General features: G+C 42.9%; 1 protein-coding gene across 2 annotated transcripts; it reads left to right on the forward strand.

The window, feature by feature from the left end:
• The first annotated feature begins 14,561 nt into the window (after positions 1-14,561).
• chst15 (carbohydrate (N-acetylgalactosamine 4-sulfate 6-O) sulfotransferase 15) lies at positions 14,562-116,984 on the forward strand. 2 transcript variants are annotated; one of them, XM_068052809.1, is made up of 9 exons: positions 14,562-14,636; positions 68,303-69,027; positions 74,159-74,498; positions 84,402-84,488; positions 93,781-93,924; positions 96,176-96,332; positions 100,941-101,097; positions 107,332-107,479; positions 115,911-116,984. In XM_068052809.1, exons 2-9 carry the CDS (start codon positions 68,533-68,535, stop codon positions 116,096-116,098), a joined length of 1,716 nt encoding a protein of 571 aa, XP_067908910.1. In that variant the 5' UTR covers positions 14,562-14,636; positions 68,303-68,532; the 3' UTR covers positions 116,099-116,984. The 2 variants fall into 2 exon arrangements, with proteins under 2 accessions (XP_067908910.1, XP_067908909.1); XM_068052808.1 differs by lacking the exon at positions 14,562-14,636 and adding an exon at positions 17,231-17,760.
• The last annotated feature ends 4,912 nt before the right edge of the window (positions 116,985-121,896 follow it).

Below are 121,896 nucleotides of genomic sequence, written 5' to 3' on the forward strand. Positions count from 1 at the left end.
GGCAAGATCCACTGGATTTTAGTGGGATCCAGGCCATGGCAGGCAAGTGCACAGTCTCAGAGTCAGAAGTTCAGATGTTACTGTACCATGGTAGCCACAAACCATCTAAATATCTTCATTCCCAGTCAAAGTGCTATGCCTGTGGGAAAGTTGGTCATATCCAAACGGCATGCAGGAGTAGAGAAAACAGTAACGCTCAAGGTCACGGTCAAGCTCCAGGTCGCAGTCAAGCATCAGCTTGTAGTCAAGCACCAGATCAGAGCCAAGCGTCGGTGCATGGGGTAGATCAAAAGCTAGTTCAGGAGCCTGAAAGTCCTTGAATGTGCATTTGATAGATATGGAAACAGAAGTTGATGTTATCAAGAGGGAGATCAAGAGTTGTACTCTGACAGAGAGCAACAAAAACAGCATATGGAAGATGAGAGTAATAGGGGTGAAGATATAATTCTAGTGCCCACAGTAGAAATGAAAGTAGAAGAATCACAACTTACTTTCATTGTTGATACAGCTGCAGCAATGTCTGTTATCTTGGAAGGGAAGTACAAAAAATCCTTAAGTCACATTCCTTTACCTAAAACTGGTATGAAACCAACTAATTATTCCAATAACAATATCTCAATGGAGGCCAAGTTGGTGTTGGGGTGTAATATGATGATGCATCCTATTATTTGCCATTGGTAGTTGCTGGAGGGAACAATGTCTCCCTGATGGGAAGGAATTGGTTAAAGAAGATATGGTTAAACTGGGCTCAGTTATTTACAGAAGGATCAGTAAGAGTATGTCTGACATTGAGAAAGTGTTAAGAGAGTACAAACTGGTTTTTGAGCAAGGAGGACCAAATGTTAAAATTAAGCATCACAAGACTGAAGTCAAGATAAAGGACAATGTACAGCTGACATTTTGCAAGGCTATGCCAGTGCTTTATGCCCAGTTCGAAGCAGTAAGTGAAGAATTAGATAGATTAGAAATATCAAGGACAATTAAGAAGGTAAAGAGCAGTGAATGGGTGCACCCATTGTGCTAGCTCACAAAGCAGATGGGTCTGTTCAGATTTGTGGAAATTACAAGCAAATGGTAAATAAGGTGATTGAAAATGATACTTATCCACTGCATACTAGTGAAGATTTGTTTTCTAATTTAGCCAATGGGAAGGTATTCCGTAAGCGGCTGGCACAGTGGCGCAGTGGTTAGCACCACAGCCTCACAGCTCCAGCGACCAGGGTTCAGTCCTGGGTACTGCCTGTGCGGAGTTTGCAAGTTCTCCCTGTGACCGTGTGGGTTTCTGCCGGGTGCTCTGGTTTCCTCCCACAGCCAAAGACTTGCAGGCTGATAGGTAAATTGGCCATTGTAAATTGCCCCTAGTGTAGGTAGGTGGTAGGAGAATGGTGGGGATGTGGTAGGGGATATGGGATTAATGTAGGATTAGTATAAATGGGTGGTTTTTGGTCAGCACAGACTCAGTGGGCTGAAGGGCCTGATTCAGTGCTGTATCTATAAAATAAAAATAAGATAGATCTGTCAAATGTATAGTTGCAATTTGTGTTAACTGACAAGAGCAAGGAATTGCTTACCATTCATACACACAAAGGGTTGTACCAGTACAAAAGTTTACCATTTGGGGTGTCTACTACTCCCATAGTTTTCCAGAACGTCATGGATCAGGTACTAAGTGGGATGAAGGGAGTGTGCAGCTTCTTATATGACATTCTAATTATCAGTAAGACAGAGGAAGAGCACATTGTAAGGTTGAACGACTTCAAGAGTATAGCATAAAAGCACAAGTTTTGCTTCATGGTGTCAACAGTAACATAACTGGGTGACCAATAGATGGTGAAGGTATCCACCCACCACAAGAGAAGGTTGAGCGTATTTTGGAAGCAAAGAACAAAGAGAACAAAGAACTTCGAACATTCATAGGAATTGTTGTGTATTATTCTAAGTTCATCCCTGACTTGGCTGACACATTCACCCCACTGTATAAACAGCTCAAAAACAGAGTCACTTGGGAGTGGTCTGTAAAGTTACAGAAAGCATTTGAAGATGTGAAGAAAGTACTGAGTAGTGATGTTGTTATGGCTCATTGTACTGATTCCAAGAAACAACTGGCTTTAGCGTGTGTTGCCTCACCGCAAGGATTACATGTGGTGTTATCTCACATAATAAAAGATGGTGCAGATGGGGCTGCAGCACATGCTCATGAAGTCAGAGCAAAATTACTCACAAGTTGAGAAAGAGGCATCAGTAATCATATATGGTGTTACAAAGTTCTAAAATTACTTGTACAGTAGGAAATCCACTTTGTTAACTGACTACCAAGGCCTAATGATCATATTTGGTTCAAAGAAGAAGGTACCATCTCTAGAGGCAGCACAGCTTCAGAGCTGGGCGTTGAGTTTGCTGACCCATCAATACAACGTTAAATACTTAATCAGCAGATCATTGCTAATGCGAAAATTCTTTCAAGATTTCCTGTGAAGACTGATTCATCCTTAGCCACTGAGTTACTTGTGAATTACTTTACATACATAAATGACATGCCAATGTCTGCCAGAGAAATTGGTGAAGAAACTTGCAGGGATGTGGTGCTCAGTAATGTGCTAAATCATGTCATGAATGACTGGCCTAAACAGTGTGATTATGAGAAACTTCAGGAGTATTGCACACATAGAAATGAACTAATTGTAGATCAAGGCTGTTTCCTTTGGGGTTTAAGAGTCATTATTCTGCCACGATTTTGAGAGAGATTGTTAGAGGAACTACATCAAGAGCACAGAGCAATAGTCCATTACAAGAAGCAAGAAGTCATTTTTGGTATCTAAAGGTAGATAGAAATATTGAAGAATTGGTGAAAAGTTGTGCAGTGTGTCTCAGAATGAGAATGAACCACCCAAAGTTCCTTTCATTCCATGATCCAAGGAAGTTATCGGAATGAGTACATGTCAATTTCTTTGCAATGGAAGGAAAAGAGTAAAAGCAAAATACTGCAGATGCTGGAAATCTAAAATAGAAACAGAAAGTGCTGGAAATACTCTGCAGTACGGCAGCATCTATAGAGAGAGAAGCAGAGTTAATGTTTCAGGCCTGTGACCTTTCATCAGAAGGAAAAGAGTACTCCGTTTTGGTAGATAACTATAACAAATGGATAAATGTTAAGTTTATGCCCAATGTCACTAGTGCCAAAACTGTTGAGTTTTTGAGAAGTTGGTTTACAATTTATGGGTTGCTGGAGGTGTTGGTGTCAGACAACGGCCCACAGTTTACATCAGAAGAGTTCGGAATATTTCTGAGTAAGAATGGAGTCAAACCCACTCTGGTACCACCATATCGCCCAGCATCGAACGGTGCTGCAGAAAGAAGTGCACAAATTGTGAAGAGGTCTTTGCAAAAGTATTTACTAGGTGACAAGCCAGGCAGTGATTCCCATGTTTCCCTTCAACAAAGGCTAGGTAATTTTATGTTTTCTTACAGAATAACTCGACAGTCTACATCAGGCTGCTCACCTTATGAGTTAGTGTTTATACATGCTCCTAAGACAAGGATTAGTTTGCTCAAGGCTTACCTCAATAGCAAAGTAAGAGCAAAGCGATATAAAGTGAAGATGAGTTATGATATACCAGGCATGAAACTTAGAGAATTCAGTGCTGTCAGAAGGTCATGGTGAAAAACGACCAAAGTGGTAAGGAGAAGTATGTGTTTGGAGTTGCTGCAAAGAGACTAGGTACATTCGTGTATTTCATGAAGATTGGAGAAAGACTCCATCAGTGTCATGTAGATCATTTGCTTGAATGAAAGGATGGCATGATAACCCTCCTGGAGTAGAAATTCCATCTACAGTCCCAAGTGGAAGTCACAAAGAAAGGGAAAATCACAAAAAAAATTATGTTTGCAGGTATCACAGAATCCACTATTGGAGCAAAGTGAGACAGGGGCTTTGATTAAGATTAATCAGTCCCAACCAGTGTGTGGAGTTACAAAAACAAGAAATGCTGGAATCACTCAGCAGGTCTGGCAGCATCTGTGGAAAGAGAAGCAGAGTTAACGTTTCGGGTCAGTGACCCTTCTTCGGAACTGACAAATATTAGAAAAGTCACAGATTATAAGCAAGTGAGGTGGGGATGGGGCAAGAGATAACAAAGGAGAAGGTGCAGATTGGACCAGGCCACATAGCTGACCAAAAGGTCACGGAGCAAAGGCAAACAATATGTTAATGGTGTGTTGAAAGACAAAGCATTAGTACAGATTAGGTGTGAATACACTGAATATTGAACAGCAGCAAGTGCAAACCTGAAAAAAACAGTGGGTAAGCAAACTGAACAAACTAAGATGAAATGAAATAAATGCAAAAAAAGATTGTAAAAAATGTAAAAAAGAATGTAAAAAAAAGGAAGAAAAAATAACTAAAAATGAAAGTAAAATGGGGGGCTGTCATGCTCTGAAATTATTGAACTCAATGTTCAGTCCAGCAGGCTGTAGTGTGCCTAATCGGAAGATGAGATGTTGTTCCTCGAGCTTGCGTTGATGTTCACTGGAACACTGCAGCAATCCCAGGACAGAGATGTGAGCATGAGAGCAGGGGGGAGTGTTGAAATGTCAAGCAACCGGAAGCTCAGGGTCCTGCTTGCGGACTGAGCGGAGATGTTCCGCAAAGCGGTCACCCAGTCTGCGCTTGGTCTCCCCAATGTAGAGGAGACCACACTGTGAGCAGCGAATACAGTATACTACATTGAAAGAAGTACAAGTAAATCGCTGCTTCACCTGAAAGGAGTGTTTGGGGCCTGGGATAGTGAGGAGAGAGGAAGTAAATGGGCAGGTATTACACCTCCTGCGATTGCAAGGGAAGGTGCCCTGGGACGGGGACGAGGTGTTGGGGGTAATGGAGGAGTGGACCAGGGTGTCGCGGAGGGAACGATCCCTTCGGAATGCTGACAGGGGAAGGGAGGGGAAGATGCGACTGGTAGTGGCATCACGCTGGAGGTGGCGAAAATGGCGGAGGATGATCCTTTGGATATGGAGGCTGGTGGGATGAAAAGTGAGGACAAGGGGAACCCTGTCACGGTTCTGGGAAGGAGGGGAAGGGGTGAGGGTAGAGGTGCGGGGAATGTGTCGGACACAGTTGAGGGCCCTGTCAACCACAGTGGGGGGAAATCCTCGGTTGAGGAAAAAGGATGTCATATCAGAAGCACCGTCATGGAAGGTAGCATCATCAGAGCAGATGCATCGGAGACGGAGAAACTGGGAGAATGGAATGGAGTCCTTACAGGAGGTAGGGTGTGAAGAAGTGTAGTCGAGGTAGCTGTGGGAGTCGGTGGGCTTATAATGGATATTGGTAGACAACCTATCCCCAGAGATGGAGACAGAGAAGTCGAGGAAGGGAAGGGAAGTGTCAGAGATGGACCATGTAAAGGTGAGAGAAGGGTGGAAATTGGAAGCAAAGTTGATAAAGTTTTCTAGTTCGAGGCGGGAGCAGGAAACGGCACCGATACAGTCATCAATGTACCGGAAAAAGAGTTGGGGGAGGGGGCCTGAGTAGGACTGGAACAAAGAATGCTCGACATATCCCACAAAAAGACAGGCATAACTAGGACCCATGCGGGTACCCATAGCGACACCTTTTACTTGAAGGAAGTGCGTGGGGTTGAAGGAAAAGTTGTTCAATGTGAGAACAAGTTCAGCCAGGCGGAGGAGGGTGGTGGTGGATGGGGACTGGTTGGGCCTCTGTTCCAGGAAGAAGCGGGGTTGCATCAGTGGAGTTGGTAGTCAAAGTCCAAGTTCAGGTTTAACACAGTCTGAAATGTTGAGAGAGCAGAGTCAAGCTCATGGAAATGGAAATGGGAGAAGATACCCAGGTAGAAAGAAAAAGAAGCTAGATAGGTTAATTGAGAGTATGTAGGAAAGAAGAAGTGTAAAGTTAAAGAGGAATTGGGAAATTGGAAGTATAAGCCTACTTCCTATTCCAAAAGACGTTAATTTTTTTAAAATTATTTTGTTGTTGAATAAAAGGCTATTCAACTAAATGGTATTTTGAAATGCTTGAAGTAGTGCAGTTAGATACTGTGTGTATGCAAATGGCACACAAAACACAAGATATCTATACATATTGCGGTGTTATTTCAGGAAAGCAGTTTTTTCATTATTTCTTGTCAAATTATGTTTTTTGTTATACACATTCTGATGTTGGAGCAAAAGAAATGTTTTTTTTTACAGGTAATTTACTCTGGTTGACTGGTTATACATGTATTGGTTGTGATTAAAGGGAAAACAAAAATGCAACCCAATTTGTTAAATTGCCAGTATTGTTGCGATGGCTGGGTCATAATGTATTGTGAGGTAATTATTTTTTTTAAGTGGGGAGGGAGCGTGGTATTTGGTAAGTAGTATTTTGTAATACCACCCTCTGTTGGGAGGTTATTTTGAATAAAGGAGTGAGATAACATGGTCGATTAAGTGTGTTATTTCCAATCCAAACACAATACTTAATGTAATATCAGCAATTGATAATCTTAGACTCTGGTTATTGCTATACCTAATGCTCAGCATCTGTTAATGTTGATTTACAATGAGGCACTGAATTGCCCCTGTAACCTTTGCTACTCATTTTGTTAAGGAACTCTGTCCATTAATGATTTTCCACTCAACTGTTAGGCAACTGATTACTTGTTTGGAAGTCTATTAGGAGTTCATATACTCAACTTTCCTATCCTGAGTGGTGTGAAACAGGGCTGTGTTCTCGCACCCACACTTTTTGGGATTTTCTTCTCCCTGCTGCTTTCACATGCGTTCAAATCCTCTGAAGAAGGAATTTTCCTCCACACAAGATCAGGGGGCAGGTTGTTCAACCTTGCCCGTCTAAGAGCGAAGTCCAAAGTACGGAAAGTCCTCATCAGAGAACTCCTCTTTGCTGACGATGCTGCTTTAACATCTCACACTGAAGAATGCCTGCAGAGTCTCATCGACAGGTTTGCGTCTGCCTGCAATGAATTTGGCCTAACCATCAGCCTCAAGAAAACGAACATCATGGGGCAGGATGTCAGAAATGCTCCATCCATCAATATTGGCGACCACGCTCTGGAAGTGGTTCAAGAGTTCACCTACCTAGGCTCAACTATCACCAGTAACCTGTCTCTAGATGCAGAAATCAACAAGCGCATGGGTAAGGCTTCCACTGCTATGTTCAGACTGGCCAAGAGAGTGTGGGAAAATGGCGCACTGACACGGAACACAAAAGTCCGAGTGTATCAGGCCTGTGTCCTCAGTACCTTGCTCTACGGCAGCAAGGCCTGGACAACGTATGCCAGCCAAGAGCGACGTCTCAATTCATTCCATCTTCGCTGCCTTCGGAGAATACTTGGCATCAGGTGGCAGGACTATATCTCCAACACAGAAGTCCTTGAAGCGGCCAACATCCCCAGCTTATACACACTACTGAGTCAGCGGCGCTTGAGATGGCTTGGCCATGTGAGCCGCATGGAAGATGGCAGGATCCCCAAAGACACATTGTACAGCGAGCTCGCCACTGGTATCAGACCCACCGGCCGTCCATGTCTCCGTTATAAAGACGTCTGCAAACGCGACATGAAATCGTGTGACATTGATCACAAGTCGTGGGAGTCAGTTGCCAGCATTCGCCAGAGCTGGCGGGCAGCCATAAAGACAGGGCTAAATTGTGGCGAGTCGAAGAGACTTAGTAGTTGGCAGGAAAAAAGACAGAGGCGCAAGGGGAGAGCCAACTGTGCAACAGCCCCAACAAACAAATTTCTCTGCAGCACCTGTGGAAGAGCCTGTCACTCCAGAATTGGCCTTTATAGCCACTCCAGGCGCTGCTTCACAAACCACTGACCACCTCCAGGCGCGTATCCATTGTCTCTCGAGATAAGGAGGCCCAAAAGAATACTCAACTTTAACTTTAAGTTGTGATTTGTAACCAAGAAATGTTGTTTACTGCATGACTTGAGGTCTGTTTTCTTTTTTGATAATTTGGAAAGAGTTATTTCACTCACTCAGCAGCCTGGGGATAGGCTAACCAATCTGATCCGAACTGGGTTGAATGTGAAACAGTTTGGGAGCCAAGTCAGGCATCGTGCATTACCAGACCTATACTTCTTCTTCTTCTTTCTTCTTTGGGCCTCCTTATCTCGAGAGACAATGGATACGCGCCTGGAGGTGGTCAGTGGTTTGTGAAGCAGCGCCTGGAGTGGCTATAAAGGCCAATTCTGGAGTAACAGGCTCTTCCACAGGTGCTGCAGAGAAATTTGTTTGTTGGGGCTGTTGCACAGTTGGCTCTCCCCTTGCGCCTCTGTCTTTTTTCCTGCCAACTACTAAGTCTCTTCGACTCGCCACAATTTAGCCCTGTCTTTATGGCTGCCCGCCAGCTCTGGCGAATGCTGGCAACTGACTCCCACGACTTGTGATCAATGTCACACGATTTCATGTCGCGTTTGCAGACGTCTTTATAACGGAGACATGGACGGCCGGTGGGTCTGATACCAGTGGCGAGCTCGCTGTACAATGTGTCTTTGGGGATCCTGCCATCTTCCATGCGGCTCACATGGCCAAGCCATCTCAAGCGCCGCTGACTCAGTAGGGTGTATAAGCTGGGGATGTTGGCCGCTTCAAGGACTTCTGTGTTGGAGATATAGTCCTGCCACCTGATGCCAAGTATTCTCCGAAGGCAGCGAAGATGGAATGAATTGAGACGTCGCTCTTGGCTGGCATACGTTGTCCAGGCCTTGCTGCCGTAGAGCAAGGTACTGAGGACACAGGCCTGATACACTCGGACTTTTGTGTTCCGTGTCAGTGCGCCATTTTCCCACACTCTCTTGGCCAGTCTGAACATAGCAGTGGAAGCCTTACCCATGCGCTTGTTGATTTCTGCATCTAGAGACAGGTTACTGGTGATAGTTGAGCCTAGGTAGGTGAACTCTTGAACCACTTCCAGAGCGTGGTCGCCAATATTGATGGATGGAGCATTTCTGACATCCTGCCCCATGATGTTCGTTTTCTTGAGGCTGATGGTTAGGCCAAATTCATTGCAGGCAGACGCAAACCTGTCGATGAGACTCTGCAGGCATTCTTCAGTGTGAGATGTTAAAGCAGCATCGTCAGCAAAGAGGAGTTCTCTGATGAGGACTTTCCGTACTTTGGACTTCGCTCTTAGACGGGCAAGGTTGAACAACCTGCCCCCTGATCTTGTGTGGAGGAAAATTCCTTCTTCAGAGGATTTGAACGCATGTGAAAGCAGCAGGGAGAAGAAAATCCCAAAAAGTGTGGGTGCGAGAACACAGCCCTGTTTCACACCACTCAGGATAGGAAAGGGCTCTGATGAGGAGCCACCATGTTGAATTGTGCCTTTCATATTGTCATGGAATGAGGTGATGATACTTAGTAGCTTTGGTGGACATCCGATCTTTTCTAGTAGTCTGAAGAGACCACGTCTGCTGACGAGGTCAAAGGCTTTGGTGAGATCAATGAAAGCAATGTAGAGGGGCATCTGCTGTTCACGGCATTTCTCCTGTATCTGACGAAGGGAGAACAGCATGTCAATAGTCGATCTCTCTGCACGAAAGCCACACTGTGCCTCAGGGTAGACGCGCTCGGCCAGCTTCTGGAGCCTGTTCAGAGCGACTCGAGCAAAGACTTTCCCCACTATGCTGAGCAGGGAGATTCCACGGTAGTTGTTGCAGTCACCGCGGTCACCTTTGTTTTTATAGAGGGTGATGATGTTGGCATCGCGCATGTCCTGGGGTACTGCTCCCTCGTCCCAGCACAGGCATAGCAGTTCATGTAGTGCTGAGAGTATAGCAGGCTTGGCACTCTTGATTATTTCAGGGGTAATGCTGTCCTTCCCAGGGGCTTTTCCGCTGGCTAGGGAATCAATGGCATCACTGAGTTCCGATTTGGTTGGCTGTATGTCCAGCTCATCCATGACTGGTAGAGGCTGGGCTGCATTGAGGGCAGTCTCAGTGACAGCATTCTCCCTGGAGTACAGTTCTAGGTAGTGCTCAACCCAGCGGTCCATCTGTTTGCGTTGATCAGTGATTATGTCCCCCGATTTAGATTTGAGGGGGGTGATCTTCTTGATGGTTGGCCCAAGAGCTCTCTTCATGCCATCATACATTCCTCTGATGTTTCCGGTGTCTGAGGCCAGCTGAATATGACTGCATAGGTGTTGCCAGTAGTCGTTTGCGCAACGCCTAGCTGTTCTTTGTGCAGTACTTCTGGCTGCTTTAAGTGCTGCGGATGTTAAATCGCTGGGGGCTTTCTTGTAGTTCAAAAGTGCAATGCGCTTAGCGGCTATGACAGGTTCCAGCTCTTCATTATGAGATTGAAACCAGTCTGCATTTCTCTTCGCACTTTTGCCGTAGGTGGTCAAAGCTGACTCATAGATGGCGTCTCTGATGTGGGCCCACTTGGTCTCAGCATCCCCTGTGGGAGTGTTTTGAAGGGCTGTTACAAGTGAATTTAGAAATTTTTGTAACAGCTGTGGGTGAGAAATTCTGCTCGTGTTGATGCGCGGGTGGCCCTTCTGCTTGGAATGATGCAACTTCTTTGGTCTGAGTCTAACCTTGCTGCACACCAGGGAGTGGTCGGTGTCGCAGTCCGCACTGTGGAAGCTGCGTGTGATTTGAACACTGTTTAAGGCGGCTCGCCTTGTGACAATGAGGTCTAGCTGGTGCCAACGACGTGATCTTGGGTGCCTCCATGAAACCTGGTGACAGGGTTTAGTGTGAAAGAACGAGTTGGTGATGCAGAGGTTATGATAGGTACACAACTCAAGCAGTCTCTGCCCGTTCTCATTCATCCTTCCAACGCCATAGCGCCCAAGGCAGGAGGGCCATGAGTCATGGTCGGCCCCAACCCTGGCATTAAAGTCCCCCAGCAGGAATAGGTGTTCGGTGTTGGGGATGCTGCTAATGATGTTATGGAGTTGTTCATAGAACTGGTCTTTAGCTTCAGGTGCGGAACAGAGTGTTGGAGCATAGATGCTGAGTAGGTGTACTGGACCAGAGGTGGTGAGCAGTCGGATGGACAGTATGCGTTCCGAGCCATTTGAGGGAGGCTCTATCATGCTGAGCAAGGAGTTTCTGATGGCGAAGCCCACTCCATGCTGTCTTGGTTCTTCAGGATCCCTGCCCTGCCAGAAGAAGGTGTAGTCTTGCTCTGCTAGAGAGCCACTCGCGGGGAGGCGAGTCTCCTGAAGTGCTGCAATGTCCACATTGAGTCTACTGAGCTCGTTGTTAATGATGGCGGTCTTCCGAGAATCGTTGATTTGTGTAAGGTCTTCCGACAGGCCAGGACACATAGTTCTGACGTTCCAGCTTGCAAAGCGAAGGGCTGGTACCTTCTTTCCTTTTTTCATGTTGTTTGGTGCGGTGTATCAGTCCACCTTGGGAGGTAAAGCCCCAGTTAGTTCCTTGGTGAGGAGTTAAAGGCGGTATTAGGGATTGGTCTGGTTCCTCGGCATGTATTTGTCAGGATACCAAAACCCAGCTTTCCTACAAATTTTGGTGTACCCTGTGGCACATGACAACCTTTCCGCCATCTGCAGGGAAGCTTCTATGGTCAGGTGGACCAGGCCCACACATACATTTTCTCACAAACACTTAAGAGTGTTTCAAAGATCTTGGGCTGCAACTTACAGGAGGCCGTTCTTTTGGGGATGCATTGGACAGACTGAGGATCATCAGCAGCAGGGCCAGCACATGACCCTTGCACTGGAAGCACACTACCATTGCCAGCCTTTGAGCCTGCATGAGCATACTCTTTTCCCACACCCAAAAGCACTTAGACACTGCACTAGGACTGACAGCTGATTGGTCATTAGCAGCCCCTAAATTAGCTTATAATTACCAATATAGTAAATAGTGGTGGTAATGAGGGACACAAACTACATGTTTTTTGCTTTTTGAAGATTACCTAGTTTTGTGGGTACTTTATGGTGTTCCTTTTTATTGTGATGCCTATATGTGGTCATATTTTGAGCAAATGCAGTAGTATTAATGTAAACACAAACTGCTTCTAGGACTTGTCCTTCTTTATGAATTTCATTTTTTTCTTTATTTAGTTAGAAGTTGAAAAGTAATATGTGCTGCAAACGAGCTGCCAAACAAGTTAAATTATAATGGTAGTATTTGTTCTAAGTTTCATGCCAAGTGGTGTCTATATTATGTGCACAGCATGGCAAAGCTCAGAATCATATTTTTTTAAGAAAATGCATTAAGGATAATTACTAGAAATATGTATTATGTGCAAATTATATTTTCAATCCTTTCAGTACTCAGTAACTCTCATTCACTTTTTCATATATGTATGAAATTTTTAGGTAGAGTATTTGACAGCAAACCTTTTAAATATGGGTAATAATTCACATATGCACAAGTGTTCAGGTAATCAGCAAAGCATGTTAATAATATGAACCCTATCTATCCCTGTAACTACATAAATTTGGTAGTGGAATTCTTTTGAAGGTTTACATGGTGTATCAGGTGTACTATAAGATGTTGTATTTGTGCTGTAAATTTGGGGAAGTTGAGTAATGTTAAATCTAAATTTGGAGATGGTTTGCTTTCTGAGGTAAACATCATCTTAGAGGTTCCCCAATAAATGAGAGCTGATATAGACCAACATCTTTGCTGGATTTAATGGAACATTGTTAATGTGACTGAACAGTCATGGGCTGTGCAAGGAAATAACATAACGCAAAGGATGCTTTACTTGACATTGCTTGATAAGAGTAGCTTCAATGCACTATACAACTGCCATTTGTGGAGATCAATTGGGACAGTGGTAACCAATCCTCAGGTTTAAGCACTGGCTCACTTCCCAACATTCTAATTCACTCTCACTTTAGATCTAACTATGGGTAGGCTTACAATCATACAGCACATAAGCTGGCTATGTCTGTGCCAGTTGTTTGAAAGAGCTGTCCAGTTAGTCCCACCCATCCCCGCTCTTCCTCCCATAACCCTGAAAATGTTTCCTTTTCAAGTACATATCCAATTCTCTTTTGAAAGTTATTAATGAATCTTTGAAAAACAAAGCTTTCACTCTTTCTCACTGTACAGTATATATATTGTCAGCTTGTATCTGATTTAGTACTGAATCCTGTAAGTGTACTGCTTAGGATGTGATACTAGGCTATCCATGGTGAAACTTAGTGTTGTATACATTAAATATACTGTAGTCCATGCTTTGATGTGTCAGCTTGATGGCTATGCACTACATGACACAATGCTGTTATTTTGGTGAAAGGTTGAAAACAGGGGCTAAATGGTTTCTTTGCTAATCAAACACAAGTGTTTGAAAGTCTGGTTTTAGCATCCAATTTTATCCTAACTGCCGATAGCCATAATTTTAACTTGCCTGGAGGCTCTAAATCAGACACCTGCAGGTTTAGCACTGAAACGCTGATTAGATACAATTGTTGTGGAGCAGTATATGTGGGTACCACTCACACACTTCCACTGAAGGTGTGGAGTGTGCTGGCTGACACAGTGGCAGGTTTCAGGATGCCTCAAGGACTGAAGGAGGGGGTGCAGAGGTTCTCAGACATTGCACTGGTTGCTGTTAGCAGAGGGTGTTACGCCAAGTACTATCTTAGCATGTAGGCATCATGGCAACTTCCTGGAACCCTTGCACACACCTGACTGGATAGCTCCATGGAGAGCCGGCATGGACTCGATGGGCTGAATGGTCCCCTTCTGTGTCGTAAATGACTCTATGACTCTATCTAGCAAAATGCCATGCAGCCTCATTAATGAGCACCAGCGGGTAGTTTAAGTGGCAATAAGCCCCTCAACGATCCTCTGGTGGCTGTTCCTAGCGTGTTTCAACTCCTTTACCAAGATGGCAATTTGTGCTAAACGCAGGCTAAAGTGACGTTTCAGCTCAAGATTTCAACTTGACCACCTCAGAGACTTTTTAGCGCCTAAAGCAGTCTTTTTTGTAGTTGTGACTTTATTCTGGAGTATTGAAGACGAAGACTAAGGAAGGCTTTTAAAGTTAGGAGTTTTGATACAATGCAGTTATGAGCAGCTATTGATTTAACTTGCTACAGGCTGGTAGAGTCTGCTCTGATAGAGTTGATAACAGGACATATACATTGATGGACTGACAGATCATATCAAACAGCACATCCCTTCAGCTGTTCGCAGTAGGGACAGCACTGACCATATAAAACCAGCCCGCACTTGCAAAGCTCAGAACACAACGTATAACATTATATGTGACTCCGTGATTGGACAGCACTTTTTGAACAATCCCGGCTGTGCCAAGAATTACACTAACAACCAATTTAAGATTATCAGTCAGGCTCACAATGTGGCTCACTTATGCATTCTAGAAGCTACATATATTCAGACCCAGGTACATGTCCTCTGCAGGCAAAAAGAACATGTACAGGCGTGGCACCTTTTTTAATTAGACAAAGCAGGGGAGGACAATGGCTCCCGGGTTTATTCTCCTTGGCAACGCCTTGACCAATCAGAGTCAACTTGCCAACCAATCCCTTTTTTTCATGCGGTATAAATTGTTGCTCCCTTTGAAATTTGGCATTTTTTGCATCTGTCCTGATGAGTGCAAGACGAATATCAGAACAGCATGTCTCATTTTTCAGCAATATTTATGTCCTGTACTACCTAGTGAGTATACAATAATATCTAATGCAAACCAACCTAAAGTGTCTTTATGGGGTCAGTCTGAAAATTAGGCAGCGGTACTTTAGCATTTTTGTTATATGATTCTTAACAGATTCGGCAGGCAGCTGGATGGTGAGCCAACTTGGTTTACCTATAGGGTGAGGAAACAGAGTAAGTTGCTGGAATGGTGTCTGGAAGACTGAGTTGGCTGTCTGCTGTGCATTAGTATCTGAAGCACTGAGAGAGTGGTGTCTGGAACACTATGAGCCTGTTGTCTGCTGTGAAGTTGTGCCTGGAGGACTATGAGAGTGGTGATTGGAGGACTGAGTGCTGTCTGCTGTGCAGTAGTGCCTGGAGCACTGATCCTGCTGTGTACTGTGTAATAGTATCTGGAGCACTGTGTAATAGTGTGTGGAGCACTGTGAGCCCGTTGTCTGCTGTGCAATAGTGTCTGGTGCATTGTGTAATAGTGTGTGGAGCATTGTGTAATAGTGTGTGGAGCATTGTGTAATAGTGGCTGGAGCACTGTGTAATAGTGTCTGGAGCACTGTGTAATAGTGTCTGGAGCACTGTGTAATAGTGTGTGGAGCACTGTGTAATAGTGTGTTGAGCACTGTGTAATAGTGTCTGGAGCACTGTATAATAGTGTCTGGAGCACTGTGTAATAGTGTGTGGAGCACTGTGTAATAGTGTGTGGAGCACTGTGTAATAGTGTGTGGAGCATTGTGTAATAGTGTGTGGAGCATTGTGTAATAGTGTGTGGAGCACTGTGTAATAGTGTGTGGAGCACTGTGTAATGGTGTCTGGAGCCCTGTGTAATGGTGTCTTGAGCCCTGTGTAATGGTGTCTTGAGCCCTGTGTAATTGTGTCTGGAGCACTGTGAGAGTGGTGTCTGGAGCACTGTGAGCCTGCTGTCTGCTGTGTAATAGTGTCTGGAGCACTGTGCAATAGTGTGTGGAGCACTGTGAGAGTGGTGTCTGAAGCACTGTGAGCCTGCTGTCTGCTGTGTAATAGTGTCTGGAGCACTGTGTAATTGTGTCTGGAGCACTGTGCAAGTGGTGTCTGGAGCACTGTGAGCCTGCTGTCTGCTGTGCAATAGTATCTGGAGCACTGTGCAATAGTGTCTGGAGCACTGTGTAATAGTGTCTGGTGCACTTTGAGAGTGGTATCTGGAGCACTGTGTAATTGTGTCTGGAGCACTGTCAGCCTGCTGTCTGCTGTGCGATAATGTCTGGAACACCGTGAGAGTGGTGTGTGGAGCAAGGTGAGCCTGCTGTCTGCTGTGTAATAGTGTGTGGAGCACTGTGTAATAGTGTGTGGAGCACTGTGTAATAGTGTGTGGAGCACTGTGTAATAGTGTGTGGAGCACTGTGTAATTGTGTGTGGAGCACTGTGTAATTGTGTGTGGAGCACTGTGTAATTGTGTGTGGAGCACCGTGAGAGTGTTGTCTGGAGCACTTTGAGCCTGTTGTCTGCTGTGCAATAGTGTGTGGAGCACAGTGTAATTGTATGTGGAGCACTGTGTAATTGTATGTGGAGCACTGTGTAATTGTATGTGGAGCACTGTGTAATTGTATGTGGAGCACTGTGTAATAGTGTGTGGAGCACCGTGAGAGTGGTGTCTGGAGCACTGTGAGCCTGCTGTCTGCTGTGTAATAGTGTGTGGAGCACTGTGTAATAGTGTGTGGAGCACTGTGTAATAGTGTGTGGAGCACAGTGTAATTGTGTCTGGAGCCCTGTGCAAGTGATGTCTGGAGCACTGTGAGCCTGCTGTCTGCTGTGCAATAATGTGTGGAGCACTGTGTAATAGTGTCTGGAGCACTGTGTAATAGTGTCTGGAGCACTGTGTAATTGTGTCTGGAGCACTGTGAGCCTGCTGTCTGCTGTGTAATGGTGTCTGGAGCACTGTGAGAGTGCTGTCTGCTGTGTATTAGTGTCTGGAGCACTGTGAGCCTGCTGTCTGCTGTGTAATAGTGTCTGGAGCACTGTGAGAGTGCTGTTTGCTGTGTAATAGTGTCTGGAGCACTGAGAGTGCTGTCTGCTGTGTAATAGTGTCTGGAGCACTGTGAGCCTGCTGTCTGCTGTGTAATAGTGTCTGGAGCACTGTGAGAGTGCTGTCTGCTGTGTAATAGTGTCTGGAGCACTGTGTGCCTGCTGTCTGCTGTGTAATAGTGTCTGGAGCACTGTGAGCCTGCTGTCTGCTGTGTATTAGTGTCTGCAGCACTGTGAGAGTGCTGTCTGCTGTGTATTAGTGTCTGCAGCACTGTGAGAGTGCTGTCTGCTGTGTATTAGTGTCTGGAGCACTGTGAGCCTGCTGTCTGCTGTGTATTAGTGTCTGGAGCACTGTGAGCCTGATGTCTGCTGTGTATTAGTGTCTGGAGCACTGTGAGCCTGCTTTCTGCTGTGTATTAGTGTCTGGAGCACTGTGAGCCTGCTGTCTGCTGTGTAATAGTGTCTGGAGGACTGTGAGCCTGCTGTCTGCTGTGTAATAGTGTCTGGAGCACTGTGAGAGTGCTGTCTGCTGTGTATTAGTGTCTGGAGCACTGTGAGAGTGCTGTCTGCTGTGTATTAGTGTCTGGAGCACTGTGAGCCTGCTTTCTGCTGTGTATTAGTGGCTGGAGCACTGTGAGCCTGCTTTCTGCTGTGTATTAGTGTCTGGAGCACTGTGAGCCTGCTTTCTGCTGTGTATTAGTGTCTGGAGCACTGTGAGCCTGCTGTCTGCTGTGTAATAGTGTCTGGAGGGCTGTGAGCCTGCTGATTGCTCCTGCACTGTTGTTAGGTGGGAGGGGGGATTACTTCTGCTGCGGCTCTATTGCCTGTGGCTTGTCTGGCGGTCGATGAGCCGGCTGCCGACTGCACAGTGGCCGGATACTCGTGCTCACTGCCTCTCACTCAGGAGCCGAGGAAGAGCCGCTTACGGGAAGTTTATAGTGAAAAAGGCAGAGGGCGATAAGAGAGAGGACACAGAAATCCAAAGAGAACCGGCGACTGGACTCTCCCTCTGCCCGTGTACAGCAAGGTTTGGTGCGGCGATCAGTTATAAAGCCCTGAGAATGAGGGCTTGAAGAATTTTAACCGGCAGCGGAAATTTATTGAGAATGAAGAGACGGGTTTGAATGGGAAAGGGGTAAGTGGCTTGGTGGATGTACCCACTTGGATTGAGTTTTGAAGTTGTTATCGGGCAGCTCTGGAAAGTGTTTTGAAAGCAGTCGGGGGGTTTGTTGGAAGCCGGGCTCGGGGATCTCCCGCATCGTTTTATGTCGCCGCCTGACAGCCCTCAGTCCCGCTCCCCACTCACACAGACCCTCCAACACCTCTCCATTACTGCAAGCCGCCCCTACTATAGACCGCGACCCTGAGAGGAATACAAAAACGAGCTTCCTCTCTATCATATAGAATATATATGGTGTGAAGGAACATTGTTGAAATGGACTGACTGCTCTGCTGAGTGTCAGCGTATAACCAAACCAGGTTGGGGAGAAGGAGCAGAAACCATGTGGGCATAATGAGGAGGGCGTCGTTTCCCTGCCACCACCACCCCTTATCATCTCAGATAGATGTGTCTACTTTTCATGTTCAAAAAGGTGTTGGTTAAAAGTTGTCCTTTAGTCTCTTCAGGTAGCGTTTTAAATTTGCTAGCTCACCGAGCTATTACATTAAAGTGTGAATGTGCAGAAAGTGAATACCTGCCGGGGTATGGATCACAAAGCTCTGATCGAATCATTTGAAAAAAAGTGACCATGATAAACATCAAGATCAAAATTCAAAAGTGGTTTACAACTGTTACATGAATCTAGAGATTAGATTCCCTCCACGACCTCATTTCCTTTTGTGACCTTTTAATTCCTGATCTGTTGGGAAGGTTAAAGTTAAGGAAAAATGACTGAATTTTATTTTCAAAAGAGACCGTTTCGTATCATCTCAGATAGTTGCGTCTATTTTTGGTGTTCAAGATGTTGGTCAAAAGAGGACATAGTGTTAACCAATACTTTAACACTGTAGTTTGATATTCCCCAGCCCCCGCCCCCCACACACTTATTCTTGCTTCGATTCTGGGCTGTTGCTATCTTTTTTCAGTGTATTCTTTTTAAAGTGGAAGTTGTTTGCTATTTTAATTATCTTAATCTTGGATGCTGTTAGCATAATTTTGTTTTAAAAGTCTACATCTTTTAAAGACTTATGATTGATATGCCCTTTCTGCTCCTCAGAACTTTTCTTGTGTCTGAACCTATCTAGCTGATCACTTTCCCATTCAATTCTTCATATATGTGTTCCTCTGCCCCCCCCCCCCCCCCCCACAAAGCTTGTCCTGCCAATTTGTACCCTCACTTATATTACTGTGTTTGCACAATTTCACGAAGTGGACTATTAACATGTAAATGCAAAGTAGATGTCATTTGTTAATTAAAATGTGTGATAGATATTAGATGTATTAATATTTTGTGAAAAACTAGGTATGTTACTTTTAAAATACATTGTTGATTGCTTTTGTTTTTTGAAAACAGGTCAATGTTGTATCAGGAGTGAAGCACTCTTCTATTATTGGAATTTAAAATGTGGAAGGCAGTAAACAATTACTAGTGCCAGGTCAGCCCTGATCATTTGGTTCATACATGAAAGCTGCCATGGCACTATTCTCACTTCTGCAAAAAAAAAAATTAAATCTAAAACTGTGAACTAGATATGGAATAAAGTTAAGGAATTTCTATGCACTATGCCAAATAACACTCTTTGAGCTGTATCCCAGGATAATAGCAGATCACTGCTAAGACAACTGAGAAATGCAATGCCATTTCAGGCTCCTGATTAGCCTTTAGCTGTAAGCAGTCTGTTATTCTGTCTATAAATATTATGACCTAAAATAAGTAAAATAAGGTGTTTTTTGTTACAGGGAAATATTATTTCTCATCATGTCAGAGGCTGTTTTATTTTCGAGTGAGACACCTGGTCCAACAATATATTCTTAAAAACAATTTTTCCTGCCCATTTTGCACAGCCTAGTATTACCAATAGGAGGTGTGAGGTTAGCAGAATATATCATCCTTAAGTGACATTTGTGTTCCTCTAGATAAGTGATGTTAGTTTTAATTTTGGACACCCAGTATCTGCATCAATCGAGCAACAAGTAGAAAGTCTCCCCGGCCTGCAGTTGGATATACTATGTAAATGAGGAAACTTGCTCCCAGTTTTATATGCCTTTTAAAAACACTTGAATGTCGATAGAGAATTGTATTAATTAGTTACCATACCCAGTACGGTTAGTTGCTTTTAACCAATGTTAATATTTTTAAAATTGTGTTCCTTTTTTAAATAATGCTTTTCTCCTAAATGTTAAATACATATGATCAGCAGCACATTGTGACTGTATTGTAGGTTCTCATCTTGAAAGCAGTTGAATCTTTAATCTATTTGCCACAGACAATATGTGATGAACTTTAATCAGTCTATATCATTATCCTACTCTGCCTCTCCACTGATGAAACTCTTACTCATACTTTGTCACCTTCAGACTTGACTACCTTATTGTCTTCTTGCTGGCCTCCCATTTTTCATAAATTTCAACTTGTTCAAACCCTTGCACTAAGACCTACTTGCCCACTAGCTCAGCATCTCACAATGCACTAAATTCAAAATCCTTGTCATTGTGTAAAAAAAAACATTTCTCCACAGCCATGACTAGGATTATCAACCCTCCCAGGTTGCTCTGGAGTCTCACGGAATTCGTTGCCTGGACACTCCTCCAAGCATCTGGGAGAAAAATCATGGGGACATTTTCTTCTCCTGTTTTGGTCTATCCTGACCTATAGCATGACGACGATGTGCCCAAGATTCATTGTTGGTCTGATGCATGTATGCTATAACTGGTATAAACCACATGATGGATGGAGCGGTTTCTGGGATGCAAAGGATTATGGGTACTGGAGGTGCCATTATTGACCAATGGCTGCAAGGCTTGATGTGTTAGGTGACCAATGTTAGGCATTTGTGGCAGGGCAGTTGGAAGCAGGTCATATGATGGTACCTCCTGGAGTACAGTCCAACAGAGTTGGTAACACTATCTTTGCCTTGCCCCACCCTCTCTGCAAAGACCTTCAATGCTACTTCCCTTCTGAATGTTCTTTTCCCCTGGACTTTTGTGCCTCTTCCACTGTCCCCCACCCTACACCTCCAATTGGTGCAGAGCCATCAGCCAATTTAGTAGCTTAGTCCTAGGCCAGAATTTTACGCCACCCCAGTGAGCCAGATGGTGGCGGGGGTGGCGTACAATTGAGTGGGAGGCCTTCCCCACAATACGTGGGCCAGAAAGGGGGGGGTGAGAAACAGGCTGCCTGCCCCAGCCCAACCAAGGCCCTTAAGTGGCCACTTAACAGCCACTTACGGGCCTTCACCCGCCTCAATGGGGATTTTACCTCTGGCAAGCATGCATACTGGCAACGTGAAAGGTCGCCCAGTGAAACCTAGTGGCCTCTCAGCGCAATGGGGGTGGCACAGGCTGCCCGATTGAGGGCTGCCCGCCTTCCCCAATCACCCCCAGAACCTGAGATGCTCCTTTCCCCACAAACGACCATCATTACCTCACCGGGGCGTGACCAATTAGCCTGGCGAGGCAACCCTAACTTACCTGGACTTCTAGCTCCATGTCTTCAGCTGGGCTGCAGTCCCAGCATTGGCCACTGCTCCTGGTGGCACTGCTGGGACTAAGAGCTGCTGGCCCAATGATTGGCTGGCAGCTCAATGAGGCAGGACTTCCTCCCTCAAGCGGGTGGAAGTCCCGCCTCGAAACAATTAAAGCCCGGAGACTCATAAAATGTGGGTCGGATTCCCAGGCCGGGAGGAAGCGGGTTCGCCACTGACTTTTGTGTTGGTGGCAGGCTACCGTCCGCCCGATGTAAAATCCAGCCCGTAATCTCTGAAACTCCCTCCCTAAAGCACACCATCTCTCTTGCTTCTCCTCTTTGTGCCTTCACCTGTCCTAATTCCATCATTTCTTGACTTGGCATCCATTTTTCCCATAACTATTTGGGGCATTTGTTATGTTAAAGGTGATGTATAAATCTATGTTCTTGTTGAGAATTAATGGGAGCCTAGCCCCCTTTTGTTCCCACAGATGTAACCTTTATTGTTTATCTGGTTCAGCATCGGCTTAAGTTCTGTGGAGCTCCATTCTTTAGGTAAACAGATGCAGGAGAGTAATAAAGAAATGCGAGAGTTTCTTACAGATGGAATATATATGAATGTTTGAAAGTTAAAGGACTCCACTTTTTCTTAAGGAGCTCACATCTTGCTAATGTAAATCAGACAAAGTGTATTAATTTTGTGAGTAATAACTGCCGATTTAGGGAATATTTTGATTCAACTAAAGAACTGATGTCTCTCTCAAACATTTTTGGGAAGTGAAAAAAGCTGTGGCGATTTTGTTGCAATAAAAGTACAAACAAGTGAGGCAGTCATGGGTTTTAGTATGATTTATATCACTATGTAATCAAACAAAAAAGGTTTGATACATTTTTCACAAAGACAGTGTCCTTTAACAATTTTGTACACAATATTTCCCCAGACAGATGTTGTATAGGTCAGATTTCTCTTTGAAATTTCCACCCCCCCCCCCCCCCCCCCCCCCCCAACTACTTTCATTGCTTCATGGAGCTCGTTCCAACACCTTGTCTTCCAGTTGGAAGCCTGGGAATGTTAGGGTCGTGCACTTCTTCATAGGGGCAGTTGATGATACACTAGGGCTTTCAAGGGTTGGAAATCCAGCCAGTAAGGTCCGTTATGACACTGCACTCCTTTTGAAATCCAATATTTTATGCCCGCAAGAATTCCATCAAGTAACCTTGTTTAAAAATGATAAAGCTCACCCAACGAGGGCCGGCAGATTGGAGTGTTGGGCAGTCTGAGAATTGAGTCTGTGGATTTTTTGACAGGAAATACCATTATGCTATGATGCTGCTCTGTTCATCTTTTTTAATATAGTCGATCCATGGTAGCGTAATTCAATATTGAGCTATGCTATTGTTTCATACATATTTAATATTGACTATATTTTTACCATATTTAAGCACTGTACTTTACACAGTTAAAGTCATAACACGCAAGTCCAAATAAAGATGAAAGGATCTGGGATGAAGCCAGTGGTCTTATTGGAGCTGAATCTGCGACTATGTGTTATAGCAGTTTTTTTTCCTATTTTGGATGAAATGCATAGTGTAAGGTGAATAATGTTCATATTGAAAGAACTGTTGAAAATTGAGTCTGGTAGACTCCAGTACTGATTATAGTTTGTTATAGATAATTTACTCTAACGATTAATTATCTACCAAAACTGTGTTTCTTCTTTTACCTTGTATACATTTAACCCTTTTCAAACTTAACATGTGCACTCAGTTACATGTCTTTGGGTGGACAAGAGTTAAATCTGCTTTGCTTTTGTGAAAGTACATCGCCAACAATTTTTTTTTTGTAGACCTTCTATTTTAATTTGCTTCCTTACTTGGCTGCAGTTCCGTGGGTGCCAGTTGCCTTCTGATGTAGGCAGTTATTCATGCAAGGTTATACCTATCAGGAAAGGATGAACAGTCCAGAGGTCTCTTCTCTTTAAAATTCTGAAAGGTTTTGATATAGTAGACACAGAGAGAGTTTTTCCAGTTATGGGGAGGGGCAAAATTAGAAGCCATCAAACTAAGATAGTCAGCAATAAATCAAATAGGGAATTCAGCAGAAACTTATTAACCCGGAGAATAGGGAGAATGGGAGTAGTTGAGGTCAATAGTATAGATGTATTTAAGGGGAAGCTAGATAAACATGTGTGGAAGAAGGGATTTGAGGGTTACGCTTATAGAATAAAATGAGGAAAAATGGGAGCAGGCTCGAGTGGAGTGTGCATACTGGCTAGTTCGAATGGCCCGTTCTTGTGCTGTATATTCTACGTAATGTGTGAGGCTTTGCATTGACTTCTGCTTCACCTTTTCTACATATGAAGGACATTACAGTTGAGTTCAAAACCGTCCTTCCTTGATATGTACTTTCAGCAGGGGTAGCTATACAATGATCAGGAGCAGGAATCCAGGTTTGTTTCTCTTCTTCCTAAGGAGATTGCTGCCAATTGTACCACTTGCACTGCTACCCTAACCTGACATCAGTTGTTCAGCATAGTTTATGTCACAGGGATGGAGAATTTACCTCTGAGCCATGAAGTCTTCAACCGGATTTAATTTATTTTTTGCACTGTTGTAAATTCAATTTATTCTTGTGTAACTATTGCACTGCAACATGGATTACAAACAAAGAACAAAGAACAGTACAGCACAGGAACAGGCCATTCGGCCCTCCAAGCCTGTGCCGATCTTGATCCCTGCCGAAACTAACACCTTCTGCACTTCCGGGGCCCATATCCCTCTATTCCCTTCCTATTCATATATTTGTCAAGATGTCTCTTAAATGTCGCTATCGTATCTGCTTCCACCACCTCCCCTGGCAGCAAGTTCCAGGCACTCACCACCCTCTGTGTAAAAAACTTGCCTTGCACATCCCCTCTAAACTTTGCCCCTCGCACCTTAAACCTATGTCCCCTAGTAACTGACTCTTCCACCCTGGGAAAAAGCTTCTGACTATCCACTCAGTCCATGCCACTCATAACTTTGTAAACCTCTATCATGTCGCCCCTCCACCTCCGTCGTTCCAGTGAAAACAATTCGAGTTTTTCCAACCTCTCCTCATAGCTAATGCCCTCCAGACCAGGCAACATCCTGATAAACCTCCTCTGTACCCTCTCCAAAGCCTCCACGTCCTTCTGGTAGTGTGGCGACCAGAATTGCACGCAATATTCTAAGTGTGGCCTAACTAAGGTTCTGTACAGCTGCAACATGACTTGCCAATTTTTATACTCTATGCCCCGACCGATGAAGGCAAGCATGCCGTCTGCCTTCTTGACTACCTTATCCACCTGCGTTGCCACTTTCAGTGACCTGTGGACCTGTACGCCCAGATAGGGAAGTTTGTTTGTTTGTGTGTGTTTGATGCTGCCAAAGAAAATTAAGCTGATCTGATTAATCAATGAATGATGCTCGATGGCAAACAAAATACAACAAAACTTAGCTTAAAATATCACTGTGCAGAGACTGCCTAATGTTGATTCAAGTGCAAGTTAATGAACTAATTTTGAATTAGTGTGAGAAAATCACCTGCCTATAAGGTCAATGTTGTGTTACGATAATTCATGCAGAATCTCCAGTCACGGAAGTGTAAATACATCACAAAATCGTAGAATGGAGCTGCAAAACCTCAGCCCCCATTTCAGATACACATCTGTCAAATGTGACTAACCCAAGATGATGGTCTGTTGATGGCATAAGGTGCTGTCACTGTGCCTAGAGTCTAATGTGTGCTACAGCCACTAAGACCAGTAGATGTTAATGGACCAGAAATTCCTGGGACTCACTCTGCTGCTGGAAGGGTGAGACTTGTAGCTGCCAGTCTGCTGCAGCCTTAAATATTGGGATTGGGATATTTTATATGGTAGAGGGAGGGGGCGACTGCACCAGTTCTGTCATAATTGGGCATCCACTCTAGTAGGGGCTCAAGAATTTTACAGCTGTACCTTAGTGTTGCAATAAAGGGGAAGCTGAAGAAAGCCTAAAAATGGGAAGCTGAAGAAAGCCTAAAGAAATTCAAAAAATAAATCCTTTGTCTCTTTTTCAGTGTTAAACAATTGTTCATCATTTTCATCATTATTTTAAATATTTGACCAATTAAATTTCCAAGATTTTCAGAATATAATTTTTGCCTTGGTTCTAATGATAAAAAATAAAATGCAGTCATTAATTAATCTACTCTGACACATTCTTACATTCATCTCTTCCCTTGTTGGTCTCACTACACCATTCAGTATACCAGAGGTCATAGTACAGGAGGGGAACCTGTGACTAGGTATTTACTAACACTTCTTTGTACCTGCTGGGAAATCCATGAGGTTAACCTAGAGTGACTGACCTTATTAATCCTCCCTGCCTGTGCAAAAGTAGCTGGCAACTACAGTGCCAGTCCCCAGTAGCGCAGCTAAGATTGGGAACTCACCACAGGGCAAATCATGGGCATGAACCCACATCTTTCCTATCTTACTCAGGGCATTTTAACATAAATAGTTTGTCAACACATATAAATTAAATAATTGTATAAATGCAGAAGAAAGAATCATATTAGTCATTTGAGCCACAAATGCTGCAGTACTGCTGTGAAAGTATAGCCACAGGGGTTAACTGTAAAGCTTTAATAACATACTGTGATTCTTTAAAGTGGTGCATTGGACTGAAAGAGGATGGTTCTGATGTGGATGACATAGGCATGGTGATTTACTTGGTATGTTAATTAAAGACTGCCACATGTGTCCCGAGAATAAATCTTGACTGAGCTACATTCAAAACCTGTGCAATTCTAGCGTTGTACAGAGTCCCCATTTAAGAATAAGTCTGGGTGTTGACTGCATATCAAGATATTCTATATTTAAGTTTGCAGTAAAAGAGGCTGACTGTCAACAGTAAGTAACTATATGCAACACCATGTTTTCCTGTTTTTACTCTGTATTTGCTTATGATAATAGGGTCACTATTGAGTAACTTTGAAATTGTAGCAATTGGAAGAAACTTTAATGTTGCATCCAACGTCTGACATGATGGGTTTGAAGAGTAAAGGTATTGCCTTATGACGTAAATACATTCTGACTATGGTCATTTTGGTAGTTTGAGTAATAACTCAAGTTATGGAAATTGATCTTTCTTTCATCTACCCATCTGAAAAAAGAAGTTAGCTTTTACTGCAAAGGGCTTCGATGTATTATTTCATTAATTTTGTTTCTAGTTCCTTGGATCTCCAGGATGTGGCTTTGTAGTCTGGATTGCAGACATTTCAACATTTCCGCTTTATAAAATCAGCTTGGTCTCGGTGGTTTTGCAAACAGAGGGCAAATGGGCAGTATCTAGGTCAGAGAATCTATGGGGGTGGGGGTGCAAGGACGTTATCAGGGGACGGGCTCATAGGATCATAGGAAATAGGAGCAGAAGTAGGCCATTTGGCCCGTTGAGCCTGTGCCACCATTCAAATAGATCATGGCTGATCTTCTACCTCTGCCATTTTTCCTCACTATCTCCATATTCCTTGATGTCATTAGTATTCAGAAATCTACTGATTTCTGTCTTGAACATGCTCACTGATTGAGCTTCCACAGTCCTCTCAGGTAGAGAATTCCACAGATTCACCAGCCTCTGAGTAAAGAAATTCCTGCTCATCTCAGTCTTAAATGGCCTGTCCCTTATTCTGACTGTGATGATGTTAGCTCTAACTCATTAACAGGTTAAAGGCTAAAAATTGCTGGGAGGTTGCATCATTAGAATGATGCATTAATGTTGCTCACTGTTATTAAAATAACCAGCAATTTATAGAGTAAAAGAGATAAACCATAAGGTCTGATTTCTGGCAAGTTACTGTACAATTTGAGAAGACTCACAGCTGAATGGCTCAAAGTTTGTTTTCGCCATGAGTTTCTCCATTGAACAATGTGATCGTGAAGCTGCTGGATTTACGATATTATGAATTATTTCCACTGCAGCCATTTTGAACTGGTAAGTAATGTTGCAGAACACTCTGCTAATGACATTATTTATGTTCCTGACATGACACTTAATTTGGCAGACCCAAAAGGAACCAGTGAAGCTCTGGAGCTACAGGCTTTTTATTCTTTTTTCTGCCAGTCTTGTCATCCACACTCCTGGTATTGCCAGAAGGCAATAATGTCAGGACGCAAAGCTGCTTCAAGACTCAGAAGAGGACCATGTATTCAAATATAAAATGGATTTATTTCAGAAAATATTTTTCAGATCCAGTATATGAGACATCACGTGATAAGTATAGTTGTCTGCAAGGAAGTTGATGAGTTTGGACCTATGGTACCTAAAGCACTCCACCACTGGGATCTCCTTGTGTTGTGGTCTGTTATAAACTAATTGATAGAGATTGAATACTATGATTAGTCAACAACTCCATTATCATATCATCATGTGACTACCAGGACAGTAGAAGGCAAACTAGTTTGGCCATGGCGTTTTCATCTAAAATGTCCTATGTTACTATGAAAGCGGAGCAATGGCATACTTCCATTGTTCCATTGTTCTATACTCGATCTGCAACTTCATGGATGTACAATATTTGTACATTTGTACTCTGTCATTCGCTCACCTACTAACTTCTCAATGACCCATACAGCAATGCCTAAACACAGCTGGGTTACAATGTCCTTTTCCTCTGCTGGTTCTTTTTGACACTTTTTTCATTTACCTTTCTGTTTCTCATTTTTCTTTCTCCCTCTTTATTCCTCTTTGGTTTAAACATGCAGAATGGCCACTTCGGTTTGGTACCAAATGACTGATGACAGCTGCTGAACTTTATCACGGCACGAGTCCCTGTGCTTACGGGAGAGGGGACAAAAGGAGGCAAAAAATAGGTGATGCACACCAAGCACATGTCCCTCCTGCAGCATCCCAGTTAGATAACCTCTCTGACCTAAATTTCCTTCCACCCCGCACACTGAGAAGATCTGTCAAATATTGCAGGAGTTTCACTTGGGCTCTGGCTAACTTCTATTTTCACAATTCCTTTCATCTTTCCATGCATATAATTTATTGAACATCTAATTTTTCATTGCTACTTGTCCATTCAGTTTAATGCGCATGGGTTTTTTATAAGTACGCAAGATGTACTTATTGTCCATTAGTAGTCCATGGAGGAAGCAGCCAGCTCCTAAAAATCTGAAGTCATCATTTCCATTCTGTTAGTCTAGCACACAGAGAGCTGTGGATAAGGGAAGAATGCATCCTTCATGACTTTTTAAATCTGTACTTTAGTGACTATAAGTTCACGAAGAATGACTGTGGACAGTCTTTGTAGATGTGGCACCACCTACTGGAGTTTATGTTTAACCCTAAGTTGAATACCCGTACAACACTGAATTTGCATTTCAACACAAAATGGTCTTTCAACCTATAACCTTTCCATTCTCTTTCTAAATTCTGAATGACATGTATTCATTGGTTCTCAACAGTTACCTTGTGATTTGTAAATATCTTTGTAATTGGCTATCTCAGAGCTTGCCTTTCCTTTTTAAAATAAAAATGTTTGACTGTAATGAAAGTGGTAATACTTGGGCCAAACTGTTGTTTTTATTATTGCGTTAACAACAAAAAGACAAACCGAAACCAGAATAACACAGCAGGGCTCTTTGCATCAACATCTTCTGTTTCCCACATGTTCTCAGCAGCAAAAGCTTCAAAATGAACAACGAACCACAGCAGAATAGCTTCCTGTGGTGTGATTTGAGGAGGTGAATTACAAAAACATTAATGAATCAGTTATGACTCTTTGTACTTGATCCACTTGACGTGTTCGGCTTTTTCCAAGAATGCTCTTGATTTACTGGCTTTAATACATGCCAGGATAAGTTGAGATGATTTGCCTGCATGTTGTTCCTCACTCTCTACTGTTCCTTCCTGTGGGGGTGTATGTGCTCACCATCTCCCCTAATAGTAACTTGGTGTGAAGAACTATTGTGAATTTATGCAGTTGAAGTTCCTCATTGATTTGCAAACTTTGCTATTGAGAATTCTTGTGAAGCAGAAGATTGCGGGGGTGGAGTGGAAGAAGTGTAATATTTTGTACTGTTTTTGGTTTTAGTGTACATTAGGTTTATATGTCCAGAAATTACTTCAGGTCCAACATTAATTTTTGATATTACATTATGTATAATGACATAATAGCTTTAGCTACAGGTAAAAAAATGTAATGCTTGTTTCCAGTTAATGGCACAGCGTGTGAAAAATCTAGTTTACTGTGCCCGTTAGTCCACAGGATGTTTTAAATTTTTGTTTAACCTTTATTCTTTGCCTCATTTTATTTTGATTTTATTTCATGCATTTGCATGTTCTTTTGAGATTATCTGCTCCATTGCTGATTAATCAGAAAGTAAAACCAGAAAAATTAAATTCCAGAACCATTTTTCTTCTGCAGTTTAATGACTGAACATTAGTCACTAATGAGCACTGTGGTATCTAAGCTACAACCCCTATTTTAAAGTCACTAGAGAAGCATTTGATTTATATTTCACAAACAGTTGCAAAAATTGAAAACCATGGAAAGATTGTTCTCATCAGTTGCTTCTCAGATTAAGCTGCTTTTTTTTTTCAAATGCATAGCATTTGCATTGTATCCTTGCATCTCGATGCTAAAGGTTAGACCACAAGCCACTTCGGAAATAGTTTGCATTTTCTTCTAGCAAAACATTTTTCAGTATCAATTGATACAATGCTGTAACCTTTCATTCAAGGGCCATAAATATGAAATAGTCATTAATGAATCTAATAGAAAATTTGGAAGAAACCTCTTCACCCAGAGAGTGGTTAAAATGTGGAACTCATGACCACAGGAAGTAGTTGAGGCAACTATCAATAGATGCATTCAAGGGGAAGCCAGGTAAACACATAAGATAAAGGAATACAAGGATATGTTGGGGTTAGATGAATAGGGTAGGGAGGAGGCTCATGTGGAGCATAAATACCAGCATGGACCTGGTGGGTTGAATGGCCTCTTTATGTACTGTAAATACTTTGTAATACTTTCTTCACGACATTCAACGTACTTCTAGAATTTTGTTTTGTGTGCACAGGCATTAAAACAGTGGAACCTTTAAGATTAATTTCTGAAACAATGGCCAGTAACTTTATCAATCAAAATGTTTTGCTCATTCTTCCCAAAACAAATCAGCTATTCAAATTCTCATTGAGCAGTCTTAGGAGTTTGTGTAATATCTCATCTAGATTGGGTCAAACACTATAGCAAAATACCTTATTTGTTCTTGGAACATCTTTGTTTTGTTATCTTTCTAATATCACTTCAAAGTTGATAACTTTTCCTGGGTGGACAGGCCTCTGCCTGGATAATAAGCAAAATTAAACAAAATGTTGGTGGCAAGCCACAGAAGGGAACAATTAGTACCTTTTCTGCCAAGTTGAAAACTGGGGCAGAACAAAGGCAGATGGAATTCTGGCTTGAGTTCTGATGGGTTTTTTTTTTGGTGATGAAAAATCAGACTTTATCAGACTATAAAGTCTCTGAGCAGCCCACGTAAAGTCTGACAATCTCCAACAAAGTTGGACAGGAGACAACCGTGTACAAGAAATATTCAAGATGATTAGATCAAGGGTCTGTACTGACCTAATGAGGTATACTAGGTGCTGACTCAAACATTCTATATATTTTGGGAGCCAAAAGCCTCGTTAGTATGAGCTCTGCCAATAGCAAAAGCCCTCAAGCTGCTAATGTGGTCACGGCTCCTAAAAATAAGTGAACAGGGTGCAGCGGACAGATTACAGATACTTCACAAAAAAGTGGAGCAGATAAAATCATTTTCTGCAACGTCACACAGAAAGATTCTAGACACAGATATAACAATTGCAACATCTCAATATGCTGTTTCATCCCCCAGGTTTAGAAATAAATTGAACAATGAGTCCTGATCATTCTATTACATGACGTTAACATACTGCATGTTATGAATAGTTCACCAACATCTGTATGGCTGCTGGGACTATAACCTATGTATTTTATTTTGTGTCCTAAATTATCATTTTAATATTCCTGTAGAATATACAAAATTTCACAATATGTTTTCAGAATATTTATCTCAGGGTGCTTTTAATTTCAAACTTAAGTTGTGCAGGAAATGCAGCTTTAAGGAATATGTCAAAGAACATTGTCACCTGTTTACTAAAGTGTGATGCAGCTGTGTTAGGCCGAAGTGGTCCGGTAGAGTTAACTGGAGTGAATTTGTATCTGCGTGTACCTGGAGTGTATGTATGTCACCTAATTTTGATAGGGATCATCAAAGTATTCTGGGACTTCTGCAATTAAAGTGACAATGTGCTCATTTTGAACTGAAATCTTATAATGTTGTGACAGCAATACAAATCAAGTCGGTACAGAGTGCAGGTTGTGCCTCTGTAAAGCCCTAGTTTACACCACACCTGGAGTACTGTCTATGGTTCTGGACACCACACCTCAGGAAGGATTTATTGGCCTTGGAGGGATTGCAGTGTAGATTCACCAGAATGATGCCTTAACTTTAAAGGTTAAATTACAAAGACAGATTACACAAACTAAGGTGGTATTCCCTGGAATTTAGTAGGTTAAGAGGTGATTTGATCAAAGATTTCAAGATACTAAGGAACAGATAGGGTAAAATGGGAGAAATCATTTCTACTGTGTCATGCTAAACCCCCACCTGCCAAGAATGAGGCTCATTAATTTTGTCATGAACATTGATTTTAAACTGTTGCTGGAATGAGGAAAGGACTTGTTAAACAAGTTAGCCATGGCTGGAAAAGATATTTGCATATTAACAGAGAGTGCTTGGAAGGAAAAAGGACCATTTCCTGACACATTCAACCCTCAATGGACCTTGATCACCAGGTATTGTGTGTAAGAGGAGCATTCCAGAGACTGCTAAGGTGATACAATCCAGGACTGGTTGGACCAGCTGGTCACAGGACTAACTGGCTGTTCCAGGTTTTTTTTGGAACTAACCAGAGTTTGAACTCAGAATCTTTGCTCCTGCACTGAGAAGATCTCTCCTGTCTGCTCCCATCTCTTTCTCACAAGCCCCTGAATCCACTGAAGACACATGAACCCCAAGAGTTTAAGGTTTAAGAAGAATACTGGGGTTCAACGAAAAGCAGGATCTACCAACAATCAAGGACTCTACAGTGAGCTCAAAGAACCGTAACAAAAACTCTTCAGATATTACCTCAAACATTTCTACTTTATTTCTCTTCTGCTGTTTTCTGCCTCTATTTGCATGTGTGCATCACGTATGCATGCTAGCATGGGTGTGTCGTGTATCCGTAGGCATCAACCGAATTAGAATTTAAGTTCAAATTTAATAAATTTCAACTTTTCTTCTTTAAACTGAAGAAAATCTGTTTGTGCTGGTTTCTTACCCTTATAATTGGAAAACGGTGAACAAGGGTTCACCAAGGGTGAGCTAAAAACATGGTGTGCTTAAAATTAAACCATGTTATGGTAAGACCAGATGAAGGCTGAGAGGGACCACTAGACACCTTACTCACCTGGTCGTAACAACTGTTTTGGGATTCTAAGATGAGGCAGCATAGTCTAGAAATTAGGGCTGAACCTTCCAGGAGTGAAATTGGGAAATACTTTGACATGCAAATTATGGTGTTGTTGTGTAGCTAGGGCATTGTAGATAAAGTCTAGGAGTCTAGATTAGGTCAACTAATAACTCTTCATCACATATACATTACTATTTACACTCTCCTCAAGCCTCCTTAGCTAGCATCCTTCGTGCTGCTACTGTCTTCTCTCCAAAACCCTTCACCATGTGACTATTACATCTCTACAGTGAGAGGGGTTGCTCTCAATGTCTCCAGCATTGACCCATACATTTCCTTATACTACAGATGCTAGGTTAATTGTTAATTTTATATCTGAGATTGATTGGTCTTAATTAACTAAAGGTATTAAGGGTTTGGCCACATCTCAGCCATGATCTCATTGAATGGCGGAACAGGTTTGAGGGGCTAAATGGTCTACTCCTGTTCCTATGCAAAATTTCCAAGTGAGATATAAAATAATTTTCCAAATATGAGTTGAACTTTATGTACCTTATGCAGTATATTTGAAATAGAGAGATGTAACATAAATTGTTAACATGAATCATAATATAAACATCCCAGCAGCTTGTCTCCATATCATGTAAAGGTGCAGAATGTGATGACTCTTCTTGTGTGAAATGCCCTTGTCTCCCCAGCAAGGTATGAGAATTCATCATTTTCTTTATGGTAATACTGACAATGTGAAAACTGATGTCAGTGATGCAATGATCACCTGAGATCTTTTTTCTTAAAATTACATTTTTATTTGTGGATTTTTCTTGTGTCCTTTATGGGCATTGCCTGAGCAAGGATATTTAACTAACTTAATCTTTTTTAGTGTATCTGCTTCTCGAGCATTCCTTACGAATGATTCAAAGATGCAATATTGTATGATCCTTGTGCAATTGAGATATTTACCCATCCTCCAGCTGCAATGTTGTTTCAGCTTCAAAGGTATCCACTTGTGTCAGCTTGTCAATACACATCAACTGTTACTGGCTGTCCTTTAGGTATTCATACAGTCCTGGCATTCTGATTGTCAGCTCGATCATTTAGCAGTGAAGTTATTTCAGAGTACCGACTGAATCCCATTGAAATCCAAGGTTAGAAATACCCTAATTCACTTAGAAAATGTAGTCGTGCAAAGAATTAGCAAATTAATTTGCACGCCTTTTCTCCTACTATGTAAATAATTGTGCAGAATGCCTGCGCTGCTTTTGGCAGATTGCCCGATAATTACTGTCAGTTTGAAATTCCTGAAATTTTATTCGGTTGATCTACAATCATTAATACTTTGAATGAAGGGAATACAACATAAAATTGAAGAACGGGGGATTTCACCTTTAAAGTTGCTACATTAAAGCCATTTTATAGCAAGATTTGTTTTATATTAACTCGCACTTTGTGGATGTCACTGGCAAAGCCAGCATTTATTGCCCATCCCTAATTTCTGTTGAGAAGTGGTGGTGAGCTGCCTTCTTGAGCAGATGGAGTTCAATCAGGGTAAATGCGAGGTGATGCATTTTGGAAGATCCAATTCAAGAGTGAACTATACAGTAAATGGAAAAGTCCTGGGGAAAATTGATGAACAGAGAGATTTGGGTGTTCAGGTCCATTGTTCCCTGAAGGTGGCAACACAGGTAAATAGAGTGGTCAAGAAGGCATACGGCATGCTTTCCTTCATCGGACGGGGTATTGAGTACAAGAGTTGGCAGGTCATGTTACAGTTGTATAGGACTTTGGTTCGGCCACATTTGGAATACTGCGTGCAGTTCTGGTCGCCACATTACCAAAAGGATGTGGATGCTTTGGAGAGGGTGCAGAGGAGGTTCACCAGGATGTTGCCTGGTATGGAGGGCGCTAGCTATGATGAGAGGTTGAGTAGATTAGGATTATTTTCATTAGAAAGGCGGAGGTTGAGGGGGGACCTGATTGAGGTGTACAAAATCATGAGAGGTATAGACAGGGTGGATAGCAAGAAGCTTTTTCCCAGAGTGGGGGATTCAAATACTAGGGGTCACGAGTTCAAAGTGAGAGGGGAAAAGTTTAGGGGGGATATGCGTGGAACGTTCTTTACGCAGAGGGTGGTGGGTGCCTGGAACGCGTTGCCAGCGGAGGTGGTAGATGCGAACACGATAGCGTCTTTTAAGATGTATCTAGACAGATACATGAATGGGCAGGAAGCAGGGAGATACAGACCCTTAGAAAATAGGCGACATGTTTAGGTAGAGGATCTGGATCGGCGCAGGCTTGGAGGGCCGAAGGGCCTGTTCCTATGCTGTAATTTTCTTTGTTTTTTTCTTTGTTCTTTGCTGCAGTCCATGTGGTGTAGTTATCCCCACAGTAGTTACAGAGGGAGTTCCAGGATTTTGACCCAGCAATGAGGAAGGAACAGTGTTATATTTAGTCGGTTGGTAGTACAGAACTTGAGAATTGCTGAAAATAGAGACATGTTGTCGAAGCTTTTCGTCTTGCACTCAGGACAATACACAAGAATAACCAATGTAAGGGAAAACAATAATTTATACTGCATGAGAAGAGAGTGCTGATTGGTTGGCAAGTGAACTGATTGGTAGAGGCGTTACCATGGAGAATGCACCAGTTTATGATGACTGACAGTTAACTGCCAAGCTTTGTTTGAAATTTAAACCAGGCAGCTTGACTCTGATTGGTTAAGGCATTGCCCTGAGGAATGAACCAGCGAACGGCTGTCACTTATTTTGCTTAGCTGAAACAGGCGCAATGTGTGTACATGTTCTTTTTGTCTGCATAGAATAGGACCCTGTAGCTTCCAGTACACACAAATGTGACAGACTGGAAGCCCTCCCTACAATCTTAAATTGATTGTCAGCGTAATTCGTAGCACACTGCGGATTATTTAGCAAATGTTGTCCAATCGCGGAATCACATCTAATGTTGGACACTGTGTTTTGAGTTTTGCAAGCATGGGCTGGTTGGGTATGGCCTGTACCTTGCCCGTTGTGAACAGCGGAAGTTATATGTTTAATACGATCCGCCAGTCTTTGGGACGTATGGCCTATATATCTAGCCTCACACGGGCATTGAAATTCATATATCACATTACTCATTTGTGTGATAGGCAGGACATATTTTTGGCTTGACAGCAGCACCCTGTTAGTGGTAAATACCACATGTATTGCTACTGCATAGTAGCAGCGTGAAATAGCTGCCTTTATCTGTTGCTCAAATTTTTAGGATACATTACCCTTCCAGGCTAATTTGAGGTAGGCTGGGCACTTTTCAGGGCCAAAAATGATGGCCTTAGGCCCGTTCATAAGTTCGCACAATATACAGTGAGAAATGATCTGATCACGGTAGACATTGTCACGCAGGATGTCTTTGATTCGCCCAATTTCAGCATCAAGCTTGCATGGTGAGCAATTAGCTCGGGCCCTATTTATGAGGTCGCCAATAAGGCCAATCTTGCAGCGTGTGGAACTGCATGTGGGCACGGACTGCTTCAATATCTGAGGAATGATACTGAACATTACCTAATAATCAGCAAACATCCCTAGTGCTGATGTTATGTTGGAGGGAAGCCATTGATGAAGCAGCTGAGGTTGGTTGCTCCTAGGACACTACCCTGAGGAACTGCAGTAACGTCTTGGGGCTGGGGTGATGGGCCTCCAACAACCACAACCATCTTCCTTTGTGCCAGGTATGATCCAACCAGTGGATTGTTCCACTTCCTCGCCCCCCCCCCCCCACCCCCACCATTCCCATTGACTTCATTTTTACAAATTATTTCACAGAGGCATAAGGCATGGGAACAGGAGTACGCCTTTCACTCCTTTTGAGCCTGCTCTGACATTCAATGAGTTCATGGTTGATTTGCACCTCAGCCCCTTTTTCCTTTTGCTCCATAATCCTTTGATACTCTTACTTGACAAAAATCTATCTTTCAGTTTGAATGCAGCAACTGGCTTTGCATCCACAGCCTTTTGAAAGAGAGAATTCTAGATTTCTACGATTCTTTGTGTGGAAAAAGTCCATCCTGATTTTTGCTACTGAATAGCACAGTTCTAATTTTAGGATAGAGTCCCCTTGTTTGGTAATCTCCACCTCCCCCATCAGAGGAAATAGTTTCTCCATATCTATCCAACCAAATCCTTTTTAATAGCAGGCAACTGGTAGTGTAATGCTTAATGTGCAAAATTCTTATACTATCCCCAAAACGATTGAATCAAAAATCTCCTTCATAGCTCTTTCATAATCTTTAATGAGTCTCTGAAGGAAGATGAGTGATGACCTCTACAGATGGCAAAAGAATAATAGAACTAATGAAACAAAAAAGGAAAATCCATTTGGAAGTAGGTTTCTATAATCCTTAAAAAAAAAAAGAGGCTGGACACAGCAAATTAATTTTTGTTTCTTTACTGCTGATAGATATTTTATACAAGTGTGATTTATGTTCAGCATTAATGAGGTGGTGATTACAGAAAACTGGCTGTATGATGTCACATTACCAGCTCACTTAAATACATGCCTGTTTCAGGATGGCAACAGAAGGAGGTGATGCCAGAAAAATCAGAATATTACACAGTAAATATCAGAAAATCCTGCCTAATGCATGTCAACTTCTCTCCCAGTCTGCAAACATTTGGAAATATAACGTATTTCTGATGCAATTAGCCTCTCAATAGCAGCATCAATGTTACCGAGGGGAACTGGCTATGCCAAATGCCCCGCTCTGGAAATGTGTATATTTTGAGACAGTTGTGTGTTTTTTTTTCTCCTTTGACACCAAGACATTAGAAATCTGTCTCTGCTACAACTCGCTGAAGTCAAATTTACAACAACTTGTATTTATATAGCACCTTTAACGTAATAAATTCTCCCAAGGCACATCACAGGAACGTTATAAAACAAAATTTGACACCAAGCCACACAAGGAGGTATTGGGGCAAATGATCAAAAGCTTGGTCAAAAAGGTGGTTTTAAGGAGAGGTTTAGGGATTGAATTCCAGAGTTTAAGTCCAGGCAGCTGAAGGCATGGCCACCAATGGTGGAGTGATTTTAAACTCAGGGATAGTCAAGAAGCCAGACCTGGAGGAGTGCAGATATCTGAGGGTCGTAGGGATGGAGGAGATTAGAGATAGAGAGGGGCGAGGTCAGGGAGATTTGAAAACAAGGATGAGAATTTTAAAATCAAGGTATTGCTTAATCAGGAGCCAATGTGGGTCATAAGCACAGGGGTTATGGGTGAATGGGACTTGGTGTGAGTTAGGACACTAGCAGCAAAGTTTTGGATCTTCTAAGTTTACCAAGTGCACAATGTTGGAGGCTGGCTTGGAGTGCATGGGAATAGTCATGTATAGAGGTAACCAAGATATGGATGAGGGTTTCAGCAGCAGACATGTTGAGGCAGGAGCAGAGTTTGGCAATATTATGGAGGTGAAAATACACCATCTTAGTGATAGCATGCATATGTGGTCGGAAGCACATCTCGGGGTCAAGTATGACACACAGTTTCAAAATAGTTGCCAGGGAGATGGATGGAGTCAGTAGCTAGGAAATGGAGTTTGTGACAGGGACCAAAATAATGGCTTTAGTCTTCCCAATATTTGGTTAGAGGAGATTTCTACTCATCCAGTACTGGATGTTGGACAAGTAGTCTGACAAGTTAGCAGCAATGGAGGGGTTGAGGAAGGTGGTGGTGAGGTAGAGCTGGTGTCATCAGTATACATGTGAAAACTGATGCCATGTTTTCTGATCTTGCTGAGGTGCAGCATGTAGATGAGAAACACGAGCTGACGAAGGAGAGATGCTTGGGGGACATGGAGGTAAAGGTGTGGTAGTGGGAAAAGAAACCGTTGCAGGTGATTCTCTGGCTAAGCCTAGATAGATAAGAATGGGACTGGGTGAGAACAGTCTCCCCTAGCTGGCCAACAGTGGAGAGGCTTTGGAGGAGGATTGCATGATCAACTGTGTCAAAGGCTGCAGACAGGTCAAGAAGGATGAGAGGTAATAGTTTACCTTGGTCACAGTCACATAGGATGTCATTTGATGAGAGCCATTTCAGTATTGTAGCAGGGGCAGAAACCTGATTGAAGGTTATATGAAGTTGAAATTCACATTCTGTCTGATATAAAAATTACACAACAGAAATGTTCCTGTTTTATAGAGCTTGGTTTCTGTTACAATTCAGTAACCACATTTTTTAAAGACACCACTGTCAAGGATGATATGTTAAATGCAGTTGTCACGCTCACGGAAAAGTGCAGTGATGAAAATACAGAACCAAACTGAAAAGTTATATTAAAAAAATTGGAACAATTTTAAAGAGACTAGTACATATGCTGTCAACAAAATGGAGGACAAAATACATGACCCTCTGCATCTCTTGCATTCAAATCCACATCTGTGTCTACTAATACTGAAAACCAATTAAGCTCTGTCCGCATGGAAATGTGACCGATAATAACACCTGGATGTGAGCTATACTCACACACAATGAGACAAGAACTTTTTCACACTTCTTGTCTCTGAATAACCTCCCTTACAATGGAGTGTGAACCACCCTCATCTCAGAATGGGGCCATCATCAAGGCCATTATACAGCCCAGCTAGAACTAAAACCTGAAGCCACATGGGTGAAACCACCCCTTATAAATTTCACCTTACAAGGTAGCTCTCTGGAGAAAGAGAGGGAGAGATCACAAGAACATCGCAGAAAAGCAGTCCAGCCATGGGCTATGAAAATAAGTACAGCCAAAACAAGGAAGGAGACCTGCTGCGAATTCTACTCTTCAACGTGGTGCAGCAGGGAACTTAAAGTGACCACCAGCTCCAGTCTGAAGCCTAAACCACCAGAAAACTACGAACACCCAGGCCTGCAACTTTAAAAGAAACTATCCTTCGAGAAGATTCAGCAGATTTACCGTGAACCCTGAACACCTACCTCACTTCCAACCATTTACCCTTTTCCTCTCTATCTACTGTGTCTGAGTGAATGGATGCAGTTGTGACCATTTTAGGAATCGGGTAAAAATAAATGATTATCTTTTGTTTAATCTGCGAGAAAAACCTGTCATTTTCCTGTTTATTTGACCTTAAACACTTGGGGGTTAACTCATCATTTTAAACAAAACGATTGTGGTCGTTTGGGAGGTGAACAGTGGGGACCACCCACACCCCTTACTACCTGGCTGTAGCACCATTTATATTAATTTCGAAGGACAAGGAATTTTTAATTTTCTGATGTTCAACAGAAAAATAACTTTTATTTCCATTGCTCTTTATAGCTCTCAAAGTCAGTTCTCCTTTCGCTGTTCATAGAGTCATAGAGAGATCACTGAAATGTTCAGATGGAAAACAATAGCTTGGTTCCTGTTCACCTTGCTTGGTACCACTGTTCGATTCTGGAAATTTCCGACACCAATTGTGCCATTATCTTCTGGCCATTGTCATGCAGGCCCCCACCTGCCAAGAATGAGGAACATTAATTTTGCCACATGGACATTAAATTTCAAATTGTTTCTGGGAAGAAGAGAAGGCCTGTTACAAGGGGTTGCCAGGGCCCTGGCTGAAAAGATATTTTTTGCATATTGACAGATAGTATTTGTAGACAAAGGACCATTCCCTGACCCACACAATACACAAAGCCAGAAGTGGTTATACCAGTTGGTCACCTGACTACCCTGCTGGCCAACTTGAGGAGTTTTAAATTGTAGAGACAGTGTTTGAACCGGAAGAAAGCTATTTGTTCCTGGACTGAAGCAGACCTCCTCTCCTGTCCTGTCTGCTCCCATCTCTTTCTCACAGAACTCCAAAAACCAACTGAAAACACATGAACCCCAAGAGAGAATAGTCTCCTGCAGTGCCCCTTTAATTTTTCTTCTGCTCTCTCCTGTCTCTATTTGCATGTGCGTGTCGCATATGCCTTCCAGTGTGGGGCGTGGTGTGTATCCGTAAGCATTAACCAAATCAGAGTTTTAAGTTTAATAAAATGTCATCTTTCTTCTTTAAACCCAAGAAATTCTATTTGTGCTCAGTTCTTTGCCTTATAATTGGAAAGCAGTGAACAAGGATTCACCAAGGGGGTGGGGGGGCTAAAACAGTATGGTTAAAAATAAAACCCTGTTACAGTAATACCAGGTGAAGGCTGAAAGGGAACCCTTGACCTCTTTCTCAACAGGTCGTAACAGAAATTTGGGTGCCAGCGTCTGGGATTTTACCCACAGACAAACGAGAGAAATTGGAAGTGGGAAGCCAAACTGTTCCAATCAAAAAAAGAGAAAGATTACTACAAGTTTTCTTGTGGTTATGTGTGCTTGAATACCAACACACCTGCTACTGAAGTTAGTAGCTCTCCAAGCCAGGGTGAAGTAACTTGGGATAAGTTAAAAGCACTGTCTAATGAGGAGTTGAGGAAAATGGCTGAGCAGTGTGGGATCACTGTACGTGGCAAGGCTGGAAAGTCTGAACTCCTAAGGCTAGTGGCCAACCATTTTTCCCTTGAATCTGAAGAAGCAGAAACAGGGTTAGAAGCAGACTCCGACAGGGTATTGTTATCAAAGATATAATTGGAACAGGGGAAACTTGAATTTGAGGAAAGAGAGAGGGAGAAAGAAAGAGAGACCCTTCCAGAAGTAACGTGAAGAAAAAGAGAGAGGAGAGAAAGAATATTCCAGAAAGAATGCGAAGAAAGAATTGAAGCAGCTTGAGTTAACTAGGGGGGTTGTGGGGGGGGGGGGGGCGTGGTGATGGAGTAACCCAGTGAAAGCATGGCCAATATGGAGGAGCGTAATTCAGGGCTGGGTACAAAATTGTTAAAACTAGCTCATCCAATCCCAAATTTTAATGAGGAAGATGTGGAGGCATTTGTTGTGTCTTTTGAGAAACTGGCAAGGCAGCTAAAATGGTCAGCTGAGACCTTGTCTCTTTTACTACAAAGCAAGTTAACTGGAAAAGCCCATGAGGTTTATTCCCTGTTGCCAGATGAGAGTTCATCAAATTATGAACTGACAAAAAATGCTATCCTCGGGGCATATGAATTAGATTAGAGATACAGCACTGAAACAGGCCCTTCGGCCCACCGAGTCTGTGCCGAACATCAACCACCCATTTATACTAATCCTACACTAATCCCATATTCCTACCAAACATCCCCACCTGTCCCTATATTTCCCTACCACCTACCTATACTGGTGACAATTTATAATGGCCAATTTACCTATCAACCTGCAAGTCTTTTGGCTTGTGGGAGGAAACTGGAGCACTCGGAGAAAACCCACGCAGACACAGGGAGAACTTGCAAACTCCACACAGGCAGTACCCGGAATCGAACCCGGGTCCCTGGAGCTGTGAGGCTGCAGTGCTAACCACTGCGCCACTGTGCCGCAGTGGTTAGACCCGAAGCCTATCGCCAAAAGTTTAGAACCCTCAAGAAGCAAGCTAATCAAACTTACCTGGAGTTTGAAAGAAGTAAGCAGCTGGCTTTTGACCAGTGGCTGAGGGCTCTTTAGGTACAGCTCAGCTATGAGAATCTCAGGGAAGTTGTTCTGTTAGAGGAATTTAAAACCTCTCTCCCACTCTCCATAAAGCCCCATGTAGAGGAGCAGCAGATTCACAGAGCCCAGCAAGGGGCCATTCTGGCCGATGAGTTTGCTTTCATTTATAAGTCGGTTTCCCAGGGGGGAACCTTTCCTAATCACCTCCACAAATCCGAAAAGGACAGAGTGGGAAGGTGATAGAAGCCCAGGCAGACCTGGGAGAGAAAGGAAAGTAGGAGACACAGGGGAGCCTCCTCCAGCCAAAATGGAAGGTCTTGTGAGCAAGAGTGAGACCCGGAGACTAGTGTGCTTCCATTGTAATAAAACAGGGCATTTAAAAGCTGACTGCTGGAAACTAAAGGAAAAACTGGTAGGGTTAATAAGAGAACCTGATTGAAAGCACATCAGAACAAGCTGTGGCTGTATGCCTGTACCTGTACACCAGGCGAACCTGGAGTGTGTCTGAGTTTTGGGACCGGTGACTGTAGGGATTGTCCCTCGTTTACCTGTGGATGGGGTTGACCTGCTCCAGGTAATGATCTGGCGGGGTTGAAGGTAGTAGACCCCCTAATATTGAAAGAAAGACTGCAGGAGGTCAGGGAGACAGGGCCGTGGTAAGATACAGACCCCTACAGTTTCCCTGAATGTGTAGTGGATCAGGCCATGATCAAACCAGCTCCCCCAGAAGAGACTGAATTAGCACTGCAGGCAGATGACCAGGTCTGCCTGTCTGAGCCATTCTGTGGAAAGTTAGAAGACCTAGGGAATGAATTAAATGGATTTTCCCTAGCTGAGGCTCAGCAAGCCGACCCAGTATTGCAAGAATTAGTACAGGCTGCCCAGTCTGAAATTGAAGCAGAGGGAGTCCCTGCCTGCTACAATTTAAAGAATGAGGTACTAATAAGGAAATGAAGTTCTCCTCACAGACCTGAGAGCAAGGAGTGGACAGTAGTTTACCAGTTAGTGGTGCTGCAGAGGTACTGGGGTGAAATATTAAGCAGGGCCCACGAGACTACAGCGGCTGTACATGCCGATATACGAAAGACCAAAGCCTGCATAAGACAGCAGGTTGACAGGCCAGAACTCCACAAAATTTTGGTGGAGTACTGTAGGAGTTGTCACATGTGCCAGGTTGAGGGGAAACCCCAACCTACAATGAAACCTGCATCCCTAAGTCCTGTACCGGTATTAGGAGACTCTCCAGCAGAGGGCTGGTGAACTGGAAGGGACCCCCGCTGAGACCAAAAAGGGGCAAGCAGGCACAAGGCTGGCAGAAGTTTAGAAAGAGAAGAGGAAAAAGTGACCAAGAGGGCAGGTTAAAGGAAGTCCGGGAGGAATCCCGGATGAAAAGCCCTACGTCTGGTCAGCCAGCCCCGAAAAATGTGAAAAATTAGATCCCACATCATCCTATGTAAATGCAGAAACTAGAAGTACCCCGCCAGAGTTGCTAACAGCATTTACAGCAACCTGCAGAAACCTCTAGGGGGCACACAAACCATGAGGGTGATGCCTCGCCTAGTCGAAGTGCCACAGCGGAGTGCAGTGGAGTCTGCACAAATACCTGCAGGCAGGTGTGTCCCAGAGAACAAAGGGGAGATTAACAAAGATTCATCCCCCACAGTCAGAGGAAAAGGGAACCACCCATCCCCCAAAGTCAAAGCCTTTGCATGACTTTCAAAGCACTGAAAGAGAGTTCAGGATAGACCTGCCCACTGCTGACTCTCTTGGGAAAAATTCCAGCTTAGGGCTAATTAAATCTAACCCCCCCCCCCACTCCTTTGGCAGACCTCAACAGGAACAAAGACCCTAGGCAGTCATGGCAATGGGTAAATTGAAGAAAAACTTCCCCAAAGAACCATATGTTTACTGGGATGCCAAAAAGGGGAAATTAAAGCAACACTGGCACCAAGAAAAGAGAGTTTTAGTAAATTTTAGGATTCATGAATGAATGAGAGAAATGGTTTTCTGTATCTTATATTTTCTCTCAACATTTTTAATGACATGCGCCTTTTCTCAAATCACATTTCATTCCCCTGGGTGTGGAGTGTCATGCAGACCCCCACCTGCCAAGAATGAGGCACATTAATTTCACCACATGGACATTAAATTTCAAATTGTTGCTGGGAAGAAGAGAAAGCCTGTTACAAGGGGTTGCCAGGCCCCTGGCCTAAAAGACATTTTTGCATATTAACAGACGGTATTTGTAGACAAAGGACCATTCCCTGACCCACACAATACACAGACAGTCACATGACTACCCTGCTGTCCAACTCAGCTCGTATTCTAACTTTCATTGTTCCATTCAGTAGCTAATATCTTTCTATGTTCCTGTTCAAACCTGTGCTTGCTGACCTACATTGGCTCCCAGTGCACCAATACCTTGTCTTAGCTTTTTTTCTCTTTTTTAAAAAAAATGTTTCTCATCCACAGGCTCACATTCTTCCATGGTTCACCCCTCTCTATCTCTGTAATCTCCTGCGAATAATGCAACCCTCCATGAACTCTGTGTTCCTGCAACTCTGGCTTTGTGCAGTCCCTACTTCCTTTGCCCCATCATTGACAGCTGTACCTTCAGCTATCTAGGCTCTAAGCTCTGTAATTCTCTTCCTAACCACTCTGCCTCTCCACTGTGCTCTTTCTCTCATTTTTTTTTAAGATCCTGAACTGATCTCTTTGCTGTTCTAATGTCTCCTTTTTTGGCTCAGTCTCAATTTTTGCCTGATTGATCAAACTCCCATGAACTGCCTTAGGATGCTTTACTACTTTAAAGGTGCTATATCCAAATTTTTGGTCAACTGCCTTAATGTCTCCTTCTGTGACTTGGTGTTAAATTTTGTTTGATAACGCTCCTGCGAAGTGCCTTGGGATGCTTTATGTTAAAGGCGCTATATAAATGGAAATTGACGCAATTTTTCCATTGAAATCTTTTAAGTTTATTCAGAACACCGAATAACATATTGCTTTAAGTCAGTTGCTAATAAAGTCTGGCCCTACTTACAAATCTAGCAACATAAGGATTTTGAAGAATTGGAATATGCAGAATTACTTGTTAATTGGAGCTGCCCTATTTTAATAATTGGCTCAGTTTATCTCTAGTTGCCTGGCATTAGTCATTAGTCACTGTGTTATACCTATATTAGAATCTGTGGAATTACCTGAGTACTGCTCAACCTCTTTAATCTCCAGATTGCAATGATTTGCCTGGTTTTAATTGGACAGTAAAACTACTTACTGTATTTACAGCCTTAGTTCTTCCAAAAGTTATTTGAACAGTTTAACTTGCAACATTTCCCATATCTGCATTTATGTTTGCGTCAAGTGTTTCATGTGTTCGCAACATGCTAAGATGTTCTTGCCTTTAAAGGGAATACACCATTTTGACTGAAGTGATTTTAATTGGTTAAGGCAGTATACATTAATCACCAGTTAGTCAATAAATGCATTTTAAAAATTATTTTCTTACGATAGCAAAGCACACCAGAGGACAGTTTTAGATGGTCATCAGATATTCTGGATATTAATGTCACAGTCATAGTTTGATGACCATGGTCAGGCAACATCTTGATAACAACTTTATAATGACTGAAATATTAAGCTATATGCTATCTTAACAGGCATGCGCCATGGAGAGGTCACTCCATAATCACTGACCACCTCCAGGCGCGTATCCATTGTCTCTCGAGATAAGGAGGCCCAAAAGGAAAAGGAAGGAATAAAGCTGGGAATTCTCAGTTTGTCTCGCATCTGGGTTTGCTTTGGCAAAAAGGTGGAATGCACCTTTTGAATCCTACTGGCTAGATGAGGGTCCATGGCATTTTGATCCAGTATGAGCAACTGTTTACCACTAGCAGCATTGCATGAAATTTTGCCATTTTCAATGTCTGGTTCAGGCACCTGATACTAACTGCTTTTGGCCCATCAATTTTGTTTCGGCTGATGAACGGACCCTTAGCAGGACAAGCATTTTTCTTCATCTCTGGATCTTCAACGATGATTTCTAGGGAGAAATATATTGTTATTATTTTTAAAAATGTATCCTGTGAATTGTCAAATAATGCCATCTTTCTATATAATCTAATCACAAATGTAGCCGTGAACTTACCCACTCTATTTACTAATATCTTCAAATCCTTCCCCTCAGACCTTCCTCCTTCTGAACTTCAGGCTTGCCTTTTGCTCTGTTCCTGGAGTTGAGAATTTTCATATGGGTATGTCCCTCTCATCTTGTTGCCACTCTGTCTTTTTTTAATGCTGGTTCTTCGAACTGTGCAAAGCATCAATGCCTCACAGCCATCCTTCCTTCCCCTCCCCCCCCCACCCCCCCACATCCCCACTCCCAACCACATGATCTTGGTGCCGTTAGTATCAGTCCCACCTACACAACTTCACTAATGGCACATCCACTTGTCCCCAACTCTGGCATATCAATGCTTGCTCCCAGATCTCTTCACATGCTGGTTTCTGGCTGCTCTCAGGCCCTTCTGTATGCAAGGTCAGGAGAAAATAACATTGAATAAGTGAAGATACCAAGGGCTGATGGGCCACTCATCACTGGGCTCAGGAGGTGTAGCTTCAGTTTTAAATGGATGTAAATGAAATGAGAACTTGGCTTTCTGTAGTGCCTTTCATGACCTTGGAACATCGCAGGGCATTTGGCAGCCAGTGAAGTACTTTTGAAATTTGGTTGTTGCAAATTTTTTTGATTGTTTCATGGGATGTGGGCATCATTGGTTAGGCCAGCATTTATTGCCATCCCTAATTGCCTTTGAGCAAGTGGTGGAGAGCCACCTTTTGAGACACTGCAGTCCATGTGGTGTAGGTACACCCACAGTGGTGTCAGGGAGGGAGTTCCAGGATTTTGATCCAGCGACAGTGAAGGAACAGAAATACATTTCCAAGTCAGGATGGTGAGTGACTTGGAGGGGAACTTGCAGGTGGTGGTGTTCCCATGCACCTGTTGCTTTTGTTCTTCTAGTTGGTAGAGTTTGTGGGTTTGGAAGGTGCTGTTAAATGAGCCTTGGCAAGTTGCTGCAGTGCATCTTGTACATCACCTTAAGCAATGTAGAACAAAAAGTGGCCTTTTCTATCTCCATGCCATTTTCTTAATACGTTTCCAAACTGTACTCACAGAAGGATATGCTGATAGGGTGAGATGAAAAGGGGTGGGAAGAGGTTCATATGGAGCATGGACCAATTGGGCCAGATGGCCTGCTTCTGTGCTGTAGACTCTGTAAGTAGCTACAAAATAGAGGAGGTAAATAACTTGCAATGGTAATGGGGTGGAGTGGCAAGCAAGAAATGGTAGGAGAGAGAATAGATAGGCAGACAGAGAACCAAGAGAAAAAAAAAACAAGCAAAGGAGGAATGTTGGGTAAGGATGGTAAGAAACGGGGAAATTAATGAATTAAAGAGAACGAACCAGACAAATTCAAGTAGATCTGACCACAGTAGGAAATGTGAGAGTTGGACAAAAATAAAGGGGGACACTGAAAGTGTGGAAGAAAAACAAATTGAGGGTACCATAGAGTTAAAGTGGAAGAGAATCGCACATTTATGAAGTTTTCTCCGTTAGCAATGTCATGGGAATCTATGACATCATGTTTGCTGGGTAGTAAACACAGAGTTCCATCATTTGGCTTAAACTTTAATTCCAGCTCTGCAACCAGCAACAATAAGGAGAGGTAAGTGCCCAGTCTGCAGATTTGTGTGAGCAATATTATGGGATATCCAGTTGTAACCCTTTCATACTTTTTGCTTTGAATAATACTCCTTTATGCTTGGAGACCCTGGGCACCTCTCAGTATTTCTGTGGAAATGCATCCACCACTTTATAGCTGCCCCACATTGTGATTGAAAACTCAGTGGCATGGATGATTAAGCTCATTTGCCACCACTCCATGACCCTCCAATTTATTCCAGCATCTCACCCTGTTTTGTGTAAAACACATAGTGGGATATTTAAAAGAAAAGTTCATAATTTATAAGCAGTGCGGTTCACTTCTGTGTTGTATACTTCTCCATTATTTGCTTTCAAATCATAGGGTGTATTCCATCCTATTCATCTCGACAGTGTTTCTTGAACCTCTTATTATCTTCTAATGTGTAATTTTTCTTGTGTCTAGAAACATATCCAGTAGATCTTGATTACTGAGTTTCATTATTGTTATCAAGTACGCTTTACTTTTCAGTTGCTCAGTCCAGATAAAGCAGCAAAAAGGAAGCTTGTATTCTTAAATGATAAGGCATATATCACAGCAATCAGTATCTATCCTCCTTCTATGTACACAGACCAGTCTGAATAGATACAATGGTTGAAATATTAGTTTGAAACCTTAAATGGGAGTGACCTGAAAACAGTAGCACCATCTAGTTAACTCTCAACCAGATGATCAGAGGCTGTGAAACTCCAATATAGTGTAATTGACTTAGAACAGAGAAGTCAGGAACTCAATTAAGCCAAAAATGCAGTAAATTCTTGCGTACAGTGTCTGATCCTTCAAAGTTTAGCCAATATCTTTAAGGTTGTGTTAACTGTTGGGACAAACTAACTAATTTTTACGTTAAAAAAACTCAAGCTTAGTTTTTTTAAATTCATGGGATGTGGGCATCGCTGGCCAAGCCAGCATTTATTGCTCATCCCTAAGTGCCCTTGAGAAGGTGGTGGTGAACTGCTTTCTTGAACCGCTGCAGTCCATTTGGGGTAGATACACCCACAGTGCTGTTAGGAAGGGAGTTCCAGGATTTTGACCCAACATCTGAGATCTAAAAGGTATATTACTCTGATTATTGTTTAAACATTGTTCTTTCAATAATCACAGACTTTAAACAGTCAGAATAAATCTGAACATTTTGGCCTTTAAAAAGATAATGGAATGTGGAGTGAAAACAATGACTTCTTAAATAAGCACAGACCAAAATTAAGAACTACTTTTCCAGGTGGTGGAAAAATAGTCTGATGGAAATGGGATAAGAAAAACAGCTGACATTCCACTCAGGAAACCACAAAAGCTGTCCTGAATTCTTGCTGTGTGCCCTCAGTGAGGCAGCTGATCTAAAAAAGAAAAGACCGTTCTGCATTGAATTAGCCCAGAGAAAAAAATACTCCTGAGGCTGATGTAACATTTCCTGTTATTGTTGGATTTTTAAAAGAACTAGGTAATCCTGATTGCTTTAACAGAACTATTTCTGCAGTAACTGCTGAATAAAAAGTGAACACTTTTTTTCAGGTGTCCGGCAGCTTTATGCAATGACGACAGTGCTTTAAATAATCAAGTATTTTAGCATTGTGTGTCTATAATAGGATCCCTGTAGCAGATAACAGAATCTGTAATGATCAAAACCACTTCTGAGTTATAACATCACATCGAGAGAATAAAAATATAATTTTAATCTTCATTTTTTGAAGCCATTAACTAATGCAGTTGTCCAGTTGTATAGGCGCTGGGTCCTCTTTGGTATTTGTTCTACATGGCCATTCTTTACATTTGTAAGGCACTGAGTGTTGGCAGTTTAAGAGACAATCATGATTTATAGGATCCCAACTGACATACAAATGCAGGCTATCCAACTGGTTTTACTAGTGATTCGGAATCCTCGCTGAATTTTTTTTTTACTTTTCTTCCTAACTCTGGGGCACAGCCACTAATTGAGAAATTGTAATCTGGCAAATCAAGAATTGACACTGAAACATTCTTGGTTGTATGGCTCAAATACCCACAACATCAATTCACTGAACTCTAACTAGCTGTTGAATGTGCTGACAGATAAGTGTCTGTGGATGTGCGCAGATATTCCAATTAACATTTCGGATTATATAACAATTCAGACAAATATGCTTCCCATATATATTTCGAATTGGGGAAAAATATGAAGTTTTCTCTATTTTGGAGTTTAGTCTCTGTAGACCATTATGTTGTGGATTAGTCCACATAATTATTGCCCAACAGGGGATTCCATATACTGGTCTATGATAATTATTGTGACACTGTATGCTAGTAGCAGTGAAAGATGGAAAGGAGAGACTAAAGTCAAAGTGTAAACATTTTATTTTTCAGAGGATGTTTTGACAAGTCATCAAAGATAGAAGTTCCTTTTATGGCACAAAATTAGTTCTCCAAGCCATAAAGTGTGAATTATGATTGCATATAAAAATGTAGCAATTATGCCAAGTGCTCAGAATGTATCAGTAGCATCAAATATAAATTGATAACAAAGAGTGGCATATATCAACAGTATGAGTACCTCTCCAAAATGAATCTTTGGTTTGGAAGGACTAATTTTCCATTCAGCAGGAACTGAAAACTGGCAATATTGGGCTAGCTACCTGTTGTATGCTCCACCATGTCCATAGAAAGGAATGTTGGACAGAGTGTATAACACGTAGCTGATTCAAGTTGAACATAACACCCATGATGACCAAAGCACCTTATAACATAAATACTTCTATTAGATCTCCTATCTGTTGAGAGGAAAGATCATCAAGGCATTAAAAGTTATGACAATGGGTTTGATGAAGCGAATTGAAAACTGTTTCCACTTGGCCAGTCAGTAACGAGAGGGTATAAATATAAGATCAACAAAAGAAAAAAAGGAATAGATTAGAAGGAAAAAATTGCACAAAGGACTGTTTGTTTGGATGTGGGATGTCCTACCAGGAATAATGGTATTAGCAGAATCCATAATCCCTTTTTAAAAGGGAAGTGAATATTTTAAAAGGGTATGGGGAATGATAGAATAAAATCATAGCAGGTCATGAAAGAGCAATCCAATTAATGCCAGTTGGCTTGCTTCTTCCCAATGAGATTGAGTGGATAGCTGTTTGAGTTGTTGGCACAAGTGCAGTCAGCAAAATGACTTCCTTCTGCTTTCCTAAATTATATGACCTTATGAAGAAAATTAGCTGGTAAGAGGTTTCGTTTTCCTTCTCCTATCTCCAGTTTTGTCATTCTTGCTCCATTTCAATTTTTCAGTAGCATTTCATACATAGAATAAAAGCTACCTGTTTATTTTTGAGTGTAACTTTTAGTTTCTAGAGTGCCTATATGTGATGCTCTCTTAACCTATCCTATTTTCTACTCTTAATACATTAACATAGGATGCATTATGACATGTGCTGACTGTAACAGAGAATTTTTTTCTTGTACACAAACTTTCCATTTGCTTTTCACTTTCGTACATAATTAGGTCATGTTGGTAATATTATGGAGTTGGTATAGAAGCATGCCACTGACTGGCAGGTGTTACAGGACACAAACAGTGAGCAGTACCAATGTCAGAGGAACACTTCTATGATTAACATTTAACAAGTAAAATCGTGGGAAGATAGGAAAACAGCTGGTAGGAGAGAGAATTCAGTAGGTGAGTTGCTGATGCAAGTTTGTAGATGACTTGCACACATGGGAATGATACATATATAGGACTGAATAACTGTAGATGTCGTTTAACAATAGTAATCTTGCATACATTTAAATAGCACCTGTTCTGATTTTGTTCTCAATAAAATAATAGTTGGTGATTTTGTGATGAGGCACCTGTTTGTATAATTTGAGCTACCAATTGAAAACTGGAAACTAGATAGCTAATGATTTATAATAATCTTAGCAGATGCTAAATGTGATGCTCAACATGGGGCACAAGTGCACAGGGTAGAATCCTTAAATAAGGATGAAATTGAATACAATTAGTTTGTAGTACTGTTTATACATTTGTAGCCACTTTAATATCTTAAGTGCTTTGATTGCAGGTTGTAACCATTTACTTGATTACTTGATAAGCTTGGGAAAGCTTATTAATACAGTTCACATCTTATATACATTTTTGCACTTCACAATAACTTATGTACTTTTCTTGATTAATGGAGAATAATTATTATCATGGTTACATATTTGAAAATCAGAGCCTAACATTGTAATTGTACAACAGTAATTGGAAAACAGAGCACTTCAAATAGTGATGTAGTGTACAATGGAACTTTGAAACTTTTGAGTGGAGAATACCAATACTGCATAACAGAAATTGCTGCATTCTGAGTCATAGTATCATAAGGTTTAGGATAGATATGGAAAAGGACAAAGAGCAATCCAGAGTAAAAATACTTGAAGTTGGCTCTCCCCAATAAATGGAGTGAGAATGGATCTGGCCCAGGTAAATTGAATTCAAAGATTGGCAATGGACTGCCTTTAAAGGGGAGGCAGTTGGAGTACAGTTGAGGTGCATTGCCACGAGGGGGAAAGGTAGCACAAACAAATCCAGAGTGCCTTGTATGACAAAAGAGAGAGTAAGATGAAACAGAAAAAAGGTGCATTGGACAGATATCAGATTGGTGATACAAGTGAGAACAAGGTTGAATATAGAAACTTCAGAGTGGAAGTGAAAAAAGATATAAGAGAAGCAAAAAGAGTATGAAAAGAGGCTGGCAGCCACCATAAAAGGCAATCCAAAAGCCTTCTGTAGGCATATAAATAGTAAGAGTGGTAAACAGAGGAGTAGGGGTGATTAGGGACGAAAAAGGGGATTTATGCATGGAAGCAGAGGGTATAGCTGAGGTACTAAATGACTACTTCGCCTATGTCTTCACCAAGGAAGAAGATGCTGCCAAAGTTGCAGTGAAAGAGGAGATAGTTGAGACATTGGATGGGCTAAAAAATTGATACAGGAGGCATCAGAAAGGTTAGATGTATTTAAAGTTGTTAAATCACCAGGATCGGATGAGATGCATTCGAGGATGCTGAAGGAAGTAAGGGTGGAAATTGCGAAGGCACTGGCCATAATCTTCCAATCCTCTTTAGATACAGGGGTGGTGCCAGAGGACTGGAGAATTTCAAATGTTACATCCTTTTTCAAAAAAGGATGTAAGGATAAGCCCAGCAACTACAGGCCAGACAATTTAACCTCTGTGGTGGGAAAGCTTTTAGAAATGATAACTCGGGACAAAATTAATCATCACTTGAACAAATGTGGATTAGTTAAAGAAAAACAGCATGGATTTATTAAGGGCAAATTGTGTTTAACCAACTTGCTTGAGTTTTTTGATGAAGTAACAGAGAGGGTTGATGAGGGAATTTCTGTTGATGTGATGTAAATGGACTTCCAAAAGGTGTTTGATAAAGTACCACCTAACAGGCTTGTCAGCAAAGTTGAAGCCTATGGAATAAAAGGGACAGTGGCAGCATGGATATGAAGTTGGCTGAATGACAGGGAACAGAGAGCACTGGTGAACAGTTGTTTTTCAGACTTGAGGAAGTGTATAGGGGATTCCCCAGGGAAAGGTATTAGGAGCATTGCTTTTCATGGCCTATATTAATGACCTAGACTGGGTGTACAGGGCACAATTTCAAAATTTGCAGATGATGCAAAATGTGGAAGTATTGTGAACTGTGAGGAGGATAATGATAGTCTTCGAGAAGATAGAGACTGGTAGAATGAGCAGACTTGTGGCAGATGAAATTTTAATGCAGAGAGGTGTGATGTGATACATTTTGGTAGGAAGAACGAAGAGAGGCAGTGTTTTTTTAAAAAAATAAACAATTCTAAAGGGGATGCAGGACCAGAGGGACCTGGGGTATACATGTACAAATCATTGAAGGTGGCAGGACAGGTTGAAAAAACAGTTAATAAGGCATACAGGATCCTGGGCTTTATAAATAGAGGCATAGGCTGGAATTTTATGGCCCCCAAAGAGCAGCTTACAATCACCTTCTCAAGGGCAATTAGCAATGGGTAATAAATGCTGGCCTTGCCAGCAATACCCACATCTCATGAAAGAATTAGAAACAAACTATTGTTCCTTACCTTCAGCTTCTAAGAGCCCTGGACTAGTGTGTCTTTTCTATTTTTCTCATTAGCAATACATGTGGCCTCAGAAAGATTATCCAATCAATGGAAAATTATCAGTAAATTTATGCAGTCATAGTATGGTATCCTTGAGATCATCCGAGAAGAGATTTTGAATCTCTTCAATCTATATTTTGTTTACTTGGGTCTTAGAGCTGCTTGTCCACCAAAGTTACTAAGTATCGTCACCTCATTCCATGACATTATGAAAGGCATAATTCAGCATGGTGCCTCATCAGATGACTTTGCTATCGTGAGTGGCGTGAAACAGGGCTGTGTTCTCGCACCTACACTGTTTGGGATCTTCTTCTCACTGCTGCTCTCACATGCATTCAAGTCTTCAGAAGAAGGAATTTTCCTCCACACAAGATCAGATGGCAGGTTGTTCAACCTTGCCAATCTTAGAGCGAAGACCAAAGTACGGAAAGTCATCATCAGGAAACTCCTCTTTGCTGACAATGCGGCATTAACATCCCACACAGAAGAGTATCTGCAGAGTCTCATTGACAGGATTGTGGCTGCCAGCAATGAATTTGGCCGAACCATCAGCCTCAAGAAAACGAACATCATCGGACAGGACATCAGAAATGCTCCATCCATCAATATTGGCGACCACACTCTGGAAGTGGTTCAAGAGTTCACCTACCTAGGCTCAACTATCACCAGTTACCTGTCTCTCGATGCAGAAATCAACAAGCGCATGGGAAAGGCGTCCGCTGCTATGTTCAGACTGGCCAAGAGGGTGTGGGAGAATGGCGCACTGACACAGAACACAAAATTCCGAGTGTTTCAAGCTTGTGTCCTCAGTACCTTGCTCTATGGCAGCGATGCCTGGACAACGTATGTCAGCCAAGGGCGACGTCTCAACTTATTCCATCTTTGCTGCCTTCGAAGAATCCTTAGCATCAGGTGGCAGGACCATATCTCCAATGCAGAAGTCCTCGAGGCGGCCAACATCCCCAGCATATACACCCTACTGAGCCAACGGCACTTGAGATGGCTTGGCCATGTGAGCCGCATGGAAGATGGCAGGCTCCCCAAGGATGCATTGTACAGCGAGCTCGTCACTGGTATCAGACCCCCAGGTGTCCATGTCTCCGCTTTAAAGACGTCTGCAAACGCGACATGAAGTCCTGTGACATATTCCACAAGTGGGAGTCAGTTGCCAGTGATTGCCAGAGCTGGCGGACAGCCATTAAGGCGGGGCTAAAGAGTGGCAAGTTGAAGAGACTTAGCAGTTGGCAGGAAAAAGACAGAAGTGCAAGGAGAGAGCCAACTGTGTAACAGTCCCGTTAACCAATTTATCTTCAGCGCCTGTGGAAGAGTCTTTCACTCTAGAATTGGCCTTTATAGCCACTCCAGGTGCTGCTCCACAAACCACTGATCGCCTCCAGGTGCTTACCCATTGTCTCTCGAGACAAGGAGGCCAAAGAAGAAGAGCTGCTTGCCCATTGTACCCTGTTAAGTTGATTTTCTTTTTAATTGCTTTGTTTTATTGATTTATGATTCTGCATTATGCACAGGCTTTTCTGCTAATGTTTAATTACTTGTGCAGTATTTACTTATTTTATATTTATTTGTCTTGTATCCTTATTTACTAAGCTAACTTGTGCTATCTGGTACAGTTAAAGTACACTGCAAAATTTTTAATTGATGGATCAAATGTGTTTTGTTTGAGTTAGTTTTTCTATGTTTAATTCAAAATTTTTAGATATTCTTAGATGCATTTTTTTTCTCATTCATAGTTACATAAAAATAGCAAACTCCCATCACTCTTGGGGACACTGCCACTTTCAAATATTACGCTGCAACTCAACTGCTTTTCTCCTCCCCCTGTCCTCTGCTAACTCGTGGTTCACTCATACTACTTTGACGTTACTAAATCCATTTATTATTCAAGCTGATTCCCATTCCTAACTTGCTTTTCTTATACCATGAGGGGAATTTGTCAATAAGGTGGGTGCTACGTTTACATCTCAACAGTGTCTACACTTGAAAAGTACTTCATTGGCTGTGGAGCACTTTAGGATGCCCTGGGATCATGAAAGATATTACATAAATGCACAAGCATACTTTTTATAATGGAAAACTGCATACATACAGTATTTGTATATGTCTCATACATGTAGGCTGAGAGATAAGCAACTGGTGTCAAGCTGGTGGTGATATTACCTTCCAATGGAAGGTGGCACTATCCATCAAAGGCATTCAGCAAGAACCCCTCAGATGGTCTGCAGGGATGATTTTTAAATGCAAATTCTTCCTTTATTTCTCACTTCCTAACACTACTGTTGCTGTTAGAGGCAACCATGTAATGTAAAGGATGTAATTGGGTAAGTCCCTCATAACTCCTGCTTATTCTGTAATTATAGTCCACTAACAGAAACTTGAAGGTAAGTCTTTGGGAATATACAATTGTCAAAGAATGTGATTTTATTGGTTTGTTAATTGCAGAGGAAAGCAGATACTCTTCCATTGTAATTTTGTTTCTTAAGCCTTTATATAGTTCTTATAGAAAATGGCACATAGGAGTCTGCAACTTGCTCAGGGCAAATCCCAGAATATCTATATCAATTTTTGCCCTAAAAACACCATGGAAGGAGTTCTGACCCTATTTGCACATAGAAGACTCAATTAACTATTCTGCAACACAGTAACATTACTACACATCCAATTGTACCTTGTGTTTTTTGTTTCTCCTATAGTTTAATCAAAAGTAAGGTAAAAATTTGAACACCAAGTTCCAAAACTTTGTGATATATCAGGTGTATTGTCTGTTGTAGTGCATATTGCGAACAGCAGAAAAAGCAGCAAAAACATTGTCAGGCCAGCTATTTCAAATAATCCAGGAGCTGAGTCTGTTGCAGTGACATGGTCTAATGCTGTGTAATAATATGCTTTTGCTGTAGAGCCATATAGGATTGTAGATCAATGATCAAATGTTTTAAAAGCAAACTGCAAGTTACAAAATAAATGTCATTTAAAAAAGAGACTACTGCAAGTTTCAAAATGAACATAAGAAATAGGAGCAGGAGTAGACCATTTGGTCCCTCAAGCCTGCTTTGCCATTCAATAAGATCATGTGCTCTGCTATTCAGTAAAATCATGGCTGATCTTCTACCTCAGCTACACCTTCCCGCACTATCCCCATATCCCTCGATTCCCTTTGTATCCAAAAATCTATCAATCACTGTCTTCAATATACTCAATGACTGAGCTTTCACAGCTCTCTGGGATGGAGGGTTCCAAAGATTCAGAACCCTTTGAGTGAAGACGTTTCTCCTCATCTGGTCCTAAATAGCCGACCTCTTATTCTGAGACTGACGCCTAGTTCTAGACGCCCCAACAAGGGAAACATCCTCCTAACATCTTCTCTATCAAATTCCTTATGAACATTATATGCTTCAATGCGATCACCTCTCATTCTTATTAACTCTAGGGAATATAGGCCTAGTCTACTCAAATGCTATGGATAAATAGAGGCTAGAACAAAACTACAATTGAGGAGGTCATATGGAATCAGTAAGATGTGATATAAAAATGAGAAAATAAGGAACAAGGTTAAGACTAAAGAATGCTGAAAGGGAGAAGGATACTAGCTTATACCAATTATACCAAGGCCTCGTCTTCTCTATCAAGGGAATGTAAAAGACCAAATCACACTCTTTCGAAGCAGAATAGGGAAGTTCTCCAAGTACCCTGGCCAATATTTATTCCTGAACTAATACCACTAAAACAAATTATCTAGTCATTTATTCCATTGCTTTTTGTCGGACCTTATATTACACATTTCGCTACTTCATTGGCTGTAAAATAGAGAGATCATAAATGGCATGATGTAAGTGCAAGTTTTTCTTTCTTATCTGAGATTTAGTGAAGGTGTGAAATGCTGTGAATTTTCAAAAGGGCTTCCTTCTATCCATATTTTTGCTGCCGGGTTGTTTGATTTCTGTTTGGTAAACCAACCGTTCTGTGACTTGGTCCAAATGACTAGTATCCACAGTATGAAAATGTGCATCCTATGTAGCCAAATGGTGACAAAGTCTGCCTGTTGAATTGATTCTGTATAAAACCTCTCTCCCTTGGGGATATCATTTCAACCCAATTGCAGGCATTTGATTGCTCCTTGCTTTCTCAGTCAGCAATGAATATTTGGGATTAGGGTTTTGAAGGTGGGTCTTGGAATGTATTTTGCTTTACCAGTAGCCAGGTAAGGAACTTTCTGGTGATCAACATGTTCTACCAGAGCTATGGGCATTTATGATGTGAAACATTTCATGGGCTAAAATCAAAGGGTAAACTCAAACTTCGTTTGTAAGGCTGCCACATGTATTCATCCTCTTTCCTTTAAGGAGTGTTATGTTATTTAGATATGTGCTGAGAATATGCTTTTCAGCATGCCAACCTTTTAATGCAGACTTGAGAGCTAATCATACTCCAGTTAGGGCACAACATGAAATTATCTGCACTGGAATGTGTTGGATCCATGTAGAAGAAAAATGGGTTACCAACCATTTAGTAGTTCAGCTTTCACAACAACAACTTGTATTTATATAGTGCCTTTAACATAATAAAACATCCCAAGGCGCTTCACAGGAGCAATATAAAATAAAACATAAGCCACATAAGGAGATATTAGGTCAGATGACCAAAAGCTTGGTCAAAGAGGTAGGTTTTAAGGAGCCTCTTAAAGGAGAAAAGAGGGGTGGAGAGGTGTAGGGAGGACATTCCAGAGCTTAGGACCTGGACAATTGAAGGCATAGCCACCGATGGTGGATCGATTCAAATTGGTTGTTCAAGAGGGCAGAAGTAGATGAGCACAGATATCTCTGAGGGTTGTGAGGCTGGCAGATATTACAGAGATAAGGAAGCATGAGACCGTGGAGGGATTTGAAAACAAAGATGAGAATTTTAAAATCACATACCTTCCCTGTTCTGCTTCTAACTGATTTGAAATGTGAAATATTATTTCTTCATTGCTTGTTTGTTCAATGAGCTGGTAAGTGGTCTGGGTATAACACAGAAGAGAAGGGGCAGGTCACATGATATTTACTTGTCTATCATATTTTAAAATCCTGAAAGATTATATATGTCCCTGTATTATTCCCTCCTGGATTATTTGTCGAGGGATAAATTACATGGAAGAATAGGGTGACTGCACTGAAAGTCCAATTCCTCCATTTTTTGCAATGTAACACAAGCATCTATATGAAAGGATTTGGGTCAGATGTAGTACTGAGAGATATTTGTGCAGCAAACAGCTGAAACACTTTCGCTCACACTAAGGCAATGGTTTTAAAATCTTCCTCACTGCAGGAATATGATTTAAAAACCGTTGCTGAGTCAGATTTTTCAATTCAGTGGCAATGTTCTGACCTTAAAATAAAATTTATTTGAGATTTATAAAACAGTAAGCTGATTTAAAGGTTGCAAACAACTATGAAGCAGGACAAACACTGCATTGTTGTTTCAATACACAGTTTTCAGCAAAGCTTTGGAAAGCATTCAATGGTGTGCTGGCCTTTTGGTTGAAATGCAACTTTTTTTTTTAGTTAGCATGAATGCCAGTGCTTTCTTTAAAGTGTGTATACATGAATTGGACATGTGGCAACTCTTGAGACATAGAAATAAAATTTTCCACGGCTGCTGATGTAACTAACTAGTCTAAACTCTAAAACAATATTTTTGACAAACAGTATCAAAGACCAAGGCAATCTTTCAATGTTTCAGTAACCCAGTCTTTTCCAAATGCTCCACAGGAACTATAAACATTGTCTTTCTTGTATTTAAGAAGCTGTTTAATTTTTTTTGCCACAGATCTATTTTTAAAAATTTTTTATTTATTGGCATTAACTTCACTTTACTCTGAGTTGCTTCTAGCACAGTTAGAAATTTTACTCAAATCAGTGTTACGACTGGGGCAGGAGCAATCCACAGTCAATTCTGTCCCATCACTCCTCAGGTTGCAACATATTATTGAAGTTTTCCCACCCAACTGGAAAACAGCCAAATTAAACACTCTAGTAACGCCCCAGAATAAAACCAGACCAAGACAGGTATCTTTAGACAACAACAAATTAACTATTTATGAAAATTAAATTTTAAACACTATATTAAGATAAAACTATGTCTAAAGACCTTTTAACTTCTTATTTTAACCTAACTCCTCCATTCACGCGCACAGACACTCAAAATTCAACAGTTAACCATTTTTAAAAAAGTTGTTAAAAAGTAGCGGTTTCTTAAGAATAAATAAATAATGGAGTTATCGGTCTTTGTGGGTTATGTTCCTGATGGGTGAGTATCCTAGTGTAAAAATAGTCAAATGCCATTTGAAGTCTCCATGCGGATTTTGATGAAACAGTCTCTTAGTAGATAGGTATTCAAAGCATTTCAGTTGCAGCAGGCATCACATAGTACTTTCAACGATGAGCACAGCAATATTGAAGTATTTTTAAATTGGCAGTCTTTTTGGTAAAAACTCCAGCAATACAAATGTTCTCTTCAAAGGGTTTTTTCCTCCCTAGGCAATTGACATGGCCTGGAGCTCATAGTAGAATTTCTGCTGAGAGAAATAGACAGCTCTTTCCTTCAGTAAGCACGCTTCACTGGTGGCTCTCTAAACTAGTTTCCACTGTTTTTTTACACACAGTTAAATTGAAACATTACACCATGTGACCTTTCTCTCCTGCTGTGGACTAGGGACAGGTGCAGCTGGCACCTTGTGGTCAATCTTAAAGGCACACTGTTTTCAAACAGAGTCTTAAAGGCACACACTGTTAATCAGAGGAGAATAAAAAGAAACAGTTCCGTGACACCAGTTATTGATATACTTGCTGTGTGTTGAACTTCTGTTGCTGTATATTTGTTGTGACTTTTGCTTTTGCCATTTTTTTTGGGATGGGGTGAGAGAATACATGATTATATTGCGTTTTATCTTTGTTCTTGAACATTAGTGTGAACTAAAACCATGGTTAGACAATCTGAAATCAGCTAACAATAAAACTACAGTTTGTACACATTTGTAGTCAATGATTTAATAGGTTCTTATTGTTAAATAAAACTAGCATATCTCCTGTGGGATTGTCCATTCGCTCTTTTGGTGGTCTGGAGCACAGTGTGATATTTCAGTAAAACCACTAAGTATTCCTTGTGGTCATCTCGGTAATTATAGGCCAATTAGAGATTTACCTCTCTTATTTCTTCTGTCCTACTGTCACTCACTCACTGCCTCTCGCACAAAGTTTACACATATATGCACCTTTGTGTCTCTCGCTTCGAATGGAAAACAGCTAGTAAGGAAATTTTATGGGCCCTGCAACAGCAGCTTTGGTGGCGCATGGGGTGATTTAATTAGGCAGGAGTTGTTTTTCCGGGTTTCCTTTTATCACAGTAAAATTTGCGGCGGTCCGGAATTCCCCCCGCATGGTGGTGGATTGCATTTCCATTTAATGAATACTCATTACTCTATACTTAGTTCAAATTAAGCCCTATCTGGAAGTTTAAGTTAGTGGTGAGTGGTATTCTTGTGCCACCTGGCTCACATTCGTTTTAAAAATGGTGTACACCGGTTGGCTTTGTGCGGTTTTTTTCAGTGGTTTCAAGTCTTGAACTCATTGGCACAAGGAAGGCCAACATTGGAATGGATGTTTGGCTCCAGGCTCAGCACCAGCAAGGGCAAATCATCTCAGGCGATGGTGGGGGGGTGGGGGTGCTGGTGGTAGTGGGTGGCGATGCGGAGGAAGAGCAGGGGAGAGTACTGGAGCAGGACACAGGGTGGGGTTCTCTGGTGTATAGAGGAGCAGGGGAGGGAGGAGGGCAGGACAGAGTGGGGTGATCAGGTGCAGGCAGGAGCAGGGGAGGATAGACAGTGAGCACAGGATGGCATCTTGGCTGGGTAGAAGAGCAGATGAGGGAGGAGGGCAGCATTCAGGGTGTGTAGTGGTTGTTGATGCTTAAGCTGGCTGTGGATGGTTGAGGGGGTGGTGGTTTGATGAGTGCATGACAGTAAACAGTTGGTTATGGGGGACCGAAAGGGAGTGATGAGTGCTGTCAATGTTGGGGTCCTGTGGGGCGAAATCAGGGTACTGACTGGCAGAGGGAATGATCACAGTCACGGGGCAATTGGATTTTGCAGGGCGGAAGGCCGAAACTTAGCCTTGGGTATTCTATAGCATCGTAGGGAGGGGAACGGGACTCGACATTAACATTAGGAGGATTAAGGGTGAGAGTCCGATTTTCAGGGGACACAGCTGGCACATGATTCCTCAGCTGCTGGGACATGTCTGTGTCGTGACCACCAGATTGTGAGCCTGCTTCTAATCATAAACCCCCCGTGGACTGAGTGGATGTATCTCCACTGGCAGAGGTGGAAGAAGAGGCAGGTGATGGTGCACCCGCTGGACCTTTGGTATTTCCGTCCCCAGAGGTGGATTGTGGGCCCTCATAGCGTTCTGTCATTCGAGTGCGGGCACCTGCAGTGGAGACACACAGAGGCACTTTAAGCATCAGTACAACATGAGGGTGACTGTTTCAATCAAATTCCTCTTGTCTTCACATTTGGCTGCTAGACTCCAGTAGATACTTCATCCTTACGCCTTGAGGACTTGCCTCGCCATCTGCAACAGATCTGCCTCCCTCCTCTCCTGCAATTTCAGCAGCCTCCTCCTCAGCTGTTGACAGGGGTCTGACATCTGGCACTCCTCCACCTGGCTTTGCCCACTCCCGCTGGTTATGGGAGCATTTATCCTGCACTAGACAGTGCAGATTCAATGACTTGTCAAAAGATGCATCACATGCATTGTACACATGCATCAACATCACTTATTTTGGAGTGGTTTTCACACCATACATCCAAACATATGTAAAAACCAGACATCAAGATTCTGTACGACCATTTGGTGTCTGGCACCAAGGCTGATCAAGCATTTGAATGCATGCCTTGTCTGCCCACTGTGTTACGCACACAGAACCAAGGAGAAAAATTAATATCAGCTTCAGGAATATCACTTACTCTAGCCAACCTGAGCAGGTCATTTACACGTTTCCAACACTGTGCCCAGGTTCGTCACCCCACGTTTCGACTCCACCTCCATCCAGGCTGCTTTGGTTAGGCAGGAGGGTCTTCTGATGCCATCAGCAGGGAAGAGGGCTTCCTGCCTTTCTCTGACCTCCTTGAGGAGAACCCGCAGGGAGGCATCACTGAACCATGGGGCGGGACACTGCCTGACGTAATGTTGGTTGGTCAAGCCGAAACAAATTGAGGATGAGGTGGTGCTTGGGTGCAAACAGAAATTGAAGGTAAACCAAGTCCAAATTATGGTAACCTTCTTCTGTGACTGCAATCAGCATATGCTTATGAAGGCTACTGATCCCAGCTTGCGACACAAAATTATTTATTGGCGTGTGGCTCGTAGTGCTTCAGCGTGGCGGATTCCACCAATGAAAGTCTGTCCCTGCCCCATGATTGCACGTCTCCGTTGCCACGCTGTTTTTTAAAAATTTGCATGTAAACTTGTGTGCGAAACGGGAAAATGGGTGGAAGTGGAAGTTCCGCCAAGTTCCAGTTCTGCTGTCAGAAATGTGGTACTCATAAAATCCCGGCCCTATTGTCTCCTGCAACTTTTACACATGGGAGAGGTAGTGGAGCACAATGAGGCAGAGCATTTGGAACCAACAATGAAACTCCGCAAGAATATAGCTTACTTGAATGCCAGGGTGGAATTTTTGCAGGCTGGTGGAGGTGGGTTGTGGTGAAGGGTGGTGGTGGAAGAGCAGGAGAATTGCAGAAAATGACGATCCTGACATGACGATCCTACCCCCTTCTGGCTTCCTCAGGGGAGGGTTGGAAGTACAGCGGGGAACCCATCTGGTTGACATGGGAAGGAGTGATTGCGCACATGGATTCCCTCTTCCTCAACAGTGCAGGAGTTCCATGCCATGTCTGCAACCCAGCAGGTTGGAAGAGGCGAGTGCACAAGGGAAGAACTTCAGTGAAACTGATCAGTGAAGCTGAAGAGCTCCAGCCATGATCAGGTGAGGCTGCTGTTCAAAGCACTCCTTCTCGAAGTGTGCTTGCACTGCTTGACAAGTGTGAGCCAACTGGAAGGCATTTCACCTGTCCAGGACTTCACCTACCTCAGCTGCACTTTGCTGCCAGCCTTCACCATGGCATGGGAGCAACTTAAAGCTCTGTCTTCCACCTCTGCTGAGGGGCTAGGCAGGGGGCTCATCGCTCCAGCAGCAGCAGTCGCACCAGCTTCTTTCTCCTCAATCGCATTCCCCCCACTGAGCAGAGGGAACGGTCACTGAAATAAATCTGGAAGGATGTGAGAAACACCCCCAGCTACAGGGTCTAGAGGCAGAGGACCAGCTATCCTGACACGTGTGAACCCTAGTGCCGAAGCAGGCTCAGGCTGTCCTGGCAGATCACTAATGACATCTGCATCGTCATGTAACAAGACCTCCTTCGCAGTTGTCCAGGTTGGTATGCATTGGCAATGACCGATAAGGTGTCTGTCACTGGAGGCCAACCCACCCTGCCTTTCCCATCCCCTACCCCACCCCCACCCCACTGTGCTCTCTTCTTCAAGGAAAGAAAACAGGAAGATGTGAGTGCTGGTAATGGCTTGTGAGCAGAGAAGGGAAGGACACCATGGGCTAGATTTTGTGCTGGAGGCGGGGCTGCCAGCGCCAGGCCGAAAAGGCGGGGGAAAGCCTGCCTCTGCCTTTTTATGCCGCCTGGAGCAATCTTCCAACCTTTTTAAATCAAAGTTTCAGGAGCCAGTCCCTGTCCCTTTTTAAAGACAGGGATCCCGCCTCCAAGAGCGTCTGGCCATTCACAGGGCTGGTAGCTCAGCATTATCTGCAGCGCCACTAGGAGTGGTGGCCACTGCTGGTACTGCAGAGGCCTCAGACCCAGGCCCAGTGCTGGAATTCGACCCAAGGTGACTGAGGCAAGGTTGCCGGGGCCAGTCCAGAAGGTCCCAGTGGGTGCGGGTGGTCGTGTGGACCAGTGGGAGGGGGGTCCCCGTGGATAAACTGGTTCCTAGTAGTGTCCTACATGGGCCATAGAATGCCCACGGAGTAGGGAACCCCACCCCCTGCCCCTCAAACCCATTGTGAGGGTGCCTTGTTTTACAAGACATCCTCTCTGCATAGCGAAGGCAGCCCCTGCCACTGCGGTGGCAGGAAGGAGGCCCTTAATTGGCTGTTAATAGGCCACTTAAGGGTCTCAGTTGGCTTCTGGGTGGGAAGAGCATCGTTGGCTTATCTTGGTGATGGGGCCTTTGACACTCCCCCACCCCCCTGCCACCGCTGCCCATCGTGATACTCCGTGCCTCCTCCACCTCCGATCCCGCCTCCGAGGACCACACAAAATCCCGGCCCATTTGTGGAGGGTGTCTGTGAGGCCTGGGTGTGAGAGGGCAATAGGCTGAGGGCAAGGGGGTGATGGGGATGTGAGGTGCCTGCAGGGAGAGGAATGAGTGGAGCTGCAGGGGATGTTGATCTGAGGTGTGCTGTGCAGGAGAATGCTGGGCAAGTCAGACTGTGGGGATTGGCACCTGAAAGTGTTACGCCACTCACTGTCATGCTCTCCTGAGGCCCTGGACCCTTTTGATGCAGGGGTCTCCATGTTTGAGGGAACACACTCTGGCCGCTGACTTCCTCGCCATCTGTCCATGTCTGCTTGTTTGGAGAGGTGTCCTCCTCCTCCCGTCCATGAGAGAGCTCACCTCACTGCAGTTCCTCAGCTGGACCTCCAGGTAAGAGTGAGAGCCCCGAGTGGGCAGCCTTCCCAGGTCTCCTCTCCATCCCTGTGGGTGCTGCAGCCTGAAAAATCCAAGTGCTGCTGAGCTTTTCTGAAACATGCCTTGGACCCTTTAAACGGAAATCATTCCTCTGACAAAATGGTCGCATCATCTTGCCTACCCTCCCTAATTAGCCAGTCAGCGTGGAGCAGGCCCCTAAATTGGTTTGCTCTGTAAAGAACAATTGGAAGGCCTGCTAATCTGGAGGTTGGGTTTGTGTCTGAATATGGTCCTGCAGTTGTGCCAGAGACTAAGGCAGCAAGATTCTGCCCACAATGTCTGCATTTAATTTACATTTTTACTGTAAGCAAAGACAGAGTTCTAATCTCCATCCTGAATAGCAATTAACTTCTGAATGAACTCAAGTCAGTGTCTGCCTAACTACAATTTTGACAATTAGGTACACACCTATACTTTAGCATCAAAACAGAACATTGCGTATTGTATGCTATAATGTTCCTAACCTCATAAAACAACACAACCACTGACTCACTGAGAACAGTTGGACAGGAGATTAGCTCCTGTAACATTATGAAAACTTTATATATGATTGATAATACTTCCTGCCTCATACTTTTGTAACAAAACCAAAATACTGCAGATGCTGGAAATCTGAAATGAAAACAGAAAATGCTGGAAATACTCAGCAGGACAGGCAGCATCTGTGGAGAGAGAAACAGAGGTAATATTTCAGGTCACCTTACACCTCTAACCTTTTGCCAGTTCTGATGAAAGACCGATGACCTGATGACCGGGAGGAATGTTATGCTCACTCCCATGTTGGGTTTGGAGGCGGGGAGAGCATATAATCAGGCGGGATGGTGGCGGGACCCAATTAAGGGCCTCATCCTGCTGCTGCCGGAATTAGCCCAGAGGTGGGCAGACCTGCTGCTACATGGGGACACGCCAAGCAAACCCGTGCAGGTTGCTTGCCAGGGGGTGGGTGTGGGTGGGGGTCCCTCATTAAAAGGCACACTGCCTGAACAAGGGGCCCAGCATTGGGAAGGGGAGGGGGGGGGGGCTGCTGAGAGCCTCCAAACCCCTGTGCCCTTGCTGCTGACACCCACCGCGAAACCCCTTCCACCCTGACTTACCTGTGGCCTGGTTCCAAGGCCTCAGGTGGGAGCGCTACTGGCAGCAGCTACTGCCTCTGCAGTGGTGCTGCTCAGTTAAAGTGCTGCTGCCTCTGATTGTCCAACAGCTCTCAGCAGGCGAGACTTCCACTGTCGAGGTCCTTGAACCCGGGCAAGGCCCACTGCTGTCCACTTAAGTGCTGAATTGGCACTTGATCCAGCGGGCCTTCCCCAGAGGAGGCAATGCAGGGTTCTCGCTAGTGCTTTTGCCGGTGGTTGAGACCCCGCTGCCAAAACAAAGTTCCGGCCATTAACTCTTTGTTTTTCTCTCCACAAATGCTGCCTGTCCTGCTGACTATTTCCAGCATTTTCTGTTTAAGTTTCATACCTTTAGACTCTACACTTCAAATCTTACAAAACATTGCAAGTTTCTATGTCACATTTGGAGTAAAATTGTTTAAAGCAATAAAGGCAGTTACTTAGAATCTACAAGCTCTCCAGCAGCAGGAAGCCCCAGAGTTGTAATGTCTGAATTGTTCATGTTTCTTAATTGACCTGTGTAGGATCTCAATCGTTCTTTACTTAGCAATTATACTTTGTATCCTCAATGGGACACATAATTACATTTTAGAAGCAAGATAAAGCATTGTTTTAAACAATATAAAATCTCTGTTCTTCGTCTGATTTGCCGTGAGCAGCAGCAAGGGATATTTTGTTAGTGACATAAGTTCAGTACAACTAGTATGCATATCAAACTTCAAAATAAAATATAAAGTAACAAAAGTAATCATTTGCAATTGACAGAGAGTTTCCTCAAATAGAAAATACCAGAAATACCAATTTATAATGTCCAGAATCACTCTGCTGTGTCACAATTATAGGCAAATTATTTTAGGCAAATTTCTTTGATTGGTTTGAATGTAAATTCCAACAATATTCTTCTATGCTTAAAAATGGAAACTGGTATTTGGAATATAGAGAAACTCCTCCCGCTGTCCCCCACTAACAAAAAATGCCTCAGCACAAAATCAGAATGTCTAGTTTATGCCTTAATAATCACACAACTCCACACGAGCAGAATAATACATTGTATGATATGGTATAACATTCCTGTCCTAACATAATTGCTGCAACACTAAGATGGATACATGTAACAGGGTTATTGCTATTTTCTTATAACTGAAGGAAATAATATAAAAATGCATTTATTCTCTCTCTTTCTTTTTGTAGGTATGTCTAAAGGCAGACTGATTACCTCCGCTAACTCACAACAAGAAAGTGCCTTCATGGCTTAAGAGCAAGATTGCGGCAAGCCACAAATCAGCTGAGGTTGGCTTTTCTTTCCAATGTTAGAGTGAACAAAAGAAATTAGTCAAGGACATTAATTGAAGATGTAGTTATTTAATGCACAATTGCCATGTACTTTTGCTTCACTATTACAAGATACATGACTGAGTACAATGCATTTAGGGACTGATTATACAGAAAATAAGTTTGCTTCATTTACTTTTAACAAAGACTTTCAAAAACCAACTCGACTATTTTATCAAGCTGAGCAACAGCCAATGAATTTACTTGCAACACTGGAGGTCAAAGCAGAGCGCAGGTTTGGATGGAGTGGACATATTTGTGCTTGGAAAGCAAAACTTGGCACCCTGTTTCTGGGAGTAATAATACTATGCCTAGTAATGACATCTTATATTTTAACTAGAGACCAACACAGGTTATTATTGACTCCATCCCCATTCCAGCACAGTACAAATAATGAAGAATTTCCAGAATTGGACTCTGCAGAAATTGAGGGAGGCACTGACGGACAGTCCTCACCATTTAATTGGTTAGAAAGAACCAATTATGCAACATCTGAACTTCTTATTGAAACTAGTGATTCCAAACTTCAGCTCATGCCAAGAAGACTGCCAGCGTTGGAGGATCTTGTAAAACAAGAGGCACATGTGAGTTGAAATACATTTTTCTTTTATGTATCTGCTACAATGTTTTCCATGAAATCTTCAACACATATTACTTAAGTATTTTTGCAACTTTCAGATGGGTTATTTTTAAATTAAAAGCTATATAGTGCACAACAATTTTCCACTTCGTATAATTACTAATAAATATACTATTTTAGTGGCATCATTCATGTAATTTAAGAATCTTGCTCTCAGGGCTGTAGTCTAGACTAATGCCATACCATACATGTCAGCTTTACAAGTTGTTGCAAGTAGCTAACAGGTTAGAATCACTTTAATGGAATACAGTTGTTGCTAAGGATCATCTTTTCCAGACAGTGAAAAACATCTTTCACTAGCGCTCCAAAAAACCACCATTACATACTGAAGTGCATTTTCTTGTGTCTCACCAAATATTGGCAGTGATTTTTGTTTTTAACATTACTTAGTAGTACTGAAGGTGGTGATTCATTAGGGATCGTAACTGGGAAGTTGGAGTATTGGATTTTGAGTAATAATGTAGTTCTTAGTTGGTTAACCCTGTGATGTATGGTATGGCATTAAGGCAAGTTCCAAGTTCAATCGTTGATAATCTTAGCCAGTGCAGCAGTAAGATTGAAAGGATAAGAAAGCTGTGTCAAGTCTTTCTCACTTTACATAACCACCCATAAATGAACAAAATGAGAAAAGCTCTCTGGCCCATAATCCTGTTTCCTTCACACATTTTGTACAGCCTACCATTTTATGGTACCACGCTCACCTATTTAATCACGACAAAGTTAAGTTGTACATAAGTACATCGTGACTCCATCCAGCAGTGATGAGTAAAGCTCCAGAATATCCATCAATCATTACATCTGCAATATTAAATCCTGGTCATTGTCCTTTAGAACACCCCAGCCCAACAACACAGTACAGTATCCTATGGAGTATTTGTTTATCTTAGTCTAAACTTATTGCTGTAACATTCAATGAGGATTATGTAATTCACATACACAGAATTTGAAAATCATTCTTTCAGTTTACATATTATGTATCTTGAGATTTAAAAAACTAAAATATGTTTTAAACTGAAGATGCAAAGTGCACCTTAATTTTCACATCAGTTCATTAAGAATATCCCAAAATACTAAGCATTTAGCTATATAAAATGCAAATTAGTTGCCAAGACACTATAATTCTCAAGGTTTCAGCAGAATCATAGATTCAGCAGATCCATATGTTTCATGGAGGTCTAAAAAGGAATTGTGAAGAGGGTTATAGAATTTATTTTTAAAAAGGAAAACTTTCCATTTATATAGTGACTTAGCACACCTCCTAGAAATGTCCTCACATTGAATTACTTATTTTGTGCAATTGTTGCTCTTATGTGGGTAAATACGGCCGTCTTTGACATACAGCAGGGCCCCACAAATGGCATTGAAACAAATGACTAGTAAATCAGTTTTTTTTTCGTGTGGTATTGTTTGTTGGAGGCCTCTCCCAGTCCTGGTGAGCAGTCGGGAAACCAGAATGCCAGCCAGTGGCAGTATTTTCGGGCTCCGTCCACCTCCATTCCCAACCTTGGTGGGGCCCAAAAATTCAGCCCAAAGAGTCTGAGTATAGAATTTTGAGTTCTCATAGGGTTCAGTTGGAGGCTAGCTGGCCTATGAGTGGATTGTTCCTTGATGGCATATATATTTGTGGAAGTTTTGTTCCAGAAATTCTCGAACATTGTAGTTCTTTAAATTGTATTCACTAAAGGAAAAGCCAGCATTTGCACTCTTTGCTTTAACCCAGGTTTACGCTCAGGTTTTTTTTATATACATGATGGGCTGAATTTTACTGGTCCCTCGACACCACGGATCGCGGTGCAGGTGCCGGTAAAATTCTGCGGGGAGAGGCCCGCCTCAACCCGTGACGTTGAGCAGGACATGCTGCAAATTGCTGGTGGTGGGGGGACCTCATGCAGCACCCCCCCCCCACCCGCCGCTTATGCGGTGGCACCCCAATTACAATATGTTAAACGGTCCTTACTTGTGCAGATTATGCAGCCCGTCGCCTCTCTGTGGACACCTCCAGATTTTTCGCTGAATGGGCAGCCGTCACGTGCTGTCCCGTTCACGATTCGAAAAGCCGGCAGGTCCTCAGAGGCAGAAGTTACGTTCTGTTTCAGGGGTCTCACTCTGCATTCTTAAAGGGAGGAGGGTGGGGGATATTCAGGGGTCTCACTCTGCATACTGGAAAGGAGGGAGGATGATTCTAGGATTACTGGATGGAAAGCTCTGCAGGCATGAAGGGAGGTACTGTGTACCCTCCCTCCATAAACAGTGTATGCTCTGCGTTTATTTGTGTTTGTGAAGGAGCAGTGGCACTCTAGTCACCCTGTGTGTGGGGAGGGTGCCAGAAAGGGTAGGCGCATTAAGGTTATATGGATGATGGGGGCAATTGATTCAGCTGGTAGGAACTTGATGTGGTCATGCTGTGCCACTCAGTGTTGGCCAAGATGGGCAATGCCATGGCACACCACATAGTTGATCCGTGAAAGCAGCTGATGTACCCATCAACACCAATCCCTGCCCGGTTAGGAACCTTCGAATACATGAAGGGTTCAACTTTAATTTATCAGATGGAAATAGCTATGGCTCATCCTACATTGTGTGATCTGCTCCTGAGGATCCATATGCACCAGATGCAATATCAACAGGCAGGTGCGATCCACGTAGAGGCCCCCAGTCGTGAGCAGTAGCCCGCAAGGGGAGCTCGCCATTACGATTGTCTTGCACCTACAGGCCCCACATGATATGACATTGGATGTCAGATCACCAGTGTCAGAGGCGATTGCGCATGTAGAGAGGGTGTTGACACGTCTCTGTGCCCTGCTCAAAGATGACCTGTGGCCCATGGGCTTTGGACATCCTATGCCATTGGTCCTCATAGTGGCAGTGGTTCTCAAGCTTGACGTCTGTGCAGCTTTTCAGGGGCCCACCTTTGTGGGGTAACACAGTCAGCAGTGCACCACTGCATCAGGGAGGTCACCGATGCCCTGCATCAGAGGGCCAGTGAGTATGTCCACTTCAGGACGGATTCTCACAGCCAGGCCCAGAGGGCCATTGGTTCTGGCACCATTGCCAGAGAACCAATGGTTGTAATGTTCATAGACTGCACTCATGTGGCCATCAGGCTTCCTGCCAGGCTACCACCTGCAGATGTCACCATTAAAGGAATCCTCTCAATCTAGGTGCAGCTGGTATGTGATCACCGCAGATGCTTCATGCAAATCTGTGACTGCTTCTCAGGCAGCTGCCATGACACCTGGGACCTGCACCAGTCCCAGCTGCCACCACTGTTCACTGAACTGGCTCAGATGGAGGGGTGGCTTCTTGGAGATAAGGGCTATCCCTTGCAGACATGGCTCCCGACACCAGTGAGAGACCTCACCATTGCTGAAGAGGAGAGATAAAACGCCAGCCACTCAGCTACAAGAGCCACAATTAAGAAGGAGATCAGCATGCTGAAAGAGCACCTCCAATGCCTAGATGGATAGGGTGATGCCCTGTACTACGGGCCAAAAAGGCCAGCTCCTTTCTTTGCTGCTCCGCACAACTACGCACCCAATAGGGACCAGGCCTGGCATGATGAGGAGAGACATCAACAGGATTCCTGCTCGGACTATGAGGACACTGACGACCTACAACATGAAAGATGCATGGGAGGGCAGATGGCACCCAGCCTCTGCACGCAGGGCTAGCAGTGAGTTAGGGATGTATGGAAGTGGCTTATCAGACAAAGGTTGTCTGCTCCATAGGAACCGACATGAGCTCTGCAAGCCACACATCACCCTCGCTCACCTGCTGTGCACCAGTGCACATCTGCAGAATCCCTGTGTAAACCATTAGAGGCAGCAGCTGACTGAGGCAATGTCCATGTCACTGCATTCATGGAGACGCTCATGAGTAATGGAGGCATGGCAATTACATTATTGCATACGTTGGCTCTCCTGAAGGGCCAATGGTGCAAAGGGATGTGATATTGGTGCTACATGCTGGCACACATCATTCGCACAGAGAAAAGGACACACATGTTGGTGAGGAACATTTAGTGAAAGACATATTTACATTGCTGTGACACCCATGCATTCCCATTTGTGTCAGTGTGTTCTCTGTAAACCTCTGTAATACCTTTTATGGTCTATTTAAGTCTCACCTCCTGGAATGTGCAAAATTAAGATTATTCACCCAGGTGCAACACGCCTACAAGAAGGAATGTTACACTTGAGTGGAAGAAGAGGATCGCAACTTCACAGGACACTGGGACACAGCAGGGTAAGTATGTGGCAGCAAAGTGGAAAGTGCTGGGGTCATTCAGCAGATCAGGCAGCACCTGTGGACAGAGAAGCAGAGTTAACTTTCAGATCTGTGCACTTGGACAAGTTAACTCTGCTTCTATTTCCACAGATTCTGCCTGTCCTGCTGGGTTTCTGCAGCACTTTCTGCTTTGCTGCAAGATTGACAGCAGCTCCACTCTTCAGCAGTCAGGTAAATATTTCTTTGACAGCTGTCAGGAAGCAGGTGCTGGGGCGCTTAAAATAGGGCCCCGCATCTGCTGCACAGCTGTCAAAACCTCTCTCACTGGGCCGAATGTCCCGCCTCTCCCCACGTAATAAGGGGAGGGCAGCTCAGCGCCATGATGCTAATGAGCCCCCGCGCCTAGTATTGCAGGGGCTCTGTGGCGGCTGCTAAATTCGGGCACCCCGCTGAGTTTAAAGGGCGCTGCCGCAGAGCGTGACCCCCGGATAAAATTCAGCCTGATGTTCTGCTCATTCATGCTTTCGAGAATCCAGTGCAGGTGATGTTAAAAGAGACAAAAACCATTTTGAAAGCGGGTAGCAAGATCAATGGTACATTCTTTATAATTCACACTTGTAACTGCAAAGTTCACACTGAACAGAATATTAGGCAATATCAAATTGTTTTGTTACAAATGTTTTACAAGGTGACATTCTATGCCATTTTGGCACTAAATTGCACAATCAGTTCAACCATTCTGTAAAAAAATTGTTTAATTAAATATCTTGCAATGTGGGGTCAAGATGGTTTTAAAATGAAAACTAGGTATTGGCTTCCTACAATATTTTGTTATTTTTATATTACAGATATTCTCTGTCATTCCAAGAAAGTTTCTTCAAAATGTGAAGAACCATTGTTGGTACACCAGATACACAGGGACTGCATCCATGGACCCTTATAAGAAAAATGCCTATTTTTTACACACGAAGCATTTCCAAACTATATCTGATTACTTGAGAAAGGCAATTTGGAAACACTTGCGACACCATGGTGATGAACACTACCGCCTCCGCTGCCTTCCTTATTTCTACATTATAGGACAACCAAAGTGTGGGACTACAGATCTGTATAACAGACTCAGGCTGCATCCTGAAGTGAGCTTTTCCATAGTCAAAGAACCTCACTGGTGGACAAGAAAAAGGTTTGGTAAGTGGCAGTAATGTTGCTTTTTCCCAGTATAGAGATAAGAAATTATGAACAAAGATGACAGTACTGGAGCCTACTTGTCAAACGTATGAGGAATTGTCAGGACTAATACTACTCCACAGTTTTGTGAATGAAAGGAAACAGTTACTCCATGAATATTTAACATAGGGAAAGGCGTGTTAGGGCTGTCTTTCATTATTCAACTACATAGATGAGAGTTCATTTTCTAGTTTTAAGAATATATGTCACATTTCAAAAAATAGATCTTAAACTCTTCCCACTTAAATCTGTGACTCTTCTGATGCCCTACGTCATTTTGAGAATTTCCAATTTCCTGGCCCCAATCGCCTCCTCTTCACTAGGGATGTCCAATCTCTCTGCACCTTCATCCCCCACCAGGATGGTTTGAGGGCTCTACGCTTCTTCCTTGAACAGAGGCCCAACCAATCCCCATCCACCATCACCACCCTCCTCTGCCTGGCTGAACTTATTCTCACATTGAACAACGTCTCCTTCAACTCCACTCACTTCCTTCAAGTGAATGGTATTGCTATGGGTACCCGCATGAGTCCTAGTTATGCCTGTCTTTTTGTGGGATATGTCGAACATTGCTTGTTCCAGTCCTACTCAGGCCCCCTCCCCCAACTCTTTTTCTAGTGCATTGATGACTGTATCGGTGTTGTTTCCTGTTCCTGCCCTGAACTGGAAAACTTTATCAACTTTGCTTCTAATTTCCACCCTTTTCTCACCTTTACATGGTCCATCTCTAATACTTCCCTTTCCTTCCTCGACTTCTCTGTCTCCATCTCTGGGGATAGATTGTCTACTAATATTCATTATAAGCCCACCGACTCCCACAGTTACCTCGACTACACTTCTTCACTCCTGTAAGGACTCCATTCCATTTTCCCAGTTTCTCTGTCTCCGACGCATCTGCTCAGATGATGCTACCTTCCATGACAGCGCTTCTGATATATCTTCCTTTTTTCCTCAACTGAGGATTCTCCCCCACTATGGTTGACAGGGCCCTCAACTGTGTCCTGCCCATTTCCCACACCTCTACCCTCACCCCTTCCCCTCCTTCCCAGAACCACAACAGGGTTCCCCTTGTCCTCACTTTCCACCCCATCAGCCTCCACATCCAAAGGATCATCCTCTGCCATTTCCACCACCTCCAGCATGATGCCGCTACCAAACACATCTTCCCTTCCCCTGTCAGCATTCTGAAGGGATCATTTCCTCCGCGACATCCTGGTCCACTCCTCCATTCCCCCCACCACCTCGTCCCCTTCCCATGGCACCTTCCCCTGCAATCGCAGGAGGTGTAATACCTGCTCATTTACCTCCTCTCTCCTCACTATCCAAGGCCCCAAACACTCCTTTCAGGTGAAGCAGCGATTTATTTGTACTTCTTTCAATTTAGTATACTGTATTTGCTGCTCGCAACGTGGTCTCCTCTACATAGGGGAGACCAAACGCAGACTGGGTGACAGCTTTGTGGTAAACCTCCGCTCAGTCCGAAAGCATGACCCCGAGCTTCCGGTTGCTGGCCATTTCAACAATCCCCCTGCTCTCATGCTCACATCTCTGTCCTGGGATTGCTGCAGTGCTCCAGTGAACATCCATGCAAGCCCGAGGAGCAGCACCTTATTTACCGATTAGGCACGCTACAGCCTGCCGGACTGAACATTGAGTTCAGTAATTTCAGAGCATGGCGGGCCCCCCTTTTTATTTTTATTTTTAGTGTTTGCCTTTGCTCCATGACCTTCTGGTCAGTTATTCTCTGTGACCTTGTCCTGTCAATACCTTCTCTTTTGTTATCTCTTGCCCCACCCCTGCTTTACTTGCTCAAAACCTTTTACATTTCTAATATTTGCCAGTTCTGAAGAAGAGTCACTGACCTGAAACATTAACTCTGCTTCTCTCTCCACACATGCTGCCAGACCTGCTGAGTATTTCCAGTATTTCTTGTTTGTGATTCAGATTTCCAGCATCCGCAGTATTTTGCTTTTATTACATATACCAAGGGACTGTCAAATTATTTGCTGCATCTATAATAATAATACTCAGCTTTTTGTCTGTCCAGACTGCGTTTTTGATTAGTCAGTTTAAGGGGTGCATCTGTTGGTGGGTTTATTTAGTGGGTGGTGCCTGGCGCAGGCGGAGGACTGAAGCATCTGATGCACATGCAGCTGCCAACGGTTGGTGTGTCACTGTCCCCATGCAAAGATGGAGTCTGTGTATATGTGAAGCGGTACAGTATCTCCTTGACAGTTATGAAGGTCGGTTGTATTTTTTTTAAAGCTAGGGGTGGGAAATCAGTGAGACGTGCCAGGATTCGTCCTTTCCTCTCACCTCCCTCTGGTGGTGTTAATGTACAGTAGCTGGGAGATTAGTATTTGAGAGCGTTACCTAGAATCACCTCGGCAACGACTGGTTCAGTCAGCAGCAATGTACTGGCCGTAGTCAGCAGTCAGGATTGCAGCAGGACTGTCCCGGGAAGGTAACCACCACCATTAAGGAGTGAAGCTGTTCCACTTGTGAGTCAGCGCTGCCTTGTATTTAATAAAAGCAAAAAACTGCAGATGCTGGAAATCTGAAATAATCTGATGAAAGCTCACTGACCTGAAATGTTAACTTTGCTTCTCTCTCCGCAGATGCTGCCAGACCTGCTCAGCATTTTCCAGCACTTTTTGTTTTTATTACTGCATTGTATTTAGTTTGGGCAGAACTGATGAATTTTAATTAGATGGTTTTTCATAATGTCAGCTAAGGAGCTGCTCCTGGCCAGGTTGGGGGTGGTCAGGGTCACTATGGAAATGTGGTGGGATGGGGATGGTTTGGGAAGGATGGAATTGCATCAGATGGGGATGGCATAGGATAGAGGGGATGACATGGGAGGGGTGAATGAGATGAAGGAATTGTGGCAAAATAGCAGGGGCAATTATTTGATACAACGTATAATTTCAAAAGCTATTCTTTGTGCTAAAAATGAAGATTCACTAGATTTTGATTGAAAATATTTTAGAAAAGCTGTCAGGTGAATTAAGAGAAGACATCAACGTTGATTCAGGGATGGTCAGAGCAGAATGAGGATGGAATGACATGGGAGGAGTGGGTGGAAGGGGATGGAAGCGGGGTGGTTGATGTGAAGGAATTGGCTAAGTGTGTGGACACTTATTTGTTACAACTTATGATTCAAAAGCTATTCTTTGTGCTAAAAATGAGGTGCATTAGATTTGAATGAAAAAGTTTTAGAAATGCTGTCATGTGAATTAAAAGAATACATCAGCCTTGGTTCTATAGACAAAGAGTATGGTAACAGTCTATACCCTCCAGAGTTTCTACAAATATAAATAAGCCGCAAGGCCAGATTCTTGACAAAATTTGCATTTATATTCCTAGGCCTGTTTTTACACATTGAGCTTTATGAAGCTTTTTTCAGAGTGAGAAGTTTTGATTCTGTTAACGTCTTTGGTGAAAGAATAACTAGAAATCCTGGCCGAAATTTTACGCCACCCCAACGAGCTGGATGGTGGCGGGGGTGGGGGGAGGGGTTGGGGGGCATGGGTGTGACGTAAAATGGAGTGGGAGACTTTCCCGACCTGCTCCCGCTTCCACCCCCCCTTTACATAGGGCGGGGGGGGGGGGGGGCAGAAAATGGCTTGTCCGCCCCAGGCCAATCAAGGTCCTTAAGTGGCCACTTAACAGCCACTTAAGGGTCTTCGCCCATCTCCACACAGATTTTACATGTGGCAAGTGGGCATCCTGGAGCCGGGAAAAGCCGCCTGTGAAAACCAGGCAGCTTCTGATCGTCTGGGGGGGTGGGCCCCCAGCACCCAACATGCCCCTCCGCCCCCCAACTTCCCCCCCAACCAACCACCCTTGCCTCGCCGGGGCCCAACCGATTACCTCCAGCGAGGCAACCTAAACCTACCTGTCTTCCCGGCTCCATGTCTTCGGCTCAACTGCCATCCCAGCAGTGGCCACTGCTCCCGGTGGCGATGCTGGAACTAAGAGCTGCCGGCCCACTGATTGGCTGGCAGCTCAATGAGGCGGGAATTCCTCCCTCAGGCGGGTGGAAGTCCCGCCTCTGAACATGTAAAGCCTGGGATCCTGTAAAATGTGTGTCGGATCCCCAGGCGAAGCGGAAGTGGCTCCTGTCTGCCCAATGTGAAATCCCGGCCCCTGTATTTAAAGAAGTTCTGTTGCAATAGAGATTTGACTGCTCATTACTGAATATTGTGTACAAGATAATCTGACATAGAAAACTTCCAGACTGGGGTTGGAAACTAAATGGGGAAGAGCAAAGGGATCCCAGGTTACAGGTGAACAATTTATTAAAAGAAGCATCACAGTTCAGTAAAGAAACTAAAATTGCTAACAAAATGCTCTGATTTATTTCTAGGGGAATAGAATTCAAAAGTAGTGAAGTTATGTTAAACTTGTATCGGACCCTGGTCAGGCTGCATTCCAAGTACTGTGAACAGTTCTGGTCTCCATACTATAAAAAGGACATAGAAGCACTAGAAAAAGTGCAAAAAAGATTTACGAGGATGGTACCAGAACTGATTATGAAAAATTGAACAGGTTGAGGCTAATTTCTTTACGAAAAGAGAAGAATTAGAAGTGACCTGACGGAGTGCTTTAAATTATGAATGGGATGGACAGGGATATGTGGCAAGACTATTTTTACTTGTAGCAAAAGACAAAACTAGGGACCATAAATACAAGAGTTTTCGCTCGATTTTCACTGTTTTTTCAGCATTATACAAAAAAAGAAATCAACACAAAACATCACAGTATTGTAAGCACAAATTCTGTTCAGCACAACTCAAGTTTCTGTAGTCATTTGCGTTAGTTTTAAAGACACCAGGCTGGAAGCAGTCTTGGCCCATAGGTAATCACCATTGGGAGCATCTGCTAATTGCATTCATTTGCAGGCCGACAGGGAGGCTTCAAAAACTAAGCTGGTTCTTTTGGGCCCATTGTTTGGTATGTTCCATAAGCTTTTAAATGTGATTTTTGTTTTAATTCATTAAGAATCTGACTAACTTCAATATAATTAGAAAGCAGTTTGATAATGTTTTTAAAAAAGTACATTTCAGCAATTTAAAATTAAGCTACTCAGAGGTGGTGGATTGGTGCTATTACTAAAATGCTTATTTTTAGTGATAAGCCTGTTTTTGTTGCTGTTTTAATCAAACTTCACCATGTTATCACTCTTAAATTTTTAAATTTACTTTCTGAAAAAAAATTATATGTGGCGCAGTGGTTAGCATCGCAGCCTCACAGCTCCAGCGACCCGGGTTCAATTCTGGGCACTGCCTGTGTGGAGTTTGCAAGTTCTCCCTGTGTCTGCGTGGGTTTCCTCCGGGTGCTCCGGTTTCCTCCCACATGCCAAAGACTTGCAGGTCGATAGGTAAATTGGCCATTATAAATTGCCCCTAGTATAGGTAGGTGGTAGGGAAATATAGGGGACAGGTGGGGATGTGGTAGGAATATGGAATTAGTGTAGGATTAGTATAAATGGGTGGTTGATGGTCGGCACAGACTCGGTGGGCCGAAGGGCCTGTTTCAGTGCTGTATCTCTAAACTAAACTAAACTTAAACACTGCCCGATTGTGCTGGTTCACAGCATATTTTACATTTGGCAATATGCAAATGAATTTGAACTGATTCGCATGGGGAAAAGCACTTCAAACTTGGCGCAATTTGTAGTGGAATCTGCAATTGCGCCAAAATGGGAAACTCTATCCCAAGATCGTTACTGTACTAATAAGTGCAATAGGGAAATAAGGAGAAATTTCTTTACTCAGTGATTAGAATGTGGGTGAGGTAAATTGCTGAGATATTTTTAAAAGAAAACTAGACATGCATGAGGGAAAAGAGAATAGAAAGATATGTGAAAGACTGAGATGAAGTGCACACACGATGGGTATGCACAGGAGCATCCCGACGGACTGGGACTAGCAAGGACAAATGGTATGGGAAGCAACAAATAACTTTTAAAAAATGGATGTAAGAATTGCTTCCATTAATGTGCATAGCATTAAATCCACTATGCGATGTGTTTCAACCTTGGATTACCTTGCCAAGGTCAAAGCCAACCTACTGTTTCTGCAGGAGTGTGGAATACCACACCTCAGCACCTACAGGCAGTGGTCGCGATGGTGGTCCCACGGGCCATCGATCTGGTCGGGAGGTAATGATTGCCGTTCCTCCGGCCTGGGTATTCTGCTGCGGGGAGGTAACTTCACCATCTCCGAAGTTAAGGAGGTGGTGGGCGGTTGCCTCCTCGTAGCAGACGTGATGTACAACAACGCTCCGCTCCAGTTGATCAACGTGTACGCCCCGGTACAACGCAGCGAGCGGCTGACCGTCTTCCAGCAGCTCCCACTGCTGCTGGCGACGTCCAGGCCGGTCATCCTAGGCGGTGACTTCAACTGCATCATCGATGCAGCTGGACGATCCGGCAGTGACGACAGCAAACTGGACGCTATGTCCAGATTCCTAATGGAAACAGTTAAAGATGCCAAACTGCACGACGTCTTCAGCAAACCTGCAGACGGAGCGCAGCGCAGATACACATGGTCAAGATCGGACGGGTCTGCCCATTCCAGGATTGACTTCCTGTTTGTGTCCCGTGCTGTCACGGTCGGATCCACCGACGTCAAGCCGGTGTTCTTCTCCGACCACTGCCTCTTACTGGCCGACTGTCACTTACAGGACGACCAGCGGGTTGGCAGAGGGACGTGGAAGCTCAATGCTACACTGCTGATCCCAGAGAACGTTGAGGAACTCAAAAGGGATTGCAAAGGTTGGAGGACCGTGAAACCCCTCTTTGAGTCTCCAGTTCACTGGTGGGAAGCGATCAAGGAGAACATCAAGAGGTTCTTTATCCACAAAGGTGTTCAGAGGGCGAGAGAGAGACAGAGGGAAATGTCCCGACTCCAGAAAATTATGCAAAATCTACTCCGGTTGCAGTCAATGGGGGTCGAGGTCAAAGAGGACCTCCAAGAGGTGAAGAGCCAGCAGGCCTCGCTCTTTGCCAAGGAGGCCTCCAAGGTCATCTTCCGGTCCAGAGTCCGCTCCATCGAGCAGGATGAGACGTGCTCACGTTACTTCTTCCAAAAGGTACACAGAGAGAGCTCTGTTATCAGCAGCCTGAAGGAAGAAGATGGTTCGGTAACGTCTTCGCAGTCCGACATACTAAGGATCAGCAAATCCTTTTATGCTGGGCTGTATGACGCGAAGCCCACAGACAGCAGAGCCTCCCAGTCCTTCCTGTCATCTATCTCAGAGGTCTTAGATGACAGCAGGAGGGAGAGATTGGACAAGCCGCTAACTCTGGACGAGCTGACAAAGGCCGTCGAGTCCTTCGAGACGAGTAAAACTCCCGGGAGCGACGGCTTACCGGTCAGGTTGTACTCGGCCCTGTGGGACTGGGTCAGCCCGGACCTGCTGGAAGTATACGAGAGTATGCTCCTGGCCGGCAGCATGTTAGAATCCATGAGGAAAGGCATCACCACCCTCATCTACAACCAGAAGGGGGAGAGGGCAGAAATCAGAAATTGGCGGCCCATCTCACTGCTTAATGTTGACTACAAGATTCTGTCCAAAGTCATAGCCAGTCGAGTCAAATCTGCTCTGGAGTTGGTGATTCACCCCGATCAGACCTGTACTGTACCCGGCAGGAAGATCTCTGATAGTCTCGCGCTACTCAGGGATACGATCGCCTACGTACGGGACAGGAGGGTGGACACCTGCCTCATCAGCCTGGACCAGGAGAAGGCTTTTGACAGGATATCGCACACCTACATGATAGACGTGCTTTCCAAAATGGGGTTTGGGGAGGGAATCTGCAATTGGATCCAACTGCTCTACACAAACATCAGTAGCGCAGTCTCAATCAACGGGTGGGAATCGGAAAGTTTCCCGATCAAATCTGGAGTCAGACAGGGCTGTCCTCTCTCCCCGGTCTTGTTTGTTTGCTGTATTGAACCCTTTGCTGAGTCTATTAGGAAGGATGCGAGCATAAGAGGGGTGACAATCCCAGGCAGCGGAGGCACTCAGGTCAAAGCCTCCCTGTACATGGATGACGTCGCCGTCTTCTGCTCGGATCCGCTGTCCGTGCGCAGACTGATGAGCATCTGCGACCAGTTCGAACTGGCCTCGGGAGCCAAAGTTAACCACGGCAAGAGCGAGGCCATGTTCTTTGGGAACTGGGCTGACCGATCCTTTGTCCCCTTCACCGTCAGGTCAGATTACCTGAAGGTGCTGGGGATATGGTTCGGAAGGGCCGGGGCGTGCACCAAAACATGGGAGGAGCGAGTAGCCAAGGTACGACAAAAGTTGGGCATGTGGGGGCAGCGATCTCTCTCCATTGTGGGTAAGAACCTGGTCATCAGGTGCGAGGCGCTCATGTTGTTGCTCTATGTGGCGCAGGTCTGGCCCATACCCCACTCCTGCGCAGTGGCAGTCACCTGAGCCATTTTCCGCTTCATCTGGGGATCTAAAATGGACCGGGTCCGGAGGGACACGATGTTCAAATCTCTGGACAAGGGCGGGAAAAATGTACCCAACGTGGCCCTCATCCTGATGACCACCTTCGTGTGCGGCTGCATCAAGCTGTGTGTAGATCTCCAGTACGCAAACTCCAAGTGTCACTACGTGCTGAGGTTCTATCTGTCCTGGTGTTGCGAAGGATGGGCCTGGGCACATTGCCGCGGAACGCTCCATGCAGTTGGGCCGTGCCATACCACCTATCCTTCGTGGAGCAGTTTCTGCGGGAAAACACCTTTGACCACCGGTCCATCAGGCAGTGGTCTGCACGGAATGTCCTCAAGGCCCTACGGGAAAAGGAGACGGTGGATGCTGTCGGATGGTTCCCCGAGCAGACCGTCAAAGTCATTTGGCGGAATGCCTCATCACCAGAACTTTCAAACAAGCACCAAGACGTAGCTTGGCTGGTGGTGAGAAGGGCCCTTCCTGTCAGATCCTTCATGCACACCCGAAGTCTCGCCCCCTCCGCACAGTGCCCCCGCGTTGGCTGTGGTGGGGAAGAGACGGTCGCCCACCTCCTCCTGGAATGTGTCTTTGCAAAGCAGGTGTGGAAAGAGATGCAGTGGTTTTTGTCGAGGTTCATCCCAAGCAGCTCTGTAACACAGGAGTCTGTGCTCTACGGGCTGTTCCCAGGGACGCACACCGAAACAAACATCAACTGCTGCTGGAGGACCATCAATTCGGTGAAAGACGCCCTTTGGTCTGCCCGAAACTTGCTGGTCTTCCAGCGCAAAGAGTTGTCCACCACCGAATGTTGCAGACTGGCACATTCCAAGGTCCAGGACTATGTGCTGAGGGACGCACTAAAGCTTGGGGCAGCCGCAGCAAAGGCTCAATGGGGAAAGACCACAGTGTAAGGACCCCCACCAAGCTGGACTGAGGGGCTGGACCCATGGGAAACCCCTCGAACTGTATCGTTAATATTCTCAATTGCTGTAAATGTAAAACTGTAATTGGCATGACAATAGTGAAATGGAAGGGTTGTGAAGAAACTCATGATAGTATAGAAGGAAACTGATCTCCCTTGCAATGTTTGTATTTTTTGGTGCTGTTTGAAACTGTTTGGCAATGTAATTTTTGCAGATTTTTATGAATAAAGTATATTTTGGGAAAAAAAAATGAAGCAGATGGAATAGGAGGTGACTCATGGAGTATGAACACCAGAAAAGACTAGTTGGGCCCAATGGCCCTGTTTCTGTGCTGTGTGTCTTCTGCAATTCTATATGTATCTCACTGCAAAGACAATTTTTATACCTCTCTACCAGTCACAAGATAGAGTATCATTTGTTTATTTACTTCATAATTGTTTTTGCAATGTTGCAATTATTACTTCTAAAGGTCATCTGAAAGTCAACAACTTCCATATGTTGAAGAACATGAGGAAGTACAATAATCTTGAAGCACCAGTCCGTGGCTCTGCAGCAGGTTAGTCTCTATTTCAGGCACTCTACTTCAAAGAGGTACTGAATAATGGTGAGGCCAGAAGGAGGTTTTTGTCCCCCAGATATATTGTACATGATGATCAATTCAAAGTGACATTGGAAAAGACCTGGAAGTGGGTTGACCATGTTTTGTTGGCCATTTTGGTCTGGGATGAAGGAGGGGAGAAAGAAACAAAAAACTTACTGATACATCTATATATTCTCAATGAATCATTTGCACAGTTTAGCATAATCTGAGCTTTTTGCATTATTGCCTTATTACAGATTTCAACCTATGCATTATTCTATATTTGAATTTTAAATATGGGTGTACAAGTTGTGGGATGTTATGCTCTATGGTCTCTAATTTGGGTAATTTAGTCATCTGCTAGAACTGACGATACTTCGCTGCCACTCCCACAATTACCGCAACTACCACATTCAAAGCTCCAAAGAAAAGGATATTTTAATAATTTGTCAGAAGGGTTTGCTTAAAATTCAAGTTGTGTGCATCTGTAAAGATTAAATCCTGTAAATACATTTAAAAAATTATAATCCTATGCTTGTGCTGATAACAGAAATGTGTTGCATACATCATGTTAGCATTGCCTCAGCAGCAACACGGAATGCAACTAAATGTGGAACTGGTGTAGTTATATTTACTGATGAGGCCACACAATGTTAACCTTCCCAAGGAGTTGTAGAGTTGGAAATGTTTACAATGGCTCCATGCCATTTTAAGTGTTTTGTAAATTGTAATGGCTCCTTATTTCTAAATTCATTTTGTGGAGAATTTCTATCAACATAGGCAAACATCCATGAGCAGAGATGTCCAGCACAGGCACGATGGGTCAATGGCCTCCTTCTGTGCTATATCATTATGGGCGGCACAATGGCGCAGTGGTTAGCACTGCAGCCTCACAGCTCCAGTGACCCGGGTTCAATTCTGGGTACTGCCTGTGCGGAGTTTGCAAGTTCTCCCTGTGACCGCGTTGGGTTTTTGTCGGGTGCTCCGGTTTCCTCCCACTGCCAAAGACTTGCAGGTGACAGGTAAATTGGCCATTGCAAATTACCCCTAGTGTAGGTAGGTGGTAGGGAATATGGGATTACTGTAGGGTTAGTATAAATGGGTGGTTCTTGGTCGGCACAGACTCGGTGGGCCGAAGGGCCTGTTTCAGTGCTGTATCTCTAAATAAAAATATAAAAGATACTAAAAAAAAAGCCATTGAGATTATTATTGAGGGCCTCTGTAATGACAGCAGTTCTTTTTTTAAAAAAAAATGCAGTTGTTACATATTCTAGTCTTCCGTAGATATCCCCTCTGGTTACGTGGTGTCAGTCAACTCCTCTAAGTAATCTCGAGTGAACAAGAGGTAGAAGAACTGGCAGTGATTCAGGAGAGGAGAGAAACTGGGAGCAGTACTGAGGAAGGAAGAGGAGAGTTTTGGTATTATCTGAGGAGGTATATGAGAACAAGCAGAGCACATCATGAACTAATGGCATGAGAGGAAAAGAAGAATCTTGATAAATGGGAGGATAGAAGAATGCCAGCTTGAATGGAATGGAGGAGGACAGTGTCAACATGAACTGGAGAGGGAGATTGGCAAAAGAGTGCCTACTTGAGTGAGGGGTTGGGCGATGGGTTAACTGAGAAGAGGAATGCAAATTTGAATTGAAATAGGAAGAGTGGTTGGACTGCCAGGTTTAATTGAGGGGTGGAGAGAAAGAAGAGTGCCACCAAGTAAAGTGGCAGAACAGCTTTGTGACCAAGGTGAAAGAGAAGTTGAAGGGTGTATAATATTGCTATGAATAAGGACTCTAAAGTGTTTGTGAGCTGTAGGAGGTTGGAGAGAGAGCCCCTCTGCAAAGGGGGAAGCTTGGCCTGATTGGTCTGTTAAAAATCTAAACGTGAGTTTATTTTTCTAACTCTTTTGATTGCAAATCTAGCGATTGAGAAGTATTTAAAATTAACCAGAATGCTCCAGTTTTAATCTCAACATTCAAATATCCAGGAAAACTTGCCATAGACCTTCCAACTATGGTAGAGTTGAGAAAAAGAAACGTTAAAAGAAAAAATAATTCTCAAATGGCAATTACTGTAATTTACAATAAAATTGAGCAAATGCCTCTATTTCTATAAATGGAAGAAATTGAACTGCCAATCTTGATTGGAAAATCCACCAAATAAAGTAACAAATCTAATTTTTCTGGGTATCATGGATCAGATCTCTACAAAATACATCTTGTGCCTATCACATTTGTGTCTCCCTTCAATCTTTGTACTTTTTCCTCCAAAATAAGCAGAGGAATATTATTTATTTATACTCATTAAAATGTACACTTGTGTCCCAACACATTTCCAGTGTAATGACTTCTTCTCACATGCCAGAGATTTATATTAAGAGTTGTTTTCGAATTATCAGGTTTTTTTTCTTTCACTGTTGGTCAGCTTTAGATCATTTCCTATGACACAAAAACGATACTGTGTTGGAGGACTGCATTTTCACTCCATCTTGAATATAACCAATATAGTAGAGGCGGTCTAAATGGTAGAATTGTACCTCCAAATCATGCTTTGATTAACTCTGAGAGACTGAGATAACTTACTCTGAAGCAAAGTCTGTTTTTAATTTTAAAGTTTTTTTTCTGGTTCTCCTGTTGAACACTTAAATTGGATACAATGGCGTATTGTACATCTAGCTGGCAAAATGCTTTATTATTTTTGACATTTTATGTTTGAGCCAGATTTGGATGTGTGCCCTGATTCCTGAGAGGCTAAAAGGTCTTTAATGTTTGGCAGGCAAGTATAGGTACAGCATTGTGTCTTAAAATTTCTGACAGCAATTCAATTAGGACATAATCTGGTTATCATGGTATGATTTCACTACCAACTGGTGTAAATTCAGCTGCACACTCCAGTTTATCTACACTTATTTGGTTGTAATATTATTATTGGATGCATTTGTGTTTCAACTTTTCTTTAAGTAGCCTGTTAAAAGCTTAGGTTATTCCTGTTGAAATTCTCTCAGGTGCAGCAGTGTCAGTAACTTCCCATAAGCAGTCTAAACATCTTGGAGATGTGCCCCTGCTCCTAATATCTAACTAAATGTGATTGTAATTTAGCGATGTACCAATAGTCATCACTTGTGATTTAGAACTGGATATTTCTGTCTTTTGCACATGTACTTCTTTAATCACTTTTAAGGTGGCCAAACGCAACACTTAGTATGATGAGGCTAAATATGAATAGTTAAGCTGTTTTATTTGAGAATAACTGAGCATACAAAGCAACATGAGTAAGATTTCACTAAAATAAAAACAAAATACTGCGGATGCTGGAAATCTGAAATAAAAACAAGAAATGCTGGAAATACTCAGCAGGTCTGGCAGCAGCTGTGGAGAGAGACGCAGAGTTAACGTTTCAAGTCAGCTTTTTCTGGTACATTGATGACTGTATCAGTGACGTTTCCTGCTCCCGCCCCGAACTGGAAAACTTTTGTCAACTTTCCTTCTAATTTCCACCCATCTCTCACCTTTACATGGTCCATCTCCGACATTTCCCTTCCCTTCCTTGACTTCTCTGTCTCCATCTCTGGAAATAGGCTGTCTACTAACAGCCATTATAAGCCCACCGACTCCCACAGCTACCTCGACTACACTTCTTCACTCTCCTCACTATCCCAGGCCCCAAACACTCCTTTCAGGTGAAGCAGCAATTTACTTGGACTTCTTTGAATGTAGTATACTGTATTCACTGCTCACAATGTGGTCTCCTCTACACTGGGGAGACCAAATGCAGACTGGGTGACCGCTTTGCGGAATGCCTCCGCTCAGTCCACAAGCAGGACCCTGAGCTTCCGGATGCTTGCCATTTCAACACAAACCCCCGGCTCTCATGCTCACATCTCTATGCTGGGATTGCTGCAGTGTTCCAGTGAACATCAACGCAAGCTCGAGGAACAGCATCTCATTTTCCGATTAGGCACACTACAGACTGCCGGACTGAGCATTGAGTTCAATAATTTTAGAGCTTGACGGACCCCCCATTTTACTTTTATTTTTAGTTATTTTTTTCTTTTTTCTTTTTTATATTTTTTTGTGTGTTTATTTTATTTTATTTCATCTTAGTTTGTTCAGTTTGCTTACCCACTGTTTTTTTTTCATGTTTGCTGCTGTTCAGTTTTCAGTCCATTAATACCCTATCTGTACTAATGCTTTGTCTTTCAACACATCATTAACATATTGTTTGCCTTTGCTCCATGACCTTCTGGTCGGTTATGCTCTGTGACCTTGTCCTATCTACACCTTCTCCTTTGTTATCTCTTGCCCCACCCCCTTGCTTTACTTTGCTTAAAACCTTTCACATTTCTAATATCTGCTAGTTCTGAAGAAGGGTTACTGACCTGAAACATTAACTCTGCTTCTCTCTCCACAGATGCTGCCAGACCTGCTGAGTATTTCCAGCATTTCTTGTTTGTATTTAAGATTTCACTAAGTTAGTGCAACTCATTGATGGGGCAGATTATCTTCTTCCAGCTGCTGGCAGGTAAATATTGGGCCTTCCAACAGGATGAGTATTACTATTTCTTAAACACCTGGTCACCCTGCAAAGTTCTCCCTCACTACTCCCTCCTCCCACCGCCCCCCATCAGAACTGTAGCTCCGCTCCTGAACAGATCTCCACAAAGCCAACTCCACTCTTTGTTCCAGCTCAAACGATAACATGAGTCTAAAAAAGTTTAGGAATGAGATATAGACCATCTGATAGAAGAGAAATGGAGACCAGTATAGATCTTAAAGACTGTTACCTCCAGTAGAACACTTGGAAGCTTTTTTTTTGGATGGTTTTGTGTGTCACGTAGAAAGATTTCACTTTTTTCAAGAATCTTGAAGCTGCATATTTTAATTTTTGATCTCTGGATATGGGAAAAGTTGGCAAGGCTGCATTTATTGCCCATCTCAAGTTTCTCTGAGAAGTTGATGGGCTTTTGTGTATCATGATATCCTTGTGGTGAAGGTACTCACACAATGGGCTGAATTTTACCCTCGTTAGACGGGAGCCGTCCGCCGACCGAAAAGTCGGTGGCGATCCCGCCTCCGCCTGGCCTGGGGATCCAGTCCGGATTTTACGGTCCCCAGGCATTTAACAGGTCTGAGGCGGGACTTCCACCTCGTTGAGGCAGTGAGCCACAGTGAGGTAAGGATGGCCAATTGGGGGGCGGGAGGCGTGCTGGACGTTGGGGGTCATTGGGGCATCGGGGATGGCCCTCCGTCGAGCACAGAGTGCCTGACCAGGAGGGCCCCCAGGCTGTCAGAGAGCTGCCTGCTTTTGTCAGGCGGCTTTTCTCATGCCTAGGCCGCCCGACCGGCCAAGGGTAAAACCCTCGTTGCGGCGGGCGAACGCCCTTGAGTGGCCGTCAATTGGCCACTTAAGGGCCTTGAGTGGCCTCGGGTGGGCATAAAATGGCGGCAGAGGCGGGAGGGGAGTGGGTCAGGAAGGGCATCCCAAGCCTCCCACTCCATTTTGCGCTCCCCCGCCACCATTCCGCTCTTTGGGGGGGACGTTAAACTCAGGCCAATGGTGGGGAATTCTAGGATCTTGATCTAGCTACAGTGAAGGAATAGTGATAATGTCCAGGCCAGGATGGTGTGAGATTTCGAGGAGAGCTTATAGTTAATGGTGTTCCTTTTATCTTGTTGGTGCTGTGTTGTCTGTCTCAATGGTAGATATTACAAAGGAGGGAGACATTATTGTAATAACCTACAGCCAATGTGCACCTGTGGTGAAGTGGTATATACTAAGTCCAGTGACACTGATCAAGTGGACTGCTTTGTTCTGGATGGTGTCAAACTGTTGCAGCTACACTCAAGTAAGTGGTGAGCATTCCAACACATTCCTGACTGGAGACTTGTAGTTGTTCGAGAAGCTTTGAGGAGTATGGAAGTGAGCAGCTCATCAGAGTATCTAGCTTGTGCCCTGCTCTTGTAGTCACATTATTAATGTGGCTGGTCCAGTTAAGCTTCTGGTCAACAACATCAAGATGTTGATGGAGCCTCCATGATGGTCATGTCATTGATGTTCAGGGAAATCTGGTTGGGCTTTTTCTTGTTACAGATGGTTATTGACTGGAACTTATGTGGTCAAACCTTGCCTGTCACTTGACAGTCCAAGCCTGTATGTTGACAAAGTCCTGTTTATACTACCATGGGTTGCTTCATTATCAGTGGGGTGGCAGGGGTCTTGGCATCGGAGGAAACCAGAAGGCCCGCTGAATTTAGTGCCAATCAGGCACTTAACTAGACAGCAGTGGGCCTTCCATAGGATTTAGGACCCCATCGCCAGAGGTCCTGGTCTTGCAGAGCTGCTCACCAATCAGAGGCCGGCAGCTGCGGTGCCACTGCTGTAGCTGCGGCGATCAGACAACAGGAGCGATGCTGGAACAAGGTTTAAGTGAGGTCAGGGTGCGAGGGGTCTTGTGGGGTGGGGGTCATAGGTGAGTGGGGGGTTCAGCATGCAAGGGCCTTTCAGCAGGCCCCTCCCCCCTCCTGAGCCAGGAAGCAGCCTGCATGGTTTTTCATGCCGTGCTTCTTGCGTGGCAACAAGGCCGCTCACCACATGGATAATTGCGGCTGCGACAGGAAGAGGACATTAAGTGGGGGTTAATTACCCAGTTAAGGGCCTCAATTGGTGGCAGGGCGGGAAGGCTCCCGCCCCGGACTAAATTTGGCAGAGGTGGCATGGTGGCGCGTCCCTCACCGCCACCATCCAACCTGATTTTATGCTCTCCCACTTCCAAACCCGCCACAGGGAAGAGTACAAAATTCCACCCTGTGTTTTCAGTGGAGCTGATTACAGTAGAATCATCAGTGAACAGCCCACTCCTGATCTTCTATTAGACGGAAGGTCATTGATGTAGCTGAAATAGTTAAGCTAAGGACGCTGCTCTGGGGAACTCCGGCAGCAATGCCCTGGAGTTGCATTGATTGGCCTCAGACCACCGTGACCATCTTCCTTTTGAGCCAGGTATGGTTCCAGCAGCTGGACGGTTTTCTCTGTGATCCCCATTGACCTCAGTTATGGTCGCTTTCGTTGGTGCCATACTCAATGGAATGATGCATTAATGTTGAAAGCAGTAATGCTCACCTCTCCTGTGGCATTTAGGTCTCACTGAATAGTTGAAGGCCCCAACAAAATCTGGAACGGAATGGTGTTGGTGGAAATCGAACTGAACATCAGTTAGCAGGTTATTGGTGAGAAGGCATCAAATGATGGTTCCTTCCATTATTTTGTTGATGATAGGGCAGTAATTGTTTGGGTTAGATTTGTCCAGCTTTCTGTGGGTAAGACCTTCTTGGGCAATTTTTCACATTGTTGTATAGATACCAGTGCCATATCTGCACTGACATGGCTGGAGGTACCACTAGTTCCAATGAGCAGGTTTTTCAAAACCATCACCAGGATACTCTGAGGGCCCATTGACCTCTCTGTGTCCACCTCATTCAACCACTTTTTAATATCATGTTATGTGAATCAAGTTGCTTGAATATTGGCATCTATGATGATGTGGTATTGTCTGCTCAGAATTTTGGAAGGTGTTAGGAAACACTTTATTAAAAAAAAGAAAAACATAACCTCAATATTATATTTTACTGTCATGTGCTGGGCTCTAGCACGTTGTTAGAAAGTTCATATGTCCTTCTCGCCCAATCGTTGTCTGATTGTTTACCACCATTCTTAACTGGGTGTGGTCAGACTACAGAACTTTGCTTTGATCGATCCACTCTATCTGTAGCCTCAGCTTTTTGTCTTTCGGTCGCCCTATTTTGTAGCTTCACTAGGATAGTGTCTTGTTCTATGGTAGATCTGGTACTGCTTATGATATACTCTTCTGCCCTCCAATTTGCACCAAGGTTGGTCCTTGGCTCCATAGTGATGGAGCATTGATGTACAGATTGCGGTAGTATACAATGCCAATGGACCATAGTCCCTAATGCATGTCCAATTTTGGACTGCCAAATTTGTCCTTAGTTTGTCACCGTGATAGTGCCACACTACATGATGGAAGGTGTCCTTGCTGTGAAACAGAGACTGTGTAGTGCTCATTCCTATTGATGCTATGGTGGACAAAAATGTCTGAGATGGTTAGGTTGGTAAGGATAGGATCAAGTAGATTACTCCCTTGTATTGGTTCCTGATGCAGGCCTAGTTTGGCAGCTATGTCCTTCAGGATTTTCCCATTTTAGTTAATGGTAGTACCACTGAGCAATGGATAGTGGTGGACACTGAATCCTCTATTCAGAATACCTTTAGTGCCTTTGTTTTCTCTTAACGCTTCCTCTTAAGTGGTATTTAATAAGTAAGAGCACATATTCAATTATTGGGTGAGTTATATAGTAGTCAGTAGATTTTCTTGATCTGCTTTGACCTGAAGCCATGAGACTTTATGGGAAGTCAATGTTGAGGACTTGCAGGGCCAAGCACATCCAACCTCTTGTGGGTCTATCCTGCTGGTAGGAAAGAATATATCCAGGGATGGTGATGGAATCCAAGATGTGATTTTGTGAGTATAATTGTTAGGCTGGACAACAGTCCTTAGATATTAGCGAGGAGAACTTTGCACAGTTGACTAAGGTGGAATTGTCTGAGCATTGTCCTGATCTAATGCCTGGGTCATTGGTCCATTCAGTATTTTACTTATAATAATGGCCTGCAGTGACTTTTCTGAACTGAATAATTCGATTGTGTTACAGAATTCAGCATGATATTACAGGTCAATCAGAAATTGTGGTACTGAAGTCACATGTAGGTCAGGTTAGGTCAGTATAGCAGTTTCCCTTCCCTGAAGGATATTAGTGAGCCAGTTGGATTTTTTATGACTGAACGGCAGCTTTGATAATATTTTATGATGCTAGCCCATAAGTTACTCATCTCAGTTGAATTAAATTTCACAACTTGCTCTGGTGAGGTTTGAGCTGATGAAATCTGTTGCTGGTCCAATATCGTATATTACCACTACAGAACATAAGCAATTCTTTAGTCAGTCACTTTATTCCAATGTACTGCAGAAAGGTGATGCAGTAACAATTCCTAGTGCTTAAAAATGCAATGTTGGCTGCTGAACAACAATACTCAACAATACTAAAACAATTCAGAACACTTGACAGAATTTTGAGTGAGTAATCTTGAAATTTAACATTAAATTGGTTCTCCTCTTATTATATTAATGAAGTAAAGATCAGTTTAAAATTGAATGGTGTGTTATAATTTCTGTACTGAAGCATGCTTTTGTTTGCAGGGATTATTCAGCCCTGGAATGGGTTCCATGACCGATATCTAATTGAAGATTATCTGGATCTGTTTGATCTGGCAGCTTATCAGATTCAGAGTCAGATAGCCAATTCATCTGCTGAACAACCAATAAAAAGCAACATGGTCATTGGTGAGATACTTTATGCACCCACACTATTAAAACAATTACTTGAGCTCTCAAAAATTGAGTCTCGCTAAACACAGGTTCAGCATGTTATGTGCTTGTCATAGCGCGGTTAGTATCAATTAATGAGCATCTAATTTATGAAAATCTTGTTCTAAACTGATCATTTATTCCAACACAGTTTCAATTTTCTATTCACTGATGGAAAATCTGATAATTTGTAGGAACAGTTCAGTTTTGGTTTGTAGCTTGTGAAAGCTTTGATTCTGCTGCAGCTGATCTTTTACTGGATTACCACATGAAAGTAATTCTAAATAAAACCAGCTGTCAAAAATTCATTTGTCTGTACTTGATTTTTTTTTTGTTCCCTTTCCCCTCTTTTGTCTCCCTGACCTTGTACCAGTCCCAGACTATGAGAGCGGGAAGCTGATTCATTGTCAGGCCTCTAGCTTGCTTAACTTTCATGGCAGAGGTGAGATTTAATGGAGAATTGTGCACGTGAACTGCATCCTAAAATTCTGGTATGTTGGAGCTGTGGTGTGCTGTTCAAAACATGAAAATGCTAGAATTCTTTAGAAACAATGATTTGTGTTGGCTTGAACTAGAGCTCAAAGTCTAGGACCACAAATTATATTGGTATGCCCTGAAGTGTCTTATATGGAAATCGGTCGCATGATCTTACTGAATGATGGAACAGGTTCAAGAGGCTAAATGATCAACTCCTGTTCCTATGTTATTCTGAGCAGACCCTTTTTTACTTTGCTCCTCCTACCACATGTGTCTCAGCATTAGATTGTGTTATACCTTTCGACTATTGGCATTGTAGCCAGAACGTTAGAATGCAGCTATATCTCCAATGTCCCATGCACTCTGAACCTAGTCAGTTACCTGAGAGTTGAACCCTTAATTGTTTCTATTTTTAAAATTGCTTTCATGTGGGATATTGATGAGATTCAACCAGTTGTAATTAAAATTATTCTAGCGCTGGATACACTATCCTTTAAGTGTTGTTAAATGTTTTAATGTTGGTTTTTTTAAAAAGCTACAGCAAACATAAAATGGATAAGGTGAATGCACAACTATAACTATAACTAGTCTACTTCTCTGAGCAAAAAGAACACACTTTTCTTCTAGCTGATTAATTGTACCAACTACCATGTTGGAAAGAAACTTTACAAGATTATTCTGATATGGTTTCAGATAAGGAAATAGATTTTTATTGTTGCATTTAAAAGCCAACAAGTGGTATGGAAGGAAAGTCCCTGATAGAATAAACATCCATGAGCTCAGAATGGCCTAAATGACCTTTTTTTACTTTGAATTTTCTATGTTTTTCATCCTTCCAAAAACACTCGTGTATCCCATTGCAAAATTTAGTATTTGGATATTAAAGTCTATTGAATATTTAAAAAAGTTTGGATGCTGTTGAGCACTCAGTCAGTGGGAAAAGATCTGCAGTCATGTTGTCTGAAGCATTGTGGTACTGGGGCTCTATATCATTAACCACATGTCCAGTGCTTTTGGCATTCAATAAAACGGCTGGCCAGTGGATGGATCACTGGGCGTTTAGTCACAAAATGTGTGCACAGTTTATAAAAGGTCCCAAAATAAAATGTACATAAGAAGGCACTGCTCATAATGCAGCCAACTTGTTCAGTCTTCAACTGCTGAGCATCTGTTTCCAGATTATCATGCAAAGGCAGATTATTTTGGCATGATCAGCACCCAGTGTGCTACCACCACTCTGTTGGGGCAGCATTACCAGCCCTATGGAGTCACTAACGTATAAATTGATGAACAGTTTTTAAAAAAATTACTCCCTCTCCCAAGATAGGCTTTTTTTCACCATTGTGAAAGGAATCAGTGGTACAATTTTATTGTTTTTTTTTGTAAGCTAACAAATAGGTTTGTCTGCGTCCTAACTCTTTCCTATGTACAAAGCAAGCCTGCAGCCAAAATGTGAAAACTAGTTGCAGTCAGTTTGTCTAATGCTCTTTCATTTTGCAGTCATATTGGCATCACACATGCCTGTGTATAAAAGGGAGAAAATAGGAAGTTTTAATTACCTTGTACAGATTTAATCTTGTACATAAAAATAGCAAAAAAATGCATATTGCAAATGCACCTAGTCAAGTATTTTCACCAGGCCTTTTCAATTTGTATCTCTCCTCTTTTTGCTTTCCATCATTCATGGGGAAGCAAATCTCACTTCTTACATTTTTTTTATTTAAAAAATATTCATTTTGTTTCTTTATAGGTGAGGCAAGTGCTTCCACAATGTGGGATAACAATGCTTGGCAGAATTTCTATGGTCGCACTGTTAATGGTGAACCACCATATTTAATTCAGGATTTCCTTCACGCAGTTCTACCAGCAGCTAAACTTATTGTTATTCTGAGGGACCCCGTTGAGAGGTTAGTTTTGCAGAGTTTGTTCATTGTGCAGCGCTTTTATTGCCAAGCTAAGGAAACTTGAGTTCTTGCAAAGAATTGCACCTATGCAACAATGACTGTTGTAAATTCTGATTACTGAATTTCCACACTGTATAATGTTTCTGCTACTCTGACATTTTCAAGTGTGATTCAACTTTCCTGTGACTGAGAATTTGGCTTAAATAATTGAAACATTTAGTTTTACCTAATAGATTCTCAGTAATAAACCTATTTTTCAAAAAAATTACAATCTACTGTTAAGTTCAGCTTTTTTGGAACAAAATTCATACTTTTATGTACATTGCTTGATTCAAATGACTGAATAATTCCCAAAATAAATGAGTTATCAGGAGTAGACTGTAACAAAAACTATGATAAATGTTAGGTTTGTTTGTTTTTAGCTAGTTGCTTAAACTACAAGTTCTGGGATTTGGAAGGTTTAGTGGATAAATGGAGCCTGAGGGATGTGATACTGAACCCTACAACCCAGAAAGGCTCTAAAGTCTGTTTCTATGCTAAGCCTAATGATCTCAGCCAGGGCACTGTTGGGGTCATTATAGTGAATCTCAATATTTTGAGGGTGGGGGAAGGGAAAATCAACCAGAGTTAACGCATCTTATTGAAGGTCCAGTGAATACTGCTAGGTGTGTGAATGTTGCATGAGAGCTGTATTGAGCTCTGATATTAAATTCCCCAGTTTATTGGTCCCAATTGCCCAGGTTCTCTCACACTTGGGTAAGATATCTGTGGAATTCTACGCTAGTAAAAGTCGGGAACATCTGGAGAAATGGCATAATTGACAGTGGTTTGGAACAGTTAACAAGGCTAAACATTTTGGATGGTTATGGCAATTATTGCTGAAATACTTTAGATGTAATAGTCTGTTATGGATTTTGCATTGAATTGATGCCAAGACTGTGGTAGGAATTTGGCATAGAACTGATGGTGTGTAACCACTAAATCTGAAATTGGCACACCTGTGCTAGTTGTGTCTGAGATTCATCCAAGTCGATGGCTTGGCTCTGAATTAGTGCTTTGCCACTGCTTGTATTGCAGCTACAGCCAACGTGGCAGCCAAAACCTGATGTGTTTTTGTGACGTGAAATGGAACTGCAGGTTTCAGAGGAAACTGGAGCTGGTTTGTGGGCACTAGAACCTGGCCAATATAAGTGAGGCAAAAGGATTTAATGCACCACTCCTATTCCAATGCCATTAATGTAACAAAGGAGTTACTCTACTGAAAATTCAATATTCCTCATATGGATGCCCTGAGTATCCATTTCAAGACAGTACCATCCAGTATTCAAAATTATTGACAAGGATAGGCACAGTAGCAAAAGTACAAGAATGTGCATTCTAATTCTTTGCACCTACAAATGATTTTTTTTAAATGATCTATCTTGGTGAGACATGCATTAAAAAAAATTGTCAATTTGTATTGCTTCATTTCATTTTAAAATGAAATATAATTGCTCCATTTATCCTAAGTCCAATTTTCTATAGTGATCATCTTGTAATTTATAATATCCTGACAGTTCCTCACACATAGGGTGGGATTCTAAGCGTCAGCTGCCGAGAGCAGCGGCAGCTAATTTAAATGTGCCAGTCGGCTCGCCACCCCTCCCCCCCCCAACCCTGCTTCCCCCCTCAATCATGTGGAGGGGGCGGGCTCTCCGATGCTGACAATGCGTCAGCTGACGCCATTTTTAAAGGGCTGCCAGTCCGGCAAGCTAATTTAAATTTTCGAAGTGAAACCACCCCCCAAATGTTCCTATCAAAATTCTATCACCCTTTTCCCACCCCCTATAATAAAATTAAGTATTTGCCCTTACCCACCCCCCCAAACACTTATCTTTCAAATATGACCTTCTTCCCCCTCCCCCCACCAAACTGAACAGAGTTCACAGGTCACCCCTTCCCACCATCCCCTACACTTACGATGAAAACTTGGCCCCGTCCCCCCACCCCCACATAAAAAATCTTAAGCTTCTCCCCTTCCCCACCACTGCACCTGCTTTCCCCAGATGGGAAAGTAAAGGTGTGGGAGTGCCACTATGAAGATCACGGCCCGTGATCGTAGGTAAGTTCATTTAAATTTCTTCATGTCATTAATTAACATATTTAAATCCAGGTCCTGACACCCAGCAGCAGGGGGTGGGGGGTCGCCACGGAGCCTTGTTGCCATCAGGAAGATGGGGCTCGGCCCTCCAGGTGTTGAGCCCCATGGCGGGCCGCTGCTGGAACAATCTTCCGGCCCCCGCCACGGAACCAGACGTCGGGAGCCCTGTAAAATCCTGGCCATAATCTTTGGCATCACTACTTATAAAATGTCTTCTAACTTTACAGTATAGTGCTGCTGTGATTCATAAAAGCAGAACAGCCACTAATTAAAACATTTATGTCTTTTTTCTTCAATTTTATCACACATCCTTTAATGGTATTAATGTTAAATGTTTTGGTGAATGTTTGTGCTCACCAAGGTGAAGATATCAGTGCCAACTTTTTGGAATACTTTGACCATCAATTATTAGCATCATGTGCAACCAGGTCAGATATGATGTGGCTAAATGTAAAGTTTCTTCTGCTCAGTTGCAACATTGCCCCTTAATCTTTACCTCAGAAAAGTTCTCTGCTTGCACAACATTGACATTTTTCCATTTCCCATCCCAGTCATCTTTATTGCTTTTTTTGGAGTCGAGTTGTTAATTAGTGCAGAATTGTAGGGCTAGCCCTGCTAGGAACGGGATATAGACTAAAAATCATTTGAAGTCTCAAAACAAAGGCAGGCATTTTTCGAAGCTGGTTGTAAACCCATGTCCCAGAGAAGTCAATTGCGAATACATTGTTGCATTCAGCCCCACAAAATAGCGCTTTGACATTGATCTGAGAGAACAAAGAGATTTTTAAAATTATTTTGGAAACAGAGTCATCAATTACATTGGCAATGAAGAACTGATGAGCTACTAGCTTGATTAGGTGACGTGAATTGGAAGCAGGTAGGCAAGATAGCCCATCACATATAGCTAGTATGTCTTACATTTGGACTGGATTTGTGGGATATCACTATATGATATAGTGTGCCCAGTGTCGCACTAGAGATTACAGGAAGTTACATGGTTTGTCTTTCTTGAACTTTCTCTAGTCTTGCTGTATTCTTGGGTCATGGGTTGAATGTTTTGCAGCACATAACTGAAGGGAAGTGCCCAGGGATCTGCTATAGCTCATTGGGCATGCCCTTTAATATGGTAGGAGAAGGACATAATCACAAACTGATACACATATGCTAGTACTGGCCAGGCAGTGCTTATCCGTTTGGGACAGAGTAGATCCCTAGTGTTCTAATGCTACCTATGCCTTCCCTAGCAAATCTTGACCATGCAGCACATTCTCTTTTCTCTCCACTACAGATGTCTTTCTCCACTTATGTTTCTCCTTCCAATTGACTATTTCATGTCTCACACTTAGATATCGTAATTCTTGCAGGGTAATTCTAAAATGTCTCGCCTACTGTTTTATTTCCTTCTGTTGTTTTCTTCCTCTGGTCAAGTTCTGAATAGCTAAAGCTTGTGATAATCATGACTGCTCCTCTGCCACCTGACGGCTGAGGGCCAACCAATTTTCATTATAAATGGATATGCTGAACTGGTGTAATGGGCTTAGGTTCCACCAACTGTGAGCACGCACACATGCATACACACACTAGTGTGGAACTGTCAGCATTGCATGGATATAATGAACATTTCCTATACTTGTGTGTGCTGTTCGATTTCTTTGCTTTATATATGTTTACTTGCTAAAAGTGTCAAAGTTAAAACTTGAGTAGGCAAGGCAACATAAGGGCATAGATTTAAAACATTACCTTTAAAATCAAGAAGTTCTAACGGATAATGTATAATTTGAAAATCCCTTTACATTATTTCTTTTTATTAATTTTTTTTCCTCCGCTTCTTGCGATGAATTCTGATGACCTCGATCAGCCGAGCCTGAAAATGTGATGGCTTGGCTTTGAAATTTATTAAAATGCAGTCAGTTACATTGAGTCTTTCAGCAATCCTGTTGTTCAGCTGAACCTCTGTTAGTTCAGTTCCCTCATGCTCCCAGAATCAACACCCCTGCACAATATGCTCATCTCAAGTTTTTCGTACAACCTGTTCTTCTACTTCAATCCTTTTCAGCAACCAGCAGAAATAGAAAAAATTATGCTGATTGTAGTTATATCATTTTAAAGGTGACTCCAATAGTAAACTTCATTTTCTGTTTCTCATATTCTGAACCCACAAAGTACTACCAGAGCAGAGTCTGTGGAACATAATGACAATGTCAAATGAATGCAATAACTAACTTATGCTTTTAAATTAGAGGTAATATTTGAGTATCTAGAAAGTTTACTATTCCACTCCTGAAACTACTAAACTGACTATTGCGATCGTAGAACCCATTAGCGTTCCAAAAAAAGTCTCCATGGTAAGGAAAGACAGCAACATGGAAAAAGTCTAGGTTTTGTAAAAATGGTGTGTTTTGGTATTCTGCTAAGGGTAAGTCACTCAATTCATACTCTAGTATGATACTAATATATTTATGCTTTTTTAGGCTATATTCTGATTACTTGTACTTCATAAGCGCTAACAAATCTGTCGAGGATTTTCATGAAAAAGTAAAAGATTCGCTACAAATATTCGATGGCTGTTTGATGCACTCTTCCCTTAGATCCTGTGTGTACAACTCCACCGTGAACTCTGCCATGCCTGTAAGTACCTTTTTTAAGTGACAGTCAGTTAAAGAGCAAGTTCCCCTGTCTGTTATACTGGATGTGAATTATTATTTGACAGTAACCTGGTAGTAATACCATTGGCTATCTCACTCTGTGGTGCTGTGGTTAAGCCACACTGCTGCACGTCAATTAAATTCATTGTCATAGTTGGAAGGAACTTTACAAATCTGAGCTTGTTGGTTAGAAATTGGAGCAAATCATGCTGCCATTGCATTTGGCAGCATTAAAGATGCGCACAAACTGAAAGAAGCTTTGAATAGGCAGGTAACTTAGAAAATAGTGGATGATAAATGTTTCTGGTATAATATTATAATTACTATAAGTAAAAAATGATTAACTGGATTGCCATAGTATTATCATTATTCCTAATAGTTTTAATACCAAGGCATGCATCAATTTACTCACAAATATGATCTTCATTCAAATTACCTCAGTGTCATTTATTTCTATTTTCATTTTTGAGGTTCCATACTCAGGAAGAAAGTTGGCATTTCAAGTTTTTATGTAAGACAATTCTTATCCTTGGTCTACAGGTTTGTGTATCAGCAACTAAACTAAATGCACTTGCTTGAATCTGTCAAATTGGGCCTTGCATCAAGGTCCCCTTCCTGGATATCTTCTTGGCACTACTGCCTCCTGTGGCATCCCAGTGGCTGTATAAAATGGACACCAGTCAGTATGATCAACACATTGGAAGTGAATAGCTCCTGGCCCCAAATCCCATAGGAGATAAGTTGAAAAAGGGACAGTACAGGATGGACACTTACCCTCTCTGTAGAACCGCAGCTAATGATTTGCACTGAATCTTTGGCAACTAGTGCAGCCCAGCATGTACAATTTTGCCAACACACTAAACGCACATCTGTAAGATATCAATGCTGAAACTACCAAGTGAATGGATCTGATGTACAAATGCATGTTGACATTTTAGAAAGAGGTAAAATTAGAACTTAAATATTTGGCAGGCAAGCCTGTACTTCATACCGTCAAAAAGATTCCATTTCTCTTTTTATGCCATTGTTCATGAACCCAATTTACATTGGCAAAGAATGAAATAGTACAAGTTAAGTTGAACACTTGTAATTCTAGTAGTTGTACATTAAACATTGGCTGGAATTAACGGGACCTCCCACCCCACCATCACCCCCTGGAACAGGCTGAGAGACAGCGGGGTGGGGTGGTGGGGGGGGGGGTGGCGGGTGCAGGGTGTAAAATCATGTGGGAGGAAGGGGGGGTGCCATGCCCGTCGCCTACAAGTTCCTGCTGCTGTTTTACCAGCGGCAGGGGAGGTGACAATTGAAGCCCTTAACTGGCCAATTTAATTGTCACCTAAGGGCCTACTCATGCCGCCGCTGATATGTTACCAACGGCAGATGGGCACTTCACCTGAGGAGGCCGCCCCGTAACATCTGGCGGCCTCCTTGCGGGCTGCGGGGGGGGGGGTGGTGGCTTCCTGATGGGGCACCCTGTGCCACCCGAGCAGCACAGGCCACCCCCGGCTAAAAGTATCCCCTGTGCCTTGCTCTTTGACCCACCCCCACCTCACCAGGAACTAGACAATCGGCCCCAGCAAGCCCGGATCCCACTTACCTGTTCCAAGGTTGCCGTTTATCGTGGCTTCTCTTGCTGGGTGCAGTCCCAGCAGTGGCCACTGCTCCCAGTGATACTGCTGGGACCGAAGAGATGCCGACCCTTTAATTGGCCAGCAGCTCTTGGAGACAGGACTGCCTGCCTCATAGGGGCGGAAGTCCTGACCGAGGCCAATTAAGGGCCCAGGCCATTCAAAATAGCAGTGTGGCTTCCAGGCCCAACGGAGGCGGGCTGTCCCCTGACTCTTCAGCCAGTGGGTGGGGTCACTGCCTCAGCGTTAAATTCTGGCCATTGGTTTTCAAAATTTGGGCGTGTCCTTATTAAAGTGAGGACTGTCCATTGCTGCAGATAACATTTTTGGTTCCAGTTACTAACATGATGTACTCGTGGCTCAGGTATAGAATGAAGAAATGCAAAGTAAATCTCTCTCTACTGTGTTCCAGCCTTTGAGGAGACCTTCTTGCTACATCAGTGTGACATTTCTGTTTGCCACAGCAGTCATCTTGTGTCCTCACTGGGTGTAACTATCGATTTACTGTCAAAAAATATTACATTATTTGCAGTTTTGTGCTCTCGACATAGCCATTAGAAACTGGCTTGACACTACAGAAAGTCTCTTCACTTAGGTGCCTAATATGCACTTCTGGGTGGAAATGTCATCCCATCAGTCTTGGATGGCTCAAAACCCTTCATCCAAAAATGTGCTAAGACATAATGTGCCCTCCAGTCCTTTAGTCCCTAAATCTTCTTGGGTGTTTCAGGTTATAAGGGATAACTAGATTGAGGGCAATGCAGTATTTGCCAACCCATTACTATTATTTCCTTAGCCATTTTTTTCTGATTTTTAATATTTCTTTTCCTTTACAAATATTCTCTAGTAGGAATGTATTATGACAAATAATAACCAGCTGAAACAGTTTCGAGTTTTAGAAGATGTAGTGACACAGTGTGTTAGAATACACTTTCCACCTCTAGGACATGTATTAGAATCCAGCTTAGACAGAGTAAGTCTTCTTTGGCTATTCGGGATCCTAAATAAAACATATGTAGTAGTGTAACATCCTTCTGACAAAACAAATCTTCACGGAATTTTAAAATATGTTAAAATTTACTGCATATGGGCGGCGCAGTGGTTAGCACCGCAGCCTCACAGCTCCAGCGACCCGGGTTCACTTCTGGGTACTGCCTGTGTGGAGTTTGCAAGTTCTCCCTGTGTCTGTGTGGGTTTTCTCTGGGTGCTCCGGTTTCCTCCCACATGCCAAAGACTTGCAGGTTGATAGGTAAATTGGCCATTATAAATTGCCCCTAGTATAGGTAGGTGATAGGGAAATATAGGGACAGGTGGGGATGTGGTAGGAATATGGAATTAGTGTAGGATTAGTATAAATGGGTGGTTGATGGTCGGCACAGACTCGGTGGGCCGAAGGGCCTGTTTCAGTGCTGTATCTCTAAATAAATAAAAAAATAAAAAGTAAAAATATATGAAATAAAAAATATCGTGCTGACTTGATTTGTTTTTCTGGCACTAAAAAACTTGGAGTATATTACTGCACCTTAAACCTTTACTACCAGCGTATATCAGTTTGTGTCTCCACCCATGCTGTTTCCTGCTGGCCAACTAATGCAGCCTCAGACTTACTTCTGGCAGAAATTGGTTTCTATGCTTCCATACTTATTCACCCTGTTGGTAAGGGCAGTTACTGAGCCTGAGGTAACAAGTTTGGGCTTGACTGTCTGACTGTGAGAACATTATTGATTAGAGTACCAGGGATTCCAGTTTCTGTTGCTCCTGATCAATATCAAATATCACCTGCAATAAAATGCACACATTTGGATTTAGTTTGAGGATGAGATCAGACTTGTGATACCTTCCACTAACTACTTGCCGACTATTTAGTTTCACAGATGGATTGGCAATGAAAGAAGGCTGGTTATATTTTGGCTTAATAGCATTCTGACACTAATTGAGAAAATTGAGAATGCATTGGAATTGCCAGCACCCACTTCAAATTTACCTAATATGTTCCCAGAAGCATGAAGTGCATCTCTTGGGATAATAGAATCACTGGCATCTCAAATTACGGGCTATTAAATCTCCTGGGTAATTTAAGGTCTCCGCAGTGACAAGTTCAAGTTCTACCTCACTAGTACTTGAATTCTTGTCCACAACACACTGTAATTGATGCATAGAATTTTCTTTTTCCCCTCCACTTATGTTCGTTTACTTTTTTCTCCCTGGACAATGCTGCCAACTGCACATCATTTGACAAGCCGAGTGAGTAGTGTTGATTTACTTTCACATGCCCACAAAGGACACTACATTTCACTCTGTTAATACTAATCTCAATTATTTGAAAAATATTTAAAAAAAATTAATTCCTGATCTAGTTTACTCAGCATCTCTTTAGGTCCACCCAAAGTGAGAAATTTAGCAATCCTCATACTTGCACCATTACACCTTAGACTACCTGGGGTTAAAGTGCAAGTGGGTGGGAATAAATGGTTGTAATCTACTTACTCTTTCCTGCAAAATGGTGATCTTGCCAAGGTAACAGGAATGTTATTCTGCCTTTAACTTTTCAAGCAAAATGTCTTTATCTAAATTACTTAAACCTAGAAATTACACCATATAATATTAATGTACAAACCGAGCATGTTTGTACAAAAACATTTGGTTCTCTCTGTTATGGCAATTTTCATAAATTCCCACAAAATAAAATTACAACCTGAAAAATCACTTCTTAGTAACCATTATTTATCTGTAATACACTATTGGTATGCATTTTGCTTTTTGATTCTTTTTTTCCTCCCACTCTTTCCAAATGGTGGTCCATTATAACAGCCATTGATACCATGGACATTTCAGACAGTTGATGTGTAATTATATTCTAACTATGGGATTACTGTAACATGACCATTGTAAGCTTATTGAGTGTCAATCTGCATTCAATTACCAGAGAATAACCACAGTCTGAGAATATTATTTGCCAATATCACTGTTTTGACACAAGGTAATGTCAAAATAAAATAAACTGCATGTTCAGATGTATCCAGTTCAATTGCTGCAATTTATTATCTCCATATTATTGCAGGAAACTGTTGCCTAGTTTCTCTATAATGTGGATTAGTTTTATTTCCTCCTTCAGAAAGACTGAGAGTTAGTGTTTGGGGGAAAATAAAAGACATGTATGTATGGAATTTGTAGTCACACTGTGAAATCTACAGTATTTTTCCCTTCAAGGCCTCTCGACCCTTTATAAAAGTCCATTCAAGACTGATTACTGATCCCATATTTTGGGAGGTTCCACAGGCACCTCTCTAACACTCTTGGATAGGTTTCAAGATAGGCCAGTAAGCAATTCTTTTCTCACTTCTAGCTACCAACCTCCCTTTCATTCATTGTTGCAATCTTTCTCTTGTACCCGTACTGCTATCGGCATTTCTCCGCTAAATTTTCTTATATCTCCAATGTCAGAAATAAGTCATTCTGCGAGCTTTCCCTCTTTGCATCCTAATTGTGTTAAAATCAAGACTCATTGTACTGTCTGTAACTCACAATCTTTGCTAGGATTTGAGAACTTTGAACTTTCTTTCTGCTCTTGATCCTCCCCTCTGCTTGAGTTTCATAAGTGCACTTATGATTTCTTGATTTGTCTTACCTGGTCTCTTCACCTGGGGGCTGGATTTTATTATCGGAAACTAGCATTATGGCATCTGGTTCTGTGACGGACTGCTCCACGCTAATTCTCTAGTCCTCCCCCCCCCCCCCCCGCCCGCCCCGCCAAAAAAAAAAGCTTTCAAATGGAGCCTAAAATCCAGCCCTCGGCCTCTGAGGGATGAACTGCCACTCATGCTGAACTCAGTACATTTGTGATAACTGCTTTCTTTGTAAAAAAAAAGGTAACAACTTGGGGCCATGTGTCTTGATTTTATTCTTTTACAGTGTCTGATATTGAAACTGGATGGTTACTGCACCATTCCCTGACCGAAAAGACAGTCGGATAATCTCTTCTTTGACCTCTTGTTGACCAATTGTAAAAAAAAGATAACAACAGTTGTTTTTAGGGTGGTATGGATTGACTGAACCCACTAAGCCTGAAGTTTCAGTAGAGAATTCTCTCGTCCTCTCGCTAACTTTAACAGAAGATCGCTGGAATATGGGAGAAATGGGGTAAATGCCTAAGCGTGGCTATGAACACCATTTCTTTCAGATTTCTGCTGAAGTTGCAGTGGGAGATTGGGAAAACCCCACGGAAATTCTCTCCTCAGTGTCTTATTCCTTCATCTGATTGCCGGCATGGACCTGATGGGCCGAATGACCTCCTTCAGTGCCGTAAAGGACTCCATGGTGTCTTCTCCATTGTGAACTCCTAGTGAGGAGTTACAGAGGGAAGGTCTCACATTTACCTGTAGTGCAGTGTGCCAGTGTACTAGTGTGTTGTGCCATTGATCTTACAAAATGCTTGTTTTATAGCCCAGTGGGAACAGCTGATCTGAATCCTTGTAAAATATTCAGTACTAAATGCCAGATATTTTACATAGTGTTTGGCCACAAAAGAAACAGGAGATGAACAAGGCAGAATTGACAAACAATATGTTGTCTTTTTTCTTTCTTTTTAGGTGAGATTGCAAATTGGGTTGTATGCCGTCTTTCTGTGGGACTGGTTTGCAGTTTTTAACCAAAACCAATTCCTCATCCTCCGACTGGAGGAACATGCCGCTGATTTGAAGAAGAGTTTGCGCAGAGTCTTCGAATTCTTAAACTTGGGTATGATTTCAGTTTAAGCTGCATTTCTGTGCCAAAAGCATTGATTAATAAAATATCATTCCAGAGTACATTAGTTAATAGCAGTATGCTTCACAAAGTATACTGTTGAGATCTCTAGGGATCAGTAAATTTAACACTTATGATTTATTCAACAAATGTTCAAATTGAAACCAGTTTGGACACACGTTTCAACTACAGGATTAAGCCACTTCTAAATGTTTTTGAACTGGTGCTAATCTTACCTGATTGGTAAAGTGAAAATAACACTCAAGATACCCTTACTATCTATTTACCTTTTAAAAGCCCTCCTGCCTGAAGGTTGTTCTTCACCCCATTCCCTCCAAGATGCCCTTTCTCATAATTTTGTATATTGCAATGAAGCTCTTGCTTTGGACAGTAGCTTCAAAATGCCAGGCCTGTAGGGTTGCCAATCATTTTGTATTTTCTGGCCACTGCCGTTATCAACACAGGAAAAACGGGCTTCAAATCGGGGGACATAATCACTGACCAACGCAAACAGATGGACCGCTGGGTTGAGCACTGCCTAGAACTGTACTCCAGGGAGAATGCTGTCACTGAGACTGCCCTCAATGCAGCCCAGCCTCTACCAGTCATGGATGAGCTGGACATACAGCCAACCAAATCGGAACTCAGTGATGCCATTGATTCCCTAGCCAGCGGAAAAGCCCCTGGGAAGGACAGCATTACCCCTGAAATAATCAAGAGTGCCAAGCCTGCTATACTCTCAGCACTACATGAACTGCTATGCCTGTGCTGGGACGAGGGAGCAGTACCCCAGGACATGCGCGATGCCAATATCATCACCCTCTATAAAAACAAAGGTGACCGCGGTGACTGCAACAACTACCGTGGAATCTCCCTGCTCAGCATAGTGGGGAAAGTCTTTGCTCGAGTCGCTCTGAACAGGCTCCAGAAGTTGGCCGAGCGCGTCTACCCTGAGGCACAATGTGGCTTTCGTGCAGAGAGATCGACTATTGACATGCTGTTCTCCCTTCGCCAGATACAGGAGAAATGCCGTGAACAACAGATGCCCCTCTACATTGCTTTCATTGATCTCACCAAAGCCTTTGACCTCGTCAGCAGACGTGGTCTCTTCAGACTACTAGAAAAGATCGGATGTCCACCAAAGCTACTAAGTATCATCACCTCATTCCATGACAATATGAAAGGCACAATTCAACATGGTGGCTCCTCATCAGAGCCCTTTCCTATCCTGAGTGGTGTGAAACAGGGCTGTGTTCTCGCACCCACACTTTTTGGGATTTTCTTCTCCCTGCTGCTTTCACATGCGTTCAAATCCTCTGAAGAAGGAATTTTCCTCCACACAAGATCAGGGGGCAGGTTGTTCAACCTTGCCCGTCTAAGAGCGAAGTCCAAAGTACGGAAAGTCCTCATCAGAGAACTCCTCTTTGCTGACGATGCTGCTTTAACATCTCACACTGAAGAATGCCTGCAGAGTCTCATCGACAGGTTTGCGTCTGCCTGCAATGAATTTGGCCTAACCATCAGCCTCAAGAAAACGAACATCATGGGGCAGGATGTCAGAAATGCTCCATCCATCAATATTGGCGACCACGCTCTGGAAGTGGTTCAAGAGTTCACCTACCTAGGCTCAACTATCACCAGTAACCTGTCTCTAGATGCAGAAATCAACAAGCGCATGGGTAAGGCTTCCACTGCTATGTCCAGACTGGCCAAGAGAGTGTGGGAAAATGGCGCACTGACACGGAACACAAAAGTCCGAGTGTATCAGGCCTGTGTCCTCAGTACCTTGCTCTACGGCAGCGAGGCCTGGACAACGTATGCCAGCCAAGAGCGACGTCTCAATTCATTCCATCTTCGCTGCCTTCGGAGAATACTTGGCATCAGGTGGCAGGACTATATCTCCAACACAGAAGTCCTTGAAGCGGCCAACACCCCCAGCTTATACACACTACTGAGTCAGCGGCGCTTGAGATGGCTTGGCCATGTGAGCCGCATGGAAGATGGCAGGATCCCCAAAGACACATTGTACAGCGAGCTCGCCACTGGTATCAGACCCACCGGCCGTCCATGTCTCCGTTATAAAGACGTCTGCAAACGCGACATGAAATCGTGTGACATTGATCACAAGTCGTGGGAGTCAGTTGCCAGCATTCGCCAGAGCTGGCGGGCAGCCATAAAGACAGGGCTAAATTGTGGCGAGTCAAAGAGACTTAGTAGTTGGCAGGAAAAAAGACAGAGGCGCAAGGGGAGAGCCAACTGTGCAACAGCCCCAACAAACAAATTTCTCTGCAGCACCTGTGGAAGAGCCTGTCACTCCAGAATTGGCCTTTATAGCCACTCCAGGCGCTGCTTCACAAACCACTGACCACCTCCAGGCGCGTATCCATTGTCTCTCGAGATAAGGAGGCCCAAAGAAAGAAATCATAGAATAGTTACAGCACAGAAGGAGACTGTTCAGCCTGTCATGTCAGTGCTGGCTCTCTACAAGTTCAACTCACCTAGTCCCACTTTTCCACCTTTTTCCTATAGCCCTACAAATTTTTTCTCTTCAGGTACCAATTCACTTTTGAAAGCCATAATCGAATCTGCCTCCACCACACTTTCAGCCAGTGCATTCTAGATCCTAATCATCGTTGTGTAAAAAATGTCTTTCCTCATGCTGACATTGCTTCTTTTACCAATGGTACATGCTTGTTTAGTTTTACTTATAGCTGCTGACACGACAACTTTTCCCCTTCCTGCCCCCACCATGATATCCTCTTCCCTGTCACTTGAAGCATCAGTTATAGTTGTCTGCCTTCTGTTGGCAGATTCTCAGCCATTCTGTAGCCCCCAGAACGACCTGGAATTCTCAGTAGTTGATCCTGTTTAACAGCAGTTGTGAGGAAGTTACTGGAATCTATCAAAGGGGCAGAGTGACTGTGCATTTGAACAAATATGAGTCAGAGTCGGCATGGATTTGTGAAGTATAGGTCATATTTGAAAATTTAGTTTCATTTTTTTGAGGAAAATGGTGGACTGAAGAATATCTGTTTGGACTTCCGTAAGGTACTGCACAAGAGATTAGCAAAAGTGAAAGTGCATGGAATTGGAGGTAACCTTGTGACATTAATGGGAGGTAGGAGACAGTGTAAGGATAGAGGCTGTTGTGATAAGTGCTATTCACCAGGAATCTGTACTGAAGCCTCAGCATTTCACGTTATACATTAATAACTTGGATGACGGAATAGAGAGTTGTGTATTTGAGTTTACTGATGACGCCAAGTTAGGAAGCACAGTAATTTTGTAGATAGGTGTAGGAAGTTACAAAGGGACATAGACAAGTTACATGAATGGCCAGAATGCTGATCAGTGTTGGGTGACCTCATCCACTTTGTAGTCAAGAAAGACAACTTGGAGTATTTTCTTAATGGCAGATGACTAGAAACTGTGGAGGAGAAAAAATGGTTTGAGTGTCCAGGTACTCAAATCACTAAAAGCTAGTGCATTGGTACAAAGAATGATCGAGACTAATAGAATGTTGACTTGATCAGGCCCCTTATGGAACATTGTGCTCAGTTTTTGGCACCGCACCTCAGGAAGGATATATTGGCCTTGGAATAGGATACAGTGCAAATTTACCAGAATGATACCTGGACTTAAAGGGTTAAATTAAAAGGACAGGATGCAAAACTCCTTTGAGATTAGGAAGTTGAGGGGTGAACTAATTGAGGTGCTTTAAATGATAATTCTGTATCCACTCTATGAAATCTTGCAATTTCCTCTGGTGGGGGAATCAAGAACAAGGGGACATAATCTTAAAAATAGAACCAGACCATTTGAGCATGAAATCAGGAAACAACTTTTCCGTTGTTATAATCCTGTAGTTTTTTTCTGGGAAGGATGCGGTGTGTCTTTAAGGCTGGAAAAGGAGCCGTACTGCTTTAAGGCAACAAGCTCCAGAGACTGAGTTAAAGAATGCATTCTTGTTGCCCCAAGATACAGCCACTCAGAGACTGTGATTCAAAGAGTGCATTTGCATTGCCATTGGATGCAGCCACTCAGGACCAAAGACGTAAGATACATTGTTGCCGATTGACATTTGAAACTAGTTAAAACTGGCTTTTGGACACAGTTAACAGAGAAACAGACAGACAACTGGACCAGCAGGAACGGAACAGGGATCTCTGATAATTTAAACTGAAGGAAGGGAAGTTAGACTGTAACAATCTTTTATCCCTCAAAAATTCTAAAGCTAAACTGATTCATTAAAAAAGTGTTTGCAAGTTGTTAATTGCTGAATTCATTGCTGGAGAAAGAGAGCATCCCTTCAACTGCTGAATTAGACTACAGACTGTTCTACTGTTGAAGAACCTTTTTTTTCCCCCCATCGGACGGCTTGAAGGACTTCAAGCAACCTTGGGCTGTTCCACATTCGGCAGGAGCGTAAATTTGCAAGAACACTAATTTTTTCTATCTTAAATGTTGTTTATATCTTAGTAGTGTTTAAGAATTTAGGTTTTCTAATTGAACAGTTAATTTGTTGATCTAAAGACACCTGGTTTGGTTAGCCTCTTTCGGGGATTAATAGATGGTACAATTTGGCTGGGTCTTTCTTTAATTTGGAAAGTTTAAAATGATATGTTAGGCAATCTGTGGAGGGATGGGATTGAATTGACAGTGTGTTTCTCCCACCACAATCCGATCGTATATTTTGATTGGGGGCTTTGACTTGAGTGATAGGTCGTAACACCATACAAAAGGTAATGAAAATGTGGGATACAAGCCCCCAAAATGCTGTGGTTACTGGTGCAATTTAAGTTTTCAAAACTCAGATCAACAGATTTTTATTGGGTGAGGTTTTTTTATTCATTCAGGGGATGTGAGCATTACTGGCAAGGCCAGCATTTATTGCCCATCCGTAATTGTCCTTAACAAGGTGTTAGTGAGCTGCCTTCTTCAACTGCTGCAGTCCATGTGGTGTAGGTTCACCCATAGTGCTGTTAGGGATGAAGTTCCATGATTTTGACCCAAAAACAATGAAGGAGCAGCGATATATTTCCAAGTCAGAATGATGTGTGGCTTGGAGGGGAGCTTGCAGTTCGTGGTGTTCCCATGTGTCTGCTGCCCTTGTTCTTCTAGGTGGTAGAGATTGCGGGCTTGCAAGGTGCCGTGGAAGGAGCCTTGGTGAATTGCTGCGGTGCATCTTGTAAGAACATAAGAAATAGGAGCAGGAGTAGGCTACTTGGCTCCTCGAGCCTGCTCCATCATTTAATAAGATCATGGCTGATATGATTGTGGCCTTAACTCCACTTTTCTGCCTGCCCCCCATAACCCTTGACTCTCTTGTAGATCAAAAATCTGTCTAACTCAGCCTTGAATATATTCAATAACCCAGCCTCCACTGCTCTCTGGGGTAGAGAATGCCAAAGATTAACGACCCTCTGAGAGAAGAAATTCCTCCTCATCTCTGTTTTAAAAGGGAGACCCCCTAGTTCTAGGTTCCCCCATGAGGGAAACATCCTTTCAGCATCTACCCTGTCAAGCCCCCTCAGAATCTTATCGGTTTCAAAAAGATCACCTCTCATTGTTCTAAACTCCAATGGTTGTAGGCCCAAACTGCTCAAGCTTTCCTCGTAAGCCAACCCCTTCATCTCAGGAATCAGCCTAGTGAACCTTCTCTGAACTGCTGCCAACGCAAGTATATCCCTCCTTAAGTAAGGAGACCAAAACTGTACGTAGTGCTCTGTGTGCGGTCTTACCAATGCCCTGTACAGAATAGCAAGACTTCTATACTTTATACTCCATCCCCCTTGCAATAAATACCAACATTCCATTTGCCTTCTTATTACTTGCTAACTTTTTGTGATTCATGTACCAGGACACTATGAAAATATTCAATGACATTCCCTCCAACATAAGGTCAGAAGTGGGAATGCTCAATGATTACACAGTGTTCAGTACTATACATAAGTCCGCAGATATTGAAGCCATCTGTGTCCATGTAAGGCTTAATGACACCCAGATCCCGCTGTACTGCAGCATTCTGCAATCTCTCTCCACGTGGATAAGATTCTGCTTTTCTATTCTTGCTGCCAAAGTGGACAACCTCACATTTTCCCACATTATACTCCATCTGCCAAATTTTTGCCCACTCACTTAACCTATCCATATCTCTTTGCAGACACTTTTTGTGTCCTCCTCACAACTTGCTTTCCTACCCATCTTTGTATCATCCACAAATTTGGCTACAATACACTCTTCATCCAAGTCATTAATATAGATTGTAAAAGTTGAGGCCCCAGCAGTGACCGTGGTGGCACTCCACTAGTTACAGTTTGCCAACCTGAAAATGCCCCATTTATCCCGACTCGCTGTTTCCTATTAGATGGTCCGTACTGCTGCCACTGCGCACCAGTGTGGAGGGAGTGTCTGTTTAAGGTTGTGCGTGGAGTGCTGGTCAAGCAGGCTTCTTTGCCCTGGATGGTGTCGAGCTGCTTGAATATTGTTGGAACTGCATTTATCCAGACAAGTGGAGAGTATTCCATCACACCTTTGACTTGTGCCTTGTAGATAGTAAACAGGCTTTGGGGAGTGAGGAGATGAGTTACTCATCTCAGAATTCCCAGCCTCCGATCTGCTCTGACCTATATGACTGGTCCAATTAAGTTCCTGGTCAATGGTGACTCCCAGGATGTTGATGGTTGGGTATTCAGCGATGGTGATGCTGTTGAATGTCAAGCAGGGATGGTTAGATTCTCTCTTGTTGGAAATGGTCATTTCCTGGCACTTGTGTGGTGCGAATGTTACTTGCCACTTAACAGCCCAAATCTGAATGATGTTTAGTTCTTGCTGCACATGGACATGGACGGCTTCAATATCTGAGGACTTGTGAATAGTACTGAACACTGTGTAATCATCAGTGAGCATCCCCACTTCTGACTTTATGTTGGAGGGAATGTCATTGATGAAGCAGTTGAAGATGGATGGGTCTAGGAACTTCTGCAGGAATATCCTGGGGCTGAGATGATTGGCCTCCAACAACCACAACCAGGAACAAGGATCAAAGGGAGGGAAATGGAGTTAAGTGACAGATCAGACAGACATGGTCAAATTGAACAGCAGAACAGGCTCAAGGGGTTGAAAGATCTACTACTATTTCTATGTGCCTAGTACTGAGACACTCAACTACTTTCTGTAAAGCAGTCAAATGGGAATCCAGTCTCTAACAGTCTTCCAAGGATGGTCATGGGGGTAAAGGAAGAGAAGGGAACAAATTCGGAGATGACCAGGCAAAATAATCATTTAGTCTCTCGCTAGCTTTATTCTTATTTATGGTAGTGCAGTTAGGGAACGCGATCTCTGTTAGCCTCACAGTTGGTATGCTTTCATACTGGAACAAGGTCATAACAATATATCTGATTCTATGGCAATTTAATAGTAAGCATATGTCAATATTTCATGGTGATTTGGGTGTGTAATAGATTTCTAAATTTCATGATAACCATAAACTGGCACAAACCATGCTAGGTTATCAGGACTGTGTGTTTTTTAAAATCAGCTTTATAAGTACCTAAATTTGAGAGCCTTGTTGAAATGCCTTCTCCTCCTAAAATCTAGACCAGCTGAAAGTTTATGCATAATTGAAGCGAGACAATTAATAGCTACAAGAATTTTGAATGTTGATTTGATTGGATTAACTGAGTTTACTACTGGTTCAAATGGTAATTTAGTCTTGATAACTTGGTTAATAGTTATTAGCCAGATTACATATTTTCTGAAACTTTCGCAATAAATTCTTAGAAAATGCTACACGTTATTCTCATACAAACTTTAATTGACTCCAGGAATAAAACCAAGGTTTGTTAAACTGGTTCACAGAAATACCAGCCTTCCAGCAAATCTGCTTTTCAGTTGGAAGTTGAAGCTGCTCAGCAGTTTTGTAGTAAACTCCCAAATACATCTTACCTATTATTCAGGTTAACCGAGCTTTTGAGAAGTTTCTAGTGCAAATAATAGGAATGAGCACAAAGCTGAATTAGTAACCTAATGACCCCCTTTTGTTTTTAAGAAAAATATTTGATTAAGCACTGGCAGTCTAATTAACAATCTATTATTGCAGTACAGTTTAAATTATTGGTAGTTTTGGTCTCTGAATGTTAATGAATATCTAGGTATTCGTTTAAGAAATGACTCTCTAGTAACTGCACTGAGCTATGTTATTTAACTTAAAAGAAAATCTTCCTTCATTTATTTTTAGCCTCAATCTGCTGGCACAGAAATCCAACCCAATATATCTTCTATCTTTCTTTAAATCATGGCAAAATAAGGAGTAAAGATAAAAGACAAAGAGGAAAGGGTGGTCAGATTTGGAAGGAAAGGTTTAAAATTGCTTTACTACTATTAGATTTTTTCCCCCTAAAGTTCTACTGTTACTTTTCAACAGGAAATTTAACAGAGCAACAGGAAGCAGCCATCATAAACAAGCCTGCATCAAATACTAGACGTCCCAAAGACCGAAGCCTTGGACCTATGTTGCCAGAAACCAGGAGGATTCTTGAGGATTTCTATGGGCCATTTAATGAAAAGCTGGCTTTGCTACTTAATGATGATTCTTTCTTATGGGAAAAATAAATACGGAACAAATTCACAAAACTGTAAAATATCAAATGTTTTGTATAATTCTTCATCATTATGGAATGTTCAACAATATGTTGATCAAGTTCAAAGATTATTTTTTTAAGTTTATTTTTAAACTCTTACCTGAAGACTTGTCCAAAATTCAACAAGCGTCTCGTTTGAAGTTTAACCCCGATTATAAAAAAGTACATTATCCATTTGCCTCGTTTAACTTTCCCATGGAATATGTAGGTTCATAATACTTGACACTGTGACTGTCATAACAAATAAGAAGCCCTACATTTGTATAAATGTTTTTGAAAAGTAATTCCCGATGTGGTTATTTTGAATATTTTGTAGGATTTTCAATAATACTTGTGTAGTTGGTAAAAAATGAAATCTTTACCGAATATGTTTAAATATTGTTGCCAAACATGCATAAGGGATTTCAATAATAGTGCCTACTTTAGTCTTCCAGAAATTCATATACTATAATTATGGTTTGGTAATGGATACAAGAGCTACTATTTTTAACTTATTTTTTATTGCTTTCCTCCCTGTTGGTTTGTGTTGGAGCTAAAGGTTGTGAAGGAATATCTCCAACAATTGTGATGATTCAGTTTTACAAAACCTATTATCTTCATTTGCCATCAGTCCAGAATAATTACAAACTTTTGATTCCTGTCCTATTCTTTGCATGTTCTCAAACAAATAATCAAGTTGTCTTAATTTACTTGCTTCTAGACAAAAATATGACTGGTGAAATGTTAATTATTACATCCATGGATTGAGTTGGATAAAATTCAGTGTATTTTCAGGGTCCCTGTGCACAGCAAACCTATTTTTGTGTGTAACACTCAGTTACTGTTATAAACAGAAGCTTGCACTGCACATTATACAATGAATCCATGACTTGTTTTTGCTAGGAATTCAGTCACACCATCTCCATTTGTCAAGATCTATGATAGAAAAGATTGTGTAGCAGTGCCCCCTGTTGTCAAGTAGTTTATAATTAGAAAGTTTGTACAGTTTATTCTAGTTTAAAGAATCTCAAATGTTTAGACATAAATTTATCATGAAACCTCAAACGTCGTCAGAACGAAAGTTTTCCAAAGTTTGGCCTTGCCGGCTTCATCAGAAAAAATATGGTTTATCTGGTTGAAACTCCTTGGGCACATTTAGCAATGAGGACTATTAACCTGTCAAATACTGGAAGGATTTTATATATTTGAGAATACTAATATTTTTGTAATTTAATTTTTATGGTGAACAAGGCTAACAGGGTAATGGAATATTTCTGACCTTTGTTATCCAGTCAGTTATTTCCAGGTCAGGTATTATTTAGTGGTTAGAGATTCCACTGAGCACGACAATAGGCCACAACTCTCAAGACCCTTAGCCAGTTCTTAGTGCCAATTTAATATCTTTTTTTCACGTTTTAGTTCTGGTGTTTTTTTTTTAAATAGAGAAAATGAGTGCAGAGGAATTGAACCTTAGAATAAAAAGGCTGAGTAAATTCAGAGAAAAAGTTTTTTTTATTTTGAATATCTCTCAAGCTCAAGAATAATAGGGAGTTAAAATTGTATGGCCAAGCTAAATATCAACCTACAATAATTTACACAGGTCATGGATAGTACTTTTATAGATATCCCCATCAGATTCTCACTAAACTTCTAGATAGTTTCTTAAAATTAAAACTAAAATGCGTATGGTGGCCCGTTCACTTACCTGCCATTATGATAGGATAATAAAAAAAATGAAAATTATGCACAGAGGGACAGTTGTGATCTTGCTTTCAGTAAACAATGCCTTAGTTTGTAAATTGAGTAATGCTTAGAAGACTTCAGTCTTTAGGAGGGCTGTCTGGGTGCATTTTGAATTGTCAATATCCTGGTGTAACACTTAATTATTGCCAGACTGTATAAAATGAATGTCTATGACTCCTGGAAGGGGGGAGGGGCAGAAGGGGTGGTGTAAGATTAGCAGCAGCATTTTAAGGCTGCATCTGAATCATTTTTTTTGTTTCTTTCCCTTTTCCGTTTAATTGGGGAAATGCCCTTGTGCCTAATGTTCTGGTGTTGTTGGATTTCTTGTCTATGATAGTGAGCTGAGGGAGCCACCTTGTTACATATGGTTTTTTTGGGGGAAGAAAGGGAGTATTAAATATGCCAGTGACTGGCCCACTGGTGGCCTCTTATCCTCATTTACAGGCAGAGGTGTTGTTGCCGAGTTATGACGATGCAGAACTGCTTACAAAGGCTCTGGATCAGTTGACAGCTACTCTGCACAATTCTGCAAAGTGCTGCGTGAATTCCTGCAGTGAACATGCACCATAGGACTGGTGATGCCACTAACAGTAATGGTCAGCTGTGTTCTCAGGGATCACCCTCTTTGCAATTATCTCATTCTGTATCACCACCATTTAACTAGCAATTAAAAAGGGGGTTGGAGTGTTGCATCACTTGGCCACAGGTTCTGTTTCCTGCCTCTGCATTTAATTGTGGCAGCCACTGGGTTTTAACCAGACATTTTTAGTACTGAAGCAACCTTTACAAAGCCTCAGATGTACATGGAAAAGCTACTACCATTTTTATCCCTGTTTAAGGACTGCTTGCTGCTAACTTCATACCTGTCCCTGTGAGCTCCTAGTATTATTCCAAATATGTTTAAAGTCTAAAAGGTGAAAATTGGCAATAATTAAGAACCATTGTGACATTCTGCAGTGTTACAACTTTGCATGCATACAATGTATAACCACAATTGCCAGCCCACAAATATGTGTTTGCTGTATGTACCGTGAAAACCACCTTTGCAATACACTTGCATAATTCAAAACACCAAACCACTTCCTAATCATTTATATAAAATTAGCCATATTTGGTCATCACAGATTTTGTTAATTGTACTGCATTTTTTTCTACAATAAACAATTAATCTGAATCTAATGTGTTAACACAAACATTTTCATACAGAATTCAGGCATGGAATGCACTGCTTTTGTTTCCATGAAAAAAGCACGCTTGGCTGAACAAGTTTGTCTTTAATAAAAACAAGAAATGCTGGAACCACTCAGCAGGTCTGGCAGCATCTGTGAAAAGAGAAGCAGAGTTAACGTTTCGGGTCAGTGACCTCTCTTTTCACAGATGCTGTCAGACCTGCTGAGTGGTTCCAGCATTTCTTGTTTTTATTTCAGATTTCCAGCATCCACAGTATTTTGCTTTTAAGTTTGTCTTTAATCTTTGTCCTGTTTCAATATCTCTACAAACCCTTTTTGTCATGCCTTTATTTTAATTCATTATGATCTCCCTTCATTCTCTTTTCAGATCCTTCTACTCTTTCAGTTTCTATAACCTTGCTTAATCGTCTACCCAAGAGCATAAATATAAGGATGAATTTTATCGACGCGGCAGCGCGCTGTAAAGGCAGCAGCCTTCCGACATGGAAGTGCCGCCACACAACCCCTGCGATATTATGCGCAAGCCCTGATTTAAATGGAGGGGGCTGAGTGGCTGCCCCTGATGACGTAAAGGGGGCAGCCGCAGCGTCCCCAGCAACAGCGTCTTCTGGCACCACCGCCATTTTTAAAGGGCTCCAAGCCCTTATGAGAAATTTTAATATTTAAAGCAGTTTAGCAAAATTTTTATTACAAATAAAAAATGTAAACGTGCAGGCCCTTTCCCAACCCCCACAATGGTGTGTTTACTGTCTGTTGTGTTTGTAATGTATTTTACTCCCAGCACGAACTTACCCCCAACCTCTTCACTTTTGCCCAATCACCATCCCCAGAGCCAAAAGGTATAGTTTTCCCCCGCTCCTCCGCCCTGATAATTTTATTCCTCCCCCTTCCCCACCAGTGTCGCGCCTCGTAACTCAATGGGGCCCTTCTCGATGTCATGGGTCGAGGCAGGCCGCTCTCGCTAGCATTTTACAGGCCTCCCCGCCGTGACCCAGTCCGTCGAGGGGCTGATAAAGTTCAGCCCATAATTTCAAAATAAAGCACAGTGAGACTCCATGGCACTTTCAGAAAAGAAACTATAACTTTAACATATAAATACAAGTTGCATGTTTTGTGATTATGTGGAAATTCTGTTGCAGTCATTGAAGGGTTATTGGTACAAACTGAAAGGAATACTCAAAATAATATTTGTTCCAATTGCCAGAATTCAGTTCAATTTTGTGGGTGTTCAGTGAAAGTGCAAGATAATTATATAATGAGAACTGTTCGGTTATATTTCCTTACCAACTATGGAGCTGCAAGTCTATAGCCTTTCCGATGCATTCTTACTCTATGTCCTGACCAGAGAACAGCAGAAGGCCTGCAAATTAGGCTGCATTCAGGGTCCCAGCTTACCCCACAGTTTTAGCAGTCTCATTTGAGTTGGAGTTTCCAAAAGACAGGGGCCGGAATTTTACAGTGGATGGATGGGAGCCGGACTCCGACGTGAAAGTCGGTGGTGAACCCACCTCCGCCTAGCCCGGGGATCCGGCCCATATTTTACAGGTCCCTCGGCTTTAATTGTCCTGAGGCGGGACTTCCACACACTTGAGGGAGGAGGCCCTACCTCAGTGAGCTGCTGGCCAATCAGCGGGCCGGCAGCTCTTAGTCCCAGCAGCGCCACCAGGAGCGGTGGCAACTGCTGGGACTGCAGCCCAGCCGACACCAGGGACCCTTGAGGGAAGGTCAGTAGGGGCATCCCTCACCAGTGGGATCGGTCCTTCCCTGGTGAGGCTGGAGTGGTCATTTGGGAGGAGGGGGATGTCTTGGGTCCCGGGGGTGGGTTGGGAGGTGGGGGCGGCCCTCAATCAGGCACCCTGTGCCCGACTGCCATGCCCCCGACCCCCCCCCCACCCACCCCCACCCCCCCAGGGCACAGAAAGGCCGGCAGCTATCGCTGGGCGGCCTTTCACGTCCCCAGCACACCCGCTTGTCATGGGTAAAATACCTGTGGAGGTGGGTGAGGGCCCTTAAGTGGCCACTTAAGGGCCTTGATTGGCCTCAGGCAGGCAGGCCATTTCCCACACCCCAAATTGACCGGTATGGTTGGCTGCCCTTTAAAATGGCACCTGCACACAAGCAGCTGATACGGACAACCAGCCCCCTCCACATGATTGAGGGGGGATCGGGTGGGCCGCCCTGGCTATTTAAATGAACTGCCGCACGTGAGATTGCGGTGGCTGTCACGGGCTGCCATTTTTTGAGCTCGGCGCTTAAAATCCATCCCTATATAGTGCTTCTGTTTGATACAGAAGAACACAAGAACCTCAGAAATAGGAGCAGGAGTAGGCCATTTGGCCCCTCAAGCCTGCCCCGCCATTCAATAAGATCATGGCTGATCTGCCCCAGACCTCAACTCCTCTTTCATGCCAGCTCCTCATAGCCCTCAACCTCCCGATATTTCAAAAATCTATCTACCTCTTCTTTAAATACTTTCAGTGATCTAGACTCCACAACTCTCTGAGGTAGAGAATTCCAGACATTCACTGCCCTCTGAGACAAGAAATTCCTTCGCATCTCAGTTTTAAATGAGTGTCCCCTTATTCTGTAACTATGTCCCCTAGTTCGAGATTCTCCCACTCGTGGAAACAACTTCTCAACATCTACCCTGTCAAGCCCCCTCAGAATCTTGTATGTTTAAATAAAATCACCCCTCATTGTTCTAAACTCTAATGAATAAAGGCCTAACGGCCTAAGCCGTTCTGGATAAGCCAACCCCTTCATCCCAGGAATCAGCCTAGTGAATCTTTTCTGAACTGCCTCCAATGCCAGTATATCCTTTCTTAAATAGGGGGACCAAAACTGTACACAGTACTCC

This window comes from Heterodontus francisci, chromosome 20, assembly GCF_036365525.1.
Source record: "Heterodontus francisci isolate sHetFra1 chromosome 20, sHetFra1.hap1, whole genome shotgun sequence".
NCBI lineage: Eukaryota > Metazoa > Chordata > Chondrichthyes > Heterodontiformes > Heterodontidae > Heterodontus > Heterodontus francisci.

Bases quoted from the DNA above. Each gene is read 5' to 3' on its own strand.
- chst15 (XM_068052809.1), top strand. From the start codon at position 68,533: ATGCATTTAGGGACTGATTATACAGAAAATAAGTTTGCTTCATTTACT. The intron at 74,499-84,401 runs GTAAGTGGCAGT...TTACTTCTAAAG, and splicing joins GTGGACAAGAAAAAGGTTTG to GTCATCTGAAAGTCAACAAC. The intron at 107,480-115,910 runs GTATGATTTCAG...ACTTTTCAACAG, and splicing joins CTTCGAATTCTTAAACTTGG to GAAATTTAACAGAGCAACAG.